Source organism: Pholcus phalangioides, unplaced genomic scaffold, assembly GCF_987345545.1.
Source record: "Pholcus phalangioides strain wild (caught in Gottingen) unplaced genomic scaffold, Ppha-v1.0 ptg000001l_1, whole genome shotgun sequence".
NCBI lineage: Eukaryota > Metazoa > Arthropoda > Arachnida > Araneae > Pholcidae > Pholcus > Pholcus phalangioides.
This window is the reverse complement of record NW_028301594.1, coordinates 7,086,388-7,230,566: the sequence shown is the minus strand read 5'-3', so window position 1 is coordinate 7,230,566 and position 144,179 is coordinate 7,086,388. Positions and strand designations below refer to the sequence as shown.

The 144,179-nt window shown below is 37.5% G+C and overlaps 2 protein-coding genes and 1 long non-coding RNA gene across 3 annotated transcripts; 2 read left to right on the top strand and 1 right to left on the bottom strand.

Annotated features, from left to right (window-relative positions):
* The first annotated feature begins 34,423 nt into the window (after positions 1 to 34,423).
* On the top strand, positions 34,424 to 40,621 carry LOC149089775 (uncharacterized). Its single transcript, XM_089235368.1, has 2 exons — positions 34,424 to 34,555; positions 40,205 to 40,621. The coding sequence occupies exon 2, from the start codon at positions 40,205 to 40,207 to the stop codon at positions 40,430 to 40,432; it is 228 nt and encodes a 75-aa protein (XP_089091494.1). The 5' UTR covers positions 34,424 to 34,555; the 3' UTR covers positions 40,433 to 40,621.
* Positions 40,622 to 59,682: 19,061 nt separating this feature from the next.
* Positions 59,683 to 131,067, top strand: LOC149089774 (uncharacterized). The gene is made up of 4 exons (XR_016194348.1): positions 59,683 to 59,792; positions 122,771 to 122,891; positions 126,033 to 126,140; positions 130,888 to 131,067. It is a non-coding gene; the product is annotated as an uncharacterized LOC149089774 (long non-coding RNA).
* Positions 107,622 to 139,502, bottom strand: LOC149089773 (G protein-coupled receptor dmsr-1-like). The gene is made up of 2 exons (XM_089246148.1): positions 139,368 to 139,502; positions 107,622 to 109,136 (listed from the first exon to the last, which is right to left on the bottom strand). The coding sequence occupies exon 2, from the start codon at positions 109,011 to 109,013 to the stop codon at positions 107,826 to 107,828; it is 1,188 nt and encodes a 395-aa protein (XP_089102274.1). The 5' UTR covers positions 109,014 to 109,136; positions 139,368 to 139,502; the 3' UTR covers positions 107,622 to 107,825.
* Positions 139,503 to 144,179: the final 4,677 nt, after the last annotated feature.

The following is a 144,179-nucleotide window of genomic DNA, read 5'->3' as shown; positions in this document are numbered from 1 at the left end:
GCAATTTATCAGAATCTTTTGATTGAGAGTCTATTTCCTGGATATTCCTGGGAACTCTTATACTTTGTGCTTTTGCCTGAATATCTGGATCCTCAATCTTCACTGGTGGGTCATTTTCCATTCTGGCAATACACAAAATAATAAACTGAATACAGGGGAAATATGCGTCATGTTAATTAATCATATCGTGGAAATATAAAAGTTATTGTGGTTGTTAATAAAATCTTAAGAACGATTTTATTCAATTTGACAACTTAAGGGGTGTCACGAAACTCGTGAGAAACATTTCTCAATCTTTGAGAAATGTTTTCTTGATGTACGCAAGGTGCGATGAAAATGGATATTAGCGATCAATCATCAAGTTAACACCATCTAATATTATGTTTGTACACATACCAAGAGAGTGAGCCTATATCCATCTTTGAGAAATGTTTTCCTGATGTATGCAAGCCTCGATGAAAATTGATTAGGGCGCGGTAGCCCGGTCGGTAACATGCTTGCCTAAAGTACCAAAGGATGTATAGAGGTGTCGCGAGTTCGATACCCGGTTCGTCCTTGTCAGAAAACTTTCCTGACACAGGGGTACAACAAAAAACGACGACTTGACCGCAGCAAAAAGTTGATACCGCAAGGAGTCCCCCATCGAGAGGTTAGCGCACCAACCTCTCGATGAGTATAAAAAACAAGCCTGCCGTTCGGAATCGGCAATAAATTGTAGGTCCCGGTCTAATTAGCCCTCGTGTGCAGAAAATGACCGTGGTGCGATAAAAATGATCAAAATGATAAGTGAAAATTGATATTCGCGAACAACCATCTCAAATTAATACCATCTAATATTCATACTGTTCCTAACACTTTAAATTTAACTACACGGAGAACGATTGATTCAATTTAGAAAAAAATTGAAAATTATCGATATTAGTGAAAGATGGGCGAAAAAACGAGGTTACCTTTTCTATTTATCCCTGCATAATATAAAATAACCTGAAATTTTCAAGCGAGAAAGCTACTGATCCCAACGAAGTCTACCTAAAACAATTCGAAAATGAATTTTGATTCTATTGGTGTTTTAATCCTATTCACGTGATGCGTGCTGTATATATCCATATTTTTTCCTTTCATAATATCCTTTAGATTGACTTATTCTTCTCCTTTCATTAGATTTTACTCAAATCACTAAACTAACACATTAAAACTACTTTTGAAAAATTTAACGACTCAGAGAACGAATGATTCAATTCAAGTAGAAAATTATAGATATATTAGTGATAGATGGACGATAAAGAGTATTACCTTTTCTTCTGTGGGGAATCAGTCTCGGTTCCACGGCTGCTCAAAGATCCAGCACGGGTGGTACCACTCGCTTCCGTCGAAGAAGTCCGCGTCTTCGTGGCTTGGGCTTTGGCTTCACTTTGCTTCCGCGGCTTAAGAGACGGAGCTTCCTGAGTCGTATTCTGCTGCACCACTGGCTTCTGTTCCTCAGGCGGCTGCTGCACCTCCGGCTTCTGTAACTCTATCGGCTGCTTCATCTCCGGCTTTTGCTCTTTTGGCGGCTGCTGCACTGGAGGGGTGCCGGCATCTTTGGCTTCTTCTTGTGGATTCGACATTGGGGTCTTCGTGGATGCGTATTTCTTGGACTTTTCTTCGTCTTCGGACCTCACGATTTTCCCAAGAGTCAGCGATTTATCAGAACCTTTTGATAGCGAGTCCATTTCCCGGATATTGCTGGGTATTCTAGTACTTTGTGGTTTTGCTTGAATATCCGGATCCTCAATCTTCACTAGTGGGGAATTTTCCATTCTGGCAACACAAAAAATAATAAACTGAATACAGGGGAAATATGCATCATATTAACTAATCAAATAATGGAAATATAAAAGATAACGTGGTTATTAAAACCTTCAGAACGATTCTCTTCAATTTGACAACTTAATTGAATAATCGCATGTTGTTCATACACATTCTGCGGTTGCAGATGGTCTCAACATGACACAACAGAACAGAACGGACGGAGCAAGACCAGGCTCTGTCGCTTTCTGCATTGAACTGACTACGGCGCTATTGCCAGCGGTGGAGGTTGAAAGGGAATTGGAAATGTATAGTTTTATTCTGTTAGCGTACAAACCCAAACGCAACCACTGGTGGCGGTTTTTGTAGCCATAAAAATCCACATTTTTTTTTGGCAGCTGGTGTAACCACAAATCTTCCATCATGTATTGAAAAGATTTGAGCACCCTCATAACGCCACGGCTGGACTCGCGCTCTCCTATTATCTATGAAGTTGTTTGACAAGTAGGGTGATCGGATTTCGGATGAACTTGTCAAAGGAATTGCTCATCTTCTCAGGTTGCCAGAAAAATGGGAGAGATAAATTCGAGGTATTGAATGAGGAAGTTCCATTCGACAGAAAATAATTATTGATTGGTGCTCTTGAAATTGCTCTTAAACTTAAAAAAATCGATGAAGAAAAAAAATTAAATTTTTCTAATTTATAATTTTTTTTTTGCTTTTTCACATGAGCATACAATAAAACTCCGTGATTAAGACATTCATAAAGTAACGTGATTACGTTGTTAAAACTAAGATATATATTTTTAAATATTTGAATAAAATGCATTGGGTCCCGCTTATAACGGTTTAGCAAAAAAAACAAAAAAAAACAATAAATATATCACCCAAAAAAGTATAAATTACCAGGGGCCAACCAACTGTAATAAGTTCATAAGAAATTATTCGACTTAAAAATAAATAGACATCTCAAGGAAGAAGTGTTTTTATATTTCTAAATTTCTCATATCAAATTTTTGAGACGTTCATAAGAATGCACTCAACAGAAAATATGCCCCTAGGAGCTGAATTGCGTGTCTTGCTTTCATTACACTGTCTTTTTTGTATTTATTTTTGTATCGTATGTGAATGTGCCTGTGTATGTGTTGTTTTTGAAATGAAAAAAAAAAAAACAAGTCTCGACAAAACGTTGTATGCGGGTAATATCGAAGAGTGCACTCAGACAATTTTCATATCTACCGTTGTTTTTTAAGCAGTTATAGTTGTATTTACACACAAAGGGCTACAACTACGGAGAACAAATCTATTGTCCGGTGAGCTGGACTAGAGGGGGGCAAGGAATTCACCCATTAACCGCTCCTTCTACATTACATGGGGACGCCAAAAACTCGATTGCCCCAGCTAACAAAGTATGTACCTGAGACCAGTGTCGTAACTAGGCAGGTGCAACAGGTGCACCCACGCAGAGCCCATTTGGAAAAGGGCCCAAGAATTTGCATGATAATTCTTGAACATGGCACAGGAATGGCTGGTTACGGCACTGCTGCGGCCCTGTACATACTGACAGTGACGTACAGGGCCGCAACTGTATGATTGTTCAGCCGGGCAAACACGCATTTTGGCGCCCCCTGGCAATAATGAAGTAGCGATGAAAGGATAAAATTTGCACACCCCCTCTGGTCCGGGACAGTAGACCCGCCTACTCTTTCCAAGTTGCGGCCCTGTTGCTGTATGTACAGGGGGGTTAAGTGGGGCTCAGGGTAGTAAGACAAATATTGTACGACAAATATATTATATTCGATTAAGGAAGAAAAATGTGTCCAGTCTGAAGTAGCTGGAAGTTGTGAAGTTTCTGCAAAACACACGCAAACTAAGCTTATATTTGCAAAGAACAGAAAAAAATTCTGTCAGGTGACATCGTTTTGAACTTTCAAACTTGCAACGCTTGTAGCTCATCAGCAAATCAGGATATTTGGATGAAAAGGATGTTACCTTATAGAATTTTTTCTGCTCTTTCTAAGCATGTGCTTAGTTTGTGTGTAAAATGTGCGAAAACTTCATAAATTTGGATTTTTTCAGACTTGACTTCATTTTTCTTCCATAATCAAATATTCACTATATCTCGACAGTTTCATGTTCTTCTTGTGTTCATCTATCCCTTCCTTTCATTTCGCAGAACAAGTCACGTTCACCCTGCATGGAACAAGCTGAAAATCTGGTTGTCTTCTCGAGGCATTCTAATATTCATACTGTTCCTAACACGTTAAAATTACATTTGAAAAACCTAACGACTCAGAGAACGATCGATTCAATTTGAAAACAAGTCAAAAGTTACAGATATTATTGAAAGATGCACGGGAAAGATATTACCTTTTCTTCTGCGGGGAATCCGTCTCAGTTTCAGGACTGCTCGAAGATCCAGCACGGGCGGATCCACTTGCCAACGCCGAAGAAGTCTTCGTTATCATAGCTTGGGCGTTGGCTCCACTTTGCCTCAGCGGGTTAACAGACGGGGCTTCCTGAGTCGTATCTACCTGCACCTTCGGCTTCTTTTCCTCTGGCAGTTGCTGCACCTCCGGCTTCTTTTCGTCTGGCGGCTGCTGCACCTTCGGCTTCTTTTCCTCAGGCGGCTGCTGCACCTCCGGCTTCTTTTCCTCTGGCAGTTGCTGCACCTCCGGCTTCTTTTCGTCTGGTGGCTGCTGCACCTCCGGCTTCTTTTCCTCAGGCGGCTGCTGCACCTTCGGCTTCTTTTCCTCAGACGGCTGCTTCACCTCCGGCTTCTTTTCCTCTGGCAGTTGCTGCACCTCCGGCTTCTTTTCGTCTGGCGGCTGCTGCACCTTCGGCTTCTTTTCCTCAGGCGGCTGCTGCACCTCCGGCTTCTTTTCCTCTGGCAGTTGCTGCACCTCCGGCTTCTTTTCGTCTGGTGGCTGCTGCACCTCCGGCTTCTTTTCCTCAGGCGGCTGCTGCACCTTCGGCTTCTTTTCCTCAGACGGCTGCTTCACCTCCGGCTTCTTTTCCTCTGGCAGTTGCTGCACCTCCGGCTTCTTTTCGTCTGGCGGCTGCTGCACCTCCGGCTTCTTTTCTTCAGGCGGCTGCTGCACCTTCGGCTTCTTTTCCTCTGGCAGTTGCTGCACCTCCGGCTTCTTTTCGTCTGGCGGCTGCTGCACCTTCGGCTTCTTTTCCTCAGGCGGCTGCTGCACCTCCGGCTTCTTTTCCTCTGGCAGTTGCTGCACCTCCGGCTTCTTTTCGTCTGGTGGCTGCTGCACCTCCGGCTTCTTTTCCTCAGGCGGCTGCTGCACCTTCGGCTTCTTTTCCTCAGACGGCTGCTTCACCTCCGGCTTCTTTTCCTCTGGCAGTTGCTGCACCTCCGGCTTCTTTTCGTCTGGCGGCTGCTGCACCTCCGGCTTCTTTTCCTCAGGCGGCTGCTGCACCTTCGGCTTCTTTTCCTCAGGCGGCTGCTGCACCTTCGGCTTCTTTTCCTCAGGCGGCTGCTGCACCTCCGGCTTCTTTTCCTCTGGCGGTTGCTGCACCTCCGGCTTCTTTTCGTCTGGTGACTGCTGCACCTCCGGCTTCTTTTCGTCTGGCGGCTGCTGCACCTCTGGCTTCTTTTGCTCTGGCAGTTGCTGTACGGCAGGGGTGCAGGCATCTTTGGCTTCTTCTTTTGGGCTTGAAATTGGAGTCTGGGTAGACGCGTATTTCTTAAGGTTTCTATCATCTTCGGAGCTCATGATTTTCCCGGGAGTCGGCGATTTATCAGAATCTTTTGATTGGGAGTCTGTTTCCTGGATATTCCTGAGTATTCTTGTACTTTGTGCTTCTGCCTGAATGTCTATGTCCTCAATCTTCACTGGTGGGTCATTTTCCATTCTGGCAACACACAAAATAATGAATTTATATATATATATATATACATCGTGTTAATCATATCGTGGAAATATAAAAGTTGGCGTGGTTGTTACTAAACCCTTAAGAACGATTGTCCCCAATTTGTAACTTTAATTGAATGTTCACATGTTGTTCATATACATTCTGTGGATGTGGATGGTTTCATTGTGTCAGAACAGAACACAATGGACGGAGCAAGACCAGGCTTTACTGCTTACGCGATATAAGCTCATTCCCTCGGCTGGTGTAGTTGTGTCGGAGAAAATTAAGTTACAAGGAGGGAAAGAAAATAATTGGGGACCCTATCACATGGACCTGAATGACACCCAGTCCTGTATGTGAATTCATATATAGTAACAAAAAAAAACCTATGCGAGGTCAGACATGCAATGAAGAAAATCAGATTATACAATGACTTCAGGGGGCTCATATTTTACACATTATAACACATTAAAACCGCTTTTGAAAAATCTAATGACTGAGAACGATCGATTCAATTTCATAACAAGTCGAACGTTATAGATATTATTGAAAGATGCACGGGGAAGATATTACCTTTCCTTCTGCGAAGAATCCGTCTCAGTTCCAGGACTGCTCGAATATCCAGCACGGGCGGCACCACTCGCTAACGGCGAAGAAATCTGCGTTATCGTGGCTTGGGCGTTGGCTCCACTTTGCTTCCGCAGCTTAATAGACGTGGCTTCTTGAGTCGTATTCGGCTTCACCACAGGCTTCTGTTCCTCTGGCGGCTGTTGCATGTCTAGCTTCTGTTCTTCTGGCGGCTGCTGAATCCGTTGCTTCTGTTCCTCTGGCAGTTGCTGCACTGGAGGGGTGGTGGCATCTTTGGTTTCCTCTTTTGCGTTTGACATTGCAGTTTGGGTAGAGGCGTTCTTTGACATTCCTTCGTCTTCAGAGCTCGCGATTTTGCTGGGAGATAGCGATTTATCAGATTCTTTTGATCGGGAGTCGGTTTCCTGGACATTCCTTTGTATTCTTGTACTTTGTGCTTTTGCCTGAATATCTGGTTCCTCAATGTTCAATGGTGGGTCCTTTTCCCTTCTGGCAACACACAAAATAATGAATTGATATAAATATACATTATGTTAATTAGTCATATCGTGAAAATATAAAAGTTAGCGTGGTTGTCACTAAAACCTTAAGAATGATTGTCTCTAATTTGACAATTTCATTGAATATTCACATGTTGTCCATATCCATATACATTCTGTGGATGTTGATGGTTTCATTGTGTCAGAACAGAACACAATGGACGGAGCAAGACCAGACTTTTCCGCTTACGCGACATTCCTCGGCTGCGAGCTCCTTCCCTCGGCTGGTATGGTCATGTCGGAGAAAATTTAGTCACAAGGAGGGAAAGAAAATAATTGGGGACCCTAACACATGGACCTGAATGACACCCAGTCCTGTATGTGAATTCATATATAGTGACAAAAAAAACCTATGCGAGGTCAGACATGTAATGAAGAAAATCAGATTATACAATGACTTCAGGGGGGGGGCTCATATTTTAGGGTACGTAGAAGTAGAGGATCTTTAGACAATGTGCATTCAAATACCATAAACCTCTCCTCCCTGCAATAACCGGCGGACCAAAACATTCGTCCTTGAATGAGGAGTGACCGTTAATCATAGGTTTCAAATGCATAATTTTATTGTATAAAGGGAAATTATTATTTTGCTGCCATTATAACGAAAATAATCAGGTTATTAAAAGAGTTCTGGGACCTCTTTGACAATATTCACTCTCAGCAATGCAGCGAAGATGTGGTGGCACCCGAGAAAAAGGACAAACATAGAAAGTCCTGAGTATAGTCACTGGAAACAAAGGCTGAAAAATAAGTCAAGTTTGTGTGAGACTTAGAGGGAAACTATTCATCTTTTAAAAGAACAGAAAAAAATCTTGTAAGGTGACATCATTTTTACCAGCAAATCCTAAATTTGACGGCGAGCTAAAAGCACTGTGAAAGATTGGCGAAGTTCAAAATCGAATTGTCGCAGAAACTTTCAATCGCTAATTGCGTAAACAGTCTTCTAGCTACACACGGTGAAATTTACCAAAACTTTTCCATTCCACCAACCTTCGAAATAATCTTACAATAAGCCATATCCGTCATCTGATTAAAGAGATTTAGTTCATTTATTGCAATACTGAAAGCGGCGTTCGTCCAAGTAAATATTTCAGTGATGTATTGAAAACAAAATGCTGTATTTCTCCTGAATTGCATAGAACACCAATATGGTTTATTGTAGGCTGATCCGAAAGCCTCGAAGGGTATTACAACAATCAGAAATTTTGGTGACAACTCGATTTTGAACTTCTCTAATCTTTCAGCACTTTTAGCTCGCTAGTAAATCCAGATATTCCAAAGGAAATTATATTACCTTAAAGGATTTTTTTCTGCTCTTTCTAAGCATGTCCTTAGTTTGCGTGTAAGTCGTGCAAAAACTTCATAATTTCGGGTTGTTTCAGACTTGTTACATTTTTCTTCCATAATTGAATATTCTCTATAATTCGAAAACGAATCGCGATAGGACAGGGTTGGTAGAGTGTTTCATGTTTCACTTGGGCTCGTCTGTGAACCCCCTTCGATTTGGCAAAACAGGTCACGTTCACCGTGTATAGAACAAACTGAAAATCTAGGTTGTCAACTCGAGGCACTGAAGATGGAACCTCTCCACCGGTGATGCGATCCAGGCCAGCAGGATGTTGGCAGCCTGTATAGCGAAACGGACCCGGGCATGAGGAACATCAATGACGCTACTGAGGGTGTACTACTAAGAGGTGAAACAACTAGACTTTTTTTTTATACCAATGACTCAATGACGACACAAAACGGAAGATCCAGATCTTTATAGAAATTTAAAATTATTATACATACTTCTGATAGGACGATTTTATTTTGCAATTACTGAATGGACACCGATGACTCAATTTCTCAATTCATGATTATGATATTTATTTTATACAGGGTGTCCTATAATGAGATAGAGGGGGATAGTGACAAGGATTTAATTATCGGTTATTCTATAGTTAGAGAACTGGGGAACGGGGTGTGTAGGGATTTTCAAGGTTTCGACCGCTGTTGCCTTTCTGGAGAGGAGGACTGGCAAATTTCGAGTCGTTTTTCGTAGACGAAAGCTCTCTGAGCGAGTAATCACACACATGTGGGTGGAAACAAATCAGGTTTTGAAATAAAGGAACCCAAATTCACCTACCCTTAGAGGAAAGTTTCGATATCGTGCAAAAGATGTGAGGCGGGGTGAATCTGGTCATGTCATGTTTGTACACATGCCAAGAGAGAGAGCCTATACCAATCTTCGAGAAATGTTTTGTATGATGTATTTTGTAATATATTGTATATGTATTTGTAAATTGTTTTGTGCGATGTATACACGGCTCGATGAAAATTGATATTTGCGAACAATCATCAGGTTATAGCACCATCTGATATTCACACTGTTCCTGACACATTAAAACTACATTTCAAAAATCTAACTACTCAGAGAAATATTGATTCAACTTAAAAACAAGTAGAAAATTATAGATATTATTGAAAGATGCACGAAAACGACATTACCCTTTCTTCTGCAGGGAATCCGCTTTAGTTCCACGACTGCTCGAATATCCATCGGTACCATTCGCTCCCAGCGAAAGAGTCCGGGTCTTCGTAGCTTGGGCGTTGGCTCCACTTTGCGTCAGTGGCTTAACAGACGAAGCTTCCTGAGTCATATTCGGCTGCACCACCACCGGTTCCTGTCCCTTTCGCGGCTGCTGCACCTCCGGCTTCTGTTCTTCTAGCGGCTGCTGTACCTCCAGCTTCTGTTCCCCTGGCGGTTGCAGCACCAGAGGGGTTCCGGCATCTTTGGCTTCTTTTTGTGGGTTTGACGTTGTAGTCTGGGTGGAGGCATCATACTTCGACTCTTTTTCGTCTTCGGAGATCACGATTTTCCTTGGAGTCGGCGATTTATCAGAATCTTTTGATTGAGAGTCTATATCCCGGATAGTTCTGAATATTCTAGTGCTTGGCACTTTTGCCTGAATATCTGGATCCTCAATATTCACTGATGGGTCATTTTCCATTCTGGCAATACACAAAATAAAAAATTGAATACAAATCACATGCATCATGTTAATTTATCATATCGTGGAAATATAAAAGATAGCGTGGTTATTAAAACCTTGAGAACGATTCTCTTCTATTTGACAACTTAATTGAATAATCACATGTTGCTCATATACATTCTGTGAATGTGGATGGTTTCAGCGTGGCAGAACAGAACAGAATGGACAGAGCAAGACCAGGCTCTGTCGCTTACCCGATATAAGCTTATTCCCCAGGAGGGCGTGGTCTTACGCATAGAAGAAGCACAGGGACAGAAAGTCCTGAGTATAGCTACTGGATACACAGGCCGACTCATCAATTGCTATCAATGCGCAGAGTGTGACATCAGTATTATCGCTGCAGCCAATAGCTGTTCTCGATGTCGTTTTTTTAAAAACAATTAAACGTCTGGGCCCAGATATCATTTACTGATTCAATAAAATAATGCTTTCATTTTTCGTTAATGAACTTTGAAATTCAGTTTCGACCAAAACTCGGCCTCTCGTGACGTCTTGCTAGCTTTTTTTGCTCGCAATAACCAATCACCGGCGTGCTAATGCTCCCTGTGTTACTAAGAAAGTAGGGATTGTAATTACGCATGTGCCGGACAGGAGGATATCGACACCCTGTATAGCAAAACGGACCTGAGCAGGAGGACTATCAATGACGCTACTAAGGGTGTCCTACTTAGAGGAGAAACAACTAGACTACTTTTTTGTACCAATGAAGACAAAAAGCGGACGATCCATATCGTTATAACTATTGCAAATTGTTATCCCATACTTCTGATTGAACGATTATTTCGCAATCACTGAATCGGCACCGATGACTCAATTTCTCAATCATGATTATGATATTTTTGATTTATTTATTTTTTGACAGGGTGTCCCGTGAGTGCTAATGAGGCCTTTATCTTATCAACTGTCCGTCGTTGAAGTATAGTATCAATTTAAAATATGCTCAAAGGGGTTCAGAAATACCCTACACCAGTTTTTAGAGTGAAAATACAGTGCGTCACGAAATAAGAAATGTAAATTATTATGCGGTCCTTTCTGTCCTCCAACTTCCATTGCCCTGTATCTGAGGCCAACAGAAAAAAAAAATAAGTGCAATATTCATAAAGATATATTTGAATTCATAAATCACACAAAAGTTATGAAAGAACAGCAAAAACTAACGGGGAGAAACGCTCCTTTCCTTCATTTATTCTGTTCTTTGCCGCTGTGGTGGTCGAGTGGTTATAGTGACGGACGGTTCAAGCTTATTTTCTCCGAAAATAGTCACCAGGTGGATATCTACGGCAATCGAACAGTCGACTGGCGACACAGCATGCGTATGACACTTCGAATCAGTATCACCAGTGAATAGAACCATCTATAAAATAAAGCTATTCTGTTTCTCATACTACGTCATTCAGATCAAACCCGTTCACCAAGCAAACATTACCGAACGGTGCCTGTGCTCGTTAGGCACATGCTTTGCTGTTAAGTAAATCCTTGTAATGTTATGTGGTCGCACTCGCTGTGGTGGTCGAGTGGTTATAGTGACGGACTCGCGATGCGAGGATCCGGGTTCGAACCCCACAGTGGTGGTCGGCTGAAGTTGGTTTTCTGTGGTTCCCAACTTCAAGGCGCAAATGCGAGCCGATCTCCCCGTTAAAAAGTCTCGCCACAGAGAGCAACAGTCCTACAACGATAAATCATTCAATCATACGCTTCACTCATAGTTAGAAAAACTGGTGGCAGATGGCAGCACTACACATAACAAGCATTACAGAGAAACAACAAAACTTCACGTCAGGTTTCACTACACGTACACGCACATTCCCGCATGTACCGATTCGTTGAGGGGTTCCGCGGGGGGAGCATGTGTGGTGTAGCAGTAGTAGGTAGGGCCTTCAAAAAATGGCTCGGGGATCCATGATGTTCTTAAGTCAGCCACCTCGTTGGGCAATTTGCCTGTTGTGGCGTTGTATTTGTATTGTAACATTTTCTCCGATTTTTTAATTCGAATATCGCAGTGAATATTGTACTTTTTAGACAGCGCAACAGCTATCTAATTGGAAGTTAGAGGACCATACAAAAATTTAATTTTTTATTTTGTTGCACACTGTATTTTCACTCTCAAACTGGTGCAGGCCAACCGTTTTCAGCATTTTTCAAACTGAAACTGTAACTCTACGACGGACGGTTGATGAGGTACAGGCCGCATTAGTACTTACAGGACACCCTACCAATTTTCATCTTTTGATGATGTTACTGGTTTTTTGACGTTTGTTCCTTTTAGGGAGGTGTTGAAATAATTTAAGTTTCAAAATAAAGGAATCCGGATTTGCCTATCCTTACACGAAAGCTTCGATATCTGGCAAAGGATGTGAGGAAGGTTGAATCTGGCAATGTCATGTTATTACATATATCAAGAAAGTGAGCCTATACCAATCTTTGAGAAATATTTTCTCCTGATGTACACAAGGCGCGATGAAAATTGATATTCGCGAACAATCATCAAGTTAACACCATCTAATATTCCTAATCTTCCTAACACATCAGATTTTTCAAAAGTAGTTTTAACTCAGAGAACTATTGATTCAATTTAAAAACAAGTAGAAAATTATAAATGTTATTGAAAGACGGACAAAAATATATCACCTTTTCTTCTGTGGGAAATCAGTCTCGGATCCCTGACTGCTCGAAGTTTCAGCACGGGCGGTACCACGCACCACCGGCGAAGAAGTCTGCGTCTTTGTGGCTTGGGCGTCGGCTTCACTTTGCGTCCGCGGCTTAACAGACGGAGCTTCCTCAGTCGTATTCGGCTGGACCTCCGGCTTCTGTTCCTGGGGCGGCTGATGCAGCGGAGGGGTGTCGGCATCTTTGGTTTCTTCTTCTTCTTCTGGATTTGACATTGGAGTTTGGGTGGAGGCGTCCTTCTTCGACATTCCTTCGTCTTTAGAACTCACGATTTTCTCGGGAGTCAGCGATTTATCAGAATCTTTTGATGGGGAGTCTATTTCCTGGATATTCCTGAATATTCTTGTACTTGGTGCTTTTTCCTGAATATTTGGATCCTCAACCTTCACTGGTGGGTCATTTTTCATTCTGGCAACACACAAAATAATGAACTGAATATAGGGGAAATATGCATCATGCTAACTAATCATATCGTGGAAATATAAAAGATAGCGTGGTTATTAAAACCTTAAGAACGATTATCTTCAATTTGACAACTTATTTGAATAATCACATGTTGTTTATGCACATTCTGTGGATGTAGATAGTTTCAGCGTGTCAGAACAGGACACAATGGACATAGCAAGACCAGGTTCTATCGCTTACACGATGTAAGCGCATTCCCTCGGCTGGTGTGGTCGTGTCTTGCAAGTGAGTTACAAGGAGGAAAAAAAATAATGGGGGCCTCTATCACATGGGATCTAAATGACCCCTAGTCCTGAATGTGTAATCATATACAGTTACAAAAAAAACATGTGCGTGGTCAGACATGTAACGAAGATAATCAGATTATATAATGAGTTCGGGGGCTCCTCTTTTAGGCCAACGACATGAAGGCCCCCGCATTCGCTGCAAAATCCAGACTCAGAAGGGAGCTGCTCCTCGATTCGAAGCTATGTGGGACGACCCAGAGGTCTCTGGCAGATCTACCCACAAGGTAATTCCTCGCATCAAGACCGTAAACAGCAACTGGCCCAGAGAGATCATTATGTTTGTAACGGGCCATAGCTCATTCTCCGCCAATCTGAGAAGGTTTAAATCAATCCCCAACAATCGCTGCAGCGGTGGAGTAGTATCTAAACTAAGCTATATTACGCCACCTCTTGCCAGCATACAAAGGAATTTCACTACCGAGCCCCATCAGAAGCTCTAGAGAAGAAATGGATGCTAAACATCCTAAAGCGATCGGACTCCATCAAGAAACCTATAAGACTGGTGAAATTTCTGGAAAATAACCCCGAGAAAAAAACCATGATGATCAGTCCGGATCTAGACCAAGAGGGGCATTGCACCATTCCAGTAGCCGATTCAGTCACCATTCCTAGATGATCGGCCAGACTGAGAAAAAAAAGGGCAGTTCCTTTTTTTGCTGAGGACTCCAATTCTCACTAAAAAAGTTCTACGGAATCGCACATTGATTACTTGTTGATTGTCAAAAGGTTCTTAATGGTCCTCTCCCCCCAAATATTTTGTACACTATCGTTTTTTTTTATTAGTCGACTCGTCAGCACATGTCACGATGATTCATACCATTTTACAAAGGCTCTTGACTTTATATATCTTATTTGTGTACATTTATGCTATTTGACACAGAACGTCCTTATAGCCACTGAGTAAGCACAGGCTGACTAATCATCCGCTATCAATGTGCAGTGTGACATCAGTATTATCGCTGCAGCCAATAGCTGTTGTGGAAAGCTTCGATATGTTGCAAAAGATGTGAGTCGGGGTGAATTTTGTCTTCTCATGTTTGTACGCATAACTAAGAGAGTGAGCTTATATACATCTCTGAGAAATGTTTTCCTGATGTACACAAGGCCGATGAAAATTGATATTCGCGAACAATCATCTCAAATTAACACCATCTAATATTCATACTGTTTCTAATACATTAAATTTAACTACACGGAGAACGATTGATTCAATTTAGAAACAAGTAGAAAATTATAGATATTAGTGAAAGATGGACGAAAAAACGAGATTACCTTTTCTATTTATCCCTGCATGATATAAACTGGCCTAAAATTTTGAAACGAGAAAGCTACTGATCCCAACGAAGTCTACCTAAAAAAAATTAGAAAATGAATTTTGATTCTATTTGTATTTTAATCATATTCACGTGATGCGCGCTGTATATCCATATACTTTCACTTCATAACAACCTTTAGATTGGCTTATTCTTTTCCCTTCATTAGATTTTACTCGAATCACTAAATTATACACACGCTGCATCGGGGGTATGGCATTTCACTGGTAAACCGTCGATCCTAGAGGTATACTTCCAGTTAGAAAAAGTTTTCAAATAACGTGCAGTACCTACTCAGATATGCTATTCATGTTTCAAAGGGTTGTAGTTATTACAAAGGTTTTTAACAACTGGCTGTTGCGAAGATGAATTTCTGGAAAGAGAGAAAATTCAACTGCCTTTGCGGGGAATCGAACCCACGTCCTTTCCCTTTCCGGGTGAACGCACTAGATTACAAAGGCAACGAAACTCGCAATCTTTCCTTGGAGAAAGATTTACTAGTTCCAGAGCACTTCCAATTCGCCCATAATTTTCTACTTCCTGATTTTTTTCACAAAAATTTCGCTTTTTCCCCCTTTTTTTCAACAAAGATTATTTTAATTCATGATTTTAGCTGAAATCGGGAACAATTTGCATAACTTATAAATTTATTTACTACTTATGAATACGACTCTAATTATTCATCGCACATACTGGTTGTCCAACTTTTTCTCGTGAAATAAATCTTAACTCAGCGCAGATTTGAAATGGCGCAGTAATTCCCGCCAAAGTGTATTTATAAACAGTAAATTGGCAATTTTTCCCACAGTAACAATAGTTTTGGCTTGAATTGGCGATATCGAGTGTTATCTCGATAAAATATGATAATCCTGACCAATAATGAAATAAAAGCTTCATGAATAGTATTTGATTGCATAAGATGAAAATGTTCTCAACGGAAAAAGTTCTTGAAAGCGTCAGCTTCGATTATAACGAAGAAATTTGGAAGAATCTTCGATGTCGTTATAACCGAGTTTTTGACTCTGTACTCATTATCTTTCAATAACCACAAATTTTTGTTTTGATAGCAGAGCCGCTCTCAGGGGTTGTGCAGTGCACCCAGGGCGTCTCAACACATGAGCCCACCCGGGCACAGCCCCTCAAGAGAAGAAGGGCCTCAGAAAAACGAGAAGTAGATGAATTTTTCGAGAATTCCCCAGGTAGGGCCTCAGAAAAATCATTTGGCCCGGGGGGGTCCCATGATGCTCTCATGACGGCCCTGTGTGAGCCACTTGCGGTCTCACCGGACTCAGCGGTATGCGGGGCACCGTACTTATGGTAATAGAAGTGAAAAAAAAACAAACATTATTACATATGTATCAAATATATTTTCAATTCTGGAATTTTTCTCTAATTAATTCTTAAATCGATTCTAGGACGGACGGGGACACACACACACACACATAATATTCATGCACATAGTCGGGGCAGTGGAGCTCTGAAATTTCTGCACCGGGCCGGTCCTGTGCCTGACTATAGTAATAAAGGCTGAAAACACCACCTATCACGTCACGTCAGAGACGTTATGAATTCTGATTAGAGGAAAATTATATGACGTGAAGTTCCCACGTCAGTAAATTTCCAGAATCCACAATGTGTCTGACATGACGTGAAATCACGTCACGTCAGTGAAGTGTGTTTCGGCCTCAAGTCCTGTTGCTTCACAAACGGTGAATTTCATTGAAAACCTCCTGATTGAATTTTCACGTTATCACAGCGTCATCTTTTGACATAATTTATAACTAATTTTATTCAAGATTCGGGGATTATTCGGGATTCAAGATTCCCTTTTTTTCGAATGACGGGCACATTTTTGCCACCAGCTGTTTTTTTAATTAATTATTTTTGAAATAAGTTAATCATTTTTGGCATTCTAACCACAATTATCAATGTTAGTGCAGCATCAAAATACTATTCTTTAGATATGTGAATAATACGACGCTTACTGCGGTGAACAATTAAATGTATCAATCGGAACATGTATAGACATATTTTGGAAACAAATCAAACAGCAGGGCTGACCCTGAACAACGCTCAGGATATAGGTGAGGCGGTATCACATTTAACACAAATAATACAAGCTGCATTAAATGATTCATCTACAGAAGTGCTACAGCCTGAAAATAAATATGGACTTTCTAGAGAAATCATGCAAAAGATTAGACGCAAAAACAAAATAGTAGTAATTGGCAGCGCTTTCGTAGACGTTCAGACAAAATTACACTAAATCGTCTCAATCGTGAGATTAAAGAAGAAGTGAAAATTTTTTTAAATGGTAGGTTTACCGAATTTGCAGTGAATGCTACCGCAGAAAATGGAAACATTAGGAAAGCATGGAATCTTTGCAAACCTGGTGGTACTCGTACAATCAATAAAATACAAGGCGCCAATGGTCTGGTTTTTTCAGCAGAGGAAATAGCTGAAACCTTTGCTACCGCATATGAAAAACAATTTACACCCAATCACGTACAACCGTTAACGACTCAAGTTGAGCTCCGTCGTAGAGTTGCTCGTTATATACACTTTCACATTAATAATAATATTTCCAGCTTTGAACCCACAGACTTGGCTGAAGTCACTGAAGCAACAGAAAAGCTAGTGGCTATGATGATATAAGTAACAAAGCTCTCAAAAATCTGCCTTGTCATATTATTTTGACATTCACGAACATTATTAACGCAGCATTAAAATTTAACCACTTTCCAAAGATATGGAAACATTCACTCATTAGAACAATACTGAAATCAGGAACTGACCCGTTACTTCCTGAATCGTTCAGGCCAATTAGCCTTTTATCTGATTGTTCAAAAGTCTTCGAGAGGATTTTAGCTCCTAGATTTCAGAAATATCTTGATGACAATAACACAATTCGAAAAGAACAACATGGCTTTAGACAGGAACATTCCTGTGTCCCTCAATTGATTAGGGTGACTGAATATATAACCGATGCATTCAACCATTCTGATTATGCGGCGGCCGCCTTTTTGGATATTAAAAAGTTCTTCGATAAATGCGACCACCCCACTTTACTAGCCAAAATGATTGATCTCAATTTTCCCCCACACTTTATACTTTTCTTCTATAGTTATTTTATCGGCAGAACATTCCAGGTAAAAATAGAGGACTCTAATTCATCTGTTAATAACATCAAAGCATCAGTACCACAGGGTAGTGTTTTGGGTTCACAGTTGTTTTTAATATACATCAATGATTTTCCAGCTCCTCAAGTGGGTGTACTTGCCTTGTTTGCCGATGATGCGGCTATACGATGTGATAACCGAGACGCCTCCAAGGCCCTGGAAAATCTGCAGGAAACCACAGAAGGAATTATGGACTGGTGCAAGAGGTCGGACATTGTATTGAACCGTGAAAAAACACAATTTATGTGGTTTACTAGGAAACATGGTATACCGGATAGGCATTTATATATAGGTAATCACCAGATCAGTCCGGTTAGGAAAATAAAATACCTGGGATGCATTTTAAATAAAACAATGTCATTTTTACCGCACATTAATTATGTACGTAATAAAACAAACAATGTAATGGGTGCTCTTAACAAAATTTCATTCCCCCAGGCTAAGCTATCTATTAAAAATAAAATTCTTTTATTTAAGTCAATACTTCGCCCTACAATCCTTTATGCCTCACCTGTGGGGACCCATGCATGCAAAACCAATATTAAAATTTTGCAAACTGGACAAAATAAAATTCTAAGGAGATTTTTGAATTCACCTTGGTTCATCAGGAATCTTAATATTCGCCAAGATCTGGGCGTTCCTCATATATTCAAATATATCAAAGAAATTAATAAAAACCAATTTGAGAGAATGAAAAATTCCAGCCATCAACATATCAAAGACTTGGTTGATTATAGTTCAGCACCTACATCAAAAACATCGGCTCGAACAGTGTATAGGAAACCCCAGCAGATTTTCCACCTCCCTTGGGAGGAGATTGGATAATGCAGGAATAACTTGGAAGCCTCCTAGGCTATAATTAGGACTGTAAATATTATACATATACGCTTATTCTGTACTAATGTGGCATCTATTTTAATCGTATTTATCTATTTGGCACCTATTTATTCACTTTTTTTGAGCATCTAATTATCGTATTTAATTAACACCTTGCACATATGGAAATTACTATATGACACATATATTGGAACTTAGAAAAAAAAGCCACCTGGACGAATGGCATTTAATTTGACGAGTGTATAAATTAAAGCTTTGAACTATAACCACCGTTCTTTTATTCTGATAGAGTTCACTTTGACGCATGCAGTTACCGCTAAGATAAATATGTGGGATGGACCTCTCCCCATCCGGCAGTGACGTGTCATCGAAGAGTTGTGGTGGCATTTTCTTAGCGATTTATCTGCATTCAGGCTAAATTGTGTGGAGCTATGACCATGACCTGGATTTGACTATGCTTTCTTTCCCACACAAAACACATACATGCTCACACTAATTATCTATAGAAGAGTTGATCCACTTTGCCCAAGAATATTGAGAAGACACCAACGAATAAGGCAAATACACAAAATATAATAAAAGTCCTAATGCATTTCAACACCAATTCTACGTCTTCAGAGGAAAAATTTAACCACTAGTCTCGCTGACCGAGTTTCCCACTTGGGTTGAATACCAAATCTTCACGCTCGGTTGCTCAGCGGAAGAAGTACGTCTGTTCACTTCAAACGTCGTGGTCAGAAATTATTTTTTGTGCATTTGCCTTATTCGTTGGTGTCTTCTCAATACTAATTATCTAACAAAACTGACAGTCAATTTTTTCCCCCCTTCTTCTTCATAGGCCTTACTGGGCCCGTTCGTAACCCCACAATCAGCCAAGAGCTGGGGCATGGGGGTAGCAATTTGATTCTGGTCTGGTCTGGGGCAATTTAAACGTTACTGCCGCCCTTTTCCATTTCTCAAACATTTCACTTCGTTGAACTTGCCGCCCTTTCCAATTAATAGGTCTCTGCAATCCCGTCATTTGGGAAGGGGGTGCCCCCAGCTTTACAGAATACACTAGAAATGATACAAATATATATATTTATTATTAAATTATTTATTATTCATAGTTTATTCATGTTAAAAGTGTGTATGTGCAGTATGATTGGATTTTTTGCTGCTTATTTCGTTTGCTGGACTAAGCTGATGTGTTGCATTGGCAAAAACGTAGGGGAACAAGCACTTTTGTTTAAGGTTCGGATCTAAAGTGCTTTCAGAAGAGTTTTTGCTATTTCAGCCATTTTCTGTGGAGTTTCCCCCGATGAAGAACCCTGAGATGGCTTTGTTTCTTCAAATCATTTTTCTACTTTATTTCGAATGAATATTTTAAATTTCATTCAAATTTCGTTTTTTTTTGCAGTATGCTATTTGCTTTCAAATTCATTTTGGTTGCTTTTTATTTAGCATACTATGTATTTTTTCTAGCTGCCTTTTAGGCGCTAATATTGGTTTGTTATTACGGATTTTTTGTACGTTTTTTGTTCTAAAAAATTCTTTAATCCGATTTAAAATATTTGTGTTCAAATATACATGCATTGAATATATGTCCCCCCCCCAGAAAAAGTTGAAAATGACGGGAGTGGGCCCCTGGTTAAGGACATCTGCCTTAAACTACACAATACCCTCTCTGAGAGGGCCAGCCTCCCGTTTTTCAAAACAATGACCTTTTATAGGGAGTTGGCTTTGGGTGGAGAGCATAGGCGGAAATAGACTTGGAAGTCTGGTGGGGAAGGGGGGCACGATGGTGATGACGTCAGCTCATATATACATTAGATTAGAACTCCTTAATATATGAAGGCGTCTTACATTAGATCAGTCGACTCCACCTTTGACGCTGAGGGAGGCAATGCCCACGCACCCCTCCCCCGCATCTCCGCCCATGGATTGGGAGATGGCCCAAATTACAGGGAATTAAGATCCATAGAACGACTCATCAGTGCTGCCATCTATCAAACATATTTAATTAAGCTATATTATTTTACTTATAGATGGCAGCGCGTGTTAATTTTTTCTTGCTCAAAATTTCACTTGGCAGATGATCAGTGATGGTAACTCATGGGAAATTTCCCATATTCGTGGGAAAAATTGGCCAAAATTTGCCCAAGTGGGAAATTTCGTAGCATTTGTGGGAAATTTTGCGAATTCATCAAACAAAAGAATTTTTCGAAAAAAAATAGAAATTAATGCAATGCAATACTTTTCTATTGTAAAATACTTGATTACGTATTTTTCACACTAGATGGCAGCACATTTTCCCGAATGCGTGAGGAAAAATTTAGTCAAAAGGAAAATTTTTGAGGGAAATTTTGCTGGAAGAGGTCACCATCATCTGAGATGATCCTAGACATTTATCATGCAGATTCGCGTGACTGAAATATACTATACAGTATTTGAATTCCGTTGGCGTCACAGTTGTGATCGACTGAAGTTTCCGATTTCGAGGTGCGAACGTCATCCGGTCTTTCATTTGAAACAGTTTCTCCGCAGATTTTAATCGGCCCTATAACAATTTAGATTCAGGCATCATACGAAATTAAGGCGAAATAAAAAAAAATCTGCCACATATTATTGCTTCCGAATTTGAAAGACAGATCGCAGCTCAATTTGAACGATTTGAATTTTGTGCACAACACATACACGTAGGTTTAACTCCTCTTCCTCCTCACCAGATCATGGCCCACCTCTCTGTCATTAACCAAGAGACATAAGCATGGCCTCCACATCCTGAAGCAGGGCCCCTAGGCTGGGATCTTTTGCGGGCCCCCCGACGGAGGCTCTTTATGATGAATTTATAGCGTGAAAAAGCAAAAAATTTGTGAAAATTGTCCCGGGGCTGGAGCCTTGTCAGCCCACCCATTGTGGGGGGCCATGGACATAAGCAAATGGTCAAGGAAGACCTGAGCCATGCTGGAAGCTGTGCATGTTTGCGTTGTGAATCTATCGTAATGCTTGCGTCTGTGTAATGACAATATATGTACCGTTGTAATGCTGTTGGGGGGTCTGGAATGTGCGTGTACGTGTAGTGAACCAAACGTGAAGTTTGTTTCGGTGTAATGCTTGTCATAGTGCTTCGATCCGCCATTTCTTATTTCTCGAACTACGAGTGAAGTGTAATGATTGAAGATTTGCATCGTTTCAGGCCTGTTGCTCTCTGTGGCGAGACTTTTCAACGGGAAGATCGGCTCGAATTCGCGCCTCGAAACACGTGCAGGGTTACCATGTACACGTCTGCTCTAACTGCGAGATGCGAATGCGAGCCGACCTTCCCGTTGAAAAGTCTCGCCACAGAGAGCAACAGGCCTGAAACGGTGCCAATCTTCAATCATTACACTTCAGCCATAGTTCGAGAAATAAATGGCAGATGGGAGCACTGTGACAAGCATTACAGAGAAACAAGCTTCACGTTAGGTTTACAACACGTACACGTACATTCCAACATTCACCAGTTCGTTAAAAGTTCTGCAGAGGAATATGGACGAGGTGCAATTGTGGTTTAGTAGTTATACTGTACATAAGAGCGTCCGAGTGGAGTTTGGAATCCCGCTTACCTGAAGGTTGCCGTCAGGTGCCAGGTTCTAACCAAAGGAAGAATATAGATAGCAAGATACTTTCCCCCTAAGAGTTGAGGCTACTGCTTATAAATGGCGCCTTCATTTCCAACCAAGCTCGTTAACGGCAGTAAACTGCAGTATGCCGATATAGCCGTAGTTGGTGTGTGGTGAAGTAGGTACATGTAGGGTTACCAGATTCCAGAAATGAGGACGAATGCGTGCACCATCCTCAATGCCACTTACATAAGTTCACAATAGATGGCACTACTATAACAACAAAGACCAATATTATTTTCCATCGAAAACAGCTGCACTTGATATATAGTACATTTTTGAGGGGAAAGCTTTTCAACTGAGTGTTTTTTACCTATTTTGTTTATTTCTGTATGGCAGAAAGAGGAGTGGAAGCCCGAGTGCCATCAACGCATAGCAGGGCTGGACGAAAAAATTTCCATGCCCTGTCGGGGCATATTCGAATGACTCTTTTATATGAACGGTGTCGGACATGTGATTGAAAAACGTACACGACAGGACAAAATTTTTACACGCCCCGGGCAAGTCAGGCAATAGATTCGTTCAGCGCTGAGGACCGAGGGCCTTGGATGCATGGGTGGGGGAGGGGGCTTCGTGAGATCGAGAACTTGTGCTATGATTATGAAAATTAGTACCCTTCAGCCAGGTAGGAGAAGGTTCCTGGGGATAATATGTTTTCTGAGGGCCTATGTTGTTGCTATAAAATTCATAAAAATTAAAAGAATCGGTAAACTTGAATGTGGTTTACGAAAAAGGTGTTCTGACTCAGTTCGAATTTTTGTCAATAGAAAGTGAGAATTGAACCCACACACAACCTTAATTAAGATCCACTATTATTTATTAAAATTTCTTCCGAGTATTTTTGTTGTTTTTTAGGCACAGAAAAAATAAATTGTCCAGATTTTTGTCGGTACGGGGCACTGCATGAAAACAAATCACTAGAAATATGCAAATCAGCGTCCTATAAATGCAGGATATACGATTAAGAGCTCATTTCTGAATTTTTCGGTTACTGGCGTTCACAAACTGTTTTTAATTGTGATGTTAATATAAGTAGATGGAGCGCTGTTGGTGAATTTGCTTTACCTCAGCCCACAAATTGCTGGCCTAAGCTTTACGAACGTTTCGGGCACCCAAGAGATTGAAGAAAAGTTCAGGCCCAATCACTCCTGAAAGACTTCCGCGTGCAGCGTCCTCTATCGAAAAAAATTGAACAAAATTTTTCTTCTTTTTTCACACAAACGCATTCAAATATATACCAAAAAATTCCTTCAACTTTTATGAATTTTTTTAACTATTCACAGAGTAATTTATGGGAACACCCTGTACGAAGATGATGAAAACTAAAAAAAAATAATAATTTCCTCTTGATTAAAGACATTTTTTTCGACATAACCATGAAGTAGTTTTGATTGATTACATTCAGGAAACTGAATTTTTTTCTAACATTAACTTTCCGTGAAATAATCAATTTCATTTTTTTACAATCGTTGCCAATATTTACACACAGAAACGTTTTTATTTGTTTTAATCGGAAAAATAATTTCTTTCCGCCTTATATATTAAACCAATTTTTCTTCTTTTTTTTCTCTAAAGCGCAGATTTTGATTAGAAGAAATTATTAATTCCGACAAATCCTTTCATCCGAATAAATCGGAATGTTTCTGTTAATTCCATTCATTTGTCAATTGAATCAATTATTTCAGGGACCGAAGAAACAATTCATTTTAGGAAATTCTGGAAAAAAAAACCCCAAAAATTCTATAACGCAAACCGGATTTCGTTTCAAATATTTCAATCGATCATTTTGAAAGTATTACCATCTGAAAAGTAACGCTCTGTAAAAAAAATACAGTGAACAATTGTGTCTGACAACAGACTCATAGAATGAATACAGGCTGCCCCCAAAATGAACTGACTTAGAATGGAATGGCAAGCAATCAGTGGCAGTTACTAAAAATATTCTTATAGGTCTGAGATTTTTGCGATTTTTTTGTTAATTAGATGTTAAGTATTTTTTGTTAGTATGCTTTCTTTAATCTTCACCAAATATTACCGAGAGGTGGCACTCCTGCTTCTAAAGCTGTCATTTGTTAGAAAATGTTTGCAAAGTAAAAAAATTAGGGAAATTTTTGATTTCCTTCTTGAAAGTTGGGGGCGGGGTTAGCCAGCACCTCCTAGAGATAGAAGGTCTCTTCATTGTTTGCCATAAACGTCATTTAGACTACCTAGCAAGTTTGCCACATTTTGAAACACGGCATCCTATTTCGTTTCTTCTTATTTTGGCGTAGAATCTTCCTGATTGGCTCACAAATACCGCATAGTGAGTGGATGTGGGGCATAGAAATCGCCAATTCTGAGCCCGATCATTTCTTTTCCTCACAACGATGATACTAGCACGAGCAGGGAATTTTTTTCCCTGAATATACCGAGGGAAAAAGGACTACTTACTGACGTCACAAGTAGATTGCGGAGGCCTTCTATCTCTAGGAGGTGCTGGGTTAGCGCGGTGGTCTTCGGCTATGTAGGTCTGGGTTCGGGTCTTGGTTTGGCAATCGATCTGTTATATAACACTCATAATTTCTCTGCATAGATCACACGTATCGCTTGGGGAAAAAAACCGTAAGGATTACGTTTATTATTATGTTCTATAGAAATGGCTACCTCTTCTCGCAATCATGTCATAAGCTAAGTGCAAAATTAGACTGAAAATTTGCCACCGGATCTAGTGTGTCGTCCACGTATCACAGTTTTTGTCGTTCTCTCAGCGCTTTTTTGATCTCTCATCTGAGGATCTCATTGATGAATTAACATGCTATGTGCATTTTAATGTATCATATTGAATTTTATTGGTGTATATACAGTCAAACCTCGTTAATGAGTCACTCTTGGGAGAGCAAAAATATGACTTGATAAGCGAACTGACTCGTTAAACGGAGTAAGCCATAGCTGTGCCAATTCCTGCTTGAAGATTATCGGACGTGTTAACCGAGTGACGTACTAACGAGGTTTAACTGTATATATATTAAAAATGGTGTATGTATGCTTATTTTATGTTATGTTCACAGTTTTTAGTTTTGTTGATTCATTTTTTATCCAAAAGTTAATAGGTCTTTAAATTCATCTTTTTATGAATTTTTTCGTAAAATGGGGGGGGGGGGAAGAAATCGCCCGGATCGGAAGAGCACGACAAGTTTAAGATGTTTGTCTAGTCCGGTTAGAGTGTTAGTTTCTCTTTTGAGGGGGATCTATCTCTCTCTCTCTGTTTCTCCTTGATAAGCCAACCTATAGAATCCCATGCTATATAAAGTATATCTTTATCTACTACTACTGCTCCAGGGACGCAGTAGCCCAGGTCGATAAGATACTCGCCTAAAGTACCAAAGGATATTTAGAGGTGTCGCGAGTTCGATACTCGGGGTTCGTCCTTCTCAGAAACTTTCCTGACACAGGGGTACAACAGAAACGGCGACGTGACCACAGAAAAAAATTGCTACCGCTTGGAGTCCAGTCCCCCATCGAGGGGTTAGCGTACCAACCCTTCAATGAGTATAAAAAAACAAGCCTGCCGTTCGGAATCGGCAATAACTTGTAGGTCCCGGTCTAATTAGCCCTCGTGTGCAGAAAATGACCATGGTGCGACAAAATGATCAAACTTCTACTCCATGACACACCAACTCCGGCCATATCGCTATACTGAAATATTCTGCCGAAATGAAGGAGGAAATGAAGGTTGGAGATCTACGGAGCGCCATCTACCGGTGGTAGCCTTAAGCCCGTTAGGGAAAATATCTTCTCATCTACATCCCCGGTTCGAACCTGGACATGACGGCAACCTTCGCAGCGGTAGACGTATCTTTATCTTCTATCACCCACTATTCGTCCCATTTTCCCCTCCTCTAGTCTGTTTCATCTGCTGAATACTCATCGCGAGTCAACTGAGGAATGCGTACTATTTGGTGCCTGTTCAGTGAAGTAGTAGACCAAGCGTCTTCAACCTAAAATGCTCGTGTTGCTCGCGAGCACCACGGTGTTCTCTGAAGCACAAAGAGTGCTCGATGCTAGTGTCTGATTTCATCGTCCCGAGCACTTGATCAACGTCACAATTAAACATCTTGTATAAATTGCATTCAAGGATTAAAATCATATTGATTTTATGCATATGTATGGTCAAACTTGCCGTAAGGGTGTTTTTCTTTTGATGACAGGTACAGGCAGTGGTCGCGATTAGAAAAAGGTTGAATAACTCTGTAGTAGACCGTTTCATCAGCCGCTCCGAAACACCGTTCAAGTCTCAATCTACTTAGAGAGATGTCACCATTTTTATGAATTTCTTAGCATTGTGTATTCTCATTATAAGTAGGAGAGCACCTACACATTCTTCAGTGGAATTCGAAATACAAATGTAATACAGATAATACAGTTGAGCCCGTGTATATCGAAATCACACGGAAAAGTAGAAAACATTGGCAATATCCTATATTCGTTATAACCGATACATGATAAATCATCCAGTTTAATGAGAGGAATGTATTTAAAGCAGTCTTTCTCAACCTATGGTCCATTTACTAAAGGTGTAATTACTCAGATGAACTTGAGAATTTAATTATAATTAAAATGAAAATTATTTACACATGTGTCATAAATTTGAACGATATTCATATAGGTTTGAATAAGATACTCGCCCCATATACCGAAGTCAGTAGTTCTCTCAAAGTGGATGACACTAACCTATGTCATGGGCAAGATGGCGATATTATTGTGCACCTGTTTAGTGTTTTAAAGAGAGAGAGAAGAGTGATTTTCTTTTTTAAAGTATTCTGGATAGCCGCAGATAAACGTTGACTGCCACACCGACACCGTCTATAGCAGAATTCCGCCACGCGAAGCTTGCCACGCCATCCATTTCACCTATAGTCATTGAATGTACTGCAGAAAAAGGTAAAGACTTCGCATACGTCGGCCTGCTATTTCCAATGGCTGCAGGTGAAATGGACGACTTCAGTGACGCGAAAGCTTCGCGCGGAGGCTTTCTGCTACAGAAGGTGTTGGCCACGCACGGGATGGCAGCAACTGAAAGAGAAACTGCTACTCCATTGAACTGTTACAGAAATTTCAATGGTCCTGCAGGTTTACGAAAACTTGAGTAACACTGACAAGAACGAAACATTGTTTATGCCCCCTCCCTATTCCAGCTGTTTAATAAAGTCGAGTCTTTTGAGAGATTATTATCATTTTGAATTGAGGCTAAAAAGTGGTTAAGAACCTTTGTTTTAAGGTAAGGGGCCATTCAAATATTACGTCAGCAGATTTTTAGCCATTTTTGATCCCCCCACCCCAGTCAGCAAAAGGCAACAAAACTCTGACTCCACGTCAGCGAAATTTCGTCAACTCTGCCACCAACGTCCTAAAGCATATAGAGACGTTCGCTGGGGCAAGCACGAGCCCCTCTATCGCCCCCCTCCCCAGAAGATCAGAAATTTATTTTTTCAAAAATATTGAAATATCGGAAGAAAATACCTGTATATGATGTTATAATAAATTTCTGTTAATTTCAATGCTATTTGAGGGTTAAGAACTCAAAATTTATCTTTAAGAAATTCATTGTGACCTACCCTCTAAGCCATATTTTTTTTAATGATAACGTGATTCACACGTATTCCCAAGGGATCGGCATGATCCGTCCAGGGAATTTGTTAGTGTTAGTAAACATATATGACCGAACCGGGATAGGCTATAGGCTATATGCTTAACCCATGCCCCGCGGGCCAAATGTGACCTTCGGGGCTATCTAATGTGGCCTGCCACCATAAACCTAATTTTATAAAAATGAAGCAAGTGGCACATTTACGAAAAGATCACTCATGTGACCCATGGCACAACTCCAGAACATTTAAGCTGCCTGTGGCGCATTTTCAGATCACTCAAGTAAGCTCATGGCACATTCACAGATCACTCAAGTAAACTCATGGCACATTCACAGATCACTCAAGTAAACTCATGGCACATTCACAGATCACTCAAGTAAGCTCATGGCACATTCACAGATCACTCAAGTAAGCTCATGGCACATTCACAGATCACTCAAGTAAGCTCATGGCACATTCACAGATCACTCAAGTAAGCCCATGGCACATTCACAGATCACTCAAGTAAGCTCATGGCACATTCACAGATCACTCAAGTGACCCGCGGCAGATCACTTAAGCGGTCTGTGGTACATTTACAAATCCCGTAAATGACATGTGGCACATTTCTAGAGCACTTAAGTGGCCCGGGCATATTTCCAGATCACTGAATGGACCCGCGGAACATTTAGATATTACATAAAGTGGCTCTGCAGAGAACTTATCAGAAGGGATAATGTGTTAATTCAGGTGTCCACAAACTAGGGAAAGTCTTTTCCCATTTTTGGCACACTCAGTAAAGAGATGCTATTAAGAATATTTGATATTTTTATGAAGGGTGACTCATGACGTAAGCAGCATTCAGACATCCCCCTCCCTCCTTGTCATTAAAAGGCAGCAAATCCGAAACCCCCTCCCCCTATATCGATGCTGACGTAATATAGAATGACTACCTAAGCACATGTCACGGGAAATATAGATTGAAACAAACCACAGGCAGGGAAACGCCATGCATCATCGAAAAAGAAGATTCCATATAACTCAATCAAATACTTTATATAGCCGATGACCCCACCATGATTCTTAAAACCGGGCCTCATCATATTTCGTTTTTGGTCAGCTATAATTCTGACCTACTTTTCACTCTCCCTCTTATAATTTATTTAGCTATTTCGGAAGCTTAATCAAGCTGCCCCTCCCCTCGAAAGGTATTGAATAATTCTATTATTTTCGATCCATAAATTCGGAGGAAAGGCAAAATGATTATTGGGACCTACGACGATATAAACCTTCGAGCGGGAATCGGCCGTGGCTGGTAAATGCTGTTTAATAAAGATTTTTTTTCTTCTCGTAAATCCTTTTGTCTGTCTCCCTATTTACTCGTAAATTTTACTTACGAAAGAATGGCATCCGCAAATTTGAAAATATTATTCTCGGTGTCTCTCTTGATGAAACCTTCAAACGCATCCACAAAAGACTGAAGCAAAATTTCTTAGAATTTTGTCATTAGAATAACCCCGTTATTTGGCGGTGTTGCTCTCAAAAGCTATATATATGGTTTTTTCTTATATTTTTCAAGTAAAGGAATTTTATACTTTGAGCTTTATATACTATTGGCATTATTGCTTCTAATTAACTCTTAAACATTCGATTTTGACTTGTGAGCTGTTTTCATGAAGTCTCTATAATTACCATCAGAATGGTTCAAATGTGCAAGTGTCTCTTACTATTTGGTAAGCCAAGCAAGAACAATTTTTGACTCTTGCATTTCGGAGGGAAATATGTGTTGAGGCGACCATATTGCTACGCATTCTTCAACAATAATAGAAAAGTAAGTTGGAAAACAATAAACGAAATTTTTATACAAATCTAAAAAAAATCACATACAGGGTACACCCTGAAGTGCAACATACCATATTTTTTTAAATATTGACAATAATTTGTTTTTGTGATGTAATAGCATTCAAGGTACTTCATTTGCTTAACATAACTCCTCAAAACTGTTCTCCTCTGGACATTTCAATGCTTGCCAAATATCCATTCAATGGGTTAAAAAATTCAATATACAGGATGCATAGGAAAGTTCCTTTATCCTGGAATAATTCACGATCCGTTGATCCTAGAAGCATACTTCTGATTGGAAAAGTATCCAAATAACTTTTGGACATCAGATACATCATTTATATTGCAAAGGGGTTGTATAGTTATTAAAATAGAAAATTAACTTTCATTTAGTCACCCCTGACTCAAAAAGTCAGAAAGTTGTTGCTCTTTCTTGCACTTCCCCCCCCCCCCCCAAGACGTTTCAGGGTGTAATATTTGACTTATCTGAATTCGAACATAACTGAAAATGAGACAAAGAACAACAAAAGAAACGTAGAATGAGCTTGTCCATTAATTTATGCGGTTCTTTCTCTCATTTTCAGTGATTTTCGAATTCAGAAAAAGTGAATATTACAGTTGGAAACTTTGGAATTTTTTCTTGGGCTCTAGAGAGACAAAGAAACAACTTTTAAATTGGGTTTTTAGGACAGGGTCACCAAATAACGGTTCGCGAATTATTCAAGGATAAAGAGACTTTCCTATGCAGAACCTATATAATCTGGCATAAGGCGAATCAAGGGTCTTTAACCGTCTTCGAGTCGCGAACATAATAACGTCCATCATGGTAAGAGGAGTACCCATATGAAAATGATGACGATGAGCTCAAACTCTAATCAGTGCTGTTAAATCAGACACAATCGTTGAGCACTCTTGGGTATTTCAATAAGCACCACTATGCTCGGGATGATCAATATGTCCCTAAGGCCATATTATTACACTATAAAAGTTTGATAAAAGTCCTACTATAAAACTTGAAAAATGCAGCCAATAAGGTCAACGGTTACATTTTCTAGAATACAAATAACCTTATTGGTTAGATTTTCAAGTTTTATAAAAGGGATTTTATCAAACTTTTATAGAGTAATAATACCGGGCTTATATAAATAATCTTTATACCAGAGATAATTGTGCAGCATTCTACCGGAAGAATTCCATTGAAGATAACCGATTATTCTGAAACCATTTGAAATTCGTCATGACAATTCACCATAGATAATTATTTCCATCAGTAATATTGTAAAATAGTGATTACGGCTGAGTAACTTGATAACTCACTAACGTATTTCACTCGTCATGCGGATCAATATCTGTCTGTCAGATAAAGTATGCATATTTTTATTCTTTTTTTTTGCGTAAATTGGTACATCACTGAGTAGAAAATACCATCACATTATTTATTACCGAATTCATCGCCATATTTTTATGTTGCAAAGCGATCGCAAATTTTTTATCGAGAAATAAAATTATTATAGTAATTTGAAAGTTATGCGATGATATTTCAATGCAAAATAATGTTTTCAGAAACCTTTTTTTTTTGAGCAGACAAATAATGACAGCTACTTGAATATGGAGACATGTTTGAATTTCCTGATGAATACATTGATTGTTTTTGAAGTTATTGAACAAAAGAAAAACGAACGAATCTATATCGATGTTATTCGAGTACGAAATTGGTTTTGAAGAATATCGTGATTCAATGATACGAAGATTACATTCGAGAGAAAACTCCGTTATTTGATAAAAACACTCACCGAAATTACGAAAATAATTCGATTGTGAAAAACGTTTTCCAACGTGAAAACGAATTTAATTTAGAAAATTTGGGAGAAAATATTTATTATGTTTCGTAGGGAAAAAGCAATCTTGGGAATTCAAAATCTATCGGAATAGAGACTGTAGGTTATACCACCCTTTATCTTTTGAATCATTGGCATACTTTCAATTACGAAGGTTTTTAACAGCTGGCTGATGCGAAGATATACTTATACGGGAAAGAGAGAAAATTCAACTGCCCTCTGTGGGGAGTCGAACAAACGTCCTTTCGCTTTCCGAGTGAACGCGCTAGACCACTAGAAGTGATGGCAGTGTCAGCAATTGTGAGTTTTGGCCTGAGTTAGGTCCGACCGTCCATGTACGGTCCTGTTCGGTGCACACGAGCTTCAAGGAAAGAGTGAGATATTCGTTGCTTTTGTAGTCTGGTGGTCTAGGACAGGCATCTTCAATCCGTTGCTCGCGAGCACCACGGTGCTCCCTGAAGTACCCAGAGTGCTCGATGCTCGTGTCCGATTTCATGCTCGCGAGCACTTGACCAACGTTCCAAGTAAAACTCTGTGTAAAAATTGCATTCAAGAATTGAAATCATGCATTCTTATGTTAAACTTGCCGTAAGGGTGCTCTTCTTTTGGTGACGGGTACAGGTAGTGCTCACAACTGGAAAAAGGTTGAAGGTCTGGAAAACAAACAAACAACCAAACAAGGTCTGGTCAAACAAACAGTCTGAACAACTGGAAAAAGGTCTGACCTCTGGTCTAGAGCGTTCGTTCAGAAAGTGAAAGGACGTGGGTTCGATTTCCCACAAGGACAGTTGAATTTGTTCTCTTTCCTAAATATATCTTCGCATCAGCCAGCTGTTAAAAACCTTCGTATTGATAGCGGAGAGTGACATCATCCTCGGATACTTTCAATTAGAATAAAGTATCTGAATAACGAGCCCACATTCTGGATACAATACTGATACATAAAATTTAATTTTTATATCTTTGCCGGAAATCGAACCTACAATCTCTTGCAATCTGGACAAATGGGCTGGCCATTGTACTGCTGAGAAATTAGTATTTTTTCCCTTGAAACACACACTAAAGAGTGACTTGCTGAAAAGAGACATCGCAGAGGTATATTTACCTTCCAAACCATCTTCAAAGAGGATAGGAGAACGAATGATTTCTAATTCTCGTGTTTTTCGCAAAGTTAAAAAGCACACCGAATTAATAATAAAATTACAAAATACACAACATAAATTTATTTTAATATCGACTGAAACATATTACTGAGTGCAAAAAAAAGTCTAATTTTTTAAATTACATCAATTATATGGATACAAAAACATATCTTGCTTAAAACAGAAAATATGAAAAAGGTATTGTATGAATTTTATAACAATTTTCGCTAGATGACAGTGTAATTCAATGGATTTTAACCAATGCCATTCAGAACGAAATTTTTTTTTTTCAAAAAAAATTCGTCTGTGACTATCTGATTAACCCGGTGGTTCTCAAAGTGTGTGTCGCGGCTCTTTGGAGCACCGTCAACATTGTCAGGAGCCTACGGTGAGCTTTTCTTAATGCGTGCCTATTCAATACTTTGCTTTGTTAGACTATTCCTCCGCGGATACATGTCCACTAGGGCAAGGGATCCACGGAAGACAGAAGTTTGAGAAACACGGGATTAACCAACATCTTTACCGACAGTGACTCAAGACTACGGACCACGACGTGGTAAAATGGTTTCCAGAAATCCCATTTATTCATGCTCAGGTTATCGAACATTAGACACCCTTTTTTCTTTGAATTCTCACAGAATAGAAACCAGGGTATACGAATAAATTTGTAAAAATATTTCTTTAGGTCATTCGAAGTAGAAGAGAAAACAATCAAGTTTTTTTTCATAAACCCCCCCCCCCAATTTTTTGGTAAATATTAAACTTATTTATAAAATAAACATTTTCTGGGTTGAAAAAAAAACAAATCCATGTTTATAACTGCAGCATTTGTCGAGATATTTGAGTTGGAAATTGCTGAAAATGAAGGAAACAGCAGCATATATTAAAGGACAAACTCAAGAAATATCATTCGAAAAAATCTTTTGCAGTTGCTGTTTATTAAAAATTTTCTGAGTTCCGAGAAGTCCCCCATCAACGTTGAATAAGCAATTCGAAATGGACAACATCCTACCATCAGCCCTTAAAGCTCCAGATCATAGCCCGCCATCTCAAGGAAGAGATATAAGCCAGTAGTCGAAGAAAACAGCTATTAGAGCTGAGCATGGGGGAAATTTTTTTTATTCTGGTCTTGAGTGAATCAACAATATTGCGATATCGTAGATATTGCACTCAGAAACATTCCTTTTTTTTGTTTGGGTCTAATAAGACAGGACAACAACACTTTAATTGGATATCAGAGGATGGTTGTTAAGAATAATAATGGAATGGAGAAACGTTGCGCTAGGACGTTTGCTGCCACGTTTTTTCTGGATCAAATATGGTCACCATAGTCATAACGAAATAAAAACTTCACATACTTATTATTAGATTTTATCTGATTATAGTTTCAACAAAAAAGCTCCCGAGAACTTAAACCTTGGTTGCAACGAAAACTCGGTTATAACGACAAAATTTCGTGGAATCTACGATGTCGTTATGAGTTCCACTGTATTTTCAAGTCAGTCTACTTTCCGTCCTTGTGAATACGAAAAGAATCTCTTGAGAAGAAAAATTTTGTTTTTCCGTGAAGCATCAGTAACAGGTTTTTTTATCACCTTTGCGCAAACTTGCCTCGATATTACTCAACAGCAACCGTGAAATCACGAGACTGTTGAGATTAAATAAACACTACATTATGCAGTACGGCTACTGCTGCCTCTTTTTCGTATCATTTGTCGGTACGTGACGTAAGTTATATCGGAAAAAAAACCCTACAAAATGAAGAGATTAGATTTCGGTGTAATTTTTTTTATTTTACTTTATTCCTCTCATTTTTATTGAGGGTTTTTCTAGAACTCTACAAGCCCTCAACACATCTATCTCAAGAGATTCTTCTTCATAAAAACAATATTAAGACGGTCAAAACCATATTTTTCTGGTAAGTGTGCAGTTTTCTTTTCTCTCTTTTTTTTTTATTGTAGCATGAAAGCAAATAGCGCACCAAAATTCTATTTTTACCAGTTTTTTTTAGGGAGATGAGTTAGACATAAGATTGCATAGATATAAGTAGTCATATTGTATCTATGGAGATGAGTCATGTCAGAATTGTGTTGGTGTACATCTACAACGTCGTATACGGCGTGTTTGACGGTGTCTGAAGGAAATTAAATGTTATGAAAATGAAATACAAAAAGGCCACAACAGACAAAGTGCCAAACGAGGTGACTGAAAAAAGATGTCCATAAAAAATATGGATATCAAATACATGTCTAAACTACACTACAGTCGCCCTTCCCCCGTATTCACGGGGGTTACGTTCCGGGGATGACCGCGAATAACCGAAACCATAGTTTTTCTTGTATATATCGTTTATTGAACATCATGAGAAAGAGCAGAGTGACGCAGAGGTAGGCAACAATTGTTGGCGATGTTTTCTGGAAGAACATTGTGATTTTTCTATATTTTCCGTTTCTTCTTTTCCCCATATCATCAAGTATGTTGGAGTATGTTGACAAGGCTTCCTCTACTAATTTTTCTACGTGTGAAGAACGTAAAATAGAGGGATCTATATGTTATGAAAATAATCTATTGCTGGTTTGAGCTTGCGAAGCTCTTCCGCTATGTTACTTCCGGAAATCAGGAGTTACCTTATTGGTGAATACATGCTATTCAAATTTCTTTTGATGCTCTCAAAAAAAAAAAAAAAAAATATTGCATTATCCCAACTCATTTTCACAAATCGCCCATGAGTTTATTGGTTCAAAATTTTTTACAGCATTACTCTCGTGCATTTCAAAAATTCTGTTTCATAGTTTCTGCCGTTTGTTTGTTGATTGATATGCGTCGAAGATTCTCCCCCTAACCTTGCCAAAGGTGTGGTGAAATATATGACATCCATATTTTTATGGGCATCTTTTTATCAGCCTCCTCGTTGGGCATTTTGCCTGTTGTGGCGTTGTATTTGCATTTGTATTTGTTACTTGTGGTCAACTTGTCTTCTACTTCTTTATCTTGATCTTCTTCAAGCATCAAAAGAAATTTGAATAGCATGTATTCACCAACAAGGTAACTCCTGATTTCCGGAACAAAACACAGTTTAAACCAATCCAGGAAAAGTGTTTTCATAGTCCAAGCTTTTTTATTGTTCGTCCAAAATACTGGTAGCTTTGGCTTATCCTTCCTTTCAATGCTCACGGATTCGCAGATTTGAATATGATGGTGGGCTTTATCATGCCCATATACGCATTTGCGCATGTCCAATGAGCCGGACCCGGTTTCATTCTTAAAAAAGGATCCCTTCGCGTTCTCCTAAAGTCACTTAATTTTGATATAGATAAAAAAAAACCGCGTCTATTTTCGAACTTTTTTGTAAAAAGGCTTTTTTCTGCCATAAATATTTATTTTAACATAAAGTGCCATATTTCAACATGAGCACCCTTTCACCGTTTAGATGTTTCCCTAGCTAAAAAGGGTGCTCATATTGGAATGTGATAGTTTTATGTAACACAGTTGTCATTAACCTTAGTTATACACCGTTTGTGTTGAATTTTATGTGTTATGTCGAGTTTTTTGTTCCACAGCGCAACAAATGTGTGAAATATTTTCAGTTAAAAAAGAAAAACTCTAGGCCACGATAAGTATTTTAGTGCAAACCGCACCTTTTTATGTCAATTGGTTGATTTGTTATTAATTCTTAAAACGTGTCCACGACTTCTCGTCTACCCTGTATGTATTTTTGGAATTAATGAGAGAAAAAAGTCATGGAGATGCCCTTTCGGAAATTGATTAAAATAACTTTTTCTTGTACCCCCACGCTTCCATTATTCATGTCGAAACAAGTCGTTTTATCCTAAAAATTTGGGCACGAAATGTCTTAAAAAAATTATTAATCATTTTAGAGCAATTTATCTCATGCATAATAAATGTAATGTTGCTATGAGGTAGTGTAATTTTTTTTTCCATTTGATAAATTAATGATAATGAATGACGTTAATAAATTTTCGGGTACTTACGGACACAAAAATACAATAAGTAAATTGAAAAATTTTTCCCATCGTTTTTCATCAATCATTGATGAATGAAAGTAAAGATATTAATTTGAATTGATTTATGAAATATGTACAGAGTAGACTCTAGATCGGGGGATGGCCAACCTTTTGCGTGCCACAATCAAGATTATTTTCGATGCTGGTACCACTATAAGGATTTCAACACTCAGACCATACGACCCGTTTTATGAGACACGAGCTTTAACTCCGTTCCTGCAAAATATTGTTCCGTTCTTCTTTTATTTTCACAAAAATGACAATTTCTTGCTCTTTTGAGTTCTTCATTGTTTTTATTTTGGAGTCATAATTTCGATTATCGTAATGCAGATTGTTTATGTACGCATATCGATAGTTTATCTTAATTATATCTTGTTGGCATAAGCGTCGGAAGAGTTTTAGACCTGTGGGTGCTCAGCTCGAGTTTTATGCAGGGAATTTTGCATTACGAATAAATTCTGGGTGCTCAAACTTGTTTACAAAAATAGTGTTGGAGTCCGAGCACCCTCGGCTTCGATGCCACTGCTTGTTGGGAATAGAATCCGAATCCTCAGGAGTCAGGATGTTTGGGCTCCCTCTTCCTCAAGAATTCATAGATATGCAGTGTAATTGTATTATACAGTGCATGTCCCACACGTGGACGATCATGAATCTCGTACAAAATAGGCCGTGCAGCAAACTATATCCAAAGATGAAAACCCGAACAGAGAAACGCTTTGAATTATAGAAAGTGATCACATAATTATTATTTTACGAGTGCCTACCACATTAAATATAGGTTTGGCAGCCAACAAGACCATCATTCATTGAAAAAAAGTGTTTAAAAGAGAGAATTTCTTTGATAGGAAAACGGAATAGAATTTCTCTAATTCTTGAAAAGCGTTTGCGTGCCACTCCTTTGTTGTGAGCTACTTGTTGCACGCGTGCCGCCCCCGGGTTGGCCACCCCTGCTCTAGATAATCCGGTCTTGTGCTTGTCCGGCCCGTCCAGTAATCTGGCGCTTTTAGGCGGGTTTTCTTCGAGCACAGAAGACAAAAAACAATGCACATGTTCTTTACGAAAAAGTTTAAATTATTTGAAAGGGCTTTTTCCATTAGCTTCCAGCAATCCGGCATACCCTGGTCTAATTATGTTCCGGATTAGTGAGAGTCTATTGTACTTATCCGAAATCTTTTCTTGGAACGAGAGTACATTTTCCGAACATTATAATTTTGTACGAGAAAATGTGCATTAGAAATTTCATATGTGTTAATGTGATTTAATTGAATATCCGAGGATTTGCCTGTCGTAATGCAAGACCTACATCATCATCGAGACCGACCATAGCCCCTCGCGACTGTCTTACGAGTGCAGGCCACTTCGCTGATTTGAAAACGTGCCGCGGGCTACGTAGTTAAGCAATCTGGAACAACGCCGTAGCTTTTACTTATATGATCTGTACATATCTTCTGGCCGGGTGAGTGATGTGAAATTGTGTCGCGGATAGCATAAGTGCTCTAGAACGGTGCCTCATTGATCGTTAATAATGCTGCGGACCTCTTAAGTGTTCTGGAACTATACGGGAGGGGGGGGGGTTCCCCTTGTACTGTTCCAGAGAACTTAGGAGATCAAATTACCAATCAGAACTCAAGCGCTCCGGAATTGTGCAAGCGGTCACTAAAGTGCTATGAAACTGTATCGCGGGTTACTAAAGTGCTATGAAACTGTATCGCGGGTTACTTAAGTGATCTACAAATGTTCAGCGGGTCACTAGAAAGATCCAGGGCTGTGCTGCGTGTCATTTAATTGACCTGTAACTGTGCCACCGATCCCTTTAATGATAAGGAAATGTGGTGTGGGGTCAGTAAGTTGATCTAGAAATGTGCTGCTTTGTTAATTTTTACAAAATTAGATTTCACGTCGCAGGTCATATCAGATGGCTCGGAGGGCCACATTTAGCCAGTGGGCCACTGGTTGAGCATGTTTGACCTACAGAGTCTATAGAGTCTAACCAAAATATGAAATCCTTCTACTTGACCGTACCTCATAAGCATTCGTCTCGGGCAATTTTTATCGAATTCGTACACATCAGAACGTGCATTGTACGTGTGACCGAATGAATTTATGTTATCAGAATTATGTTTGTTTTTTGTGTTCTGTGGTACTGCCATCTTCTTCCCCATTTTGAAGTGAAAATGGCTGATCCCTGGATTTTTTTTGTTATGTAAAAATCGTGTTGAAGGCGTTCTATCCCTCTGTAGAGGTTTTTTAAATCAAAAGACTAGCTCGCGTTCGCGCCTCGGAGTTGAGAAACCACAGAAAACTAACTTCAGCCGAGACCATCACGCTAACGAACGCGGCTACTCGCGACACGATTCCAGCCAACGCCATCCCTAACTAGAGTATAGGAGTGTAATTATGGGAGGTGTTGGTTCATCACGCGCGATGACCACACGAGCACACAGCGGTTGTACTGCTTCTACTGAACTTAAGAAACGTGCTGTTCGTCAGTGGGCAGGCCTGGAATTTAAAACACGTTGGGGAGTCGGTTTAGGGAGTTGTTTCTGTAACACCCAGTAGATAAAACCTGGATTGCAGTCAATGCTTTTCTCGAAAAAAAGGGAAATGGAAAGAATTAGGTTCATTTTGACAGATGTGGAGGATCGTTACAGCCCGACTTCTAGGTGAGAGGATCTCTAATACGGCGCCCTCGTAGGCTGTTTTTCTATTATGAGGTAATTTAGTAAGAGAGACGAAAATAGCAAATAATACTCCAGACTATGAGCGTACTTTATACAGGCAATTTTATTCATTTCTGTTTAATTTATAAAATACTTGTTTAAACCGGAAGCTTGTCGACGAACGAGATATTATCATTAAGCCTTGATATTGGTTAAAATCTCGTGACGATATCAAGGATGGTGCGAAACGGGTGACACTTCGAATCGCTGACAAGGATTAGAACGGTCAATCCTCATTGGTGCCAGAGGTCAACGTAAGTATTTTGTTATTGGTACTGTGTTTCACAAAGGCAGAATTGAATTCTACGAGGGACATCACACATGAGAGTGATCAGGACAATGTGTTTAAACATTTACAGTTCATTTTAAGCCAGATAACGATTTGGGAGTGGTCACTAGCCTATATGTATTTTTAAGACCCAATACAATTGTGGTTTGTTTGCTACCCTTACAATTTTCTAAGGCGAATAAATGCATAAAAGCGATTTTTCTGATCGTATTAACAATTCTGATGTAGAAGCTGCAGGTCGTCATCTTTTCTACATCAGAATTGTTGGCGTTGCATCAAAAATGGGTTTGTTCCTATTTTTGTCAGAAATCTCTGTATTTGTGTGTGTGTACTGAGTACTCAGGTGCCTTATAATACGTATGTACCGAGGTTTTTATTGTTCTGATCCCACTTCGCATATCACATACATAGTGTATTATTTAATACCAATGTGTGTGTGCGTGTGTGAGATAGTTCTGAACATTTATCATGGAACCCAAAATTGTCTACAAGGAACACGTACATATACCTGTTTGTTGTTTTTTCTCTTCAAGATGGGTGCTGGCAAAGGTGGAAATCCGCTGTGGTTCGTGGTTTGGCTGCTCATCCTCATATTCGTCGCATTCTTCGTCGCCGGATTCTGCGCCGGATGGTACATTCTACTGAGTGCCTTCACTCCGTGCATAAGCGCCTTAACACCAGTCACAGACTTCCTCATGAAAGGCGTCAATTTCGTGCATTACAGCTCGAGTGCTATGATCAATATGCGGCCGTTGTGTTGAGCAAAACCGTGCCAAAATTTGTAGACAGAGAACAAAATCTATACACAAACAATGTATGTTTCAAACGTGTCATTATTTTTTTTAACATGTGAAAGTATATGTGCCAACGTGCTATAAATGTAATGTGCTAATGTAATAACCAATGTATTATGTGTAAATTTTGAATATAAAATAACTTGTTATGTTGTATTTATGCATATTTTTATGATGTCCAACTGATACAGCCAAAATTTGTCTCCACCCTTCTAATTTCTCATATACAGCATGTCCAATAAGTCCTTACCTAGGCTTTTTTCTCCTCAACCGTTAGTCATGAAATTAGAAGCCATAAAAATTCCTTATGTTTTCTTATTTGCAGTTTGGCACACATATTACAAACAAATACCGTAATATGAGACTACTTTGCATCGTGTTTGAGAGTTTGTTAGGAAAACCCATCCTAGTCATAGAAAATATCGTCCAACCTCATGCCAGAAGCACGAATGTGCAATATCCTCGGAAAAAAAAAAAGAAACGGGGGAAGTTATTTTCCTAAAATTGTTTGTAACATCTGCTTCAATAGGGAAACATATTCGCGTTTCACGTAAAACTTAACTGGCAGAATAAGGTATCCAACCGGCTGATAAAAATGTGAAAAAAAATGAGTACGTGTGAATTCGTGCTTCTGGCATGCGGGGTGGGGGGGGGGGGGCGATATGTAAAATGACTATTCAAAATGATGCTGATAATGTGAGAACAGATCTGTTGCCATAGAAAGTCATCACAATTCCTTTCTTAACTTTTCATGAATTGTTTCAAATTGGTGCAGCGTAACCCGTAGGAGCGGCTTACTTTGCTCCGCCATACACTGATCCAATATTGATAATTTCTTAGCAAGACGTTTGGAAGACCGTCAATCAACTTAAAATTTATTTCGTCACCACATAAAACTACGGGGAAATTGACAGAAAATACTTTTTTTTAGTCTTAAATGGAAAAAATGATCAATATTCACAAAAGTGCAACTCATCTCATTTAACATGTAAAAAAGCAACTAATATGGATGAAATTTGATATTATTTTATTAACAAACAAGAGACACAAATTCAGTTACTAATATCAAATGCTCGAGCTGAATTAAGCCTAAAACGAAGTAAAAAAAACTACAATAACCATAAAAGTCATGTAAAGCAATCCTACTATAGGGTTGCTTTACATGACTTTTTGGGTGGGCTCCAGCTTTTTTCAGAACATTACCATCAAACTACTATCGATCATATAATGATAAATAATCAGTTAATTATTTATCAAGGGGGGGGGGAAGGTGGTCCATGCCACTAAGACTCTATGCAGTGCCATCTCAACAGCTTGGTCACTCAAGCAAAAAAGATGTTCTGAAGCCAGCCCCCCTACTTCAGCTGAAAGTAACAGCTTAGGTATTTACTTACTCTCACAAATCATTGTACCAGTTCTCATGCCAAGATTGGTTCATGTGTTTAGGTGGCCCTGGTTCTATGCAGGGTTATTTTAGCAGCATTGGGCCGCTTACCTGGCTGGGAGTAGCTGTATACAAATTTACATACGTATTCTCGAAAAAAAAATTACAATAAAACTTCAATTAACCGTCACCGTCCGGACCAGGGCTGTGACGGATATCCGAATAGACGAATAACAGAAATATGTTAGAACATATGTAAGCTACAATACTGTGACGTGATTTCACTGCGGGATTTAGATGGAAATGGAAATCGTTTAAAAGTGAATACACATATTGCATTGAATTTTACAAAACGATCAATATAAGAGTAGTAATGCACAGAAATTTGTTGTAATACCATACACCCTTGTGACCCCCGTGACTTTAAAATAGTCTGTTATCTTCTGTGTCTTAATTTAAAGATGTCTGTCTGTCTGTTGATGCGCACGTATTTTCTTTTTAGACGATGACGGATAACGGAAACTGCAGTCAAAAAAGAGTGAAGGTTAATCGAAGTTTTACTGTAGTATCAAATCTCACTATCGTGGGTGCCTCCCCTACGCATTCAAGACACCGGGCTGTGTCCGGGTGAGCGCATGCGTCAAGACGGCCCTGGCTCTATTCGGCAATTTTGCTTCACTCTGAAAGTAGTCACACTTTTTCTCACCATATTTCACTTGAAGCTTCATTTCTTTGCATCTGAATTTTTTTTCACAACCCCAGCAGAGTGTCTTGTCTTCCCCCTTCAAGTAGATTTTCGCCCGTGGTCCCCTTGGACTATCTCAGGACCGCAAGGGGTCCATATGGCCCCAGGTTGAGAAACACTGATGTAGATGACTGAAGGATTTTCCCTTTTAGCCGTTTTCCGCGACGAAACATCCCTCCACTTAAGCCGGGTTGTCCTAGGAATAGGTTTGCGCCGGTAGAAACGTGTTACATAATCACGCTACGCGTTCGTGTTTTCTTAGCGTGGTGCATCAGATCAGGACGGCTATATTATAGTATATGGTCTGCTGCTCTGTCGTCTGCATGCTCCGGTTTGAAGGGAAGGGGAAGAAAACACACAAGAGTGAAGAGAAAATCGGCAAAACCACGGCGCACGAAGCATTTGACTCCTCCAGAAGCAGTTGGCCAATCACGCCCGACGTAAAGCGCTGTCGTGAGGCGTATTGCCCTCTGTAGGAAAACCGTCATACTGCTGTTCTTATTGGTGAGTGGACGGCGTGTCGCGCTGGGTGAATCACGTTGCACGCGGCACAGGAAACCTGCCGCGAACCGAGTAGAATTTCTGCGCCGTGAGCTTGAATTTCAGGTTTTTAACCAATCAGCGTTTTCACGCTGCACACGGAGCAGAAATTCGACTCCTAGGAAAACCCGGCTTTACGCTCCAACTCCCGGCAAAAACCGGTTTTGAGATACGGTTTGTATAGCGTGGGAGATCTTAATGACCGATTTTTCATAACTACACCCCAAAACTGGTATTTAAACAGCTTGGAATCACGGAGACTGATTATGTATGGATTTTTAACTAGGCCGGATAGTACGGAGACCGGATAATTAAGAGTTTACTGTACTGGAAAAAAGTTTGTCCATCCGGAAGTATGCAAAACAAGAAAAGTTTGATTTCAACCAGGTGTGGTGAATATTAATTAAAGTTCATTAAAGTTCAAAGTTTGAAATGGAAATTATCTTGTTCGCCATAATACTACGAAGGGCAAAGTTTTTTTTATCTAAGACGAGAGGGTCCTGGGGAAAATGAAAAAAAAGGAAAATTTTATGATTTTTTTTCAAAAATTATTCCGTTCGTGTGAAGTGCTATATTATGAATATATACACCTCATTTTTGCAACTGAAAGTTTCTGTCTACGATCAACGGTTGGGAAGAAAAAGGCCTGACTGGGTAAGGACTTCCCGGCCACTCCGTATAGAAAGAAGCGAGAAGGCTTCTGTTTTCCTTCCAAAAATAGTTTTATTTTCCGTAAATATCGTTATTGGTATCGACATGCAGCTAAATGACGTCACAAGAATCTCCCGAGGGAGAGTATAACAGGCCTTAATACGTGATTTATGTCTCGAGTCGTAATAAACTACGTCCTTCCGAGGACCCTCTTTTTTTTCATATGTTTTCGTGATATAATATCCAGGCCACAGGATAATTCGTTGCAATCCGAGAAGAGAAAGTCTCCTCGAAGGTCCTTGCAATGCGATAGAGAAATTACTGCTATAACGTAGAGCAGCACCATTAATTCCTTGAACATGGGATTAGACTCTGAGGGTCTAATGTTTGGGTCGCTACACATCGGTCATATCGTATTTTATGAAGCCCAGTAATTTCTCCGGTCGTACATAGGTAATGCGTCATTCATAAAACTAAATTTATTTACAAGGAATTTATCTTTAGGCAAAAAAATTCATGTGGTTTGTAGATGGTCGTCAAAATTAGATGTAATGTACAGTATATTAGTTATAATAAATAAAGTTTATGAAACAAACATTTTGTGATGATCTTCAATGATCATTCAGTTTCTAATTCATACTACACTATGAAAACTTGTTGGAAAATTTAAATTATTTATTCATGATAGACATTTTTTTTTCTGGATATCGTGCCGAGTTGAACTCAAAAAAAAAAGTCGACTTGTCTCCGCCGGGAATCGAACCCAGTCCTTTTGCAGATCGGAGAAGCGCACTATACATGATCATGATTGTTAGCAGTTAAATTCAATTGATGCTCAATTTCTAATAATGAATTAAAATTTCCAAAATAGAAATCCAATCCATATTAAGTTTTTACCTTTAACAGTGAATGAAACTGAGTTACGTAAATATTATAATTTTGAATATTTATTTTTTGCGAAATAAATTCATTCAAAAATATTTTACTGGTCACTGAGATACCAATTTGGATACCGATCATTTTAAAATTAACTACTGGGTGTTCCGTTGCCGTTGCTAGTTGGAACAGGGTGTTCCATGAATTCGTAAATACTGTAGTTTAAAAATTCGTAAAAATTTAGGGACTTTAGGGTATATGCCGTTTGCGAAAAAGTTACTCTCACGAAATGGGATACATATATATATATATATATATATATATATATATATATTTTTTTTTTTTTTTTTTTTTGCTGCGGAAAAAGATTGGTTAGTTCAAATTTTTGTCGATAGAGAGTGGATAGTAAATCACTGATATATGGAAATCAGAATCCTACAAAATATAGAGTGTACGATTAACAGATCATTTGTGAATTTCCTTTACTGGAGCTTATATGATGCTTTCGTTGTGATGTTCACAATTGGATAAATAACTACTGGTAAAGTTGTTTTCCTTCATCTACGAATCTCTGCTTCACGAGTATTTCGGATACAAAAGAAATTGAAAGAAAAATCCACGCAATTACGTCATTTGCTCTCGTGCAGCGTCCTTTATCGACGAAAATTTGAATTGATTTTCTTTCTACTTTTTTTGGTAGGAAAAAGCATTTCCTTTCGTGAGAATAACTTTTTCACAAAAAAACCACATTCAAATATATCAATTCCTTCAATTTTTACAAATTTTAAACTACTTATGAGTTTATGGGACACCCTGCATTTGAGTTCATAAACACACATTTGAGTTCTCAAACAAACATTTTTTGTTTATTTCAGCAATTTGTGTGTGTTTCAACCATTTACTTTCAACTTCATACTGCACTATGAGATCTCGTAGGTAAATTTAAATTATTTATTTGAAAGAAATTATGACGTGATGACATGATTGGCTGTAAAATTCAATTGATGTTCAATTTCGTAAGGTGAATTAAAATTTCCAAATGTAAATTCGCTTTTATTAGAAAGCGAATCTAAATAAAAAAAAATTTCAACCTACACGGCGAAGGAGACTTTACAACGTAGTCTAATTTAGAATATTTATTTTACAGAGTAATTTCTTTTCAATTTGTTCAAATATTTTATACGTGATTGATAACTTTTATAAATACTGAGCTATATAAAAGGCGAAAAAATGAGAAGTAATTGAAAAATTGGAAAAAAAGGAAAAATATGGATCAATGAGGAGGTCGTTCTCAAGGGGGAACCCCCCACATTGCTCCAAACTGCAAAAATGTTTCTAATGATGATAAGCCTAATAGGCATAAAATTACCATCAGTTCCCCCGACATTTTTGCGAAGAACAAGCTTTGGAAGTCAAAAGGCAATTATGAGGATATACAATTATAAACCAAAAAAAATATGAAAATCAAATGAGTAGCACAATAAAATATATATATACACAAAGTGTGTCAAAAATTGAATAAATGAGAGTAATTGACTATATATATATTTCAATATATATATTTCAATATATATATATATAAAATTAAACACACTGAATTTCAAACTTTTATCTCGGACTATCCATAAGATTACTGGAGAAATAAAACAAGCAGATAAATTAATTTTTTAGTACGAAATAAATTTAGATAACCGCTTTAATAAACGAGTGTAGAAATTGTCTCGTGGGCAATATTCTTCAAAGGATGATTAATTAAATTTTTCAAACTTAGTCATTTGTTTTAAATTCATAAAATTTCAACAAGTAGATATTAACTTTTACTTTCCTAACCAACACGGCGTTTCAGACAATCTCTTTCTACTACATCCCAACTATATGACCTTTCCAAAGCCATTGATAACAAGTTACAAACCGATATCATCTTCTTGGATTTTTCTAAAGCCTACGATGAAGTTTCTCACAATAGACTTCTCCTTAAACTTTCGAATCTCGGTATGAATGTACAATTGCTCAAATGGTTAGAAACTTTCCTAAAAAATCGTAAACAGTTTGTACATTTTAAAGATCGTGACTCACCATTTGCCACTGTAAATTCAGGTACTCGTCAAGGAGTGGTGGTTTCTCGTGGTCCTCTCGCCTTTATTGTTCTTAATATATATAAACGATATCCCTGAAGCCCTCAACTGCACCACTCGATTTTTTGCTTATGACTGTGCAATCGATTGCGTAATTAATCACAAGTCCGATCAAGAAATTCTCCAACCTAATCTTGTTTCCATCTCAGACTCGGTATCGTCCCAATTTTTAGTATATGTACTGCCGAAGCGAATATATTCCATCTCAGACTGGTGCTCATTTTGGCATATGCCTATCTACCTATCTAAAACAGTTTTTTAGGAGAGCTTCTCGTAAAACTCTTCCCCTCCAATTCTCATACTCGATCAATAACGTAACAATATTCCAAGTTTCTCAATTTACATATTTAGGTGTCATAATCTCGGCTGACCTACGTTGGAACCATCGTATCGATTATTTGTCTACCAGAGAAATGTCTCAACAAACTTTTTTTCCTTCGCCGCAACCTCAAACATTCTACTCGTGACGTCCGACTTCTCTGCTACCAAACTTAAATTTCTCCCGTTCTTTCTTATGCAGCTGAAGTCTGGGACCTCCACACCTCTAGTAATATCGACAAACTTGAATCTATACAAAATAAATCCGCCCGCTTAATTCACGACTGCTGGTCCTCTTTCAGTTCCGTTTCTGATCTTAAACTTGAACTTAATCTCCACCCATTCGCTACTCACTGACGTATCTTTTGCTTAGCCATGCTTTATAAGATTAATCATGGTCATCTAAATTTCGATACATCTATCTGGTTTTCTGACTAAGCCTTCTTATGTTTGCAATAGACTTGACCATCCCAAGAAATTAAGACTAAAATTAAGAAATTAAGAAATTAATTTATATTTTTTGCCACTACAGACTGTTTTACAGGGGGTTTCTTTCCAAATACCATAGTTAAATGGAACAAGCTCCCCTCCACTATTGTAAATTCCCCCCACGATCTCCGATTTCTTGTCAAATGTTACAAAACATCTATGTTTAAATCCACCGCGTCCTCTTGTATAGGTCTTTGAAAGACCAACAATATTGCATAAATAAATAGTCAGGGAATCAAAATTGAGGTTCCTTATACACACTAATACATGCATGTATAAACATTCCTACAAAATTTCAGCGATTCTTATATACGAAATTTTATTCTAAATCTTCTGCAATTCTGAAAAATAGGAAAATTCGCTTAGACTATGTGAAACAGTTCAAAATAGTTCGGGAAAACATGTGAACTAATTACATGCATAAGAATATAGATGTGAAACACAGTTGTCTGAGGCTCTTTATGCAAGTTCTCCCGACTTCGCTCCTCCCGCCGAAAAGACGGTTAAATAGTTGCATCCATTTACGAACCTTGCAATCATTCACATGGCATTCGAGTATACCTACTCCTCCCAGGTCTGGCGATAAATCTGAGTGATTTTAAGAGTTCAGGAAACGTCATATCTTCACAGGCGTTAGGAAGCTCGATTTGTCTTCGCACTTCCTGCAACTTACACACAGCTGACACGAGTCAATATTGCATCTGTTTGAGTTCAAGGAGATGCCGAATGGCACTGTGCATCAGCAAAATTGTGAATGCGTGCTTTTCAAAAATAAACCCGTAAGCCTCTCAGTTTCAAAAAATTCCCAGTAATCGAAGGTTAGAAATGAAATTATTATTGCTATAACGATTAGAAAAATATGATTATTATCATTTTAATCTAGTTTCTGATTGAAATTTAAAAAAAAAAAACCCGCATAATAAAGACGTTCATTCAGGAGAATGACTTTAACTCTTTCAGCGGCAATCCCGAGATATCGCGTCAAACTTGATCCGATTTATTTCAGCCACCCCGAAATATCTCGTTTTCTAAAAAAACGCGTTTGTGTTATTGTAAAACATGTTCTTCATCCCCCCCCCCTCCTCCAATCAATCAACTGCCAGTAGGCTCAGCTCTTGTTCAAGGTTAGATAAGAGAATGAGCGAGAAAAAAAGAGAAAGAAATATATACGCTAAGTACAAATAATACAAAAAGAACTTTTTTCACAAAAGAGAGTATTTTTCATCTTATAGAAAGCCACACACGTGTCATGCAGGCAGTTTTGTATCATAGTGAAGGAAATAAAGCGATGGTGGGGGGGGGGGGATTTTCTTGTTAGGGGAGGAAGCAGTTATCAGCTCTAATCGGAAAAATATATATTTCTTCTTGAAAATAGGTGCAATTTGTGAAGGTTTCGCTGTTTCAAATGTAGCAGTTCTAATGCGGGTCATGAAAATTTTAAAAACAGCTTAAAGTGTTAATGAAGAGAAATTCATTGTTCGAATGTTCTAACTGATCTTTAAAAGTTGAAAGTTATTTTCGGGAATGTGTTCGTTGCTTTTGCCTCGTCCATTGAGTGCTTGTGTGATTCAGGAAGAAAAGTAAGAAATCTCAGTCAACAAATCAGTGCATAATTACAATAAGTTCAGTAACAATATGGCTCACTATTTCGCCAAAATTTCACCCATAGTGTAAACAGTAGTCGAAGAGTACCTGGACTTTAGATTAGCATCTCAAATCAAATTCATTTTTCAAATTTCGAAGTGCTATGATATTACGGCCAGGTTCAAAATATGGCTGAGATTTTCGGTTTTTTTTCCTATGTTTTGAATGAAATCAAACGGATAGTGTTCATATTCTGTGCAGCTATACGCTTGGATGCGTGATATAATTTATTATGAACGGAAGATGTAGAATTTGGCAGCCGTCGCACCGAAATATCGTTAAGAAAACTCGCGTTCTGATTTTTAGGTTTTTGTTTGCATATCTTTTCACATTTTCTATTATTTCATCATTTAAATTTCTAATCCACTGCAAATTTTCAATGCTTTTTCAACAGCATTTATTGTAGTTTGGGATGTTGTGAAAGTCAGTAAACTTGATTTTATTTTATTTATTTATTTATTTATCACACAACCCAGTAGGCAGATGCACTTGCACTGGTAAGATTCAAACAAGAAACATAAAAAAAACATAAATCAAATGGAAAAACACTTCATATAAGGAGAAAAGTTAAAATCGTCCAAGGAAGAGACGAATCCAGCATAGGGGGCAGAAACGAGGTCGTGAGGCAGATTGTTCCACAGTCTAGCCGAACGGCATCTGAAGCCATAGAAGTAGCGGTCGCCTCTGGCCACTGGAATTTTCAGTTGAACACCGTGTCTACGGAGGTTAGGTCGTCTGTCCAAGACTTCGAAAAAAGGATTATCGAAAGGTAAATATACCATATTGTGTACCAGTTTATAGCACATAATTAGGTCAGATCGAGCCCTCCTCCACTCCAAGGAGTGAAGGTCAAGTATTTCGAGTCTCTCTTGGTATGATCTTCCACCAATACCTGGAAGACGTTTAGTAAAAGCCCTTTGGGGACTCTCGATGAGTAATATGTCTTTAATTTTGTATGAACACCACACCTGCGAGCAGTATTCAAGAATCGGTCTGACATATGTGCAAAAAAAGCGAAAGACAGGGTATGCATATCGCACTTGCTGTACGCCGTACGTATCATATATGCGACTCTATTGGCCCTGCATACCATATTACGATAATGATCAGTGAAGTCAAGAGATCCGGATACCGAAATACCCAGATCAGAGCATATGATGCAAAAACATTTTATATTTAAGGTTTTTTTGGACTAAATTTTTGAACTTTTTTCATTTTAGGTCCGTGGCCGTGTTGTCTGCATTCGTTGCACGTGAATGAATATCATACAATGAATTTTCTTATTTTTGAACTTTGATATTCGTATCGTAATCAAAGGAAATTTTTTCTCCGCATTTTTCTTCTGCTCAAGTTATTGAATTTTTTTTTTAATTTCTCATTTCAATGATTGAATTATTATAGAATTAAAAAGTTACGTTTTTGCAGTTTTTTCCCCTGGAATTTAGCTTAATTCAACATTTCTCTTCATTAAAAAATTCTAATAAAAGAAAAAGTCTCTTAATTTGTCGAAATTAAACAAGCTTAGGAAATAACTCAATTAGCCATATTACTATCATTATTTTCATTATTTGGAAAACTTGTTTTTATATTATTTTCGATTGAGATAGATTTTGGATAATTTTTTTTACAAAAAGGATATTTTTCTTCATCAATTGGTTTTTTTTATTATTTAACAGAACAACTGTAAAAAAACGCATTTTTGTCAATTAATTTTTTAGAATTTTCCAAGGGGAATTCAGGGAAAATCGCTGAAGCACCCCATAGGAACGCACAAAAAATTAATTCTTCAAAAGAAATTGAATGTAAAAAAAGTTCTAATTCTTAATAATACGAATCCTTCCGAGAAAAGTTTCATTTCAAGAAAGGAGCTAATTTTTTAGAAAGAATCTTCAAACTTTCGCACAAGAGAAAATGGGAAACTGTGGGAATAATATGACGGCCATTTCTCTATGATAATTCCCCCGAGAACTTCCAAACCTTTATCCATGAAACAGAAAAATTCCATCACTATTTTCTTTTCCATTCACCGCTTTTGAGACATTTCCGAGTTTCTTAATTAGGAATGGAAAGGGGGAAAAAAAGAAATCAAATTTATAAGAAAAGACAGAAATTTCACGGGAACTGTGAAAATAAATAAAAAAATTCAACTTCATCACCCTTACGAATCTTACTTAGTTCTAAATTTGAAAACTTATGGTAATTTCGATTTTTCAACTATTTTTTTTTTTTATCACTTAATGAATCTCACTTTCACTACTCAACTTTTCTGCCGAAAAAGTGTGTTTTTCCAAGAGTAATTTGCATATTCCTAGGCTGCTTGTATGTAACGATGGTAATTGAGAATGAAAGGAATGTGTGTAGTAACACGTAAGAGATCTCGTTTCTTAAAAAAAAAAATTTGAAATGAAGAACAAAATGCATTGCTTAAATGCTGCAAATGGAATTTGGGTCGAGTTAATAAACTCAGTAAAATATAATCATGTTACAGGAGTGGGGGAGAAAAAAAAGATTTAGACTGAAGCAGTGATTAAGGGAAGATAAAATGTCAGAAATCGGGTATTGGGTGAAATAAGACTCAAGTCATGGCTTACGAAGATGGCAGAAATTATCTTTAAAAGTGGTGATTGAGGAAATATTTCGTCAACGATTGTATGAAAAATTTACAGGGTGTTTCAAAAAGAATCATCCGATTTAAAAAAAAAAATCATAACTATTCGGCTTTTAATCCGTTTTGATCGAATAATGTATAGGTAGAAAGAGGAAAATCTCGAGTTTCACGCAGTTGCCGACAGGTATCGCTAATGCTCTTCCTTCGGCCACCACTTCAGTGTTTGTCAAATCTTTCTTACAAAAAAACGCTTCTAAGCTAAACTCATAGAATTCGACGAAAATTTTACAGGCGTTAGTAGATGGCTCAAATATGTACTGTGAACCCGTACAGTTAGCATCAATTGGCGACTTTGCATTCTTGAAAATTAACGAAAACATCTAATGCGTTTATCTTATCAAAACATACTGTATGCTATATTTAGAGGCGTTAATATTTGAAACATATTAACGTTATATTAAATATTAAATATTAAAAATATTAAACCTCTAAGCATTCTTTGGTACTTTAGGCGAGTATCTTATCGACCTGGGCTACCGCACCCCTACTCTGCACTTCCTCATTTAAACTCTTCACCTACATACATTTCATCATTTTCATCTATGTCAAAATCAGAATTCTCAAATTCACTTTCGTCAACCGCTTTTATTTTACAGATGGCAGCAGGGGTTCAAAGTCAACTTTATTTCTCTCAATTATAATAATAGAGTGTTACGAAATACAATGTCAAAAGTTGTAAAATTTTCTTCCTATTAATTTTTGTTTACCGGCTCGTAAACTATTTCCTCATTAATGCTGTGTGTGAGTGTGTCTGTGTGTGTGTGCGTGCGTGCGTGAAATTCTTCACTCAATTTCTTCAGTCCGCAAGTAGAAAAAGGTTGTAGAACACTGTAACAGACAATACAAAAAAATGATTGAGTTATTCAACTTTAGTTAAGCTGAGAAATTGAATCACACATGATCATACATTCCACGCTATTTTCTGTCCATCATTTTTCTTATTCAACGACCAAAACTCGTTCATTATGTAGGTGGTGATTAATTTATAGTTGGCATGAATTTAAAAACCTTTCCGTATTTTCTTTCTTTCTTTATTCTTCGACATGCATGATCAATTTATACAAAATTAGTTGGTTGTTGATAGAAAGGGCCGTGCAAATTTTGCTAAGGGATGCATGATAAGGATGTATGCTAGAAATTCAAATATTATTGCTCTTGAAACGTTTCCAAAACGTAACACACCGAAGTTTTACCAAGTCCCCCCCCCCCCTGGTTCATCAGAAATAAGCATATGCGCAAAGATACGAAGATTGAGACAATTATGAATTATGGCAAAAAAGGCTCAGGATACGAGAGATACTGCTATAATTCTCTTCTCAACTCTGACTATAAACATCTTTGTGAAATCTCCATTTATATAATAGCAGTAATACTTTTAGACTTAAAAAGCCTAAAACTTTTATCGAGATGTCCAGATCCAATGCTCCGGGTCTTTGACGTGTACTTGTATTGCATGGCTAATTTCTCCCTTCTGGTACTGCCAAAGTTTTTACACTGCCTATGTGCCATTATAGACTTCAAGGCTTACACATATTATATTCCCTATTTAACATCAAGTTAACTATCACACTTACTATTTTTATCTACATTATCATATTCATTGGCATTCATCACATCACTATTAATATGTTACATATTCAGCATCTTACTCTTGGAAAGTGACTTTATTATTATTTATCCACATTACATCATATTATCACATAACTAGTTAGCATCAATTACCATCAATATATGATATCCATTAGTTCTTGTGGAAGCTGGTAACACCCGGGGGTAAAGATGCAAATACTTCCAGCCACAATTCTAATTATTTTCCCCATCTCATAGATATGATTGTGAGATGACTCTTAAATTGCCATCATCCCTATTGTCTTATACCAACCATGGCTTCGATGCACTACTGCATGTAATTGGACGACCGATGATGGAGAGGGTATGAGCTCCTGAAGTGTTATCTATGGCACCCCGATATACGAGTGAAGGTTCAAGGTTCAAGAACATGCATGACCTTGGTCTATGGTCATGGGGTAATTAACAATAATATTTTATCATCAAAGAAATAAGATCCGTGTAAAATTTTCTTCTTGTCTTTTATAGAATCAAATTCGTTTTTTGTGTCATCTATCTTTTCTTTATAAAAAGAGTTAGACATTTTTATGAGACCCTGGGAAGACATTTCATTCAACAAACACGTCCAGTTGCTTCAAAATCTCGAAGCAGCTAGAAAATCATCTTTAGCTTGTGGTTTCACAGCACAGGGATATATATAATAAGGGCGGTTTTATGAAGCGCCATAGTCGGTACAAGCTGACGTCATGCGTAACGTCATTTCTCAAACAGAACCGAGAGTGCGCTGCTTCACTACCCTGCTAATTACGATAATTTGCAATCACTGTGCTGCCCATTTTACTGAATTATTTCCAAAATTATATTTCCGATTATTATTTACTGGCTTGCTTCGTGTTCAAGCATTTGAACATTTAAGATAAGAAATTTTGTACGTATTTGCTTTTGAGGTAACTTCCACTGAGAATATTTTTTCCTGATCCATTTCTCAGTTGAATCATGTACGTTAGTTGATTTTTATCGGGTTGATGGAAAGCCATCTCGAAACAGATAATTTCGATCATCTTTTGAATTTTCTAATAGTTTTTTATTATGTTTTTGTTTTATTTGAATTAGGTGTAACTTTTAGAAGCCTTGGACTTCGTTATTGCCAATACATTTGCAACATAAAACATAGAAAGCGATATGAAAAAAAAAATTATTTGAAGTTGTTATTATCATCATTTTGAATGCTAATATCAAAATACATTATTACTAAGAGCTATTTGTTGGACTTAATCCATTGCTTAGCTTAGATTATAAAAATATAATAAAATAACACAACGCATACCTGTGATATTGAAACAACACCATGAACGAGAGATCAACTTAAAACGGTAAAATAAGCAACTAAAATGTGGAAAAAGACTCGCAAATTCAGCGTCTTTCGTGTGATGATGTCGTCTGCGAAAAAAAAGTTTCAGCAGTGACGTCATGAAGCGCATTTGCATCTTCAAAGCCGGGTTTTCCTAGGGGCAGGTTTCTTGTGCAGCGCGCAACGTGATTCACCCAGCGCGACACGCCGCCCACTCACCAAAAAGAAAAGCAGCATGACTGTTTTCCTGCAGAGCGCAATACGCCTCACGACAGCGCTTTACGTTGGGCGTGATTGGCCGACTGCTTCTGGAGGAGTCAAATGCGTCGTGCGACGCGCGTTTTGCCGATTTTCTCTTCACTCTTGTGTGTTTTCTTTCCTTTCCCTTCAAATCGGAGCATGCAGACGACAAAGTAGCTGATGCCAAGGCCATATACTATAACGTAGTCGCTCTGATCTGATGTGCCACGCTAGGAAAACACAAACGCGTAGCGTCATTATGTAACACGTTTCTGCCGGCGCGAAACGGTCTAATTCGGTTCACGCTGCGCACGGCGCAAAAGTTCTATTCCTAGGAAAACTCGGCTTTACTTCAGAAAATGGAAGACAGTAGCACGAACACGAAACATGCGCAACTTGACAACATACGTACGTTAGGACCACACATACACTCAGGACACACATTCCAGCATCTGCCGATTCGTTAGAAATTCTGTAGAGGAATGTGTACGAGGTGCTTGTACGGTTAATTAGTAATTAAGTAGTAGCTCCAAGACCACGCCCACTGAACCAAGGCGGCATGCGTGACTTCACAGGGATGAATCACGCCCTAGCCCTGGTTTTACAGACTGATTGGCTTGGGTTACGTACTGAGTGCTTGCTCTCATTTTTTTTTCAAAAATTTCTGTATTAATGATTCATTAAAAATTTTAGTTCTCTCGTTTACAGACTAATGTTGAACATACACTCAGTGAGGAGGACTTTCGAACCACCATTCTACTTTAAGGCTTTTCTTGGCAGTCAGATCATGTGCATTTATTTACTCATTTTCAGTAATTTCTATAGAAATTATATTTGAAGTAGGAAGTCTTTTCGTGTTGTTAATTCTAGACAGAAAAAGTTTCAAAGATTTATGATAGAAATTTTTTCGATATCAACAACATTATTCTCTCATAAGAATTTCCGTTAATAGATACACAGACATTTTTCAGAGTTCCAACATAAAAACGAAAATTTTTGTTAATGCAAAAGTTCGTATGAAAGAAAGAATATATAAGAAAATGATATCATAATACATACATTTTGGATAAACTTTAACCATCGAACTGTTGTAAGAACAATATACATAACGTTTAATATTAGCTACGTAGAAAGAATTTAAACCAAATTTGTGAATGATCCAGCATTTCAACTTTGAATAAAACGATTTTAAACACAATTGAATAACGAATAAATTTGACTATATTGTGAAGATAATGAATTTTTTGATAGTTACGTGGGTGCGGAAATCAGATATCAATACAGAGTTGAAAATTTAAACTTTAGAAAATTGAAATTTATAGTTGCAATTTTAAACTTTAGAAAACCCACACGTATATTCATATGCAAATTATAACGGAAAAGATTAGCATAAATACCTTACGTTATTAACGCGATCGGAGTGTATTTGAAAACCCAATTCAATGAGGAGTAAAATCGTTTTCTTTCTAAAATATTAAACGTTCTAGAAAAATCTCTAGAATAATTTATTTTTTGATTACCTAATATGTTCAATGCTTTTTCCTCTCCTCATAGAAATTTTTTCAATAAAATCTCATTTATAGTTATTTTTTTGCTATTACATTTTGTAACAAATATCCGAGTTGGTTCCGACGATGGTAAAAATTCATGACAAAACGAAATTGCGGTCGTTCGTATGAATTGTTTACTTCATTTTGTTTTCAAAAATGTTGTTCGGAACGAAATTGTTTCCATTGCAAATCCAATAATCCGATATTTGCATCAAATTGCAATGTCATAAAATTTTCAAATGATTAATTTCTTTGAATTTTTAACAAATGTTTCTCTCTTTTGTTTACAATACAGAAGTTTAATAAATTCTTCAGATCCATTTCTTAAAAAATATAATAACAAATAAATGCCGGCCTTGTCACAAACATGCAGTTCGTATTGCATTTACCGTCGCAATGGAAACGATGATGGGGTAAAAAAATTTACTCGCATTTACTTAAGACTTTTGTTGAAGTTCCAGCAGCGAAAAATACTCTCACATCTGATAACACACAAACCGAATGTGAAGATAACCGCAATACCTGTTTACTTTTATATAAGCCATGGTTTTCACAGATATCGTTTATATATATATTTGTAACTTTAAATAATATTAAAATGTGTTGTAATTTTCAAACATAATGCTTTGAAATGAACTGATGATTTCTAATAATCAAAGTTACTAAAATGCTTAGTGTTGGAATGATAGAAAGTTTGTAAGACAAGCTAGAAAGTTTATTCAGAAAGTAGTACGTATTATTGTAGTAGTGTACGTATGTATTGTAGTAGTGTACGTATGTATTGTAGTAGTGTACGTATGTATTGTAGTAGTGTACGTATGTATTGTAGTAGTGTACGTATGTGTTGTAGTAGTGTACGTATGTATGACAGATGACGCTGCAAACAGCTTCTTGTGTGTTTTGCCTATGACGTCTGTCGTCAGCATCTATATCTTGGACGAATGAAATGGGCAACTTGGGAGAGGCCGTTTTCTACAGAAATCATTCAACGCTGAAAGAAATGTTATTTTTAGTTATATTAATATAAAAAACCGATAAAAAATGTCAAAAATCTAAAAAAAGTCTCAAAAATCAGCACACAATCTCACTGATAGACGGTGCTGTCACATCAACAACTGAAAATTAATATTAATTGAATATTCTATGAAAAAAAAACACCACACATAACAAGCATTACACTATAACAAACTTCCCGTTAGGTTCACAACACGTACATGCACACTCCAACATGTACCGGTTCGTTATAAATTCCGCAGAGGAATGTGGACGAGCTGCATGTGTGGTTTAGTAGTAGTAAACTTCAAATGTCACCAGTATAGTGCGAAAGAACGTAACTTCGGCAGGATAGATATTTTAGGGCTTCACACACACACCATATTCTTGCGCGTACGTATACTAATTGATTAGAAATTCGCCAGAGGAATGTTTACGAGTTGTATGTATGGTTAAGTGGTAGTAGTAGTACTAAATTTCAAATGTAAAAAACAAATGTTATTACTTCGACTTTTAAAGAGCAGCTATTAATTTAAATTAAAAACATGGCATGATGGAAAAACAGCTACAATTATACTTGAAAAAAATCACAGTCCCAGCTATCAATGAGATTTTGTACTAACAATACGACAGCTTCGTAAATCTTGTGACCTGTCCCAAAAATCTGCTACCAATTACCATTTTAACTCAAAGCCTTTCCCTGATACCGCTTGTTTTAAAAAGAACCGTCAATTCATTTCAGGACACGCTGTAGTTTTCTACAATGCTTTCACATGTAAATACGTATCCATCTTCAAATATACATGTTTGAAAAAAAAAAAATCAGAGATAAATAAATGCTGATATTGACTTCATGTTTGAGATCAGGTGCGAAAACATGTTGAAGCTTGGTTTTTTTTTTTACTATCACTCTGCCACCATGTCGAAATGTTATTTGATTCCGTGCGATAGAGAAGAAACGGCTTTGAATTTTGTGTATACAAATATATTTGCTTTAAAAAAATAGTGAAATATTTATGTGTGTTTTTCCGTGGGTATATATGTTCAAATTTCCCAGCATGAAATCCGTTTTTGGTCTTGTTCTGTTGCTGTCGCACTCAAGGAAATCACAAACTTCGGATCGAAACTATTGAAAAATGTGAGAAAAATCTTAAATTTTGCAAATAGAAGAATTGTGAAGCTTATTGAATTCGAAGGGAAAACATTTCGATACTAAAATTGTATAGGAGAGTAACATGTTATTTTTGTAATCTGTTTATATCATTCTTATTTTGCTGAAACAATATTTTTCTCATTAAAATGTGATCCTGAACTTCAAGAAAATGCCGTAAATTTCATTTTTGATGGTTATTTTACGATGAAAGATTTATAAATCATTGATCATATCGTATGAACCGTTAGGGTAACTGAAGTCGGAAAGACGTTCGAAAAAAAAAAAAAAAGAGTTCTGACATTTCGTGGTATTAGAGCAGTGTAGTCCTTATGATTCATTCTTGACCAGAGGTACTTCTTTCATTACAGTGAAGAACAGGGAGGCCATAAAAATAATTTTGCCGACATACGAGCTCCTTGTGGCCGCAAAAATCAACGAATGCGAATGTTTAAAAATATGCGCTCAAGAATGAAGAGGAAAACAAAACCCTAGCTCTTACAGTTACGGTCACAAAAAGAAAATTGCGAAAATTTCAGACGGCAACACTCATTTTTATGCATTGCTAAGTGATCGGCGCAGCTAAAAACCATAAATGGCGTTGGAACGGTACCTGTAGCCCTATAAACGCTTGTGCTGGACGCAGACAAAGAAAGAAGATCGCACCAAGGGGTTGGTGGACTGGGGCTCGGTCGATTGCGCCGAAGATGGGAGTGTTTCGACTTCCAATGTATCCCCCTAACAGGGCGATTGCGCCGAGTCTGGAAATCGGGTTGTTTGGAAAGCGGGTTGAGCGCAATCGGCCTATTTCTTATCATAAACGGGTTATCTTTGGCGCAGTCGACCTACGCCCGGTGGACTAACCTCTCGGTGGGGAGACTTCCTGCGGCAGTAATGTAATCGGCATCGGTTGTTTCAACGTGTTTCATTGTCCGCAACTTGCGCCGGCGTTTTTGGTGTTACTGGTACCATACGACATTAATGGTTTTTTACGGTTGCTCCCATTACACTGCAATCTATAAAAGTGAGTGTTGCCATTGGAATTTTTTGAAATTTTGTTGCTGCAACCACGAGAGCAAGGTTTTTTGTTCTCTATTCATTCTTGAACGCGTACTTTTAAACAGTTATATCTCGAATTTCATTCGCATTCACTGATTTTTTGCGGCAGCTAGCGGCTCGTATATCGGTAAAGTTATTAATTTATGACTACCCTGTAGAGGTCGTGGCTACCCAGATCGATAAGATACTCGCCCAAAGTACCAAAGGATGTTTAGAGGCGTCGCGAGTTCGATACCCGGTTGGTCCTTGTCCGAAACCTTCCTGACAATAGAAACGGTGGTACAATAAAAATGGTGACAACATGACCACAGGAAAAGATATCTACTGCAGGGAGTTCCATACCGAGGTGTTAGCGCACCGCCCTCTCGGTAAGTATAAAACAAATGCTGCCATTTGGAATCAGCACTCGCGTGCAGAAAATAACCGTGGTGCGACAGGAACGGTCAAACCGCCATGCATATAGGTTGTTTGCGCGATAATGATAACCATCAGTTCGTCATACAACGTGATACAAAATAGATCACCTTCACTTTTATTTAAGAAGTATAAAATAATCAGAAAAATGAGAAAATTGAAAACATTTCTCAATTTGTCTACTTTCAATATGGAATTGAGTTTCTATTGAAACGGAGTGAAGAGCAATAAGTTCATTTCGCAAAGAAAAGAACCCCCATACAGTTCAAGCAGAAAATGAAATATACGGGCTTTTCAAAAATGTCAAATGCCACCTTTTGCCGTAGCATAGAGTGAATGTATGAAGTTGCCGCTGCGTATTTTGTAGATTGAATCAGGTATCGAAAAGGATTTCGTCCTTTCTATTTTTTTCCTTTAAAAAAAAAAGTCAAAAGAAAGACTCGTGTCTCATTTATTGACTATTCCCGAATGGACAGCGTCGAAGTGAGATTTCTCTGGTCGATTTAGAGGAGTGAAATGTATGGAAATATCAATACAAAAAAATATTTTTCTTTATGGAAGTGTTTCCATATTTAAATTGAGAAGGGGAAAGAAAAAACCACGCGTTGTTTCACGAAAATTATTTTGTGCAATACGAAATGTTACTGTTTAGATAAGAAAGCAATCAATTGATTTCCATCTTGTTTTTCAGCTGAAAGCTTTTCCTTCTGTAGAAATCTGGAAATTAGTTTCTTCGAATCTAATTTTGTCTCGCGCTGTCTTTGAAAATTCCAATATTAAGTTGACCGAATTATTTTCGGTTCAAACGATAAAAAGATTAATCTATTCATTTTTCTTATTGACTAGTGGAATGAGAATTTAATTTTTTGCACTTAAATGAATCTCATTTGAGTCATTGAGTTTTAAGTTCAGTCATTAAAATGCTCATCAAGTTTTCACATCAACCGGTCTCTTCTGTGAAGAGTTCTTTTGAAAGGTCTTTTCCCAGAGAGCAGGCAGACCTTCAACACGATACTTACAAACATGAAAAATTTAGGCAGCTGTCATTTTCACTTCAATATATGGAAGACAGATGGCAGCACTAGTGGGGCATGAATCATGCATACAACTGACATGAAATTCTAACAACATAAACACATTAGGGCCACACACAACTCGTTACTGCATGTGCTAGTTCATTAGCAATTTCCTTGAGGAATGTTTACGAGGTACGTGTATGGTTGAGTAATAGTGGTAATAACTAATCACGAAATCATTCCACTTATTTATAGACACCCTGTACACATAAAAGCCAAATATACGATGGCTAAAAAACATTTATACATAAATTATGAATTCCAACTTCAGATCGGAGAGTCCACTGTATCAGCTATTCAAGTCAGGAAAAATAATTAAATTGTTTTATGGTGTTGATACATCGCAAAATTGTATCGCTACAAGACAGTATAGAAAAGTCTAGAAAAGATTGATCACACACACACACACATACAGAGAATTTCTCTCTCTCTCACAAGCTCTTCATCATGAAGAACTATATTGTGCTAAGAGCAATTTAATCCCTTTGTAATCCAAAGCAGTAGAAAAGAAAGAAAAAAACCAATGCACCCACACAACATGTGTGTTGTGTGCTCATCCTTCAAATTCTCTTCAGCTAGACATGAAATTACTATTGATACACACAGATACAAATAATAAACGAAATTAAAAGATGAAGAATGTCAAATACGAATACCATTGCATGATATGATTTTATTAATTTCATTTGAATACGGTTTCTACAAATGCTAGAAGCGGTTTCAAGATTTTATTGTTGGCATATTCTTTGATGATATGATCGCAAACATCTAGGATCACGATTATTATTTTTTGGTATATTACAGGGATATAAGCGCGGACGTCATAATAGATAGTGGCTATCATTCCTATCACGATTAATCTAGTGTTCTTTGATACCTCAGGTTGACTTGTCTGCCATCTTTGAGTGAAATGTGACGTCACAGTATCATTACTGTAGTCAATCGCTGTTCCCTATCCTACTGTTATTAACGGTTAGATGTAGCGTTGGACAGTTAACTGATTCTGTCGCTCCAAAGTGTAGGACAATGATCTCGTCCGGTTATATAGGTAGCTTAAATCATTCCATCGCTCTTTCGCAATCTATTTCACCACATACCAACTCCGGCCATATCGATTTTCGCAATTTACTCCCGTTAACGAGTTGGATTAGGAAACGAGGGCGCCATCTATCGATGGTCACCTCAAAGCCATTAGGAAAAATATCTTTGTATCTGTATTCTTCCCCCGGATCGAACCTAGGACCTGGAGGCAACCGTCATGGTGGTAGACGAGTATCTTACCACCACGCCACTTGGACCACTTCAAGAATTGTTATGCAAACGGAGCACTATCTTATTGGTAGGTGAAGTCAACACCAATTTTCCCGCTAAGCTGTGCGGCCGCAGTCGGTGAAAATGGTTTCAGCACACAAAATCCCAAAATATACCAATGATGATTATGACAGATTTTTTTCCCAAGTACAGAGGAAACAGGTCTGCGCAAGTAAATTAAAAAATAGAGGAAATGTTGGTTCACAGTGTCGGTATCAAACTCCACCATTCGCCAATTTTACGCTATCAGTAGATATACAGTATATCTGTCCTGTAGCGGTGTGATATGATTAGCGCTCGGATTTTTATAACCTAAAGATGAAACGTCGTTGCTGATCGGTAAAAAAACCTCATCGATAGTCCACAGCGGCGCATAAAAATCCGCATATTCGAATTAAATTCATCAAAGTCCCAAAAGTTTAAGTACAAGATGAAAATACCGATAAAATCAAAAACACAAATTCAAAATAATATTCAGAGGTGTGAAGTTGAAGAGCAAATAAAATCCATTAAAATAAATATATTTTATTGAATACAACACTGGCGATTATTTAAAATAGTATGTACAGGGTGTTGCCTTGAAGTGGCGGCAAACTCAGAGGGGTTGTGTTAGATATCAAGAGAAATAAAAATCGCCATAGAACATGGCATCGGTGAAAATCGCAAAAATACTTACGAAGGGTGTGACGTCGAGTGAGACAAAAAGATCAATAATAAGTAGAAAAACATTTATTTGACAGCATGTGATTACAACAGCCTGTGGTGTACAAAAAAGTAAAACAAATAGGTACTAAAAACCATTTACTTGACAGCATGATTACACTGCAGCCTTCGCAGCACGGTTAAATGTCAGAAAGTAGACGAAGGGAAGTGATTACAAGCGTTGTTGGCCGTGATGGTCGTTGCACAGCCGACAGCGTAGGAGTAACAACGATTGTCGGACGCGCTCAAAGATACCTGGTGTCCTGGCGATGCCTGTTGCCCCCTTCATAAGTATTTTAGTATTTTTGCGGCTTTCACCGACTAAACGTGGTTTGCGATACCATGTTCAATGGAAATTTTTGTTCCTCTTGTGATGCCTAATATCACCCTCTGACTTTGTTGCCACTTCAAGGCAACACCCTGTATATTTATCTTTAGTGGGAAATCACTGTCCGAAAAATTTAAGCACTTCACGCAAATTTTAAAGAAGACGTGTTGTGTCGGGTTACATGTTTTCAGAGGGGAAATTTTTTCTGGTGAATTAAAATGCTGAAGTGATCGAGGTTCACGAGAGAAAAATTTCTAGAATCTTTGAGTGCAAATTGGGAAGTAAGAATGTTGGAAAAATTTCTAATATTTTTGACTGATCGAATCAACTGGTATATATCTGGTTCCAAAGAGAACGTTTTCGATATAGAACCGAGCTCTTGAAGGGCACATGCAACGTGTATTTGGATAGACAGATTTGATCTAGAGAATGATGTCAGCTGAAAACATGTCTTTTTTTCAAAGTGAAAAATGTGAAAAATAATCTTGGCTAAACATATCAAGGATGCAGTATGTAGACGCATAAGGGGCTGCAACTACATTAAACTGAAAAAGAAATTATGTCTAAATATGCATACCATGTCTAAAAGAACGTCATAAAAGATAAGAATGGAGTGGGACATCAAAGTGTACTTTTTATGGAGACAAATGCCTGAAAGTAATATTCATCAAAGAGAAAAAGTGAAATTTAGATGGAAATGGTGACTTACATGATGACACTCACCGGCATGACTGTAAGACCAGTCGTGGACCAGGCTCTGCCCCATGAGGGATATAAGCCTTTTACCCCCGAGGGGTTGGACCACGCTGACTAGTCCACTGGCATGATTAGTCAGATCACTCTGTCAATTCTTGGGGGGGAGACAAAACTTGAAGGAGAATCAGGAAATACTCCAGCAACATTTCATACCATTCGCCGAGTTTTTAGGGATCCGAGTGGGAGTTTCAGCGTGTGAAAATGCTGACATGTACAAAACAGTAGCTATCACAATGAATTGTCTTAAATTCGTACTAACCAGCATTGAGCCCGAGTCTAAACCTAACAAAGAATCTGTGTGGCAATTTTATCCGTGAGGTTTGTGATAATGGAGAGAGAAAGAGTAATAAAAGCCTCTGTAAAGACTCATTATTGCTATCGAAGATGCTGGCTTTCTCTGAAGCCAGAAGAATCCCTCAAAATATGATTCTGTCAATTGGAACACGTATTTTTAAAGTAATACAGCCACAGGAAAATCATTGACACTTTATTCTGGGGTTGCATACATTGTACCAAGATTTTTTTTGTGCTGTGCTTAAACTTTTTTGAGACAGATTCAAATGTGCAATTTTCTATTTTATTTCAAAAATCATGATTGAATTAATTACTTGCGACTTTTCATGTGAATTTTAAACGTTATTAAGGCACCTGATTGGTAAAAATATCAAAAATTCATTTGCTATCAATTTCTCTCCGTATTTGTCATATTCCTTTTGTGCTTAAACTTTTGAGAGGAATGGGAATGAATGGAGTTGTTTGTCACGTTTTTGTGGGGGAAAAAACGTAAATTTTTCTACTCACATCTCTTTGTCAAATTATAAATTTTAGAAAAATTATTTTTTACAGATTAGTTTTGAAAATATTTATCTATATTCCAGACTTTCGGGAAAAAAATCCGCAAATAAAACGTACATAAACAGTGCATAATCCTCAACAAGAAATTATAATGACTTTTTAACTATATTTTACTGATTATACGCAAGGATATTAAATTAGGAACATCCAACCTAAGGCCCAAAAGTAAAAGACTAGAATTCAAGTTGATTTATCGGTGTTACAATTCGATAAATCACACAACTTTCTACCATTACCCAATACCACAAACTTTTAGTAGAGTTCGAGTATAACATCATAGAAAATTCCATGGTTTATCAGAAATTATGTCGAGAGCATCCTGGTATTTATCTCCCGCGGCAGTTCCCGCTTGTTATAGGTTTTTTTTGTTGTTGTTATTATTATTTCGCGGCATCGCAAATAACAACTCAAACTACAAACAGCTGCCAAAGCTTATTAACAAGACCTGGATGTTTAACGCGTAAATTGGTTGAAACGTGCCGATATATCGTTAATGGAAAAGCCGTTGCCGATTCCACAACGTTTTCAGCGACGCGACGAAATGAATTCCGACACCGAACGCTTCCTCGAGATATAAATTGTTCACCACAAAAAATAAAAATAAATAAAATAACAATAATAATAAATAAAGTCGATAACAAGCTTTGGATAGTTGTCAGTATTTATAACGTTATATATAAAGCGTAAAATATGGCTAAATTGAACTTCAATAATTGTTCAAGTTCTGAATTTATCGATTTATTCATTATATAACTTTTTGATTTACGTGTCTTTCTCTCTCTCCCTAGACCTCTTTCTGGTCCCCCCTCCTTAAATACATATAAAAATTACTTTTAATATATTCTAAAAAAAATGTTTTAACTATTTACAATGCATGGATCATTGATCATTTTCTGCACACGAGGGCTAATTGGACCGGGACCTGTAATTTATTGCCGATTCCGAACGGCGGCCTCTTTTTTTTTAAATATTCATTGAGAAATTGGGGCGCTAACCCCTCGATGTGGGACTCCCTGCGGTAGCAATAGTTTTCTCTGGTCATGTCACCGTTTCTATTGTACCCCTGTGTTCAGGAAAGTTTCTGACATGGACGAACCTGGTGTCGAATTCGCGACACCCCTAAACATCTTTTGGTACTTTAGGCGGGTGTCTTATCGACCTGGGCTACCGTAATCAATGTCCGTAAAACTTTTGTTTATAGACTTATTAATCTTTTTATTGAGATTTTTTTTTAAAAAATCAGACAAATTCAAAGAAACATAAGACGTAACGCAACGCAATTTCAAACCATTGTTCCTCGTAAAACTACAATAAAAAAAAGCAATTCCTCCATTTGGGACCAAAATTTACAATACTTTGGATTCACACATAAAAAACGAAAAATTATTTAAAAATATAAAACTCTGTTATAGAACACATATGTGGGAAATACGAATATAATTACGTTCTCAGAGAAACGAACAACCTTATGCTTAAAAAACCGTTGGAGCAGACGAATAATATATGTGTACATACATACATGTATACAGGATGTCCTGTAAGTGCTAATGCAGCCTATATCTCATCAACAGTCCGTCGCAGCGGTATGATTCCAGTTTAAAAAATGCTCAAAAGATGTCAAAAATTACCATGCACCAGTTTTGAAAGTGCAAATGGTGTCATAGAATATACAAATCTAGATTTTTATACGACCCCCTTGTCTACTAAATGCAAGTTAAAAAGTTTTTGCCATGTATCTCCTGGATACAGGGCAGTCCCCGCAACAGCCTAAGCTGCAGCGCAAGAAACTGAACTGACTGTAACCACGAGTGAAATGTCGTCATCCTAGGTAACAAAGACGCTCACCGATAATCAAGGATATTCTCCTCGTCACCGAGAGACAATCGACGGGTGTATGCGAGATTTCTAAATTAATCATTGTTATTGGGCCCGATTGTCCTAAGTGTATAATTGTTTCGAAATACATGATATTTTGATATGGATGATTGTTGAAGACGCTAATCAATTTACTTTTGTTGCCGTTGTCGGAAGCGGCTCTATTTTACTCGTTATTTAATAAAATTTCCGGACACATCCATCCTTCGGGAACACTTTGATATCTCTCTGAGAGATGTGAAGCGGGGTGTGTCCGGTCCTTCAATATTAATGTATTTCCTGAGGAAAAACAGAAAAAATTCCATGGTTGTGCAATATTCGGTAATATATTTGAGTTCAAAAGAGCTATGAAAGAACAGCAAAAAATAACGGGAAAAAACGCTCCTTTTCCTCATTTATGCTGTTCTTTTCCACCTTTTCTCAGATTTTTGGATTCGAATATCTCAGCGAATATTCCACTTGGAAACGTGGATTTTTTTCCGTTGGTCCCAGAAGAGACAGGGCAACAACTTCCTAATTGAAAGTTAGAGGACAGAAGGACCGCACAAAAATTTATTTTCTTATTTTGTGACACTGTATTTTCACTCACTCTCAAAACTGGTACAGGGTAATTTTTGAACGTCTCTTGAGCGTTTTTGAAATTGGAATCATACGTCTACGACGGACGGTTGACGAGATAAAGGCCGCATTGCTACTTACAGGACAGCCTGTATATAAAACGATGCATTGCCACAGGAAACCATTAATATGATTTTCATCTATCAGCTTTGGACGGATACCAGGTCCCTTAGGTGGTCATACCCTTGTATTCAGTTGTGCGTGGTTTATGTGTTATGTCTACGTTGCATTGTATTTATACGTGTGAAAAAATGATAATGTGCGAAAATATTTCTTTCTTCTTTTTATTTTTCACCGTTCTAATATCAGAACAAAAATTATTCCACAGAAATGTCAAAAGTTCTCTTGAGAATTTGAAATTGGTGATAAAATAATGATGGAAAAATGGATTTCGGATAAATAAGAAATGTATGAATGATGTGTTGCCGGAAGTGAAAGATGATCAATTGCGACGAAACTAGGACCACACCCATGTTGTTTGTTTTCCGACCACAAGCGTGCTGTTTGAATACTTAAGTAAACAGCTCGGACTACTACCAATGACAATCGCCCATCCATCTTTCCTGCTTCTAGAAGCTATTTAATATCTCAATTTCGATAAAATGCTTTTCTAATGTTCAAACAATGATAAACTAATTTATTGTTACAAAGGTTTTTAACAGCGGCTGATGCGAAGATACTTGTATATTTTGGGAAGGGAGAAATTTCAAATGTCCCTGCGGGGAATCGAGACTACGTCCTTTCACTTTCCGGGTGAAAGCTCTTGACCACTAGACTACAGAGGCAACGAATCTCTCAATCTTTCCTTGGAGCTCGTGTGCACTGAACGGGACCGTACATGGACGGTCGGACTCAACTCAGGCCAAAGCTCACAATTGCTGACAATGCTACCAGATGGCGACTTATCTCCGAGGATGATTCCCAAAATATATCTTCTCTTTCCTTTCTTTCCCAAAATATAAAATACATAAAATATATCTTCGCATCTCAGCCAGCTGTTAAAAACCTTTGCATTTAGAATATATATATATATATATATATATTTATAGTATCGGAAATACACAAAACTTCTATCTCAAAAGTTTAGAAAAAATTCAGATTTACAAAAATTACAGGCTTTTAATAGCTAATAGAGACTTTTCATTTTTTTCTAACTACCTCAAACACACTATCCTCCATGGATCTAATTAAAGTCTATAGGGTTTCAACATCGAAACTGCAACATGCTATCACTATAGAGCTCTTTAATTCATTGACAGTCGAATAAGGTATTTCATTTACAAACAGTTCGTAAGTATGCTCCATACATTCCTAATAGGATTCAAATCAGGACTCATCGATGGCCTGTCTAAAATCGATACATTTTCGCTATTAAAGAGCTTTTTTTGTGGCAGCAGATCTTTGAATAGACATGTTGAAATGTCAAGTTTGGTTCTCCTAAATCTTTTCCAATCAGTAGAAAATTGTTCTCGAGGATCTCCTTTAAACATCAGAATTTTCAAAGACGACAAATTTCAAAAGTTAAGGATGCCTGACCAGTAGAAGCAAATGCTTCCCATACCATTACCGAAGATCCACCTCACTGTCTGCTGAAAACATCCGTCTGGGACATGCGAGTTCCATTTTTATTGTAAAAATATGATAAATATGATACCAAGCTATTTTTCTCCATAAAACATGATTTCGTGCCCATTTCGGTCTCTCTTCACCTCTCTTTTGTGCTTCCTTGTGACAGGCGATTTTTTATGAATCAAATATAAGCTTCTCTGATCTCTGTCTATGAGCTGTGTCTGTTGAAATTTTCACTCCAAGGAACTTTCATAATTTCCCGCAAGATTATTTTTTGCGTTGAATTCAATCTTCTAATGGTTTTGTTTTTGCGTAAACTTCCACTGCGTTGCCCACCACAACCAGGTTTGGGCTTTCGGGACATACGTGGGCAATACACGTCAGACACTACATTGCGACCTTCTCAAAGCAATAGCAATGCCTTTTACCGCCTTTGTTTTTGTTTTCAAATGAAGTACTTGAAGGATTTCATCGTACAAAATTTGTGACGACTTCGGAATTTTTTTTTTGAATGAAATCCAATCCGATAGCTTACCACTTTTATACTATCACGCCTGTGATACCTTATAGACGCAATCTTCGAAATTTGCATATAATCGGAAGTTTTTCGAAACTTTTGAGACAGCTATTTTCAAAAATTTTGAGTTTCTTTAAAACTTATTTTCTTCGACAAAGACCGAAGTTTAAAGTAGGTTTTTGCATTCTGATCACAAGCAAAAAGAATGAAACCAAAATTTGAAACGGTATCCACGGCGCAGTTAAAAATCAATAGCGTCTAAACTTTTGAGATGGATTGTAATAGAAGAAAGATAGGCAGGGGACTTATAGTGATTTCCACTGTGGTAATTATAATGCAGATCAGGGAAATTTTAAAAACCTTTTAAAGGATTAATCTTCAGAATGTATTATAGACCTTATCAAATCTCGCTTTTCATGGCATGCCGGGAATGGGCCAGATCCCAACATTCAAAAAGCTGATGTTCCCTGATTTTTACGTCATGCCGGGTAATGCGGGGGCGTAATATGGATGGTATGACGAATGATGGTCACCAACTGCTGTTATGACGACCACGCTCTACTCTATTCAACTCCTATAATAAATGCCGAAAAAAAAAGAAATCTATGTAGTTGTAAAAATTTGTGATCGCATGTGTCATATGACATGCCTACAATAAGGTCTTAAAACCACTCTGATCTTTTGTAGATACCCCGTATGGATAGATGAATAAAAATGGCGATGCGTATTCGTGTTTGGCATTCTTAATCTTTAAATTTCGTCCAACCTCCATATCTGTATCAATAATAATTTCATATCTAGCCTGAGCAATTTCGTGCAGTAATTGCATCAACGATTCGCCCATCAGTAATGAAATAAATTCTTACGGCTGAGTAGAGAAAACCGAGAGAGAATCTCATATAAAAGTTACTATTCTCCAAACATATTAGGTTCGCGGGATTATGGAAAATGTCCCAAATTTTCAAGGAAGGACGAGTCGAAATGATCGCCGCATCGGAATGCGCCAGTCATCGTGTCTCTCATCTTTTGTTCGAATGACTAGGAATTTATAAGCTCTGAATTGCGATCGGAGACGTGGAAATGACTCCAGCCCCGGAAACGAATTCCTTACGAACCAATGGATGGAGATGCCATAAATTTAATCTGTCGTACCATTTTTTTAAAATCTCTGTCTAGAACAGAGAGACCTCCAACCTTTCAGGCGCGGCGGGCCAAATTGAAACTTCTCACGAAGCCCGCGGGGCCACCAACTCATGTAATTCAGTGACATCTTTCCCATTTTTGACCGTTCTTTAAATTCTTGACCAAATCACTTAATTACGTACAGAGTGATTACTTAATTCTCCTGATGAATTTTACTGCCGAACCCCTGCAGTGCATTGCGTTTGGAAGCCGCCGTTTGGACGCGGGACATTTGGACCCGTGCAGTTTGGACATCGGCTGATTAGACGCCACCGTTTTGACACAGCAATTCTGATTATCATGAGAACTTCAGTTACAAGAAATGGTCGAGTACTTACTGTGCTCACCACATTATGCTATACTTTAATGTTATCATGCTGTAACTACATTTGGTATCATGTGTTAGCTATTCCAATGACAATTCCGATGATGTCAATTTCATTATGTCAGTACTTACCATGCAAAGGTAGGCCTAAAGAACGTATTCACGTCCAAACTTGCGGCCGTGCCACGACCCAAATTTTTTCCACCAAATAATAATTAAAATGAAAAAAATATATATATAAACTCAATTAATAAGACGTTATGGAGAATAACTAATGATCTGGGTGACTGAGCACAGTTACGGGACGGCGTCCAAACTGCATGGGTTCAAATGTCTGGCGTCCAAATGACGGCATCTAAACGTTCTGTTCCGAACCGTTGCTCACAGAGGCATACCTATAGTTAATAAAATTATCTAAACAAGCGCGGGTAAAACTCAGATGCGGCATTCATGTTGCAAGGGATTGTATAGGTATTAAAATAGAAAAATTAATTTTGATAGCACACCCTGTCATCAGAAACTCGATTAGGAAGTTATTACTCTGTCTCTCCTGAGGCCAACAAAAAAATTACACGTTTCTAAGCGCAATATTCGCAGAGATATTTGAATTCAAAACCCGAGGGAATTTTGAAAGAACAACATAAACTATATATATATATATATATATATATATATATATATATATATATATATATATATATATATACTTTTTCATTTTAATAACTTTACAACCCCTTGCAGCATGAATGACGTTCTAATTGGAAGTATGCCTCTAGGATCACCAGTTTGCCAATAATTTGCTGTGCGTGCTGGTAGATATACGCCTTGTATAATATACGGTATCCTGTAAGTGCCAATGCGGCTTTTATCTCATCAACCGTTTGTCGTAGAGGTATGGTTTCAATATCTACAGTATATTATACAATATATTCAGTATATATACAGTATTATGCGTATAAAAATGTGAAACATTTAAACTAGAGCTTCTGCTGCCACTTCTTTGTCACTCAAATAATCAAAACTGATATAATTGAAATTGATAACTGGTTTTGATTTTTGTGACGCACAAAAAAATCAATATAGTATGACATTACTAAGTATTTTGTAAACAATAATATTAGTTTAATTATTTGATCAGTCTTGAAACTTCAACAGTTGTTAGTATATTGTACGAAACAACCTGAACAGCATTATCATCTTTTAAGCTTAATCGGAAATTTTTAAAACGAAAAATTACTAATGTAATTTTACATTACACAAAAATAAAAACTCTTAAAATGAAGCAAACTTAATGATTAATATCATTGCTTATAAAATACTTAGTAATGTTGCACTGTATTAAATTTTTTTTTGTGCGTTACATTAATGAAAACAGGTTTTCTATTTCAATTATACCAGTTGCTCTTTTTGTATGACAGATGGGTGCAGGAGCTCTAGTTCAAATGAGACAGAGATGTTTCTTATATTTTTATATAATACTGTATATACTGAAGTGTTATCCGCGCGAGTGATTTCACTCCTCTATAAAATTTCGAGAGCTAGTTTTTTTTTAAAAAAGGGGAAGTTTTTTTAGAAAAACGGAGAAATAACTATTTTAAAAAACCCCTAAACCCCCTACCCACCATAGTACAGTGTACTGTTTAGTTATTTTCAATAGAATGCATTTTTTTATGATAAAATTTTATTTTTACTCGTTCAATAGTTATGAACAAAAATTACTAAGAATGGCACCATTTTTTCATGGTGAAAAATTTTAAGAAATATGGATGTTTAGAGTCTGAGAATGACTGAAAATTCCTCCGTGTACACAGAATTTATTGCTGCGCGGAAAAACGTTCCCCCCCATATTGAATGAAATAGTATGTTATTTGCCATTCCGGTACAGATATCGAAATTCTGTACGCAGAGGAACAATGTGCCCCCCATCCGGGAAAAAAGTTGTAGTGCGTTCTTATCTGTATAGATGGCGCACCCTCCTCACGCTCCTGGTAATTGTAAAAAAAAGAAAAAATGTCAGTTGGAATTGTACCACCGATTTGTATACACGTGTCATCCTTCTCGTTATGTTTCTTTCGTATATTAAATCGTTAAGTTTTCATTACGTTTTATGTCGTCACTACAAGCATCGGATCACTGGTGACCTATAGGACGCATCTGATTTTGGACATTGAAGTTAATTTCTCCATCGTTTAAATTTCGTTTTCGCGCCTTGTGCTTTCCGTTCGTACGCTCTTCAAAGATGAAACTTCTAATCTCCTAGTCTTTTGGATATACTATATTTTTTTTTCAAGCCAAGTCTACTCGTTTCTACCCAATATAGAGACGTTCCTGGAAATTCAAGGTGAGGAATAAACTTTCTACTCTCGATTTGCCGGTCTCCATACTCGCATTTGTCATGGCTCAACCTATTGCATCAGCTGAAATTTCACGTGTTGCCTTTCGAGCCCCTCCGTTCTGGGAAGCAAATCCAGAGATTTGGTTTCTTCAAATTGAGTCACAATTCAAAACGGCAGGCATAACCGCCGATGAAACTAAATTTCACGCCGTTGTAGGAGCTCTTGATTGCAAAGTTTTGAACTATGTTTCTAATATCGTTCGCAATCCTCCCCAACAGCACATGTACGAGACTCTCAAAACTCGCGTGCTGGAGCAGTTTCAACAATCAGAATCTTCCAAATTGCGAATGTTACTCCAGGAGCTTCAACTAGGCGACAAACGCCCGTCCCAGCTTTTGCACGAAATGCAAACGTTAGCTGAGGGTAAAATGGAAAGTGACATTTTGAGAAATCTCTGGATGCAGAGATTACCTTTGCACTCCCAACAAATATTACAAGCTTCTAGTGAACCGTTAATTGGGTTAGCGAAAATAGCCGACAAAATATGTGAGGTTTCTAATGTGTCATCTAATACTTCAGCTGTGTCTCACACTTCAGAGTTTGATGATTTGAAAAACGAAATTGCTTCGCTACGGCAATCATTTGAAAGGCTTTCGCGATCTCCTAGACCATCTCGCGGTTATCGCAAACGATCTCAATCTCGTAGCCGAAATAAATTCGGCGATGCTTTGAAAAACGGAAGGCTTTGCTGGTACCATGAGCAGTTTGGAGAAAAAGCTCATAAATGTATTCCTCCATGTCAGTTTCAGGAAAACTAGTGGGCTCGTCTGTTTCGGCGACAGCTGACGAAAGCCTTCTCCATAGTCGCCTATTTGTCATCGACGTTAATACGGGTTTCCGATTTCTAATTGACACTGGCGCATCAATCAGTTGTTTTCCGAAACGCCTGACTAACTTGACAAAACCTCACAAACTCTCGCTGTATGCTGCAAATGGATCCGAAATCCAAACGTTTGGCAACAAAAATCTAGTTCTGAATCTTGGACTAAGGAGGGACTTTCCTTTCGTTTTCACTGTGGCAGATGTTTCACATCCCATTATTGGAGCCGACTTTTTGGAAAGATTTGGTTTGCTTATAGATGTTAAAAATTCTCGTTTGATCGATAACGAAACATCGCTATCAGTGAATGGTTTAAAATCCCAAAACGGCTCTTTTGGTTTAACGCCGATCTCTGGTGATTCTCCATACCACCGCATATTAGCCAAATTTCCTCAGCTTACCAGCTCAGTTCTAAATGCAGTTCCAAAGAAACACTCTGTCATGCACTTCATCGAAACTACGGGACCACCGGTTTTCGCAAAAGCTAGAAGATTGTCTTCTGAAAAACTTGCAGCTGTTAAAAAATAATTCAATGAACTGTTGCAACAAGGTATAATTCGGCCCTCAAAAAGCACTTGGTCGAGTCCCATCCATCTTGTACCCAAAAAAAGCAACGAATGGAGAATTTGTGGGGACTTCCGCGGACTCAATGCAATAACCATCCCAGATAGATACCCGCTTCCAAATATACAGGATTTTTCCATCAACTTGAGTGGTAAAAAGATTTTTTCAAAAATCGATTTAATAAAAGCATATCACCAAATACCAATCAATCCTAAAGACATTCCCAAAACCGCAATAATTACGCCCATTGGGCTATACGAATATGTTTATATGTGCTTCGGCCTGAAAAATGCAGCTCAAACGTTTCAGCGTTTCATTGACGAAGCATTTCGTGACTTAGATTGTTGTTACGCATATCTCGATGATTTGTTAATCGCTTCCATTGACGAAAAATCTCATGAAGCTGACTTAAAACGTGTTTTTCAAAGACTAAATGACTATGGTATCGTGATCAATCCATCTAAATGTGTATTCGGTCAACGTCAAATTAATTTTCTGGGTTTTCTTGTTTCTCCCGATGGGATTGCACCTTTACCAGATCGAGTACAAACATTGCTCGATTATCCATTGCCATCAACAGTGACTGAATTGAAGCGTTTTTTGGCAATTGTAAATTTCTATCACAGATTCCTTAAAGATGCCGCCAGGGTGCAAGCTCCTTTGCATGAATTAGCAAAAAGCAAGATAAAAAAAGATAAAACTGAAATAGTTTGGTCTGAGGAGGCCAAATCCGCTTTTTTGTCTTGCAAGCAATCAATTGCCAACGCCGCACTTCTGGCCCATCCTGTTCCGAATGCAAAATTGTTTTTGACTGCCGATGCTTCCGACACTTCATTGGGTGCAGTCCTTCAACAGCAAATAGGAAACGAAACCCAACCATTGTCATTTTTTTCACGCAAGCTCAGTTCGACTCAAAAAAAGTACAGTACATATGACAGAGAGCTCTTAGCAATATATTCAGCTGTTAAGCATTTCAAGCACATTTTGGAGGGACGCAACTTCATAATTTTCAGTGATCATCGTCCTCTCACGTATGCCTTCAAACAACGTAACGATAAATGTTCTCCCCGGCAACTTAGACATCTTGAATATATTAGTCAGTTTTCGACAGATTTACTATATTTGCCTGGGGATAGTAACGTCATAGCTGATGCTTTCTCAAGAATTTGTGAAATCCACACTCCTTGTACAATCGATTATGCAGAATTGGCACGGGCGCAGGCAGATGATGATGAATTGCATACCTTGCTTCAAAGTGAAACTGGGCTTCAGCTAAAACGCTTCGATATCTCCGGTGTTAATATCTACTGCGATGTGTCTACTGACGATATACGCCCGTATGTACCCGTTTCAATGCGACGTCTAGCGTTCGACTCTGTGCATAATCTGTCCCATCCTCGGATAAAAGCCACTCTAGGTATGGTACGCAAACGATTTATTTGGAAATCGATTGCGAGAGACTGCAAAGATTGGTGTCGTACTTGCATCGCTTGCCAGAAGTCGAAGGTTATCGACTTCGCACACGTTCATCTGGACATTGTCGGACCCTTGCCTCCCTCTAAAGGATACACGTATCTCTTGACATGCGTTGATCGGTACACACGGTGGCCCGAAGCGGTACCAATGTCTAACCAAACCGCTGAAACTACAGCTGAGACATTCTTTTCTACCTGGGTGTGTCGGTTTGGCGTTCCTGAAAAGTTGACCACAGATCAAGGTCGTCAGTTTGAGAGTGATCTATTTCGCTCTCTTGCACGGCTGTGCGGCATCGAAAAATCCCGCACCACTGCCTACAATCCAAAGTGTAACGGTTAGGTTGAGAGATTCCACCGCGATCTCAAAGCCTCTCTGATGCGTGTCCTCAAAGGTAACGAGCACTGGACAGAGGTTCTACCTACAGTCCTGTTGGGGTTACGTTCCAGCATCAAAGAAGACCTCCAAGTATCAACCGCTGAGTTGGTATACGGCACAGCCCTACGCCTTCCTGGTGAACTCTTCCGGCACTCGGATGAGCGAGACGTCCTACCTCGATATGACTTCTTGCAGAGACTGAGAGACCATTTCTCCCGTGTGAGACCAGTACCAACCTCTCATCACAATTCGTCTAAGCCCTTCGTCTCGACAGACTTGCTAACTTCTCCATCAGTATTCGTCCGACAAGACTGTGTACGCAAACCTCTACAACAACCATATACCGGACCATTTGAAATTATTTCAAGAACTGATAAGTATTTTATGTTGAACATTAATGGCAATCATAAAAATGTATCCATAGATCGCCTTAAGCCATGTTTTATGTTAAATAATAATTTATGTGACACGTTCAAAAATCAGTATATTTCCAGGTCTGGTCGAAGAGTGCGATTTCGTATTGACCCTTCGAAATTAGCTATATGATTCGTAATTATGTATGGTGTATATATATATATTGCAATTTTTTTTTATTATTTGTATGATTATTATTCAAATTTTCTTCTCTTAAATGTTTCGTCTTCGACTGGAGGGGGAGTGCTGTAGTGCGTTCTTATCTGTATAGATGGCGCACCCTCCTCACGCTCCTGGTGATTGTAAAAAAAAGAAAAAATGTCAGTTGGAATTGTACCACCGATTTGTATACACGTGTCATCCTTCTCGTTATGTTTCTTTCGTATATTAAATCGTTAAGTTTTCATTACGTTTTATGTCGTCACTACAAGCATCGGATCAAAGTTAAAGGGCATATTTCACGTAGGAATAAAATGTTTCTTTTTCCCCGTGAACAACACGATGCTCCCCATGTCCTCCAGGATTGAAATCTTTGTGGTGGACTTCCCCTTTGCAGTGATTTTATGGAGTAAAAAAATATTATAAGATTTGTCCCTGGCCCCCGTGCTAGACTCTGCCAGCCCTACCCCTGCGGCAGCCATGGTGCCTATTTAAACCATTGAGGATGGGTGCTATATTTCGTACTTAAGCGATTTATTAAGAGATTATTCACTTGCAGCACAAATAAATACCCTGTGATTCAATGATTATCATCACGATAATTTCAGTTGAATTTAAGAGTTCTTGAACAGAAGCTTTTCTGGTGATGGTTATAATCAGTGCTCTTGATCTTCGACTATGCCTCCCAATAAGCCAACGCATCGGCTTTAGGCACGACCACCTAGGTTAAATAGGAGGTCGTGCTTTAGGGCCGTCATGGGGTTTTATCCCGCGAAAGTGATGTTCGGGTACTCCTATCTAGTTCAAATTAGCAGCTTACCAGTTTACATACTTTTGTTCGAAAGTTATACTGCCGGATCTGAAATAATAATGAGAGCCTCCTATGCATCCGAAGCACCCGGGTTGGGTGCCCATCGTAAAAAAAAAGTACCGAGAATTCTGGCTTATCACTCTACATAAATATTGAAAATTCCCATTTTCAAAGATCAAGGTAAAAACATCTTAGAATAGTTCATTTGAATTCCTACAAATGGCAGAATACTTCAAACCTGTATATTTCTTGAACGAAAATGTCCAATTAAAACAAAAAAAGTTTCTAAATTTTAGAATCAAAAGCTACTTTACGAATGTTTTTTCCCGTTTAACCAGGAAATAATAATAGGTTGTTAAAAAAATGCTCCATGGGAAGTTTTTATTTACTAGAAGTGAGGATTCTTGAATTGCAGAATTTACGTGTATATTTTACGGGAAACCCTCTTTAACACATGAGTTCCACCCGGCCACGGCACTGCGACCCATGGCCCCACATCGTGCAGTAGGACATCTATGCTAGGATCTTTGGCTGGCCCTCATGTCACTGTTCACGGGCCCCTCCCCCTCTTCATTATTTATTTTTATCGTGGATGTGAGGTTTAAGCCCATCCTGCGAGAGGCATTACGGGATGGAAGAACATAGGAAGAGGAGACCCTCCGTGGGTAAAGGAAACAGGCCTAGTGTTTTCTTTGGTTAGTGTGACTCCTGTGGATTCGGAGGGCGGGCGCTTTGAAAGACTCGCTGTAAGCTAGGAGGATGTGTGTATAATATTTTAATGTTTCTGATTGATAATTAATTAAATAAACTGTTATCTAAGAGTGACAATGTTCGTCAAAACCGAACCCGACAGTGGAAAAACAAAAAATGATGAGAATCCTCCCGTTCTCTGCCAGCCCTAACCCCTCGTGGAGCAATCAATGCGGAGATCTCAGTTGCATGGGAGGCTTCCACGATGGCAGCATCAAGCACAAATGATTTATGGTAATAAATATGTATATTAAGAGGTGGTGCTAAAATCCCTCTTTCATTTTGCCCTGGGGCAATGAGGCGGCAGTAGGGACACACTTTTTTTTTGAACAAATATTCATAAAATTAGTTCCGTAGAACAGCCTCATTATCATTAAGGGTTCCGCGAGAAACTTTACGTTACGAGGCTTTGCTGGAGCAAAAACAGCATTGTTGAAATAATACGCCATATTAATTTAAAGTGACATAAATGATGAGGTGGACGCGAATTAACGTGACGGTTAGATTAATTATCGAGATGGATGAATAGCCATGTCATTGGTGACTTCAAACTCAATAAGACATCTCGCATCTGATCTTTACTTGACTGTGGTTTTACGACAGATGCTGTCACAACGAGCGCTAGCTTTGGTATTTTCCGCTATCCGATATTAGGAATTTTTACACGTCTCATAAAATCTGTTTAATATTTTCGTGTATCCAAACAAGGCTCTTGATAAGAAAAAGGAAAACCGTAAAAACTGGAATTACGAAGTTTTTATTGGTTCTGAGTCGGGGGAAATAATCACGCTTATGTAGATTCAACTGGTTATTCGAACCGCTATTCGTTGAAGATTGATCAGTCACTTGAGGTTTTTGTTATTAAGTTGCGCATCAATTTAACTCTCAAATGCACCGGTTGGGTCTGTGAGACCCATGGACATGTATTTCTCTCACTCACCGACAGGTGACAGGAAAAATTTTAAGGGATTTTCGCGCCAATTTCTTATTTAAACTCGTTTATCTAATGTGAAATGGTATGGTTCTCATGAATACAAATACTTTTAATATAATTCTCACAAATACTTTTGTCAACATCATGGGACACACGATAAATCCATCAGATGGTATTAAATATCTTGGAGTGTTTATAGACAACACACTAAATTTCAAAAGACATACTGCAAACAGAATTAAACACGCCACGATAAACATTGATCAAATTCTGAGATTCTGCAATCCCAGAACAAAGGTGAGTATTCAAAAACAAAATACCGATGTATACCCAGGTAATTCTACCATCTCTACTATATGTAGCTCCATCCTGGGTTTATGCTTCAAAAGGTAATATTTACGCATTGCAAGTTTTTCAAAATAAAATCCTGAGAAGATTCACTGGAGCACCAAGATATTTCAAGGTGTTAGACCTTTATAAAAAATTAAAAGAGGAATCCATATACAAGTATGTGAAAAGAACATCTGAGAACTTTTACAATAGACTGGAAAATTCTGATGTTGGTCATTTTCAAGATTTGGTTGCATACAGTCATGATGAAAGATTGAGACATCTAAGACCAAAAAATGTGCTAATGATTCAGTATAGAGGAGAGTTTAAAAAAAAAAAAGAGGAGAGAGAGAGGGAGAGAGAGAGAGGGTAATAGAGACTGAGAGAAACCCTACGCAGAAATATGTCATAAGAATTATGCGTAGTAAGTTTCTTTTTCGATTAGCGATTGTTGTTTTCCATTTCGGTTGAGGAAAAATACCATTATTTAATTAAACTATGTATTTCGTTTTCTGTTTACATTAGTGTCTCAGATTGTGCTCAGATTTGAAACCGTCGGGAACACACATGGCACAAAAAAAATATAAAAAAATTCAGTCGAGTGTCAAAGAAACATTAATTTGTAGTTGTTGCGGCTGGAATCAACACATACATGTATATATAAGCGAAGAACTATTCAATAATGATTTTTTTTTTCTTTTCCACACCTCAAAAAAAATGTTAAAAATGGTAAGTTTTCATTATTTTCGTTTTTTTAATTAATTAAAAAAAATAAAGACAAAATTAAATATTAGCCATAGTTGAAAAGACATTAAACAACAAGTAAAGGAATTCATAGAAATCAATTATTGGGTAATTAATGTAATCAGTTCGAGGAAAGAAAACTTAAGACATAACTTAGACATAAGTTAAACTTAAGACATAACTTAGACATAAGTTAAACTTAAGACATACCTTAGACATAAGTTAAACTTAAGACATAACTTAGACATAAGTTAAACTTAAGACATACCTTAGACATAAGTTAAACTTAAGACATAACTTAGACATAAGTTAAACTTAAGACATAACTTAGACATAAGTTAAACAAACTTACGACATAATTTGGACAAAAGTGAAACAAACTTAAGACATAACTTGGACATAAGTTAAACAAACTTAAGACATAACTTGGACATAAGTTAAACTTAAGACATAACTTGGACATAAGTTAAACAAACTTAAGACATAACTTAGACAAAAAAAAGCGTATTATCCAAGGTGGTGCGGGAAGGAAAAAAAGGTTGGGAACCACTGACGTGACTTGACTGTAATATTATTCAGGGCTTTATGCATCTATGGCCATATCCTGGAACAGGGCCGTAACTGGGGGACAGGGTGGCAACTGCCCCGGCCGGAAGTTTTAGGTGGGAACAAAGAACACCATTACAAAATTATGGAATGTTAAAGCTGTGGGGGGCGGCAAAAATTCTAGTTACGGCCCTGTCCTGGAATGAATCATGATGAGAGGAAAAAGTAGACAAGGGAACCAGAGATTTTTAAGATGGTGGCAGATCAGCCAACTACAAGCACACGAGCTGTAGGCCGTAACCTTGGTGTGCTACAATCGACAACATGGTGGGTGCTGAAGGGTGAGAGGTTGTACCCATATCATTTTCAACGAGTCCAAGGATTGAATGAAGAAGATTATGCTCGTCGCGTAGACTTCACCCGCTGGCTCCTACAGCAGAGTGCAGCACGCCCAGATTTTGCGGCAACTGTTCCCTGTAGCGCGTTTGCATTTCATTTTAGACCATGCATTCTTTGATGAAAATTATTTGTTTTTGTGTGTACTACTACCTCTTTAAGTTTTCCCATCGTTTCTAAATCACCCTGTATGTTTTATGTAATTCAGTATGGGTTTGTAGGACCCAACCAGTGCATTCACGGAACATTTTCTCATCCGTGTACTGGAGGGTTAACTATGATTGATCAAAATATTTGAAATTTCCGATTCATTTAGGTCATTCAGAAATTATTGACACAAATGCAGTCACAGTTTTACGAATATGTAAGACATGTCTCCCATAGGTGTGTTTTCGATCAAACAATAAATTCCACACACATAATTTCTGAAACGTATCTTCCGAAAATCGCGAATTCGATCGAAAATTGATGGCGAGATTTTGCCGAAAGATATCGATATTTAACAATTTCCTCCGAATTCAACATGTAAATTCTCTCGTTTACATTATTGGATATCTGAATGTACTTGAATATGCTTAGAGAGAGGCAGTTGCGTAAAGTGATTCTCATCTCCGTGGACAGCTAAATATGAGGAATAGGAGGCCCCCCGCCCCCCTAGAAAATTCCTCCAAGCACAAGAAGTATTACTTCCGTCTCTGAAATGAGATCTTACTGAGTAGTTATAGAGTAGCTTTCGGCTTTGACTACAGCCGATGCGGTGTTAATATCGACCCTTGATTCAAATAGCTGTCGTTCGGAACCGTTACTTCAGACAGCATTTAATTACGGAATCTCAATCTTCTTAGTGATATCCTCACATTCAATGATGATGCTCCTCAGGGATGGGACCAACCATTCAGTCATCCAATCAGAATGGTGATTTGAATCGTCCGATAGGATTCGAAACTTGGAGCCTGATTTTACTATAAATTCCAGCGGTCAAAGTCTGTTGAAGGGGTTCTAAAACTTAATTTATTAGAGGGAGCGGTTAACTAACAGGATCGGACTATAAGGTTACCTATAAGGGCCACCGACAGTCATTTTGGCTGATGCTTCTTCTTTAGAAAAATTTATTAAAACTCTAAATTTTTCGAATAAAAATAACACGCTTTGGTTAGTTTATTGATTTTGAGGAAATTTTAATCCTTTTAAGCATACAGGGTGTCCATAAAATGACTCCAACTTTATGTACGAAAATATGAAGGGCAGTTGATGACAAGATTCACCATGAGAAAAAGATACCTTGTACTAACATCACATCGTACATTGTTCCATTTTGATGTTGTGTATCTTTTTTTTTACATGTGTGTATCACGGTCTTTTCTATGCAGACTATTTAGTTGTGTGCGCACGCTATGGATAACATATAATGTTATGTCACCATAAATTTGCACTATTAAGGAAATATGGCGCACTATAAATTAATTTGTGGAATGGAATTTTTGTTAAGAGTACAAAAATTTTAAAAAAATACCTTTTTGTCTTTCTTTTTCATCAGTATTATGTGTGAAAGGTTTAATCTCTTCTGAAATCACTACATTACTCTTCCGCGTGGATATAGCAGAAAAAGCATGATATTCATTATCAAGAGGTTTGCATCGTAAGTCATCTCAGCCTCAGATTCATTGTCCGAAATATCATTTAGTACCGATATAATATCATTCTCGTTCAAGCACGTCCGTCTTCTTTGAAACATTTCTATACCCTATGAATGAACCTCTGTGTTTCCTAGGATGGCAGTTTTCCCTGCTATATGAAGAAGTGATGGAAACAAAAACTGAGCATGCAGGTGAACGATCATAGGAAAAAATTTCCTCACCTCTGATATTAGACGCTGCAGCAAAACAACTGAAGTTTCGATTGTGAATACATGAACTTCGGCTGTCTCTGCGAATAGCCTTTTTACGTAGAACAAAAATATTATTTTTTTCTTATTTGTATGTTACTAGTGAATAAATGTCGTGTTTTGTGTATACCATCAGTGAATGATAGGGGATAAACATGAAAGTAAAAGCATTCCACGCGCTCCACAACGAGAAAACATACAATTTACATATAGCAGCCACTGTGGTGGTCGAGTGGTTATAGTGCCGGACTCGTGATGCGAGGATCCGGGTTCGAACCCCACAGTGGTGGTCGGCTGAAGTTGGTTTTCTGTGGTTCCCAACTTCAAGGCGCAAATGCGAGCCGATCTCCCCGTTAAAAAGTCTCGCCACAGAGAGCAACAGTTCTACAACGATAAATCATTCAATCATAACACTTCACTCATAGTTAGGAAAACTGGTCGCAGATGGCAGCACTACACGTAACAAGCATTACAGAGAAACAAAAAACTTCACGTCAGGTTTCACTACACGTACACGCACATTCCCGCATGCACCGATTCGTTGGGGGTTCCGCGGGGTAGGGGGGAGGTGTGGACGGGGTACATGTGAGGTGTAGCAGTAGTAGGTAGGGCCTCCAAAACATGGCTCGGGGATCCATGATGTTCTTAAGTCAGCCACCTCGTTGAGCAATTTGCCTGTTGTGGCGTTGTATTTGTATTTGTATAAAATGGCTGCTCCACCCGTTTAAGTGTTAAGGCGTTTTAAACTTAATGTGTTTGCTGTGTTTTTTTTTCACATTCGGTACGAAATTTCTTCTTCATTACTTTCATAATTTTTAGTTTTACATTCATTATTTAATAGGATGAGCTCAGTGCTGAGATATTGCATGACCTTATGAAGTTATTGCTTGTGATTAGTTCATGCTTTCTTGCGAAAATTCGTAAGCAGTCCGGTCCACTAGAATTTCACTTCCGAAGAGGTGGTTGTGGTGGAATATTTAATAATTGTGGAGCTGAATGTGCATTTATGTAAGCTATTCATGTATGCATGTGTTGAGGTTTTGCCATCTGTCTTCTGAAGATGAAAGTGCTAATGAATTAATGTTTTTGATGATTGCAACGCAACACTTTTTATGCGGATGGTTTCTAGCTCTCATGGTAAAAGTTTTTACCATTTCATTTAGGCGTAAATTGGCGCGTTATTGCAACCCTGGTGCTTTTCTTGCCTTTTTTTCCTCCTATTTCATCAGCAGACACCAAGGGGAAGACAAGGAAAAAATATCTAACTCTCTCTCTTCGAGCACCATTTTTTTTTTCACTCCGTTTTAAAAATGTAATGAACGGGATCCGACGTTCGTCAACGTTCTGCAGCTGAAGAACGAGTTTTAAATTCTAGTCAGACGAGGTTGGACTGAGATCTAAGTCCCCTGCTCGCGGTGTGTTAAACGTGGTGTTGCCGGTTACTCGCTGTGATGAGATTATTTTGTACGGGGAGGGGGGGGGGGGGCATACCAACCGCAAAGATCCAGGCTATATCCCCTATGGGTAATAATATAAGCCTTTTTTTTTCTTCCTGTGCAGGGGCTGTCCTTTCTCTGAAGTTTTCATTTTAAAAATAAGGTAATTACATGCCGTCGTTGTTGACTACTACTGAACCAGACATGCACCTCATCCATATTTCTCTGCGGAACTTCTAACGAATTGGTACGGGATCCGGAACTTTCGCCCCCGACATCTCGCCCCTGGAACGTTTCGTCCCCGTTACATTTGGAAATTTCTTATTTCGCCCCTGACATTTCACCTGCCCTGAACGTATGAGTGAGCGTGTGAGTGTGAAATGGACTGTAGGAGTGCGTTAGTGACCGTATAAATGACTAAGCGAGTGGCAGAATGACTCACCACGTGAGTGACCGTATCAACTAGTGTGCAATTTACTTTATGAGTGAATGACCGTATGAGTGACCACGTGACTGACCAAATGGCCGTATGAGTGACCAAATGAATGACCGCATGAGCGACCAATTGAGGGATTGACCTTGTGAGTAACCAAGGGAGTTACTGAGCGATGAAACGTTTGAGTGAATGACTGACCAAGAGTGAGTGACCGATTAAATGCTTGTGTAAGTTTCCAAGTGAATGACTGAGTGATTGAGCATATGAGTGACCAAAGGAGAGACTGAGTAATTAACCGTATGAGTGAACGAGTGACTGACCGAATGGACGTATGAGCGACCAAGTGATTAACTGTATAAGTGATCAAGTGAGTGATCGAGGGATTGACCGTGTGAGTGACAAAGGGAGTTACTGAGAGATGGAAAGTTTGAGTGAGTAAGTGACTGACCGAATGAGTGACCAATTAAGTGAGTGACTAATTAAATACTGGTGTAAGTTTCCTAGTGGGTGATTGAGCGTATCAGTGACCAATGGAAATACTGAATGATTGAGCGCATGAGTGACCGAGTGGCTGACGGAATGAAAGACCGAGTGAATGCTTGAATAAATTTCCGAGTGACTGAGTGATTGAGCATATGAGTGATCAAGGGGGAGACTGAGTGATTAACCGTATGAGTGACCGAGTGACTGACTGAATGGCCGTATAAGTGACCGAGTGTCTGACCGAATGGCCGTATTAGTGACCAACTAAATGACCGCATGAGTGACCGAGGGGTTAACTGCATGAGTGATCAAGTGAGTGACTGTATATGTGACCAGGTGAGTGACTGTATATGTGACCAGGTGAGTAACTGTATATGTGACCAGGTGAGTGACGGTACGAGTGTTCAAGTGAGTGATCAAGGGACTGACCGTGTGAGTGACCAAGGGAGTTACTGAGTGATGGAACGCATAAGTGAATGTGTGACCAAGTGAGTGACCAATTGAGTGGCTGCATGAGTGACCGAAAGATTGATAAAGTGAATGACCGTATGATTGACCCAGTGAGCGATTGATTGATTGACAAAGTGAGTGATTGAGTGATTGACGAAGTGAACGATTGAGTGATTGACAAAGTGCGAGGGTGGGGTGTCCAAGGTCGCTGAGTGACCAAGTGAATGACCGTTTTCACTTGGTCACTCAGTGCTACGTAACTGAGTGACCAAGTGACTCACACTTTAATGGATCCTAAGAATTTGGAATTTTCAGCTGAAGCATAAAATATTTTTCCAAATTTAGGTTGCTGCGAAATTTTTCAATATAAGAAGAGGTATTACCGTCCTGAACAAAAACATTAAAATCCCCCAAGGGGTACCTTTTCCCTCCCCTCACCCTTCCTAGATATCCCCAGATGGGTTTAAATAAAAACCTTCATACTTAGGTTCACCATTTCATCATCGAGGAGAATGCAGAAAATTGTAATGCCGAATACGGCTTGTCACTAAATTTTGCCAAAAATTTCAATTTATTGCAATATATGATCACTCACAGGGTCAGGGCAGATGAAATGTCCGGGGGTAAATTTTCATTAAATTTATTTAATTTCATTTCTTAACTCGATCACTCATATATTCACTCACTTGATTACTCATGTGGCCACTCACTTGGTCACTTGTACCATAATTCATATGTTCACTCATACGGTCACGCGTACGGTCAAGGTAGGCAAAATGACAGGGGGTCAATTTCCGATTCATTTGATTACTCACTGAGTAACTCATATGGTCAGGGCAGGTGAAATGTCCGGGGGTAAATTTTCAATTCACTCTATCACTCATGTGTGTTCACTCACTTGGTCACTCATGCGGTCAATAGAAGCAAAATGTCACGAGTAAATGTCCAACTCACTCGATCACTCATATGGTCACTCACTTGGTTACTTGTGCCATCATTCATATGTTCACTCATACGGTCACGCGTATGGTCAGGGCAGGTGAAATGTCCGGGGGTAAATTTTCAATTCACTCTATCACTCATATATTCACTCACTTGGGCACTCATGCGGTCAGGGGAAGCAAAATGTCACGAGTAAATGTCCAACTCACTCGATCACTCATGTGGTCACTCACTTGGTCACTTGTACCATCATTCATACGTTAACTCATACAGTCACGCGTACGATCAGGGCAGGCGAAATATCAGAGATAAATTTCCGATTTACTTGATTACTCACTGAGTCACTCATATGGTTAGGGTAGGCGAAATTCCCGGGGCGAAATGTCCGGGGGCCAAATGTACCGGGGACGAAACGTGCCAGGGGCGAGATGTCGGGGACGAAATATCGGAGGCGAAATATCGGGGGCAAAGGTTCCGTGAACCGGTTGGTACATGTTGGAATGTGTGTGTATGTACAGTGAACCTGACGTAAAGTTTGTTTCTGTGCAATGCTTGTTGTGGGTAGTGCTTCCATCTGCCATCAAGTTTTCTAACTGTGAGTGAAGTGTAATGATCCTCGTTGTTGACTGATAGTACTATTGTTAACAATTAAAATCTAATGTTATGTCAAATGTGTTCACTACTATTGTGCGAAATTGTAAACCCAAACCTTCGCGGTTCATTTGAAATTCAATACAATACAAATCTAATACAAATACAACGCCACAACAGGCAAATTGCCCAATGAGGTGGCTGACATAAGAACATCATGGATCCCCGAGCCATTTTTTTGGAGGCCTTACCTACTACTGCTACACCACACACGCTCCCGCCCCCCGCTCCCCTCCCCCCCTCCAACGAATCGGTACATGCGGGAATGTGCGTGTACGTGTAGTGAAACCTGACGTGAAGTTTTTTGTTTCTCTGTAATGCTTGTTATGTGTAGTGCTGCCATCTGCCACCAGTTTTTTAAACTATGAATTAAGTGTTATGATTGAATGATTTATCGTTGCAGGACTGTTGCTCTCTGTGGCGAGACTTTTTAACGGGGAGATCGGCTCGCATTTGCGCCTTGAAGTTGGGAACCACAGAAAACCAACTTCAGCCGACCACCACTGTGGGGTTCGAACCCGGATCCTCGCATCGCGAGTCCGTCACTATAAGCACTCGACCACCACAGCGGCCAATTGTCATTAAGAAAACAAAGGAAACAAAATTTTGATTTTGTTTTTAATTGGGTTCCTGCATTTTTGAAATATATGACATCCATATTTGTTATGGGGCATCTTCTCAGCCACCTCGTTGGTCATTTTGCCTGTTGTGGCGTTGTATTTGTATAAAAGCGGAGGCCAATTTTTTCATTCGTGCTCAGAAATTTGGATACGGTAGAAAATCAACTTCAATAGACTACCACTATGCCATCGAACACGGATCTCACGATACCCAAACTGCTATGAATCGGGCGCGCGTGGTTCGTTGTTAGGGAGCGTGCGCACCGCTTGTGTAACTTGTTAAGCTGGCGATTACGTGATGACAAGCAACGCGTCAGGCTAGTCAGTGGTTTGTTTAATTGCGTCTACATACGCGTGCTATACGCTGATTGGTGGAAAAACCAGAATTTCAGTTTTTGAACCAATCAGCGTTTTCACGCTGCACACACGGCGGGGACAAATTCTACTCCTAGGAAAACACAGCTATAAGTAAATACGGCAAAAAATGATCCAGAGGGATCAGAAAAAAAAGGCACAGAGAGTGAAAAAAATACTTAAAACACGCGCACGCGCGCGTGCGGCAAAAGCACTGCACCATTTTCTGCAGCAAACTGAGAAAATAGGGCCCGAGAAATAATTCTGAAGGCTCAAAAACAAAAGACATGTATTGAATCTAAGATTACGGATTATTTTTAAATAAGGTTTGTTGTTAAAATTCAAATTGAACGAAAAAAAAATTCGAACGTGTTTTATTGTATTCGCGTATAGTGTGATTAATATACAAATATACAAATACAACGTCACAACAGGCAAAATGCCCAACGAGGTGGCTGAGAAAAAGATGCCCATAAAAATATACGCCTTATTTTTCCACTCTAGATGTTCTTTGCACCTTTTAGTTGTCTCCCCCTTTAGTAGCTCTGGTCTATATTCATTCTTCAGTTAGTGAACTTGTAATTCATACTCGCCTCCACATTATTGCAGCAGGATTCTGTTTTCATGTTTTACTTATCGTAGAAATTCTCCCTGACATGACACCTCTTGAACAGAAAGGGATAGGTATACACCCCACACAATAAAAATATAAACAGTAAATTTTTAATGTGAAAAACTCAAATTAATTTTTTAAAATTAGTCAAGTCGTGCTTAGATTTACACAGCATAGTTGCCAACTTTGGAGAATGAGAATTTGGAGGTTTTCACGTGGATTCAAATTCCGTACAAAAACAAATGTGAAGGGGGATTTTCCACTAGTGAAAGGGAAATTTTACGGATATTTTCCCATTGCAAACACAGTGACGCCATCATCAATCATGGCCAACTAATTTTTTCTCTAAATGTCAAACATTGATTGTTTACAACTTAACCAATATGTTCATTAGTATGCAGTAAAACAGTAGGTTTTTTAGTTTTTACAAATCGAATTTTCTGCCTTTTTTGGCGTGTTTTTCCTTTCTTACTAAAAAAACTCGGTAACTCTCTATCTCGAATTTTTTTTTTCGGTCCAATCAGTTTCGAGATTGAGACGTTTGACTAGTAATTATCTCACGGTGAAAGCTAGCAAATAGAATGCGCCTTTAAAGGCAGTCCAAGAAAGTATTAGAGATTGAATTTTTTCTTCTTTTGGCCTGACAGTGTACTTAAGAGAGGAGTGAGAGTCAGTTAAAACGAGAAGAGAAAAAAAACCAGATATTTTTTTCTGGGAGGTTTAATCTGATTAATCACCATAATAAACTCATCAATGAAGTGCTCAGCTTCTTCCTTCGGAAAAAGCCTTTAAAAGTATCTCGTTAGCTTTTTCGGTGTAATTAAACATATCTAGCTTGGAAAGAGAAAGAGAAAACAGAATGTATCATTAAAATCTCATTATCGTGGCGTTGCTGTTAAGGTTACAAAAACGATAAAGTGCCCAACGCTCTCGGAGCACTTTTTCCCTCGATGTAATGATAAATTTTGTATCAAACAAAACGTTTTATCCATTCAACCTGCCATGTCAGATACAACCGAAAGTCGAATAATCGACGGAGAGAGAGAAGCGAAGAAATGCTACGCCATCGAGAAATTTCAATGGGAAGCCCAATTGTTTGGAAAATTGTGTTTTGTGTGGTCTCCCCCGGAAACATACCGAGTTATTATTGTCCTCCCGATCGGAAACCGATTCGGCAAAACTACGACGTAGACTTCTCGGAGAATGGAACTCATGACCATTGCTTAATGACCAAATGACAAATCGTTGTGCCGTATTTTTAGGATCAACGTACGTTTTGCGATGAGAGTTTTACATGAAAGATGGATTTCAGATAAGGAAATCCCAAATATTTATCATTTATTTTATCGAAAACACATTTTCGAATGAATAACCGATGGTTTGAATTGTGTGGGTCGAATATTCCCAGTTGGACAAAAGGCATCCTGCTATTTAATTAAGTCCTAAACCATCTACTATAACTAATTAACCGTACTTGCACCTCGCATACATTCCTCTGCGGAATTTCGAACGAATTGGCACATGCCGGAATGTGTGTGCACGTGTTGTGAACTTGACGTAAAGTTTGTTTCTGTGTAATGCTTGCTGTGTATATGGTAGTGCTGCCATCTGCCACCAGTTTTTTTAACTACGAGTGAAGTGCAATGGTTGAATAATTGTATCGTTGTAGGTCTGTTGCTCCTGTGTAGTGCTGCCATCCATCTATCATCAATGTTTCTAATTATGAGTGATGTGTAGTGATTTAATAATTGTGTCCTTATAGGCCTGTTGCCCTCTGTGGAGAGACTTTTTAACGGGAAGATCGGCTCGCATTTGCGCCTCATTGGGAACCACAGAAAACTAACTTCAAACGACCACCACTGTAGTGACGGTGGGGTTCGAACCTTTCTCACTGAATTCTGGTCAACATTACTCTCGGGCTCAATGACTCTCACAAATACAAGGCGATACTCGAGAGTATCGTGTATCCACCTTCAGAAGATTGGCCATTGAAAGTCTGAACACAGTGCGCAGAGCCATCTGAATTTCATCAAGAGTATCCCGGGCAAGTGATATTCAGTGGTCCCCTAATTAGCAGATTGCCAATTCTCATACGCACTCTCGAAAATCATAACACCAGATCTCGTAATCAGAAGGTCCTTCTATGCACGGAAGGCCCTCACAGGGCTGCATCCGGCATAGCACATACCTTAAGACAAACATGCTAAACCTGTGGTCCTCGGAGTCAGCTGATGGAATCGCGACATCAAATATAATTTTTTGAAAATGAACTGAGCGACACACTGAATATTGAAGGACCGGACACACCCCGCTTCACATCTCAGAAAGATATCGAAGTGTTCCCGAAGGATGGGTGTATCCGAAAAGTTATTTATGTGAAAGTAACAAACACAACGTAATTTCATATATACATATACTGTATACAATAAGAGAAAATTTTAATGAATTTTAAGTGAGTGTGATACACTTAAGTGATCCGCTTTGCAGTTCTGCATCACTTGAGTGAGTCCGTGGTATATTCCCAGACATAATCACAGTGACCTACAGTATATTTACATGTCACTTGAGTAACTTGCGGCATAGTTCCACATTCCGGAGTATCCCACGACACCAGGGCCGTCTTAAGAGCACCAAAGGTCCTCGGGCAAAGCAATTTTTCTGAGGGCCTCCTTACCGTCGCGGGGCACATCAGCTGACTCCGAGGGCCACAGGTTTAGCATGTTTGTCTTAAGGTATGTGCTTCCGGATACAGCCCTGTGGGGCCTTTCGTGCATAGGAGGACCTTCTGATTACGAGATCTGGTGTTATGATTTTCGAGAGTACGTATGAGAATTACACATACCTGTTTAAATACCTACTCTCGAAAATAGTAACCGGATCATTATTATCATTATTATCTTATTATCATAAGATCCTCGGGAGAGCGTGATCGGATGGGCCCATGTATTAAGACAGTACTGCACATGGCACATTAACAGATCACTTAAGTGATATGCGGTGCAGTTCCACATCTCTTAAGTTACCCGCGACATATTTACGAATCGCTTTAGTGACTCGGGGCACATTTACTTTCAGATCCAACTTACATGAACACTTATATTCTGTGATCTTTCTTGTTTATGTTTTAAATCTGGATTTTTCGATTTTATTTGTGCTGCCAGCGGTTCTGCAAGTTGCTAAAATCTGAATGTTCATTCCTTAATCTGATAAAAGCTACACGTCACGTTCCTCCTCCAAGCTATAAAATCTTGAAGACCCGTCCCTGAAATTATAAAATCTGCACGTTTCTTCTCTTGATAAAATCTGCACATAACATCCCTTTTCCAAGCTGATAAAATATACACAGCCTCTCTGTAAAATTATAAAATCTGCACGTCCCTTCCATAAGGCCACGAGCATAGTGCACGCTGGTTTCCGATTTTGTCAGTCGGTGCCGTTGCTGATTGGTTAAAAACCTCAATTGCAGGCCTTTTAGCCAATCCATGAAGGCGCCGACTCGCAGACTCGGAAACCAGAGTGCTCGATTTTCGTGCCCTAATATGATAAACCTTTCTCTAAGCTGATAAAAACTGCACGTTTCGGCCTTTCTCCAAGCTGATAAAAACTGCTCGTCCCCTAACTAAAATGATAGAATCGGCACTTTCCTCCTCTTCCATAAGTCAATAAATATTCCCGTCCCTTTTCGTTCGCCTCCTGAAATGCTTTAGTCTCTACGCTCCTTTTCTATTAGCTGCTAAAAATCTACAATTTGAAAGTCCTTTCGAGGAAGTTTCCCACAGTTTAAAACCCCACTGTATACCAGTATTAATCTACCCATGCAACTTATAAACATTTCTTGGAGGCATTTTTAACGAATCGGTGCATGTCAGAAAGGTCTTCTGCGTACGAATATATATATTTTTATATATAGACATACACGTCCTGTATTGCGACTATGCAAATTGTTGGAAGTGCTGCCATCAGTCCTCCAAATCAGAAATGATAATAGTGTCAGCCATATGATGTATAACGTTTGTAAATAACTGCTTCCTTTACTGGGCTTCTGTCTTCCCGTTTTGTGGACCACTATTTTTCATGATCGAGAAACACCACTGTTTTACATTCGTGGCACACTTGCGAATGAGACCAGAATTTGAAATATAAGAAGTACCTCTCAGCAAACTTGAATGACTGTACTTGAAATCCCCCCCCCCCCCCACAACGCCCCATTTAGAGCACCCTTTGGAAACCACTGATATCAATCTCCATCCATTTAAACAACATTTACTCGTATTTCCTTTTGAAATCAGAAAGAATATTATTTTTCGATATGTCGAAACAAATGTGAATTATCGTACATTGTAATCTAATTTACGGGTTCTTAACCAATGTGTCGTGATCGTGACCCAAACTTGGATTGCAAAAGCTTCTAAGATAGGTGGCAGTTATCAATTTACCATCCGGTTATGTGCATATACATTTGTTGCGCCACCGGTTTCAGGGACGTTATAACGGTTTTAGTAGACTAGACTGGGACCCAGACATTTTTTGGGACCCTCTGTAGTCATAATATTATGTAATTTTGAGAGGGAAGGGCTAGTGAAAATTACGGAATGCATAAGAATGCTGAAAAATGACTACACAAAAATACGGACACCGAAGCAGATGAATGTAAATTCATAATTGATGAAAATTTGAAATTAATGAAAGAAATACCTAATTATAGAATTAATAAAAACATTTCCAGAATTGATGGTAAGTGACTGAAAATATTAATGTGAAATAATTAAAAATTAATAAAAGACCGAAACTGAAGCGGAAATTAAATAAAGAAAAAATAGAAAATTAGTGAAAGAGAGAAAAAATTTCAGAATAAAGCTTTCAGTAATTTATGACTCCTGTTTCATTCAGGGCCCTAGGCACAGGTCCTGTAGGCCCACCCGTCACTGAACGCCACTGAATGGTTTTGCTAATTTTTGAATAAAAAAATTGTTGATGGGGAATCAACAATAAGTTAATAGTCATTTTTAAATCAAAAATGCACCCCCACATGCCACGAAGTTGATCGTTTTTGATGGCCACGGCTATAAAGGGTTAAGAACCCTGATCTAATTCTTTAGATGAAAGTCATTCGTTGTAATGCTATTTCGTTTTTTTTCGACCACACAGAATCATTATTTTTGAAAATAAGAAAAACCAGTCAGAAAAAATGTATTACTTCGTATATTTTTCTACAAAAATTTCGTTTTTTTTTTTTTTTTGCCATTGATCGACAGCAAATATCAAGTGTCATAAAAACCGATATATCGATCCAAAGAGAGAAAAAGGAAAGAAGAAAACTTTTTTTTTGTGAAAATTTTAGAATTTTTCGTCTTTTTCCGATTCAAATATATCGATCACGTCACCAAAAAACAAAAATCGTTGTATTCAAAACACGCGTGTGATCTCAAACTTGATATATGTTGTTGCCGAAACATATATATAGAGTATTGGTCATCCCAGCATTGGTCAGTTCGCGATTTGGCCAATTTAGTTGAAAATTGACCTGGCCAATGTCAGAATTTCTGGCTTTAGCCAGCTAGTTCATGAAGTGGGTCGTGATCACTGGCCAAAGTCCGAAAAAAAAACATGATTCGGGGTCATCAACAAGTTGCCGTACTTTTTTTCGTGATAATTATGGCCAAGTTAGCTGTAACAACCCTAACGATCAAAGGAATCAGAATATCGATATCTCGAACAATAATAATGATACTTAGGCCGGGATTACGCTATGATAGTTATACAAAAGTTCAGTTATAAAACTTGAAAAAAATGCAACCAATAATTGCATCGGAACCAACAGATTTATTGGTTCTTTTTTTCAAGTTTTACAAAAGAACTTTGATAAAACTTTTATATGTAGTGTAATCATGGCCTTATTTAAACTTTTTTTAATTTTTTATATCATTTATTATCATGTTTCCCTCGTATTTATCACGTTTTAATAAAAAGTCTTTTGTGTTCTTTTAAGAACTCAAAATTATCGGATTACTAGTCAAAGGGGTTTTGTGGGGGGGGGGGGGGTCGTCCCTAACCACGAACAGGTGGCGAGACTGGGGTAAGAAGTTTTTTCCCCATATCGGGTGCCCATTTCAAGAGTGAAAGTATAGTGTCATAAAATAAAAAAATCTAAATTTTTATACGGTTCCCTGTCTTCTAACTTCCAACCAGAAAGCATTTGCCCTGTCTCTCATGAGGCCAACAAAAGAAATCCATGTTATTAAATGCAATATTCGCTGAAATATTTGAATTCAAAGTGGGGAAAGAACATCGTAAACTAATGGTCAACGGTTCTTTCCATCGTTTATGCTGTTCTTTCCCAACATTTCTCCAATATTTTTGAGTTCAAAAAAATATCTTAACAAATATTCCACTTAGAGACATGGAATTTTTTTATTTTATTGGCCACGAGAGAGACAGAGTAACAACTTTCATATTAAGTTAGAGGACGGGGTAACCGTATAAAAACTCAGATTTCTTTTATTTTATGGCACACTATACGGTATTTTCACTCTCGGAACTGGTACAGAGTGATTCCTGAACACATTTTGAGCATTATCACAAAAATGAGAAACTTTGCCTGGTTTTGCCTGGTTTGAGCATTATTTAAACTGAAACCGTATCTCTACGATGAACGCTTGAATTCCGAATTATGACTTACTGGACACCCCATATATAGCCATGAATCACACGCTGTCGATGAAAAAAAATGGATGTGGCACCTACTGGATCGTCTTACATCAGCAAATCGAACACTAGCCAGGGATCTCCGGCCACTTCACGAATTGGCAGCAACTCGGGATTTGGCGACATACAATCGTGAGAACAAATCAATTTTCGAGAACTTTCTAACGATGAAATCAACGAGTTTTTGTATTGCTCTATGGATAAATTATAACGAATAATCGGGAAAACGTTAGGTTTGTGCTGCTGGGAATCGATCGAAGAGTCTTATTGAGTTTCGTTAATAGAAAATGTATGTATATGCATTCATTCCCCCTTAATATATTAATCGAGTTTCCTAGTGCTTGAGGGTGAAACAACCATTTCCCTGTAATTAAATAATTTTTCTGGGGCAGAAAACGGGAGTTTCCTTGATTTTTGTTTCGGAAATTACGTTAGACGAAAGTGACATGTTACAGCCTCGAACTGTATTGTGAATGGCGGGTTTTCGTATCGCATTATCGAGCGGGAGTGAACTTTGAAAGATGAAGTATGAATATTTTTGGGTATGTTCGATATCGCTTATCTCTGATGTTATAAGAAATAAGAGAGACTTCGCGGCTTCTGTACTTCGCTGAACTACTGTGCGGTCGTGTGATCATCGCGCTGGACTGTCATCGAGAGGAACTAGGTTCGGATCCCGTTGGCGGAACAGTGGTGGTCGGCCGAAGTTGGTTTTCCAACTTCGAGACGAGTGTCAAATTCGAGAAAGTCTCTTCTCGCAGACCTTCATTGACCTTCAATACATTCTTAGTAAGAATAAAAAGTCAGGCACTTGTCATTTTTGCATCAAAAAATATGGAAGACAGATGACAGCACCAATATAACATGAGGCGCCTGATTGATACAGTTGTAAGATGCTCATCTACCACAATGAAGGTTGCCGCTAGGTTCGTGACTTCGATCCTCGAGATAGAACATAGATAGCAAGTTCTTTCCCTAAAACGGAACCGATACGGCCGTCGATAGATGGCGCCTTCACTGCCGACCCGAGTCGATTGTTATTAAAATTCCCATAAGGCGATATGATCAGAGTTGGTGTGCGGTCAAGTAGTAGAAAAACACAAGGAAAAAAAAAGGCCCGAGTGGTGGAGTGGTATGGATGCTCGTATACCCCATGAAGGTTGCCGTCAGGTCCGCAAATTCGATTCTGGATAAAAACACAAATAACATGTTCTTTACCTTAACGATCCGGAGGTGACCATCGATAGATGAAGCCTTCATTTCAAACCCAACTCGTTTGGCATGAATTTGCTATATGGTGATATGACCGGAGTCGGTCTGCGGTAAAGTAGTACAACACGAAACAAGCATAACTCTCATAATATTAAGCCAGGTTTTCCTAGGAGCAGGTTTCTACAGCGCGCGCAGCGTGAAAACGCTGATTGGTGAAAAAAAACCTGAATTTTAGGTTTTTAACCAATCGGCTTTTTCACGCTGCACACGGCGCAAAAGTTATACTCCTAGGAAAACCCGGCTTTAGAGCCACAGATACACTCAGAACACACATTTAGCATGTGCCAATTGATTAGAAATTCCTCAAAGTGTTATTTATGAGGTGCTGGTGTGGTTAGATAGCTTCTGTACGTCTCAATTTAGTTATACGAGTGATACCCAAAAAGTTTTGGAGACTTATTCTCTGAACGGAAGCAGAGACGTTATTTCCATCTTTTTTCATTTGGCGAACGTACCTGACTAACCTCCTCGTAAGTTGGCATCCCCGAGGAAAAATTCATGAAAGCCGTGTGACTCTGCTGGTATTGTAATTTCCCTGCAGACAAAAAAGAAGTTGAATCCAGGAACGAAAATTTAACTGCTTCCGTGGGGAGTCGAACCACCGTCCCCTCGCATTCCAGGTGAGTGCACAAGACCACTGGATATTGGGGGAGTGTCATCATATTCATCTAAAATAAAGTGTTTTCATAATGCTTTGCTAACTTTTTGGCGAAAAACAGCGGCGGAGAAACTACTAGGATGATTCGATAATTGGCTTTGGAAGAAGCCTTGATCCCAGCAATGGTTTTATGAAAGGCTTTTTCGGTCAAAACTTTCTCCAACGAGCAAAACGGAATGGGATATTCGAAAAACGCATAATGCCATAGCATTTGGTACTTAATTGTTAAATACAGTAATCAATAGATTAGATCAATCCATTGGATTTATCTAGAGCTCATGTCAACATATTTTGACCCTTAAAAGGGTCATTCAAGTATTACGTCAGCATCGGGGGGGGGGGGGGGGTTCGGATTTGCTGACTTTTGATGGCAACGGGGAGGGGGGGTTTGAAGGTTGCTTACGTCATCAACCACCCCCTTTTGAAAATATGAAATATTCCAAGCTGCTGAAGAAATTTTGCTGGCGTGGAGGGGGGGGGGGGTCAATGTTTAATGACTTTTGCTGACAAGGGAGGGAGGGTCAAAAATGGCTGAAAATCTGCTTACGTAATACTTGAATGGTCCCTTTCCTACAAAATGTTTTCCTATTTTACCCTCTTCCTCCTCCTAACCAGATCATGGCCCGCCGCTCTGTCTCAATAAAGAGATATAAGCGAGTGGTCAAAGAAGACCTGGGCGTATGTCGGACCCGGCTGTTTTATCCAGAAAACATAACTTGATGGAAATGCATTCCTTCAAGTCTACAATCGGGGGGGGGGGGGTGCGATGAGTCTTAAGCCCCGTTCCCGTTCACATGGAAAATAAAAAAAGCTAGTCTAAAACCCGCTTCAAGAATTTTCACCAATGACTGCTGTCCATTTCTTTCCTTACGAAGGGAAAAAGTCGTCAAGCGGGTGCTAGAACTCCTAATGCTACCGCAATATTTGCATATGCGCACGGGGCTTTAATAGCAGAGCCTCAACCAAAAAGTCATTCTGGCTATTAAACCGCAAATGCATCGTATAAATATTCCTCTGATCCAACGAAGAGAACAACTTCCAACGAATGGTATATGTCGGAATGTGTGGTGTATGTGTGTTCTGTGCTCAACGGGAAGTTTGTTTCTGGCGAATACTTATTATGTGTGTTCTAAGAAATGCTGTCATCTGTCCTCTGAATTGGAACAAACACCTTAGCAAGAATATTTTGGCGAATTTTGGATCCTGTAAGCTTGATTTAAAACCAACTTTAGCCGACTACCATTAATGCTGTGAGTGAGATTCAAACAAGGACCCTCGCAATGCCCATACGACCGCATGGCGGCAGTAATACTGACTACAAAGTGAAAGAAGATCGAAGTAACGTCTCTATTTTCTTCAAAAAACATTACTTTTGACTCTTCTTTCGAAAAATCACGAAACCAGTTGAAAACTAAAATTCTAGAAAAATATATAAAAAATTCTTTTTATGGAAGTTTTTATAAGTGTGAAAAAAGATTTATGCGATGAGATCGTGAGATGCTCGTGTAATGGACTTCATCTGAAGAAAAACTCCATTTTAGTTTTAGAAGTTATTCCTTGATGCCTTTTATGGCCTTGCATAATAATGATCGAATGAGCATTTATATAACCCTCCGTTCCTTCCCGACCCCGATTCGTTGGAATGCAGCTTAAAATCTAATAACAAAGGATATCGATTTGTTGTAAAACGAACGTATAAAATATTACGTGCACCAAGGTGATATTCTAGGCACTAAAACGTAGTTAATTAGCAATAACTAGTTCTGGTAACGAATAGGCTATAAATAGCCTGGTTCAGTACGTAGACTGGTGAAAGAAAATGTGATAAGAGACGTATCTTAATTGAGCTCAAATCATTGGTGTCCGGAACTGGAGATGTCCAATATTGACAAACACGATTGGCAGAGATTTTCCCGGAAAACCATTCTAACCGTGTCCTAAGAACACCCGAAAACAGCGAGCAACAACGCTGTATGTGACAGTATACGACCAATGAATGGTCGGGGGTCAGTTGATGACATAAATTCATCAAACAGATTGTTCAAGAAACAGTTTGTCGTAATATGACGCAATCAGGCTTTAGCGTCTGACCATATCACGCTGCTGTGCGTGTTAGGGGGAAGATGCTATGTCTCTGTAGTATAACGGTCAATGCGCTTACCTGGATTGCGAGAGTTCCTGGGTTAGATTCAAAAAGCGGAGACACCAAACTTTTTTTCCCATGTTGAAAAGGTCTAATATTGAAGTTAATAAGAATTTAGCATCTCACTAAATTTCTCGTGACTGAAACTTGGTGACAGTCATCCGAGCTACTTGGACTGCTATACGCTCTCGAGTGGGTCTACGTAAAAACTTTTCCATTCCATGTTTAACCCGTTTATGCCTTGAATCCCAGTTCGATATTTCGTTGAAATTGTACCAATTAAAAATATTTCACAAGAGATTTTTGAAAAATACATCTGCAGGAAGTACGACACTGGACGACGACAGGTATCCTCAATTGAGGACCAAAATATGACGATATATTTGAAAAAAAAAAGTTGAAGTGAAACGAAATTGAATTGTGTTTCTTATTCACATTAAACTCTAAATAATCAATTACAAAGGAATCACTTACATGAAAATACCAATATAATATCGATAATATAAGTTGGAAAACAAAAGTACCCATGAGGTAATAGAATACACCAATTTCAAGAGAGAGTTCATTTCTAAACCAGAAATGGCTTCTCGAGAATTTTATAGATGCCAGTCTTTCAATAGGGTTGTCACCTACAAGTGCTAAAATATATAACCTCTAGTTGCAAGGTTAAAATAATATATAAAGCCAAATCCTCGCTGCACTCTAATAAATACAGTGGGTACAAAAATAGGTTATATATAAATGTACATTATAATAATAGGTACTTGAAAATATCAATCGACCTGAAGCATTAACATGCTTCAACGAACTTCCTCTAAATGTCTGATAAACCCTGTGAAATTAATGAGCTCTTATCTTATATCGAACGAAAAAGCGACTTTTGTGATTCATTGAAGAGTTTCAGTAAATCCCCTCAGATGGAGGATTCCCGAAATTATATCGGAGAAAGACACGTGCAGTCGTAGTTTTCCCAGCAGAGAGTTATTCACCCAAACAACTCAAGAATATTATTATCCACAATCAACAGGGTTCGGGGGCTGGACTCGAACCAAAAGATGATATACCAAGGGAAACCAAAGCTACCGAGTAGATTAGAGTGGGGGCGGGAAAGGTCACACGCGAAAGCGAATTCCGGAAATGTTCACGATAATGAAAGCTACGGAAAGTAAGTGTATATACGTTATTTATACACTTTGAGAGCGTGAATCTCATCATGAAATCTCACTCATTCGTGAACTCACTGGAGAATCGTACAATGCACAGGAGGGCATCGCACGTGGAATTACAGTTGGATTAGCTGAATGCAGATTTGGTTACTAATGACCACGGAAAATATCATGGTCAAAATCACTGAAAGCTTCTTCGCACGGTCGACTAATAAAGATGAATGACTCCTTGAGAAGAATCCCTCGAGTGAGAATTCATAGTATATATATATAACGTTATATCCATTCATCAAGTCACGGCCAGTGCAATGGAAGCGACATGCAACTAATTCACTAGTAATTTATCACTATAAATACTACTAAGAGCTACAGAGAGAGAGAGACTACTATTTCTTATTTTTACCAGTATTTTTAGGATGCGCGGAATCATCGAAAATGAATCAACATGTGTGATTTCCCCCATTTTTATTTCCTGATTATGTTCTGGATACGTATGGTTGAAAGAACTTTTCTATTTCCATTTTTTATTTATATTAAATAATTATATTTATTAAAGAAATAATTCTTACATAAATGAAATAAATAATTCTTACATACAAGATATAACGAAGACTGGATGTTGTGAAGATATTTATTATTTGAGATGTTAATTTTTTAAGGAAGGAAAAAACTCATCTCTGCCTCTACCGGGAGTCGAACCCGGGTCCCTCGATTGCCGGACGAGTGCTCTGACCACTAAGCTACAGAGGAGAGCGCTTTCCTTCGCTGGAGCGTATATATGCCGAACGGAACCGTGCAATGGACGGTGAAACCGATCAGCTAATAGCTCATGGACGACGAGCCACCAGAGGGCTATATATATGACATAATTCTTACATAAATGAAATAAATAATTCTTACATAAATGAAATAAATAATTCTTACATAAATGAAATAAATAATTCTTACATAAATGAAATAAATAATTCTTACATAAATGAAATAAATAATTCTTACATAAATGAAATAAATAATTCTTACATAAATGAAATAAATAATTCTTACATAAATGAAATAAATAATTCTTACATAAATGAAATAAATAATTCTTACATAAATGAAATAAATAATTCTTACATAAATGAAATAAATAATTCTTACATAAATGAAATAAATAATTCTTACATAAATGAAATAAATAATTCTAGAATAAATGGAAAAATAATTTCGAAAGAAATTCATGAAAACTCAGTAGTAATGAGAAAAATAGTTCCAGAATTGATGAAAATTCAGAATTACTGAAAGAACTAATTTTTGAATTTTTGAAAAAAATAATTTCAGAATTAGTGAAAAAAAACAGGAATCAATGAGAGAAATAATTTCTAATATAAATTATGTTTCATAATTAGTATAAGAATATCTGCATAATTATTGAAAGAAATAATTTTTCGAGATATAATAATTTCAATATATCGTATTGGAAAGGAAATAATTTCAAAATTATCGAAATAAATAATTACAGAATAATTTAAAATGATTTTAGATTGAAATCAATCAGAATTAATTAAATGATTCGGTAATCAACCAGAAACTTTTCCAGAATTTTTGAAAAAAAAAAATATTTCAGAACTAATCGATAACTAATAAAATAAATAATTTCAGAAAAAAATTATTCTACAATTATTTTTGCCCCTGTTCAATACGGGATCCCATTGGCCATTCTACTGTATATTAAGATCTGACTATAAATTACATGAGAATCCCTTGCTTATCTGAATTCTATCTTATAATTATAAGTACTTCAGTATTAGTTAGTGGTCCGCTGGCTTCATGGGAAGTTACAATCTGGCCCACATTGTTTGGAAGGTTGAAGACTCCAACTCTATCCGTTTATGAAATAGTGAATTAACACTAGTGAGATACGAACATAAATAACTGAGCTTATCTGACAAGGTGCCGTCCCAAAAAATTATGAATAATTCAAGTACATTGATCTCACCCAGAAATTCACAAAAACCAAAAAAATAGTGGTGAAGTGCAATTATTACAGCACTACACATAACAAGCATTACACAGAAACAAAAAACTTTACGTCAGGTTGCACTACACGTACACGCACATTCCCGCATGTACCGATTCGTTGGGGGGTTCCGCGGGGGGGGGTGCATTTGGGGTGTAGCAGTAGTAGGTAGGGCCTCCAAAAAATGGCTCGGGGATCCATGATGTTCTTAAGTCAGCCACCTCGTTGGGCAATTTGCCTGTTGTGGCGTCGTATTTGTATTTGTATTTGTATTTGTATTAAAGACGCAAAAAAACTATTAAAATGACAACAATTGGCTATACATCACCTCTCAAGCTTCTTGGAGGATATCTATAAAACTTCCTTTCACTTTCTTTCCTCCACTTCTCTCTTCCATAGCAACTTCTTTTTCCCCCACTCTCTCTCCCCCTTTCTTTGTCTGGGCTGCACAAACACAACACCATCTACAGCAGATGGTGTTAGCTATAGCCAGTTTAAATAGTAGATTTATCCTTATCAAGGCACCTTAGTGTTGGCTGTACCTTATCATGTGTTTGAATGACGTCACTCTAACACTCTAGGGCAGCGGTTCTCAACCGGTGCTGGGGCTCCGCGGCCACTCGAGGAAAATATAAAAAAACAGTAATTTGAAAAAAATAATTATAATCACTTTAGAATAATCAAAATAAATCAGTGATTTTGCTGAATAAGTAGAAAATAGGTCTACGGAGCTCCGCCATAGAAATTATATGCCAAAAAGGGCTCCGCGAGTCAAAAAAGGTTGAGAACCGCTGCTCTAGGGTTGCGGGATTTTTAAATTGATTCTTGGCATTTATTGGCTTCAAAATATTAATATATTTAAAAAAATTTGTGAATGACCAACAATAATTCCGCCGGACTTATTTATATTTTCGTGCATAGTGAAACAAGTAGAATCAGTGGTAATTTTTGTAAAGCTTTTTAAAGACATCATCTTGGCACCCTTTCCTTGTGAGTAAGTTTCTTTGGATAAAATACTCATTCAGGAATTTCCAGAAAAATGTCGTAAAACTCTGCGAGAAACTTACCTTTTTATTAAGGTTTGCGAAAGTCGAGATAAACATGTACTATATTATTGTAAACAAAATTTTTATGTACTTTACGAAAAATATGTTTATGATGTTCAAAGATATAATCCCCCGAAACTCCATTATAATCCCGTGAAATCTTAACGAGAGAAAATTAGTAGAAAATTAGATAAAACGTTAACCAAGAATCATTATTTCCTCTACGAAATTCCCCAAAAGTACGGAAATTAAATTTTTAGAAACAACGACGAAAACAAGTCCCTAAACCGCGTAAAATTACTCGGAAATTCTTTTCGAGAGGTCATAAATAATCCAAAAATATGGATTTTTCTACGAAACAAAAATAAAATAAAATAAAGATTGTAACAATATATTTTCCCTCTCAATATCTAGACCTGTCTCTCGCGGACATGGCTGCTGAGTTGATGTATCGCATTCAGCCACACGTTCAGCGGCAGATCAACGTTTCTTATCCGCTGGGAAGATTTTGTGTTTCATCCTCGTCAAAATATGTGGAGAGCGAATTTCCGCAGTCCTTGACATTTATCGTTTCCGAAAGATTTTGTCCACGAGAGACAGAGACTTTTGAAAAGACGGGAGATTTCTCTTCACACCTTCCCTATTATATTCCGATACGATCCATTCAAACAGCTTGACTTAATGCCGCTATTATATGAGAAGATTCATTGCCGAGTGGCTCGTCTCGGACATTTCCGTAATTAATCTATGTAAAGTAGTGAGAAGTGCTGCCATATTAAAATTGTCTATGTTTTATTTCAGAAAATAAAACCCCAAGCATAATCTAAAGACACAATCAAAAGTTCGCTGTAACCTTAAACACAGGGTGGGCGAGAGGTCCTGGACACATTTTGAAAATTAATAAAAAATCAACCAATTGACGTAGAAAGGTGCGGTTTGCTATAATATTTACTGTACTTATTGTCACCCGGAACAGAGGTGCACAACCTTATCCGTCCACGGGCAACGCCTCCTAGGTGTCTATCTAGGAGGCTTTGCCATGGGTCAGATATGTGTATTTCTGCCGCTCGTAGGCCAGAAACTGTAATATATATATAAGGTAAATGATATTGTCATATAATACGATATGACCTGTATTTTACGGGACGTTCCCGTAATTTTGGCCGTTCTGACTTTTCCATGAAAAATATCTTGATTTTCAATGAATCTTACATGAGTATTTATTTTTTTTTATTCAAATCAGGGATTAAGATTACAAATTATATGATGATAATTATGATCCTCTGATTATTATAATCAGTCATAAAAATATATTCGTTTCAAATATTTGTCAAACGTGTAAGTTTTTTTCTGGTGAATTAAATTTTAGCCAATTAAGCGTGCTACGGTAGTCCTCTATCCCCCCCCCCCATCGGGGTGTTTTTAGCGATTTCAGCAACAGTCGGCAAATTAAATTCTCTTTGGTTAATTTTTTGGCTATAATTAGCAACTTCACTTTCCTATGACAATTTTTTCGCCTCTAATTGGCAACTTTACTTGATTGATTATGACAATTTTTTCGATGGTAATTGGTGATGGCTCGTATGGATTTCAATTTCCCGTATTTTTATGAATACGTTATGCTCAGCCTTTTACTACTGATACTTTTCTATGGAAATGCCTTTTGCAACCGGATGAAACTCCTTGGATAAAAGTCGCAGAACACCCGAATTGTTTTGCGACTTTGTATATGAGTGTGGACATGGCCTTAGTAGACACGTGGGTTGATATGGAGTGTCGATCGGAGTTGTCAGAGCTACAAAGAGTGCTCATATTGAAATTTAGTCGTAATAAATATTAACTGCGCACTATCCGTGTCGTATTTTGTTGTTATATCGAGTTTTGTGATAGGGCGCTCCATCTCTGAGTAAAATTTTCAATGATTTTTAATTTATTAAAAAAAGCTAAGCCATATGATAAGTATTCTAGTTCAAGCCGTTTTTTATGTCAATTGGTTGATTTTTTATGGTTTTTAAAATGTGTCCATGATCTCTCGCCCTTCTTGTATCGTCATCCAGATCAAAACACTTTCATCAATTAACACGATCCATGTCTCGTTAATGGTCACTATATATTGTTCAGATGGTTTTTTAGTTGTTGACAGGCTCAGAAATTAATTTTGCGTCAATTCAATTGAATTTAATAGAATCTGTATAGAAATGAACTTTTTGATAATGTACCGATGTTCTTAAGCACTTCGAGCACAATATTCCGGTTTCTCAACAGGGATTTTTTAACCTTATGCGATAATTAGACGAAGGCCAAGGATAAGATGTTGACTCAAACAAGGCCCAGGCTCTATCACCGATTGGCAGCTTCAGCTATTGCCTCGAAGAGGGACGAAACCATGTCCAAATGTACATGCGGGAATGTGCGTGTACATGTAGTGAAACCTGACGTCAAGTTTTTTTTTGTTTCTCTGTAATGCTTGTTATGTGTAGTGCTGCCATCTGCCACCAGTTTTTCTAACTATGAGTGAAGTGTTATGATTGAATGATTTATCGTTGTAGGACTGTTGCTCTCTGTGGGGAGACTTTTTAACGGGGAGATCGGCTCGCATTTGCGCCTTGAAGTTGGGAACCACAGAAAACCAACTTCAGCCGACCACCACTGTGGGGTTCGAACCCGGATCCTCGCATCGCGAGTCCGTCACTATAACCTTTCGACCACCACAGCGAGTGCGACCACATAACATTGCAAGGATTTACTTAACAGCAAAGCATGTGCCTAACGAGCACAGGCACCGTTCGGTAATGTTTGCTTGGTGAACGGGTTTGATCTGAATGACGTAGTATGAGAAACAGAATAGCTTTATTTTATAGATGGTTCTATTCACTGGTGATACTGATTCGAAGGGTCATACGCATGCTGTGTCGCCAGTCGACTGTTCGATTGCCGTAGATATCCACCTGGTGACTATTTTCGGAGAAAATAAGCTTGAAAAAGTTATTCGGAACTGACGGCTCATGGAACAGTATAAGATGAAGTTTATCGCGCTGTTCACCAGAGCCAGGAGGTCTATGAGTTCTCCGAAGTTCAAGTACACCTGTGTGAAGAAGACTTTGCCCAGAATTCCGCTCATTAGAGCGAGGATGCCCGAGGGGAATTCCGTGATTAGGAACAGCAGGAGAATAGCTAGGAGCATCCGGGTCGTCCGATCGTGGGCCTTGTTGTCGTTTTCGACATGACTCTTGAGCCTTTGTTTCCTCAGGTTTGCTTCATACAGCACTCGTATCAGGGCTAAGCTCAGCCCGGTCAACGCGATGCAAGGTATCAGTTTTGTCAGGACACTGAACATCCAAAAGTTAATTTTCTCGAGCACGAGATTATTCTGCTGAGCGATGTCACTGAATCCAACTTGGTACAGGATTTTGTTGTCGAATTCTTTCCTGTTTATCGTAAAGGTCAAATAGGAGGGTAGACAGAAGAGAGCGCAGTTCAGGTAAGTAGACACTATTGCGCACTTCGCCCTCGGCATACTGCACCAGGTTTTACTGGCAACGGGGAAACTCACCGAGACGAACCTCCAGATCGCCAACGTGACCGTCAGCCATATCGAAATCGTGTGGCATACGACTGTGAAGTGAGCATGGAATAACGTAAACACTGCCCAGCCGTACGAGAACTTCTCTTCGTACGTCTGGTTCAGGTGGATATAGTTATGGATGCAGTGCGGTAGATACGAAGCCATCACGAACATATCGGCCACTGCCAGACCGGTAAGTATTGCATTCGTTGGCGAGATCATGTCCTTCCGAGTGAGGACGATTATATTGAGGACGTTGGCGAATATCCCGAAGATGCAGACTGTAATCGCTATGTAGCCGTGAACCAACAGGTAACTCAATCGGAAGCTTCTGAACTGGTCTCCATAATAAGGCCTCGCTGTAAACGGAACCACACCGTCCGTTGAAGAAGTCACATTGGCAGAAATATTGGCGTAATCGAGTTCTTCGATCCACTGGTACTCATTGCTGATGCTGCTGCTGTTGAGATGGTACATCATCGGATCGATCCTCTGTTCATTAATGTAATCAAACTGCATCGTTGTTGGAGACGTTTCCCATTCTTTTCGTATCGTATCAAGTCTTTTCAGCTATCGGTCATAAACTGATGATAAGGCGATGCCTTAGGAAAAATAGTTGTATCTCTCTCTATTGTCATTATTCTGAAAGAAAAAGACAAATAACACTAAAAAATAAATTTTAATTACACGTTAAAATAAATATACAATACTAACACTTTCTTTCTTTCAAACCCAGTACAACTCAGGTCTATCGCCATCTATGAGCAATTTACTACCCAGTGAGTTGTGCCGGAAGTGTGGGTGTGTGTACTTAACAGTCTGAGCGCGTATATAGTGTTGTGTCTGATTTTTCAGTGCTGCAACATGATATAATGGAATTGAGGTCCTAAATACACTTTCTCGTGGCATAGCCTGTAATTGAAAATATCTATGGGCTTCCGTCCATCCGCGTGCCCTGACCAGCGTGAATTGGTAGAAGATTATAGACGAAAAATACCTTCCAAAGCAGGGGTTCATAACCATCGGCCCGCTAAGGAGGTTCCATCCGGCTGGCGAAAATTATTTCGGAAGTAAAGTATCAACCCACACTTCATGATACAGATATTTTCCTGGGCAGACCATGTGTTTTTTGAGAAAAATAAGGGTGATCGGTATCCCCCTCACGAATGAGATAAGAGGTGAATAAACAGGTAGAGCTGGAAAAAAATTTCTTCCATCTGCTTATGGATGAGATATCTTATCCGTAACCGTTAAGGTGTTTAGGTGACCCATTACAGGTTATCAAATCGCATTTCGTCGGCAGTTCAATAAAAGATTGAGCACCATTGCAAGCAAAAGGGGCATAAACTCCATCACGAACTCAAGGCTGGCATTGTTTGCAGCATACATGCCTAACGCAAGGCCAAATGTGGCCCTCGGAGTCATCTGATGTGGCCCGTGACCTCAAATTTAATTTTGCAAAATTGAACTAAGCGGCACATTTACACATGACAGAAATGATCCGTGGAACATTTCCAGATCACTCAAGTGGATCGTGGCACATTGCCAGATAACAGATGTGACGTACTGTTTCAGAGCACATAAGCGGCCCACGGCACATTTCGGTTGAGTATCCTTGAGTATAGGGACAGAGAGAGAGAGAGAGAGGTGGCAGCACCACTAAACACGAAACATGCATACCTCTGACGACATAAATGCATTAGAGCCACGCATACATTCAGGACATAAATTCCGGTATGTACCAAAATTCGTTAGAAATTCCGAAGAGGATAGTTAACGAGTTGTATGTATAATGTTAAGTATTCTGAAGTTGGTTTTCTGTGGTTCCCAACTTCGAGGCGCAAATGCGGGCCGATCTCCTCGTTAAAAAGTCTCGCTACAGAGAGCAACAGTCCTACAAACAGTACAAATATTCAGTCACTACACATCACTCACTTCACTTCTGAGATATAGATGGCAGCACTGAAAAATCATACACAACACTAGATACGCACTCAGACTGTTAGGTACACACACTTACAATTCCGGCATAGCTCACTAGGTAGTAAATTGCCTATGGCAATAGACCTGAGTTGTGCTCGGTTTGAAAAAAAAAAAATGTTAAGTATTAGTCTTCACAGGAGCATGAAAGACTAAATTCTGTCTGGCCACATCCAACAATAGAATTAGTTGATGATGTAGCAATATACGAAGGATACAAGTTATGGTAGGGTAAGTGTACCACTTTTGCTCACTCTACCAGTTTTAGCCACACTAGACCAGTTTGTCCAGTATTTAACCTATGATTTAATATTAACCAATAAGATGCATTCTTACACCTTCCACAAACGCTATTTTATCATTTACAATCTCATTGGTCAATTTATTCATAACATGTGACTTGCAAGAAGAATAAATGCATGAACCTGTAGTATGCGTTCACAAGTGTTAAGTTCTTTGTTTAGGAGCAAGGTTTTACAAAATATATTAAAATTGGCCAAAATAGGTAGCATATATGTTCCACTTTTGGCAACATGATTCATTATGTATTACGGGTTTTTTATCCATTAAATTTATTTCAGAGCATCTGGATAAAATGAAAGCAGCTAATTTATTATTGTTTCTATTTGTACATAGTAATGAAATGACCCAGTTAAGAAAAGGGCAAGCGATGTTTCAATCAGAACAATGTTTTGTAGCAAATGAAGTTAAGGCCATTCAAAATGGAATGCCTGCACCAAAGGCTAGTAAAGTTTTTGGAGTGCCTCGCTCTACTTTGTGCCACAAGATTGCAGGACAGGCACCATTTTCCACTGGCCATGTTGGTCCTCCAAATATATTAGGGCTTGAGGTAGATAATCAACTGGAAGAGTGGATTTTGGAAATTGCAAGAATGATGAAATTTCCTATCAACAAAAAACGAACACTTTTTAATTCTATCCAGAAAATTTTTGAGACAGCAAAACTAGAAACTCCATTCCAAGATGGAAGACTAGGCAGAAAATTGCACGATTCTTTTATGAAATGGCATCCCAAAATCAGTTGTAAGAAAGCTGCTGAGTAAATAAAGCACGGCCAAATATTACAAAGAACAAAATCAGAAATTGGTTTATTGAGGTGAAAGATACCCTTTGTGTGAAGAAGCAGGTGTTTTAGAAAATCCGCACATGGTGTTACATTGACGAGACTTCATTTTTTTTATCTCCTAAAGATTCCCGTGTCATGGCTCCGAAAGGGGAAAACACTCCAACTATATAAACCTTACTCGAATGATGAAGAGTATTCTTTTATGTGCATAGACAGCACTAATTTCAAGGATGATTTTGCTGAATTTAGCAATGAATTTGATTAATGATTCTATCCAATATCACTCAAATTTCAAGTTAAAAAAAATAAGAGCGCTTGATTTTTTTTATTAACACCCATTAAAATGTTTGTTTAATAATGTATTGGAGTGGTCAAAACTGATGTAGAGGTAGCCAAAAGTAGTACAAATTGAGGTAATTTGATTAATGATTAAAATTAATGATCATCCCTATAATCTATAATATTATGTAACAAGATTTTGTAACTAACAGCAAGCCAATTAAATTTACTAAATAACGGTGCTAGTATGACTTAATAAACTTCGACCCGTGATCGACTGCTAATTTTTCATTTCAAATTTTCTCTAAACGTGTCCAAAAAGGGAGCATCTACTCTATACTTGGGAAGTTTAGAAAATATCATTCCACATAAAGACTCTTCACAAAGGTCCAAGAAATAAATAAATTTTCAATGCTTGCTTAAATTTAATTTAAATTTCAGCATATAATTACACAATCCAGGAACTAAATCAATTGCCATTTTTCTTTTGCTTACAAATACAGGTTTTTTAAGTTAATTAATTCCTCCAGTAAAAATCAATTGACGTTTCCCGTGAATAAAAGAAAATTACAAATGGGAATTCATCAATAAAAAAAAGGTGTGGACATAAATATTTCATGAATTGGGGCAACAGACTTGAATTATCTCACAAAAAAAAAAAATAATAATACACCTACGATTTCTCTCGAAGTCATTTGCGTCACTTCCTATTCAAGACTGAAGTTATTGAGATACACCATTGTATGACATGGTGTTCATTGATTTTGCCTATCCAAATGGAAAATTTCCCATACATATATTTTTAGGTTATTTCTAACAAAACAATTCCAATAAATAACATAGATTACATTGCTGTTTACATTCGGGTCTTTCTTGTAATTTGCCTTCGTTTTCTACGAGTTAGTATTAGCCTTAGTTCGTTTCTTCACACACACACACTTTCTATCAAATTACCATACTATTGAAATTGGTATTTCAATTCAGTTTAATCTTCGCTTTGCCGAACTTATCGGAACTTTATAACGTTTCAAACATTTCACAAGGAATTAAACGCTAAACGATAAATTCTCCTCAACAATCTTTGTTCTCTTAAGCTCGAAAACTCAATTCAGATTGCGGAATGTCGAGGAAATCGAGGGAATTTGTGTACGTCATTTGCATGGGCTTATCCGCTAAAACTCTGATATTCTGCATAGAAATCTCCTCAATGTTATCGAGTGCTTTCGTAAGACTTCATTCCGAATCCAACCAAGAGTTTACATAAAATTACAATTAGCTATAAATTCGAGCCAATGTCGCGAGTGTGAAGTTACAGAGTATAATAAAGTGGTACAATTTATTTTCGATTTATCGAATGGCTCTGGATCTGGTTACGATGCGCAGTGGATGGAACGTTTCAAGGATTTTGATCCACGTCAAAGATGGTAAATTCTGCTTAAAGGACCTATGGCGCCTGTGCTGTTGGTACATTAGAACCCGATAAAGTCACATTAAACGCGAAATTTAAGTGCTATATATAAAATTATCCCAATACACTAAAACTTCGATTAACCATCACCGTTGGGACAAAGGCTGTGAGATAACAGAAATCTCTTAATACATATGTACAGTAACGTGATTTCACTGGCTTTGGATAATAAAATCCTTTCGAAGTGAATAATGCATACATATTGTGTTTAATTATACACAAAACGATCAATATAAACTATAATATAAGGTCAGCCCAGAAATTTGCGACATTGAAAATAGCGTTCTTTATATGCCGTACCTCTTCCAAAATTCTTTGACAGTCGCGGCATCATCAGATAAGAGCAAGCCTTCAATAAAAGCTTTTCTGTAACGTCGCTTCATATTTCTAATTATGCCCCGGTCCATAGCCTGGATAAGTGGAGTTGTATTCGCTGGGAGAAAGAGACATGTTATGAAACAAAAAAGGCTTTCGTGGCCATCGTGTAAATTAAAAGATTTCTCGAAAATGTTCGCACTCGTGAGAACGAAACGTCGAAAGACGAAAACTGTACTTCACGTCGGCCAAAAAACCCGAAAACTTAAGCTAAATTCTAATTTAGAGACGTTATTTTGCCATCATTACTTTTGAGTTCACAAGTGGGGTGTGTCGGGGCATTGTCCATTAACAGCAGTGCTTCCTGCGGCAACTGATTTTCGGCCAAATGAGCTCTAATTTGAGGCACGAAAACTTTGTGGAACAATTCTGAAAAAATTGCTTGGTCCATCCAAGCACTTTTTTGGGCATAAAAATAGTTCATGGGCAATGCGTTCATGTTTAAATTTTTGAAAGCGTGTGGTTTTTTTTTATTTACCAATTACAAGCAGGGGTAATCTATGATTTGCTGGTGGAATTTGCACAGACCATAGTAGAGATCCGATCTTTTTGGACCTTAAAACCTGCGCGGCTGTTTTTCTCCGTGTATATTTTTTTAGACGATGACGGATAACAAAAACTGACAGTTAAATGAGTGACGGTTAATTGAAGTTTTGCTGTATTTGTATTCATGGAATGAGTTTAAGTTATCCGACTGAGTTTGAAACGTCATTTTGGAAGAAAAAATATAGATTTTTTTAGGTATTCATTTTTATTTTTTGTGAAAGAGCCATCTCTTGTTTTATTTATATGACGCTTAGAAACGAAGTTACGTCCACTTCAGTGTTACGTTTTCACATTAAAGTAATAGTTGAATAAAAACTTTTAACCTTTTTTTACGCGTATATATTAACTCACTAGAAGGACTTTTATTCCCTTGGCGTCACAGAGTGTCTCTGTCATCGTAATGTCGTTTTTTGTGGGGGGTTTTGGTGTTGTTTTCAGTTTTTTTTATTGTATTGTTACGGAAATTATGCAAATAGTCATTATTTATCATGTATTATGTCAATTTTCACCTTAAAATAATCTCTCAATCTCTCATTAATACAACTACCCTGTAAATATCGCCAAGTTGGCACGTTTGGCAACAGCGCTGATTCGTTGGCAATGTCATAACACTAAAGGGAAAAGCTAGGATCTCACGAGATGGTAGAATTCTCTCGAACCTCCTCCCATCCCTGTAAAGTGGTACCACCTTATAGAAGCTGTTTATTGAATTTTGGTCGGAAGACAAGTTCTTATTTGTATGTCGCGCTCTTTTTGTCGGCAGTGTTTCATCGAAATTCGCTGCTTGTGAATACGTGTACATAGTTGTTCTTTATATACAAATAAATTCTGTACAATAAATCTGTGCTGTCCGTGAAGTTGATTCGTGCTTTGTCATCTCGAGTGTCGTGAGACATTATCCGGAACAGTATGTAAAAAAATGCTTCTCTTAACGGACACCCCTCCGATGCTGCCACCGCTCTTTTACTGCCAAATAATTACGTCTTTGGCAATTCAAGTGTGTCTTGGTAAAATGTTAAACTCTTCCATAGGACAAGCTAAAGTGACGGCACGTTGACACGACTCACGACGTGACAATGATTCGCATATACATAAGGAAAAACTCTCAAATTGGCGATAAAGTTGGTATTTTGAAGATGGGACATTCTCTCGGAGCGCCATTTTAACCAACAGCGAACCCTTAAAAGAAATGGGCCTTCTAGAACTGGAAGTATTATAAACGTTGTGAATGCCATTAACAGGACTATAGGCCTACTATATATTTTTTCAACGATTTTTTCTGCCACAGGACTTCTTTACGGCCGTTCCGTTTTTACTACGGCAATAAAAGTTTGTTTCCATCCAACCAATAGCAAGTAATGTCTCTTGCTCGAGTTTTCCCACTTGAAGCGGTGATCCTTCTTCTTCCGTTATGCACAAAAACATCACTGACTGATGTCAAAACTTGGGTGCTCCATCCGGCTTAATAGAATTGCTTTTCATTGCTCTTATGGGAAGCATTTTTCATAAACTACCTAGGTATATTGCTTACTCGAGTTCATCATTGTTTCTTTTTGTCATCGAAGAAAACACATTAATCTAAATTTTACACGTTCTTCACAATAGATGATGGACGTATACGTAAAAGTATATGCGATTATTCTCCTGGAAAGTAACTCCATTTTGAACCATCTTGTTTTATTCTATGACTCGAATCTTCAATGAATTAAATGCCTCACTATATCATTTATTGCACCAGGGAACTCTATTTCGACAGCTTTACAATCTTTTACGTTTTGGGCTTCAGGTCCTCCTTTCCATTTCTGGTCCTCTCACTACTGTTGAACACCACGCAAATTTTCAATGTGTCGATATGAGTTGTATTGCCATCAGCATCGATAGCAAGTTCGTTCTGGTACGAATAAACGGATGCAATGACTGCACACCAACACGTCGTTGACGTGCTGCAGACTATAATGTCACACTACCTTTTTATCTTTAGATCTTTATTTCTTTTTTTTTTCAAATCGAGCACAACTCCGGTCTAACGCCACGGGCAATTTACTACCGAGTGAGTTACACTGAAAGTGTGAGTGTGTGTGTGCCTATCAGCCTTAACACATATACAATGTTGTACCTGATTTTTTTTTTTCAGAGCTGCCATCTATATTTCAGAAGTTAAATTAAGTGTGTGAGAAGTGTAATGATTGAATATTTGTGATCGGTTCGCATTCGCGCTTTGAAGTTGAAAACCACAGAAAACCAACTTTAGTCGACCACCACTGGTGACGGTGGAGTTTGAATCCGCGTCCCCGCAATGCGATTCCATCACTATGACCAGTCGACCACCACCGTGTCTCTTCTTCAAACCGTACCAAAGGTTGTTTTTAACAAGATAATGCGCGTTTCCACACAGTAAACATCAGTAACCAGTCTCTGTAAGGTGTTCAGACAGAGCCATAGCCCAGAAATTTCTTTTGGGGGAACCATACCTACCGATTAATAAACTTAACCATGGGATTTTTTTTATCTGTCATTTTCCAAAATTTCGGGTCGGACGGACCAGACCTTCGGGTCCCTTCCTTTGACTACAGACTTGTGTTCAGACAGTTCCTTGGTGTGTGTGTGTGTGAAGGATCCTCGGATTTCCTCCCGAAGAGTCTGTGAGGCACAACTGGGTGCCGAATGGATGCTTTTCCTTACCCGTAAAACTACGATGAACTGTGGAGTCTCGTTATAGTCAGCAATACTCAATCAGGTCCCTACTCTTTGCTCCTACTTGGGCCCTCGTATTTTTGTGTTTTTCACTCCATAAATTCACTATGGACGGGGAGCGTGCCAAGTAGTATACATTGTACTTAGAAAAGTCTAAGAATAATCAAATTCAAAATCATATAAACTAAGTATCTGTTTCGGTAAATATGATAAATTGTTAATTATACATAATAACCGGTTATTGTGCATACTTACCAATCGTCTTAGTAAGTTTGCTAAATTTATCACTTTTACCTGTGAATATGCATAATACCTAAGCATAATAGGTAAATTTGATAGATACTTGAAATTTGTCGCATTTATCAGTGATTATGCATAATACCCTAGTGAAATTGTTGGATTTGTTTGATAAATAAGAAAAAATTCAAAGTACTAAGTATAGTATGCGTAATGAATATAGTCGGACCTCGATATAATGGAAACAAATTTTGCTATCATACCCCAATATAGTGAAAACAAAGTTTTCTATCGTACCGCGATGTAATGATGCAATGCATGTATGGATTATCATGTATAAGATGTCATATAGTACGATTTATCATGCTTACGAACGACAAGACTCTTGGATATTATGCAAAATCACTGGTAAAGTGAGACTTTTTTTTTAGTACTTATTGAATTTACCAACGACGCTTGAATACTATGCATAATCGCCGGTAAAAGTGATAAATTTAGGAAAATCATCAGACTTGCCAAAATGCTCGGCGATTATGCATAGTTCACCGACTATTATGTATATTAACCGGATTTATCACATTTACCCCATAACATATCGATGGTAAACGGAATGAAATGTTTCATGTTTTATAATGCCAAATCAACTCTACCTATACAGCAGCTCTTCCGTAAAAGGGTTTTCATTAACGGAATAACATCGAACAGAGAAGAGAAGAAAATCCTGTTTTGTCTAAAAATTTTGTAACTAACCCTGGTCAAAGAGTTACAAAATGAATGGATAATTGATCCCGATGGTAAGCGCGAAACGGTACTTAGCAAACGTCCAAAGTTTAGCAAGGAAAACCACTATTAAGACGAATCGGCCACTTTCATCACTAACGCTTGGGCTCTCTCTCTCTCTCACTTCTCGGAAACGTATTTGCTTAGAAGCATCTTAATTGGGCAGAAGCCATCTCCGTTTCCTAAGCGCGAACTAATTCGACTTTCATGGTCTTAAATGAGGCGTAGGAGAAACAAATTATTCACTTCGACTGGCATCGTCGCCAGAGTACCGTCGTTTCTTGGAAGATTGCGAAACGAAAGCCGCTTATGCGTACTGTACACACACACACACACGATACATAGACATCGGGATGTTTCCAAATTGTTTCGACTTTAATCACGAAATCGTGATAGTTTGTGCCTGGGAAATATTTAACGAAACTAATGAGGGATTATGATGCAACTATGGAAGGTATTCATTTAACTATGATTTAGAGATTATGATTGTAACTAAACATGTTGCTTTTCGAATGTACAATTGCTTATTCGAAGGAACTGGAAAAAAAGTTCGAATTATATTCAATTAATCTTATCTTGGATCAGTAAAATGACTACAAATTGCACCCTAATATTCAGCATTCACATATGATAATTATAATTTTATCATCAGTTACGAAACTGTTTCCCAAATTCTGTTTATTGTTCTTACGCTATCGAGGAAATAAATATACTTTCATTAACGTATAGTCGAATCCCGTTGTAACGAACGCCAAGAGACCGGAGAAATCACTTCGTTAAAACGAAATTTCGTTATAAAGGAATTCCAGGTTACCTAACATTATTCCTATGTAAACTTATTTGGGGGATTAGAAAATGTTCGTTAAAACGAGATTTTCGCTGTAACGGTATTCGTTAAAACGGGGTTCGACTGTATTACAATCTGAAATTTCCGATACCTTCCACACTCTTAATCACGATGAAAACATTCGGATTTTGAATGGACCCATAGGTTTAACAACATAATCGGTATTAAGTGGTACACATTCTCGATGTGCACTCCAGCCGAACAAGGTTAAAATGAGCATTAAATTATCAAAGAAAAGTAGAAAAAGGAAAACATAATTTTCAAATTTTAATTTGTTTTTGAAAATTTGTTGTTCAACTTGATCGAAAAAATCAATGAAGAAATTTCCCAAACTAAAGTTACTCGAACAAAAATCATGATTTTTTTCCCCCAACTTCGAATTACCCAAAAAAATTCGAATTAAACAAGAAATTTTATCATTAAATTAGATTGGAAACTCAAGGGGAGTTCGGAATAGTTCGAATGATCCAAAACTCGAAGTAAACAAGTTATAGTGTATTTGATGTTATTGTGACCGCGATCATATTCAACCATACACATAGTGCCATCTTCTCTTTTTAATTTATTACTTCCATGCCATGAATGACTTCTAGTACCATCGAGGTGATTTACAGCTGGGAAACATCGAGGACATAATCAGTCATGGTTTTATTAAGAGATGGCAAAGCGTTTCACCTCAAGTGACGGTCATCAACAACTTTAAAGTTAGCCGCTGTGGTGACCGAGTGGTCATAGTGACGGACTCGCATCGCGAGGGGGGTCATCACATCTGGGTTCGAATTACCACCGGTGACACAGTGGTGGTCGGAAAAGTGGATTTTCTGTGGTTCCCAAGTTCGAGGCACGAATACGAGCTGGTCAACTTGTCGAAAAAGTCACAGAGAACAACAGGCCTACAACGATACAAATATTCAATTTTTCCACTTCACTCACAATTTGAAATGTAGATGACAGCACTGAAAAATCAGAGATACGTACTCAGACTGTCAAGTGCACACACACACACTCACACTTCCAGCACAACTTACTCCGTAGTAAATTGCCCATGGTGATTGACCGGAGTTGGGCTCGGTGCGAAAGATCGAAATTTTTAAAGTTACGCTCTAGAGCAGAGGTTCTTTAACTTTTGTATTCCGTGAAACCCTCGTGTAAATAAGATGAAGGTCACAGACTCCTGTGTCAATTAGATAACGTAGGTGGATCCCTTTACGAATAATATTCAATATGTATATGTATGGGGAAAAAATGTGTAAAAATAATGAATTAGTGTTCTCTTATCCAAGCTCACTGTTCCGATGAAATCTTCCAAGAACTCCAAGTCCAAGAGGTTCGTGAACTCCTAGTCAAGCGCCTATTATCTTAAATGTAGAGTACAGTCAAGTTAAGTCATAAAGATCCTTGATATTGCATTTCCTCTATGAAGTAGTGTACATTTTACTGAGAAAAGTCTAAAAATAATCTAGAGTGTATTCAAAATCGTATTCATTATATCGACTGCAAACGCGGAGTGAAATGTTTCATGTTTTATAATTCAAAATTAACTGCACACAGTTTAGATTCCGCGAAATTTTGTCGTTACAACCAAGGTTGACGTTCTCAAGAATTTTTTTTGATGAAAATATAATCAGATGCAACCAAATATTTTCATACGAAGTTGTTATTTTATTACGATTGGGAGTGAAAAAATTTGATCGTTAGAAATACGAGAAATTTGGATCATAAATACAGAGCATCGCCGATTTTCACCCAAAATGTTGCGAATTGTCGGAAAAATTACCAAATATTTCTTATAAACAGCTCTTGGTGAACACAGTGATTTAATCCCTTTACGTACAGGCTTTCGGCAAAACATTTGGATGATGTGCAGCTCAACTTGCTGAGATAAGTCTCTAAAAATGATATTATAGTCAGTATATAGGAAATGAAAAAAGGAAATATTTTAGGGAGAAATAAAAAAGATTTCCATAAGTAAGTTTTTCATTCTTTTTCCCTCTCCCAGAGAGTCACCCCTTTTTCTAAATATATGTTACGGTAAAAGCCCGAAGACTGGTAAGACTTAGGTTTTACCAAGGCGAGTTGGTAAAAGCTCAAAATACGCTTGTAAACGTTTTCATTTCGGACTTTTATCAAGTCAAAACCCGTTTTAAACGAAGCGATTAACCATTATGAACTTATTAACCACTTTACGATCAAGCACGTAATATTTCGTCCAAACGCCAGTGAAATAAATTCAAACAATGCTATCTGTTTTCTTTCCTCTCTCCTCACCATCTCGAAGCTTTGTTGGAACCCTATGAAAAAAAGAAAAAAGTAGTTCTTTTCATCTCCGTGATGAGGAGGTAAAAAGCTTCCACTCTAAGGTTAAATAGGTTTTACTATATGCATGTACATGAAAGGGGAAAAAGAACAGGTAGGTGAGGGTGCAAAAGAGAAATATGTGCTTCATACCTACTCTCTCTCTCTTATCTGTAATTACAGATAAGAGAGAGTATAGTAATGTACTGTTTTCCTTCCATTTGTTTTTTTTCTTACTTTTCTACTTTTTTTTCCTTCCTTTTTCTAGCATGCCATTACGTTAGAACAAGGTTATGAAAACTTCTATCGTAGTTGTTGCCGATTCGTCAAACAGTGATCATCCGAATTTTTTGCCAATCGCTTGTGAGCGATTCGGTTAAAAACGTGTTTCATTCCTGCCACTAAAACCCCTAAAAGTTAATTAATAATTATAAAAAATTAACAATTAACTATCTTATAAATCAACCACCTAGGACTTATTAGTTCCTGATGCTAAACAATTATACACTTGATTATTAATAATAAGTGGCAAAAAGTTCACAATGGTTGTTAATTTACTCATTAAAAATGGGCTTTGACTGTAAAAGTCGCGAAATGAAACATATTTGGGTTTTTACCCACTCGTTTTGGTACTACCTAGGTCTTACGAGCAAAACCTAAGTTTTACCAGCCTTCGGGCTTTTACCGTAACGTATACTATGTATATGATGAAAATCCAGTTATAGTTGGCGAGGGTGAAAATAAAAGAACAAAGCTCTCGATAATAAAACAAGTAAAGAACAAAAAAGGAAGCTCAAAAAATGTGTACGACCCCTTGGAGAATTTGACATTTTGAGTAACTGTATATCCTTCGAAAATTTTTCGCAATTGAAAATATGTGTCTAAAGTCAACGGGGGCTGCAGAGATATCAGCTGTTCAAACAACTTTGGACAGCCCGTGTTATTCTCAAAATATTATTTTCCGATAATGACATAAATTGACGAAGAAATCCACTGCATATTCCTCCCCACAGACAAAAATCTAAACGACTTTTATACATCATACAGAATTCACTAAAGCATATTAACAAATTAATAGAAGTTTCACACTCGAAAGTTATTTATGTTATCAATATTTTCCCCTCTTTCTGCGTGAATCATTTCCGGAAGAGATTTTCATTTCTTACGTTTGTTTTATTATTATTATTATTATTGTCATTATCATCCCTGTTATAATATCCATGGATGAGGAAAATTGTTATCTTCCCCGAAAATAAAGAGATGAGGAATGTATGTGTTGTATCGTCTCAAAGAAAAGCTTAAGATGGATAAAAGTTATTACAGCTTTATCGGGATTTCCGTTTTCCATTAGTTTTGTGTGTGGTTCATTCGTTATGTTCTTATTTCGTTATTGCACCGGAAAGAAAATCTCATCGTTTTTAGTTCATGCTCCGAAAGATCATTTTCACATATATTTTTACTGATTTTCTTTTGACACGTGATTTATATTTCTTTCCGAATTCTTCTCCGATTTATTACTTGCATTTTAAATTATTTTGTGATTTTTTTTATTATTTTTTGAATTATTTTATTGTCCTTTACTTCAAGCGAGATGATGATGAATGAGCTGTTTTGGCGTTATTATTATTATTATTTTTTTTTTTGCATGTCCAATTTAATTAGTGCAATTTTTTCTCGTGTCATAATCAGATGAAAGAAATCGATACACAGACAGCGAAGAGATATTAGCAGAGACGAGTTAAATGCCTGACATGATACATGCTTCAATTATTCAATGTCGAGTGAGAGGATTAAACGTGGGGGAGAAATGGTAATCATTTTGTAATTTACTTGAAATCTTTCTTTTTTTTTCAATTTGAATATTGATTTTAAATACGTTATGCGAGAACTTTTTTTCTCCATAAACTCGTGTGTTGTTATTATTTAAAGTTTTGCTATGACTTGAAGAATTTAAAAAAAAAAATTTTGATGAGATTATACTTTTCTATTTAAAAATATATTGGGAATGAATTCCCAGCACTTGAATTTCTAATCGAATTTGTCGCTATTCGAATCTTTGGTCATTTTTATAAAAGGGATACTAGAAAAATGAAGGTAAAGAATTTGATAAAGGCGGTATTAAAGTTGTTTTTCTTTTTTTTTTTTATTCACTACAAAATTTCCACACGTGCATCATTAGTGATGTAGAGGATGTGAAGTCTATATAGCATTTCTTGCTATGTTGTATCTAACATGGAATGTTTACAAAGAATGGAAGTATGACTAGTTGCTGTTTATAATTTATAACAAAAATCTGTGTTCAGTTTGGAGTTTAGACATTTTTCTCAAATTTCTAGAAAAATACTAGGCAAATTGTTTTGAAATTTCGCATATGTAAACCCTATGTTAGTACTCAGTGAAAATTCAATCACGAGTGCATTTCGCAGTGAAAATTCAATCACGAGCGGACCGTCAAAAATTTAAATGAGAAAAATAAATGTTTTAAAAAATTGTGGGTACTCTGTAGCATAGAGTTCATGACCGAAACTTCAGAATGATTCGTCTAGTAATTTTTTAGAAATTCGAGAAAATGTCTAAACTCCAAAGTGCGACATAGTGTATATCAATTACTGTGTTGACTTTTGGTGACATAGTGTATATCAATTACATCAATTAATATTATTAATTGTTTATAACTTATTGATTTAATTTCTGTTGAACTGTTTCCACTAAACTTTTTATTTGAATTTAAGGGGTTTTTTATTTTTTCACAGCTGCACTTGCATTAAATCCTGGGCGGCTGAAAAGCCTGGACCTGACTTGAAAAATATTTTAAAAATATGAAAAAATAAAAGAGCTGTTAAAGATAGAGACAAAGAGAGCATTTAAAAGGTTTGAAAGCTTTTTTTTTTTTGCTCCAATTCATTTTACTTCCCCTCTTTTGTAATAACACTCAAATTGCAAATAACATGGCAGGATATTATATATTGGCCCCACATTGTTCGCGTCACTAAGGGTGCGCATGCAGACTGTAGAGAAAAAAAACCCTTCTCTTTAAAATTCTCTAAGCCGTTCGTCTCTATCTTAAATAGCTTTTCTCAAACATATTTTTCCTCAAAACAGGTTCAGACTTTTAGACCACCCAGTATTTTTTCCTTAATTTAAAGTTCGAGTGTAAAAATTACATTTAAGAAAATAGTTATTTTCTTTGTTTCTGCAATGAGAGGCATTTATTTCATTCGATTCAGATTTATCCATAACTAATTTCATAACTGTGAATTTTCTCTCTTTCCAGTTGACATGGGATGTGTCTAGGTGCACCAGACGTCCCAAGACTATTTTAAATCAGTGTTTCGTTCCCAAAAAAGTTTTTCGGAAAACGTGTTAGTCCCGTTAATTGCCAGGCGAAAAGAAATTTTGAATAAATAATAATGGGTTAAAGAAGTTTTCAAAACGTTTTTAATATTATATTGTTATTATAATATTGCAGTGGTTCCCAAACTTTTCGAAGCACGACCCCTTTATGACAAGAATTTTATAGGCGATCCCCCCCTACATATGGTTAACATGTGTCCCGTTTTCTAGGAAATTCTTGATTTACTTGTTAATGAATGTGGTTCAATTTCCGTAATCAATGACGAACGAAATCAAATTATTTTTCGGCATTTAGTTGTCAGAACTGTTTTATTATGAGATTTCAAACTACCCACATGCTTTTTATCCTTGAATCTTGGATTTTGTCATCAACAGAGCCGCAAGTTAGGACGGAATATGTACTACGCGCGTCGTAATGGTGCAGAGTGGATAATTTAGTGACAAAATTCAGGGTCACCATTACCAAACGCAGGGCCCAGTGTAAAAATATTTTCGGTTCCTTTAGTAAGGAAAAATACTTTGATTGTTGAAAAAGACAAGTTGATTTGTTATCTTTTGAATATTCATAACATTTTCGTGGTTGTGATACAGCCACCCTTGCTTTATTATACAAAATTATTTTTTCAACTACAGAAGTATTTTCTATTACAGCGAATATACCCGGTGTACTCCCCACAATATTTTTAACACCCGCCCTCTTCCTTCCGAAATTTTCAAGCCCTCCCAATATTTTCAATGACTTTACTTCTTCATCAAAAGGGCTTCATAAACGAAGCCCTTTTGAAGCCCTCAATAAATACTAGCGTTATTTATTGTTCACGGGCGGGGTAGCCCAGGTCCGTAAGATTCTCGCCTAAAGTACCAAAGGATGGTTTAGAGTTGTCGCGATTTCAGGACCCTGTTCGTTCTTGTCAGAAACGTTCTTGATACAAAGGTACAACAGAAACGCCAACATGACCACAGCAAAGATTGCCACAGGGAGTCCCACATCGATTGTTTAGCGCACCAACCTCTCGGTTAGTATAAAAATAAAAGGCTGCCGTTTGGAATCGGCAATAAACTGTATGTCCCGGCCTATTAGCCCTCGCGTGCAAAAAATGACCTTGGTGTGACAAAATGATCAAATTTAGTTCATAATCTAAAAAATTTAGACATTTTCCCCCTATTCGGTCACATACTGCTCATCGTGTTCTGTGTTTTTAATTTTTAAAAATATGTAGAAATATTTCAAACTGGCTCATTTTTTCTGAATCGCCTGTATAAATGATCTATTGATTATTGTACGAGAGCAGAATTTAATAAAATTACATTATATGAAACGTATGGTAAGTAGCTGTTCACACACCTTGAAGCATTTTTGTTTTGGAATAGGCATTTACGTTTAGAAAAATGGAAATAAATTTCTTTTTCGGTCGTTTTCATTTTAGAGAATCTCTCACGAGCCCCCCCCCCCCCAGGTTCGTTAACGCGACCCACTGTAATATTCTGTTTCAAAGTTGGCGTTTTTTTGTTTTTATTGAACAACAATTATGTGTGACTTATTGGAAGCTGCAGTTGTGCTTACGAAAACTTTTTTCTTTTGGTCATTTTTCTTCAGTGAACTGCCGTATGATGATATGATCAGAGTTGATGAGCGGTGGAAAAGAAAGGTCATTTTTCTTTGTGTGGTTTATAAATCTCAGCGTCATATTTGCCGGAAATTACGGTAATTATTATTTTTATGTGTCGGAAAATATATAACATAATAAGTAAAGCAATTATTCTTAGAGCAGGAACGGTGGGGAAAGTTAAGTTAGTGTAGTGGCATCATCTGTAGAAGACAAAACCAAGCAAATTGGAAAAATGTTTCTGGCTCATGATCTTTCATGTTTGTTGGTGCTGCCATGTTTGTCCAGTCAGCCACTCTCCTAGTGTCACAAAATACGTGTCTTGCATTTTCCTTCTCTTTTTAAGCTGACAATCTTATAAACATCGAGATTATAACTTGATGATAGATTTTGACTGGTCAAAAGCAAAAATAACAAGTATTTCCTAGAAGAAACCCAAAATCCATTCTTTACCAGCGCATGATTGAGAATAGTTCGTCCTTTCCATTCACCTCACAGGATATTAATGGCTTTTCGTATTCCGCATCAAACTAAATATTAGTAACATGTTTTTTTTCCGGTAATTGGAAGCTTTTTGGGAATATAAACAGTCTTTAGTTCGAGCTGTTGTGCCACGGTAATTAATTCTAACCCAACTTTTATTCTTTCATTCATGCAGGTGTGCTTAAGAAATTTTTCTCCGCTGTGATGTTGCTTTTATACCACGATCCTTTCTTTTATTTAATTACTGGGGGAACTTATAATCGAGAATGCATTATATTCAGAATAAAAATATGAAGTGTAAAAAGGTCTTTAATTGGCAGATTAACGAGAGCGTAAGAGTGAAGTCTCCTCTCTCTTGATGTTTGCATCATTTATGCAGTACATAAGTCGAAGGAAATAAGAAACGAATGATAAAGCTTCAAAAGTGAATTTTTTTTAGCTCCTGCTACTAATACACAACCACGCCTTATCAAATAACTTTTTTCCATGAGCCTCTCCGACTTTAAGGGATTATAATTGTTTCTTATACTTTTTTGTGCATTTCTGTTTGGTACAGTTAAAATTTGCTAACTTAATTTTTAGTCACGAACAATGTCGCATAATATTAGAAAATTCTTAGCGAAAACTTGAAAGGTAAGTTGAGCGCTCAAAACTTTATACGATTCCGAAGTTGGTGTTTTTCCGTTTTTGAACAAAAATTACGTGCGGTTTATAGGAAGCTGCGGTGTCCCCGACCAATTTTTTTTTTCTTTCGATCATTTTGCTAAGTGTGACTTATTACCGGAAAATACGATAATAATTATCTTTCGTGTTCCAGAGATAATGTTATTTATATATGTAAAGCAATTAATCTTAGAACTGGAAGCAGTGGGGAAAGTTTAGTTATTGTAATGACACCATCTGTTGAAAACAGAAACAAGTGAGCATTTTTCTGGCCTATGATTTTCCATATTGGTTTGTACTGCCATTCATATTTCAAGTCAGCCATACGTGTCCCGTACTTTAATTTTTTTTTTAAGGATCTGACAATTTTATTTGTGCTTCGAGATTATAACTTGATGAATACTTTGACTGGTTAACCCTTTCAATTGGCAAGCATCGAAATATTAAGAAGAGAAAAATTTTGAGAGTTATATATTAAGGAAATGAGCCACCCTAAATGCTATTACATGGCAAAAAAATTGTTGTCAACATTTTAAAAAGTATAGCATGTTGCACTTCAGGGAACACGCTGTATTTTTAATTCACAAAGATTTGAGTAGTATAAATATGTCATATATTGTTTGTCAATTGCTTTTCTACCATTTTTGGAGAATGCACAGCAATATGTCTCCTCAACGCACGGCATTTCCTTCCTAAATGCAAGGCTCAAAAATTCGTTGTTGCTTGGCTTGTCAAGAAATTGGAGACATGTTGTGCTTAAGAGCAGCATTGCCAGATAATGGGTTAGCAAGCAAATATAGTGTCAAGTGTTTTCCAGAAAAACAAAAAAAGCCATTGAAAAAAAAAATCCATTCTTTGCCAGCACATGCTTGAGAATGGTTTGTCCTTCCCATTCAGACCAAAGAATATTTATGACTGTATATTCCGCACCGAACGAAGTAATAGTAAAATATTTTCCCGGTAAGTGGAAGCTTAAAGAATATAAACAGAGCCTACAACTCAAGCTGTTTTACCCCGTGGTAATTAATTTCGGTCCAATTTTATCCCTTCATTCCTGCAGGTGCGCTTAAGAAATTTTCCGCCTCTGCGATGTTGCTCTTTTATGCCATCTCGTTTCTTTCTTTTATTTAATTACTGAGGGGAAACTCATAATCGAAGATGCATCATATTCGGGAATAGCAATATTAAATTTAAAAAAAGTCTTTAATTGGCAGATTAACGAGAGCATGAGAGAGAAGTCTCGATGTTTACGTCATTTATATAGTACAAAAGTCGTAGGAAATGAAAATCGAATTAATTCATACGTTATAAAGAGCGAGAAATAATTCCGTATAAAAGATTAAATGAACGTCGCATTTCAAACATGGCTCACGGCGTTCACGCAGTCAAGTGATTTTTAAAGAGACCATTAAATAAAATTATTTTCCAAGAGCTAAGAATGCTATTTCTGTAGTATGCCGTGAATATCGGAAAAGCGCTGGAAAACGTAATTTAATTTCATAAATATTCCAGTAGTAACGAATAATTGAATAATTGTATTTTTAATAGCACAAGAACCTATAATGCCATCGAATGTTTATTTTTGTATTAGAAATTAATATTTGTTTTATTTAATTTTACTGGATTGTTTTTATAGTAGGCTGATTTTATTTCTATATCATACTGTAATTCTCGAATACAGCATTTGCAATTTATTAATTGAAGACTAAATTTTCCAGATTATTCTATAATTATGGAATGGAATTTCCTAGAATGGAAACTCTAATGATCAAAAGAATCCGAATATCAATATCTTGAGGGATTGATATCGATATTATAGCGACCTCTAGCCATTTTTTCGATCCAGAAAAAAAAATCCGAATTCTGTCGGAAATTCCGGGTCAACTGGCCAATGTCGGGCGTTGGATGCAACAACTATACTTTTCAGATGATTTCTAGAATGTGTATGTAACTTCGACGGTGTGTGTGTTCCCTAGAATGGGGAAATTACTTGGAGGGTTCCTTTAGTACGTTGGAACTGTTTCACGTGCTGCCTAGAAAGTGGATTAAAAAATTTCTCTCTCTAGGGCATGGAAATTATTTTCTAAGACAACGCACCAACACAGACATAATATAAAACACGCACGCACGCGGTCATGTTTCTCTAGCATAAAAAATGCATTGGCACCTTTTCAGACAGTGACATTAACGTTTAACAGGAAGATACGCTGATAACGGCACAAGCTAGGTGGTACATACTAATAGTGATTATGCTCATGACTATTATTTGCATCAAAAACATTATTGCCCTCTTGACCATTTTTGAAGCAACAGCTTTTGCATCAGCGACATTTCTTTTCTTTTTTTCGTCACATGGTTGAATCCTACGTTTAAGATTCTTCTAAGAGATAAATATTTTTTGTCTATGTATGATTTTATTGTAAAACTGCATCAAAACGCAGCACATAAGTTTGAGATCGGCTGAAGTTCGTTTTTCGTAGGTCCCAACTTCGAGGTGCAAATGCGAGCCGATCTCCCCGTTAAAAAGTCTCTATGCAGAGATCAGTAGGACTAAAACGGTACAATTATTCAATCATTTCACTTCACTCATAGTTCGAGAAGTAGATGGCAGCACTATAACAAGCATTACTCAGAAACGAACTTCACGTTAGGTTCACAACACGTACATGCACATTCTAACATATACCAATTCGTCAGAGGTTCTGTCTGAAGAGAATATGGACGAGGTGTGTGTGTGGTTTAGTAGCACATAAGTCTGTACATATTTAAAATAATAAAACGTAATAAATATTTTCTAATGAAAGTAATGCAAGAATTTTTTTTTCATTATTTCCATCCATTGTCTTCGTCAAAGATAAATATTAAAACTTTGTGCATAAATTTATTCAAGAACTAGAACTTCAAAGTACAGGCTGTCTCATAATTCGTGTAATAGTTTAAAAAGTCATAAAAATTGAAGGAATTGGTATGTTTGAATGCGGTTTACGGAAAAACTATTCTCGCTTAAGCCCCGTTTGCATGTGCAATATTGCGGCAGCATTTGGAGTGTGGCTGAAGCTTTACGAACGTTTCGAATACAGAAGAAGTTGAAGGAAGGTTCAGGTCTAATCACTTCTGCTGGATCTTCGTGCAGCGCCCTCTGTCGACGGAAATTCGCACAATTTTTTTTTCTGTACCAAATAAAAAAATCCCTTTTCGTGAGAAATAACTTTTTCGCAAACAACATTCAAATATAATAATTCTTTAAATTTTTATGAATTTTTTAAATATTCAAGAAGTTACGGGACCCCTTGTGTAAACTCACTTTAATGAAACAAATTACCAAACTGCTGAGAGTATTAAATAAAATACGAATTTTTCAATTACGCGCATAGAACTCCCTTCGCTTGATTTTTTTAAATAACTTGATCCGAAACCCGAATGAGTCTCATTAGAATTTTTTTAGTTTTCCAAATAAAAAATAATCATAAATTATTTATCATATTCCTCTTTGAGCACTAAATGATAGCATCCATAAAATTCTAATTTCATACCAGATAAAAGAAACTTATGAATCAAGGGAAAAAATTCTACACATTTAAAACGCAGTTTTGGTTATGGATGAAAATAATTCGGATATATTTTGCATACGAAATGGGAAAGAATTTATTTTATTGTTATTATTATTTACATTTCTATTGACTGAATTTTCTCCTCAAGAAAAAGGTTGAAACGTTTTGAGTTGATTGCTCATTTATATTCCTGTACCGTTCGAATGCGAAAAGTGCTTCTCTTCGGTCCCGGAGTGGAATTCGACATCAATGGCCTCTGAATAGAATAAAAATTCTACCAAACATCAGAATACAACTATCTTATTTTTTTTTTATCTTGAGAATTCAATAAATATATGAATGAAAAAAATCACATATATCGTTTCTTTGTATCTCTTTTTTTCCCCCCTAAAATAGTTCTTCGATGATGTTAATGTTTGTATTTTATCATTTTTCAAATGGTTATTTTGGTATTCATGTAAGTTTGAATACATAAAAATATGATTATATCAACGCTCAAGTTGTCCTTTCGATTGTAGAATATACGAATTATTTTTTGTCGAATGTATCAACTGGAATATGAAAATTTCTTTATTGAAATTTAAATGATATATATAACTATTATGTATGCATACTATATATATAATATTTACTACATATATACATATTACTATTATATATACATATTTTATATATTATTCCGCTGTGTGTGTGTATGTATGAGCAGATACAAATGATCATGATATCAAATCACGATACCGATCAATTACAAATCACGTATATTTAAGCATCATATGTATTTTCTTAACCCTTCAATGCATGCATTTTCATTTTATAATTTGTGAAATGTTTTAATATGCATTTTTAATTAGTAACTCAAAATTAATTGCCATGGATCAGAACACAAAATAACTGAAATGTTTTTTCTGATGCCATTTTGATTTAAAAAAATTGATTATCGGTATATATATTGTAACTTATCAACTGCTCATTGCATCAAAATATTGCTTGAAAATACATGAAAAAATTGATTTTTTAAATTTTTCAATTAAAAAAATACTTTTTTATGAATTTACATACTTGTTCGAGATTTACACATTTTTTGACTGATGTTGCGTTTGCGTAGGATTTTTTTTCTAGTAATTTTCATAAATTTTTGTATAAAACGAAGATTTTTGGAATTAAATTAATTCTAATTATGGTGACACGGTATTTTTTAAATTTCGTTTACGAAGAAATAAGAGTTCTTTATTAACTTTCAATAACTAAATTTGCAGAAATTCCATCCTGATTTTCAATCTGAAATTTTTTTTTTCATGATCATGAACATTCTTAATAATAGAAAGCTATTAAAGATGGAAAATAATTATAGATAGAATTTCTTTTAATAATGGATAGAGTAAGTTTATTCCCTAATATTTCTGTCACATGGTGCATGAAATTTCCCGAAATCATAATTGCTTATTAATTTTTAATTACATTTAATTTATATTAACGAAAAAGTTAATTAATCTGAAATTTACATGAATTGCAAAGAAAAGCCATGCTAAATTAATGTCCTATTTTTTCAGCCTCCCAAATGTGTTATCAAGGTTACAAATAATTATATAGAGTTTATAAAAATTTTGTGCAATTCGGTCATGAATTGGAAGAGCAGTCACACAAAAAGGAATTTGAATATACTATAACCATTCCTTCTTTTTCCCACTCTTTCGCAGTTCACAAGTTTTATAATCCATAAACTATTCCAGTGATAATTAGTTTCCCATAAATATTTATGTTCAAATAAACCTCTCTTTTAGTATATACCCCATTTGAAAATTTAATGCTTAAAAAATTTTAAGTAAAATTCAGATTACCAAAATTTATTTGAAGTCGAAAAACGTCCTTCTCCTTTCAAAAACATTTCTATAAAGGTAAACAAAAATTTTCGTTAGACGTGACGGAAAACATAACCGATAACTTTTCACTATATAAAATTAAAATCGATTTTTTTTTTAGTGATCTACAAAATACATTTAAATAGGTATATAGTGATGCCTCCGCTTTCAGATTTGTCAACTAACGAAGAGTTTTTTCGTGATTATTTTGCCTCGGCTTGCGAATACAGATTCATATAACGAACATTTTCGTTGATATAAATGCATACACTAACATAAAATAGCCGCGTCGTGAGCTGAATTTTTGCGCCAATGACCATCAGAATGACTATTACTACTAAACCAGACATGCACCTCGTCCATAATTTCTCTGCGGAACCTCTAACGAATTGGTAAATGTTGGAATGCGTGTGTATGTATAGTGAACCTTCAGTGAAGTTTGTTTCCGTGTAATGCTTGTTATGTGCAGTGCTGCTATCTGCAATCATCAGAATTACTGTCACCAGAACCCGATGAACTCGCATCGACCTCTACAAAAATCAACTTTACAATATCCTGCCCCCATGGAGAGCCATTAACATCTCCCGAGTAGCAATTTAGTGCCCCTGCGGTTTATAATACAGTGTAGCTTCGGTTGAGTAATTCGCATAGCGAGCAAAAATTTTGAACAAATTTTGACTCGGTTAACAAGTGATGATTCAAAGCAAAATTAAACTTTGCTTTGATTTCAGCTGCGCTTTGTTTATTTATTTTCAAGTTATCACAAATCAGCTGATAGTTTTTTCACTTCCGTCCACATCCGTACTGTGAAATTGTGGGTAATATTCTACCCTACAGTCTGAGGTCAGCGTGCTTCACTTGAAAAATGAACACACGTGCGAGCGTGACTGTTTACGATAAGAAACTAGATGTAGCATTGTAACCACGCGTATGGTACGCTTAAAGGTTTTTTTTTAATTCTTCTTGGAGGAAACTGTAGGTTGATTTGCCTTATTGAACTTGACTTTGAGGGAATAGGAGCCAACATTTGTCGAAGAGATAGTGTTCTTGGAAAGACTATGGGACTGGTAAGTGCATAAGAATGACATTCAAGAACGAGTGATATAAAATGGACAGGAACTGATAATATTGTGTTGTATTATTTTTTATATTATTATGGTGTTGTATTATTGATTGAAGTCATTTTTATTAGTCATTTTTAAGTGGATGACTAATTATGGAACGAATTATCCGAGTTTCCAATATTTTCTATGGAACAGTTTGGTTCGATATACTAGTGACACCGAGCACGTTGGTGGAATTAATTAAGCTCGTTAACCGAAGTCACTGTAATTATTTTACATTTTTGCATGCATGAAAGCATTTATATACATAAGAAATACATGCATATACCAATATTTATGACAGCCATTTCAATTAACTGTTCACGAGCAGGCATTTGGAGATGCTGACAACTTCACTTCGAAAGATAATGTCGCAATGCCCATATTCACTACACATACACTGTAAATATACATTCCCAAAATTCTTTAATATTTTCTGCCACATTATTACTATGACTTATTTTTTATTATTTGTATTCCAATGCACGAATAAGATAGAATAGAATGAGGTAGGCTAAAACCTATCATATTTATATGCGAGGCTCTTTAACATTAAACTGAAGAGTCTGGACATTCTTGGAGATTATCTTTTCCTTCCCCATGTATCAGACATAGAAATGAGCTGACCAAATCGCAAATGGATGGGGGACACCTACGAACTCAATTGGGTTGTGTCAGCACGAGCTTTAAGAGAAAGCTGGTGTTGTGGTTGTGTACATACTGGAAAATAAAAAGATCTTCAGCATCTCTCATCTTCTTGTAGATTCTCATTTATCCAATTTTTAAGCTGTTCATTTTAACCTCCAGTCAGTCTTTATCTATTTCCTCGGTGTTTTAAAAAACTCACCTTTATATTTTGGGTAGGAGCTGGAACGAATCAAACGATTTTCTATAGCAACCTATGGAAAATCACGTTTCGGCTAACGAACGCAATTCCTGAACGAATCATCTTCTTTAGCCGAGGAATCACTGTATTTATCAACTGTATCAACTTTTTTTTCTGAGAAAAGTTTTTTCAGCCATGTGCTATTGATCTCTGAATAACCGTTTCTTTTTTATAAGATACTTGCAAGAGCCGCAAGATCACGTCCAGTTGAAGGACGTGAAACCAAATTGGTGACTAGAGAAAACTCCCAAGCGAGAAGTTATTACCGCTCAGAAAAATGACAGCCGCTGTTATTATAACAAACACTCTTTTATTTTTATGACATAACCCGCTAAATATCACCTTCGTGCTTCTATTTCTTTCGGGAAGTATCATTATTATTTTTCTACTCGACACGAACACTTAATTAGACGAGAATTTCTTCGAGTTCCAAAGAGTAAGAGCCCACATTTACAAAGCAAATCAGGCGTAGACATCGGAAAAAGCATCTATTATAGAGAAATTGACAACGTTTTATAGTGTCTTAATCCTTATTCTTCCGGCCAAAGAACAATTTTAGATGAGAGCAATTTTCTTCAAGAGCAAATGACTTTATGCTATACTCGTAGATGAGACGAGCTTTAAAAGTCAAGAATGTTCCTAAAATTCATTATAAATTTTTTAATAAGGTGATTATATTTAAGCAATATATGAGCCGGCTATAAGTGTGAAGGGCACAGTAGCACAAAGCCGCCAAGTGTTTAAGCAAGCATCTTCAACCCGTTGCTCCCTTAAGCACCCGGAGCACTCGATGCTCGTTTCCGATTTCACGCTCGCAACCACTTGATCAACGTCCCAATTAAACACCTTTTACAAGTTGCATTCAAGGACTGAAATCATCCTGATTTCATGAATTCGTATATCAAACTTGCCGCAAGGGTGCTCTTCTTTTGATGATGGGTACAGGCAATGATTGGGACTAGAAAATGGTTGGAGGACCTCTGTATTAGAGGCCGTGAGACAGGATTAAAAAAAATAGATAAAGTATTTCATCTTGACTTTCACTGCTTAAAAATGTCGTAATTTAAAATTCTTTCAATTTATTAATATTTCGTAACTGACAAAACTTATTATATGTCTGATAAACCCATATGCCTACTAATCCTGTCCTGAGCCTATTTGAATGTACAGTGTCCTACAATCGACTGACGGTTTTCAAAATGGGATATCAAGAAAACGGTGGCAGGTTTTAAAGACATTCTTACGGAATATAAATGTGTGAAATCAGGAATTTCAGCTACATACGTCATTCATTTTGCAAGGGGGTTGTATAGTTGCGTAAAAGAGTCATTAAGTAAGTCACACAAAAAAGTAATCAAAAATAATTTAATCACTTCAAAACTATTTTTATTTCTCAACATAATCGCCACCAATATTTATGCACTTATCCCATCGCTTTATGAGTGAACTTAATAACAGCTGCACAAAATTCATTAGGCTGCTGTCTCAGCCACATTAAGATTTCATCTTGAACCTCTTCATCATCTGCGAAATGATGCCTCCAAGAGGGGTTTTTAGTGGACTAAACAGATGAAAATCACTTGGGGCTAAGTCGAGGCTGTTAGGTGAATGCTGTAGAAGTTTCCAACTAAATTTTTGAATTGTCTCTTGTGTTAGGCGATCATCCCAAATCAATTCCCCCACCTGCTGCACTATTGATTCTGTCTCAATCAAAACGGGACGCCCACTTCGATCATTGTCACGAATGTTTGAGCGGCCTTGAGAAAATTCCTCGAACAATTGTGCACTGCTTTAGGCGATAAACACTTCTCTCCATAAACAAGAAACATTTCTTTGTGAATATTTTTTGCGTCAAGTCCTTTTGCCCACAAAATTCTGACAATAGTCCTCTATCGGATCGGTCCGATAGAGCCGATACGGACAATCATCGAGCACCATCACCATTTTGAAACTGAATTACGCATGCGTGTGAATGTTACTAGTTGATATGAAATGAATATCATAAAACTGGATAATGCGGTCATCTATTAATATTCTTTGAAAGTATCTGTTACTATGCTCTAAGATATATCGTATCAATTTGTGACTTACTTAATGATTCATCCTCGTATTCAAATAAAAAAAATTAACTTTTTTATACGGACACCCTGTGCCCAAAACCCAATGTTGTTGCCCTGTCTCTCTTGATGCCAAAAAAAATTCACGTTTCTAAATGCAATGTTCGCAGATATATTTGAATTCAAAAATCGTAGGAAAGTTGTGAAAGAACAGCAAAAACTAACGGACAACGATTCTTTCCCAACTTTTATCCAATTTTTGAATTCAAATATCTCTGTGAATATTGCACATAAAAACGTGGATTTTTTTTGTTGGCATCAGAAAAGGCAGAGCAGCGACTTTCTTACTGGGGTCTTTCTTACTGTCCGGATAAAATGTTAATTTTTCTAGTTTGATAACTATACATTCAGTTGCAACATGAATGGCGTATCTGAAATTCCTGACTTTGCATATTTATATTCCGCAAGAATGACTTTAATATCTGTCACGGTTTTCTTGCTATCCCATTTTGAATACCGTCAGTCGATTGTGGGACACTCTATACATTGCAAATAGAATTCATTCCTTGTTGATGTCATTTTTTGAGAGCTGCTGAAATTTTATGCTTTCAGAGATTTATAAAATCACAGAAAATTGTAGAGATTCGAAATTAAATTCAAGATTAAAACTTATGGGATTTTATCTGCATACAGGGTGATTCAAAACTTAACGTGCAAACTTTTAGGGGAGGTAGAAAACACAAAAACAAAACAGGATCACATAGGAATGCGTGATCGGAAACCCTCAACATGATCAGATGGAGGATGAACGAAGGTGCAGAAATGACAATCCAATAACGGGTGGAAAAACTCTTTATTTAGCGATACTTTACACGAGGACAGTACGTGTACACGTTAATTTTCACGCAACAAGCGCTCAAAGTTCTTACCATCCACAGTTATGCATAAAAAAAATGTGATACATTCTTCTGTGATTCTGTTTTGTTTTTGTGTTTTCTACCTCCTCTAAAAGTTTGTACGTTGAGTTTTGACTCACCCTGTATAGATAGCATTAAGATAAATTCAAATTGCATATTTTATTCTTAATTAACTATTTTGGCTAATTAAAAAATCTACTCTAATCCATTGAATTGAGATATATATATATATATAAATATAAATATGTATTGTTTCAATTAAAAAATATACTAACAGTACCCATTTACATCTGTTTTTGTAAAAAAAAATCAAACGTTTGGGGTAAGCCATAGAGGATTTAAAAATCATGCACGGAAATATTGTAGATAGCCGCAAAGTGCCTAAACTTAAACTGAAATTTAATACAAGTTCAAATCTGTTTCCACAAACATCAAGTTTTATCAAAAAGTATAAATTTTCAAAAACATTATAAAAATTTCGTAATGGAATCGTATCAGTTAATTTTATTTTACCTTTCAGATAAATTTATAAGTAATTATAAAAACAAATTGTTCATTCATTGCTAGGTATAATGACTAGGTATATTTGTCTTGACCTTATTGCTATCTATGAACAGATAAAAAAAATCTTGCTTAACAAAGTTGAATAGTTTTTACCTTAAAAATTTTATATTTCTCTCATTCCTCAATTTAGTACGGTTTTATAAATCTCCGAACACGTAAAATTGCAGCAACTCTCAGAGAACGACATCGACAAGGTATCAACTTTCTTTATCGTTAAAAAAATAATTGCACTTATATAGCCGCATTATATACCGAAATGACATTAAAAGCTGTACTTTTTAAAATACTAAAAAGTTTAGAAAAAAAAATTAGTATAGTGGGGTTTTTTGACCATTTATTTGCCATGCAATATCATATAAGGACCATAGATGGTTAAATGTAAACATATTTTAAAATTTTCTTCATTAATTTCGTATTTTTTATATCATCGAAATATTTTTCATAATGGGTATAAATTGTTTTAACAGAAGAGATTTTTTTATATTTTAGGAGACTGCTTGCCTTCGGGTTGATTTTTTTTTAAAGTCATTTTGGATAAAACGAATGTGGTTTTGGTTTGGATGTAGTATAAAATTAAGAAAATAAATGTTATTTCATGAATATTTCGGTAAAAAAATATATATATTTCGCCGATTTTATATGTAGAATTAACATATTTACAGTACTTCTTCTAGACATTGTACACTTAAAACTATTGCTTGTCTCAGCATGTTCTTCAGACAGATTATCGCTATGACATTGTTCATAGTGATGAATTAAAATTTTAGAAAGCTTTTTTGAGATATAATTGTTTACGTGAAAAAATACTTGGTATTCTCAATCCAAAATCATGTAAATGAAAAAGTTTTGAGCATACCGCTTCGTTTTTAGTTCATTGCATAGCCAAAACTGTTTGAAATAAAGTGGGAAAGTTTCATAGAGATATTTTGGAAATGCCTCAGAAATCAAGTTTTTCGTGAAGTGGAAAAGCAAAAAAACACAAATATTCAGGAAACATATTCAAAGATTTCATTTTCAGACTAGGAACATTAAACTCGTTTTACTTAATTCGCAATGTAACTCTGCTTCTAGTTATTGTAGGGATGAAAATGAAACAGTTTTGAATTCTATAATAGCTGCACTTTTAAATGAACACATAAAAATGATATCAAAAATTTTTGTGAATTTCGTCATTTGAAGGCAGGCAGTCATCTTCAAATTTTAGGAAAAACTTATTGGAGAGAAAAATTTTTAAATACTCACGTTTTGAGGAGTTTCCAGAAAGGATAAGTCATATATGTTTTCATGTATCAAATTCTTCATGATCGTGTTTGAGATAGTACCGTATTGTATGTGTTTATTAGAGCTATATTTCTATAGCTGTGAGAGGTGTGTGAAGTTCGTCCAGAGATTCGACGAGACAAGATGAAAGTGAGAAAAGGAGGCAGAGAAGAGAATTAAAGCACACACAGGAGAGAACGAGTTCATCTTTCGCGTTCTTCTTTTTTGAATCAATCAGGAATCTCGTCTTCGCGCTTGCGCATTTTACTCCACATATCACTTCTTTCCTCTCATCCGTATCTCAACAGTCGTAAAAGTTCCGATATTTTGTAAAAAATAAATAAAATGAAAGACCTTGTGATTTATTCTGAACGCGTTTGGAATTCGGAGATAAGTATTAATCTCCGTCCGGTCGTAAAACTTTAAAATTTCACCGAATTAAGTTTGAATATATTCAACGATTGTCTCTGCGGACATGGGATTCAGTTTCGTTCGAGAAAAAGAACCAAATTTTCAGTAAATCGTTGAATCACGGCTGTTGTGCGGTCGTGTGGGCATCGTGATGGATTCTCGTCGTGAGGATCCTGCTTCGGATCCGGTTGGCTAGTAGTCAGCTGCAGTAACCTTGAAATTGGGAAACTTCAAGGTGTGAATGCGAGTCGGTCTTCCATTTAAAAAAAGTCTCTCCACAGAAAATCTTCTAAAATCCAAATTGAAAAAATTTAACCCCGGGCACGAGTCTAGGGCTCTATCAATGGCTTTTAAAGTATACCTGAATGAATGAATTCGTTCTAGTTGGGAACGAGAGGTCGCGGAATATAGTAGCAATGTTTTCGAAGCAAGAGTAGAGAAGCTGGTTAAAAATTGATAGTGCTAAGATCGCAATGCACAACACTGTCATGAAGGACTAAGAGAGGCATTATCTTACCAAACAGTAGTCAAATCCTTAAGATGAAGGAACCATTTCATGGGATTCGCTTCCAAACAGTTGAAGACGTTCTTAAGGCAACAGATCGCTCTATATTTGCACCATCCAGTTATTAGGCAGTGAGAACGGTACCCAAAGGTTTCAGCATCGCTGAGAACACGTGCGGAATGCTGTGGCTACATCTAAGATCTGTAAAACTTGAACTTGTGTGTGCGACGTATTTATAAAATATATATATATATATATATACCATATATGTGATCTGTCCAGGATCGAAAAAAAAAGTGGTGGCAATTATATATATATATATATATATACAGTCAAACCTCGTTAGTGCGTCACCCGGTTAACACGTCACTCCACTTACCGAGTCACTTTTTGGAACTCCCGCTTACTAAGTCATATTTTTGCGCTCCCAAGAGTGACTCATTAACGAGGTTTGACTGTGTGTGTGTGTATATATATATATGTTACCGGCAAAGTATGAAATCCAGGCATTCTATAGAATGCCTGGATTTCATACTTTGCCGGTAACATATATATAAATAGTTGCCACCACTTTTTTTTTCGATCCTGGACAGATCACATATATGGGTGATCACTCTTGGCCCTATTATGGATTGCATTCGTTTTCTCCCCCTCCCATTGTGTTTGTTTTTCCCTATTCGTGTTTTATCATCCCTCCTCCCCCCCCCCCGTTTCGTATGTTTGTGTGTTAATAAATTCTAAATTCTAAAAAAATCAACCTATGTATTTCACAGGACGAACACTTACGTCCCTTGGCTGCAAATTACTGTCGAACCGTTGATTCTATAGGCATAAATCCAGTTGGTAAAAGTATCCAAATAACGTGTAGACCTCAGATACGTCATTCATATTAGGCTACAAGGGGTTGTTTAGTTACCAAAATAAAAACAATTAACTTTTTATTCGATCACCATGTCTTCAAAAACCTAATTGGTGAGTTGTTGCCCAGGGTCTCCCGAAGCCAACAAAAAAAAATGCTACATTTCTAAATGCAATATTCGCTGAGAGAGTTGAATTCAAAATCGCTGAAAATGAAGGAAAAGACCCGCAAAAACTAACGAACTGTTATGCTATTCTTTCCCTTCTTTACAGAAAAAATTTTTGAGTTAATTAACGGAATATTGCTGTGTTTTTATTTTTTCTTGCCTCGGGAGACACTGGACAACAACAATCTCTAATTGTTTTTTTTAGGACAGGATAACTAAACAAAAAGGGTTTTTTTCTATAACCATACAACCCTATACAACCCCGTGCGATATTAATGACGTATCTAAGGTGTACACGTTATTTAGACACTTTTTCTAACTGGAAGTACTCCTCTAGAATCAACGGTTCGCCACTCCACTAATTTGTGGTCCAGAGACTAAAGTAATCACCCTGTATATTACGTTGACACAATGGCGTATATTTTTTTTTATGTGAATATAATTTTCTTTCTAAATGCACAAGTGCGTTCCATTTTTTTTATATCGTCAACTGGATGGTAAAATAATATAGAAATGTTCAAAAAGATAGTTTTAAATTTTAACCTGGCACAAAGAACTGCATAATTCATATAAGAAGGGTCTAGATATCATTGGCTAAGACAATGTTTCTCAACCTTTCTGAAAACAAGGACCAGTAAAATGTCTGAAAGAATTTGACGGACCACTTTTGTCCTGTATTACGGGACATACCTGTAATTTTCGTTGTTCCGATATTTTTTATACATTTGTCCCGTTTTTTCAGTGATACCTATTGAAATTTGTAATACAGTAATTAATAAAGTCATTACACATAGCATTTTCTTAATATAAATTACATTATGATAATTATGGAAAAAATTATAAATATTTATCTCACACATTTGTTAGGTTTAACGTTTCTTCAGTAATTTTTCGCAATTTTAATTACGATCGATGATTGTGCCTACTTTTGGTAACGTTTTTTGTGGCAATTGGCGATGTCCTGTATTTCATGGATTATCATTCAAGATCCCAGTCTACATGTGTTTTTCTTAATAAAATATGGTCATCAGATTATTTGAATATTATTTTCGTGAAATACTGTACATTTTTGTTTACTGTTGTTTGTAGCAGCCCTTTATTTCAGCACCCTTCAGCAATTTTATCAGTAATTAGCAAATTGCATTTAAAGTACTAAACAGCAATTTTTTGCAAAATCCCCTATTTAAGACCGCAATTTCCTGCATTCTCCCCGATGATGTATGGTGAATGGTGAACCGGTACGATGAAGGTATAATTTTATTTGAACCCATATGGATATTACTAATATCAATTGCAACGAATGAATAATTTTATCAAGTCGTCCTGCGGACCATCTATGGCAACAGCTATGACGTCAGCGTTTCTCAACCAATGACTATAGTTTGAAAAACGATGGGCTAAGACATTTTCTGAAGAAATAAAACATGACATTATTGCATTAATTACATTGAAATAATGACACTTCTTACAAACTTTGTTAAAAGTGTCACACAATTTCAGATAATACTCCTACAAGTACTGTAAATCATGTTTTAAGTAGATGTCTTTTTTTTAATGAATGAATGAATGATGTGTTGAGCGAAAAAACATGCCGAGATAACATGGAAGCAAGTTTCCAAGACTTTAACGAGACAAGAAAAGGAAAGGCTGTCGAAGCCAAAGGACATCATTTTAAAATTATTCTGTGAGAGTGACTCTAGAACGGATGATACTGCTCATTAGTAATTTCGAATGTTGTCGAAGCGTTCCCCTGAACTCTAAAGTTGTTGGTTCGAAAATTTCAAATCGTGGATGAGACTTCTTTACTTCGGTAGCGATTGGCACCTGAACCACACACGTCAGTAACTGTTTAAAATTCAGCTGGGTAAGCGTTAATGAGACAACAGATTAATGCTTCTACATCGAAGAGGCAGTCGAAGAAGCCAAGAAGGAATAGTAGTGGAGGAGCATGAAAAGTGAGAAGCTAGTTAAATTAAACACCAGCAATGTGAGCAAAGGAAAAAACTTCCCTTCCTTTGATGATAAATAATGAATGTCAGGCAACAAAATCGGACAAAAACATCCGTAATACTTCCTGAGACTACCGTAGGAACTTGGACGGGATTTTGTTGGGACTAAGCTGATCTATTCAGGCAATGGGAAAAAAAAAGCTGGAGCAAGACATCTCCCCAGATATACTATACTAGCATAATCTAATTTAGTTACTGAGACTACTATGTTGTGTGTATATAATTTTTGAAGATAAAATTTCCTAATAGTCAGTAATAGTGTATGATATGTTTTTTTCCAACATTAAATTCTTATATGAGAGATTAGAAGAAAATAAATGTATAAATGTTACAATTCAAGTTTGAAATCCACATGGCCACTTCACTTTTACCGCTTTTATGCATAATACTCAAGTGTCGTTGGTAAATTTGATATACTTGAAACTTACCTCCCTTATTTGTGATTATGCATAATACCCTAGTATAACTGGTGAACTTGATCAGTATGAAAAAATTTCCAAATGAGTCTAGCATGTGTGATGAATGTAATAGTACTTCGATATAATGATAACAAACTTTACGATCGTACCCCGATATAACGATGAAATGCATGTATGAATTATCCTGTACAGTACATCATATAGTACTATTTATCATGTTTACCAACGATGAGACGCTTGGGTGTAATACCAATTCACCGGTAATAGTGATTAAATCAGGGAAATTTATCAAATTCACCAACGATGCTTGGGTTCTGTGCATAATTGTCTGTAAAAGTGATAAATTTAGGAGAAATTTATTAAACTTACCAAAACGCTCGGTGATTAAGCGGATAACAGCCGATTATTATATACAGTCGAATCCC

Coding starts and splice junctions, on each gene's coding strand:
- LOC149089775 (XM_089235368.1), top strand. CDS start 40,205: ATGGGTGCTGGCAAAGGTGGAAATCCGCTGTGGTTCGTGGTTTGGCTG.
- LOC149089773 (XM_089246148.1), bottom strand. CDS start 109,013: ATGCAGTTTGATTACATTAATGAACAGAGGATCGATCCGATGATGTAC.